A 144,179-nucleotide genomic window follows, 5' to 3' on the forward strand; every position below is an offset into this window, starting at 1 on the left:
AAGTCCCTGTCCATCCAAACCATTGGCCACAGCCCATGAATCAATATACAGTCATACAAAGGGCCATTTATCCTTCCAAGCAAAGTGAACAGCCAGGTTCACTGCTCAAAGTTCTGCCCATTGGGAGTATTTCCCTTCACCACTGTCCTTCAGGGAGGTCCCAGAAAGGGGCTATAGTGCTGCCACTGCCCAATTTTGAGTAGTGCCTGCAGAACCATCTATAAACCAGGCACAAGTTTTCTCTTCTTCAGTCAACTGATCATAAGGAACTCCCCCTGAGGATATAGGTGCAGACTGGGAGATGGAAGGTAATGTGACAGTAGTGGAGACCCATGTTGGCATTTAGCCCACATCGTCATGCAACTTACTTGTGTCTTCGGGTCCTCCTCGGGCCTGATCTCATATTCTACTTCCATTTAATGGTGGAGTTCTGCTGTGCATGTCAAACTTTATGACACTGTGGGTCAGACAACACCCAGTTTGTGATGGGCAGCTCAGGCTGCATGGTGACTTGGAGTCCCATGGTTAAGCATTCAGTCTCTACTAAGGCCTAGTAACAAGCCAAAAGATGTTTCTAAAAATGAAAGTAGTTCTCTGCAGAGGATGGCAGGGCTTTGCTACAAAATCCTAAGGGTTTGCGTTGTGATTCTCCAATAGGGGCCTGCCAAAGACTCCAAACAGCATCTCTATCTACCACGGACACTTCAAACATCATTGGATCCACAGGATCATGTGGCCCAAGTGGCAGAGTGGCTTGCACAGCAGCCTTAACCTGCTATAAAGCCTTCTCTTGTTCTAGGCCCCACAAAAAACTAGCAGCTTTTTGAGTCACTTGATAAATAGGCCAGAGTAGCACACCCAGATGAGGAATATGTTGCCTCCAAAATCCAAAGAGGCCCACTGGGCATTGTGCCTCCTTTTTAGTTGTGGGAGGAGCCAGAGGCCCTAACTTTTTCTTCACTTTGGGAGGAATATCTCACATGCCCCACACCAGTGGACCCCTAGAAATTCTACTGAGGTGGAAGATGCCTGAATTTTTGTGCACACAAATGTCTTACCAATAAGTCCAAAGTCATTGACACTGCTTCCTTGCTAGGTCCAATCAGCATAATGTCATCAATGTAATGGACCAGTGCTAAGTCTTGTGGAAGGGAAAGGCGATCATGGTCCCTTTGGACTAAATTATGACATAGGCTAGAGAGCTGATGTAGCTCTGAGGTAAGCAACTGAAGGTGTATTGCTAGCCTTGCCAGCTAAAGGCAAATTTCTTCTGATGGTCCTTTGAAACAGGTATGGCGAAAAAGACATTGGCCAGATCAATACCTGCATACCAGGTACCTGGAAATGTATTAATTTGCTCAATCAATGAGACTACATCTGGGTCAACAGCTGCAATTGGAGTCACCATCTGCTTAAGTTTTCAATAATCCACTGTTATTCTCCAAGATCCATCTGTTTTTGCACAGACCAAATAGGCAAGTTATGAGAATCACCACCCTTGAAGTCCTTCATGGTGGCAGTAATCTCTGCAATTCCTCAGGAATGTGGTATTGCTTTTGGTTTACTATTTTCCTAGGTAGGGACAGTTCTAATGGCTTCAATTTTTCTTTTTCTACCATAATAGCCCTTATTTCATTTGTCAGGGATCCAGTGTGGTGCTTCTGCCAGTTGCTGAGTATGTCTATTCCAATTATGCATTCTGGAACTGGGGAAATCACTACAGGATGAGTTAAGGGACCCACTGGACCTACTGTGAGACTTATATAAGCTAAGACTCCATTAGCAACCTGGCTTCCATATGCCCCCACTCTGACTGGTAGGCCACAGTGACTTTTTGGGTCCCTGGAATTAGTGTCAGCTCAGAGCCAGTATTCAATTATCCCTGAAAAGTCTGATTATTTCTTTTTCCCCAATGAACAGTCACTCTTGTAAAAGGCTATAGATTCCTTTGGGGAAGGCTAGGAGAAAGATTAACAGTATAAGTTTTTGGCAGTGTATTGAAGTCCTTCCTCAATGGGACCTGGCCTTCCCTTCAATCAAGGGGTTTTGGGTCTTTAAATTCACTCAAGTCTGGGAATTGATTGAGGGGCTGTGCCTTTCTATTCTGGTGATTCAAGTTATACTGCTGCTCACTTAACCTAGAATTCATCCTCTTGTACAGATCAAGTAAATATTTAGTAGATTTCCTATCTATTTCACCCCTAGGGACACCATGACTAAGTAGCCAATGCCACAAGTCCATACAACTCAGACTATTCTGATTACTGCTTTGATTCTGCTGTCCATTATGGTAACCATGCCCACCTTGTCTTTGTCAATTGAGTGCTGCCACTTAGCTCCTACCACCATGAACTTCGTAAGCCTCATTGTAGTTAGGTGTCTTAATTCAGTTAGGGAAAATTCACAAATGTGTTCCGTACCATCAGGGCACTCCACAGGTGGGTTTGTGGGTCTAACCCGATAAATCCACCCTGGCATGCCAATTTCCCTAAGCCTTTGGATTCCTTCTCCTACAGTACACCAAGGCAAGTCTGGTACTCCAACTTGATTTAGTGTAGGCCACAGCATAATCCATGCTTCAGCAACACAACCAAATAAACTATTAGATCCTTTCCTAACTTCTTGAGCTAAAACATTAAATGAAGAATGTGTACTTAGTGAGCTCATATAAGTCAACTCAGACTGATACATCTTTATGTTCCTTGCACCATTATCCCACACCCTTAATAGCCAGTCCCACACATGTTCCTCATGTCTCTGTTGGTACATATTAGGAAAGTCAAGCAGTTCTTTCTGAGTGTAGCATACCTCCTCCTGGGTTACACTTTGTACTTCACCTTTTGGGGTTTACTGGGACTTAAGCCTAGTTATAGGTCAAGAAGCCAAAATCAGGAATGTTCTGAGAACATTCAGCATTGTCTTATAAAGCGTCTGCCTCAGGTGAAATCCCAAGCAATTATTCAGACAAAGTTGCTTTAGATGCAGCTGCATTAATCTCATTAGAGGGGAGTAGAGGGACTAATGCTTCTGTTGGCAGGAGTGAGTCAACGAAATTTAGGGGCTCAGTGTTTCCAGCTTCCTGATTATCTGCCCAGCTTCCTGGTTATCTGCCCACATGTCCTTATCCCAGGTTTCAGGATCCCATTTCTTCCCAATCAATGCCCTCACTTTAACTTCAGACAGCTCTCAAGTTTGGCTGTTGAGTTGGTGCTGTAATTCAGCTACTCTTACAATAAGAGTCTGGGATTGGTTTTTGGCAATATCAGCTATGTCACTACAAGAAATAAGGCTTTCTTTCAAACCACAAGTGGAAATTTTGGGCTTGTTTATGTGGCACTTGAGCTTTGACTCTGAAGCCCTGAGCTCATCTCTTTCTTTCAATAGTTTGTCTAGCAAAAGTAGGACCAACCAACGAGCTTCCTTATTCTCATTATGACAAAATTGTTGAAAGGTATCATACATGCAATTACCCAGAGCCTCATCTTTCACTAATATCTGATCTATTGGTGATGATATTTTGGGTATTACAATTGCCACCTCACACCATGGATTAACAGTGCACTGTTTACTACTTGAAGCAGGTCAGCAACATCTTTAAGACTGAACAGTCTTGAGAACCAATTTAGAAAATTCATCCTTACAATTTTGTTTCCCTAGAACCACTCTTCATACTAAATTCCTTAAGCTGGGTTCTCTAGAGAAGCAAATCCAGTGAAGTGTATAAATATATAGAGATTCATTTCAAGGAAATGGCTCAAGCAGTTGTAGAGGCTATAATGTCCCAAGTTCATGGGTCAGGATAGAGGCTTCTTCTGATTTACACAGCTGAGGGGCTGGTGAACCTAAGATCAGAAAGTCAGAGAGCAGGGCTGTTGCTCACGGGCTGTGAAGATCAATGAATCCTAGGATCAGCCAGCAAGACCACAGGTAGGCTGCTAGCACAAGTCCCAAGAACTGGAGGCCAGATAAACAGGAGCCAGCTGCAGAATCTAGAAAGAGCAAAAGCCCCTGAGCCCTGCCAGAAATTACACCCAAACTTGATACAGGCCACACGCCCAAGGAATTCCCCTTGGCTACTCACAGCAGACTCCATTATAGGGGTGATCACATATCATCCCTCAACGGAGAAGTGATCACAATATCACTCGACTGCCAAAACACTGAGAATCATGGCCCAGCCAAGTTAACACACAATCTTAACTATCACATGCAGCCACTGTGTCAATCCATCTCATTGAGGGTCTTCCTCTTTTTCACTGACCCTCTACTTCACCAAGCATAATGACCATCTCCAGGGACTAGGCTTTCCTGATAACATATACAAAGAATGTAAGATGAAGCCTCACCATCCTACCTTCTAAGGATCATTCTAGCTTACATTTCTCGTCTAGCAGATGATGAAAATGAGATCTAGAAAGATTATTGGTTTTCCCTTTCCTATAACAATGCATTAAGTTCAGATGTGACTGAATTTCATGCCTCAGGTTCCTACTGTACCAAGGTTATCGTAGGTAAGTATGGTGGCAGAAGAGGTAAAGGGGATGGGGTTACTCTGACTTAGGGATTAAAATTGGAGCCATTATTCCCTGCCCTTGATTATAAAAAATGTGACCTAGCTGAAGGTGGACTCCTAAGGACATATCAACTGGGTCCTGAGGTATAAAAACAATAGCTAGGACAATCTTGGAAAACATCTTTTAGGGAAACTTTAACATAAACAAGTCTTAAATAGAGCACAAAAGACCCACATATTTTCCACTGTTATATTTGTCTATTAGCATGTATGCATGTACAAAATAGTAAGATTTTTTGGACCAGTGAAGACCCTCCTGACTGTCATTACTGAAATCTTTACCAATGATTATTAAATAAGGCAATTAAAATTGTAGAATCATATATTTAGCAGTTTTTAGCCAGTCTGAAAAGGTGAAATTTTTATTGATTTTATGCATTTGTAATGCTAATATATACTGATGATTCTGTAACATCTCTTGGCTGGACCAGACATGGTTCTGGCAGCATGCTTGTCTGTTTCCCACTCTTGCCTCTTTGAACATATGCCAACTAGAGTCTTTCTTCTTGCTTTACCATAACTTTGTGGTGATTTTACTCCAGGACATCCCTCACTTTCAGATTAGTTTCTACTATCAGCACAAGAGGCTTTTTAACTTTTTTTTCCTTCACACTGTTTGGGATCAGCTTTCTCATCAGCAGGTATCAAGTATAACAACTTTCTCACATCACATCCAGCATTTCTGAACATGCAGACTGGACCATTTGAGGAGACTAGGGTAAATCAGCACCCTGTGCATAGGGAGCTCACAGATTCTTTGACCTAAAATTGCACAATATAAGCATAAAAGTTTTGAGGGTGTTGGAAATACAATTTAAACAGATTGGACTCAGTTCAGAGGTGAATGAGGACAAGGAAGCCTGATAAGCATAGGAACTCAAAACAAAACTGGGGGTAGCCCACCATTCTTCTGAAAGATTTGGGTTTCACAACAATTCAATTTGATGAACAATTTATTTCTGCATTTTAGACAAGATAAATAGCCACACAAAAACATAATTCCACCTATATGCTGCTGGTTTTTAAATCCAACATCTTAACTGCTTGTCCTTCATAGTTTTGGGGTAATGACTCTATCCCAGACCAAAGACAAGTTCAGTTAAATGGGCTTTCAAATCAATGACGAACTGATTCTGAGAGAAGATGGGATCATCCTTGGCCCCACAAAGAATTGCTTCTGAGGGAAAGATTTAATCTTTAGACTATCCACAGCTTCGTGGGCCTCACACCACACTAAAATTCTGTGTCAGCCTCACCTACCCAAGACAGCTGAAGGCCTTCCTCCAACAGTTAGAGATATTGATGTACTAGGAGCCCTTTGGCATAGAGATTATAGAACCCTTTGGCTCGGCTGCTAACTAAAAGATCAGAGTTCAAATTCACCAGCTACTCCATGGAAACCCTATGGAACAGAGTACTACTCTGTCTTATAGGGTCACTATGAATCGAATAGATGGCAGCAGGTATTGATGTATGCCAGTCACTGCCCATACAAAGGTGACAAAATAGATGTGGTTCCTGACATAATGACGTAATTACATAATGAAGTAATTATGTTTTAGTTTCCTAGAGCTGCTGTGACTGAAATACTAAAAGTGGGTAGCTTAAAGAACAGAATTTTTTTCTCACAGTTCAGGAGGCCAGAAGGCCAGATTCAATGTGTGTCTCTAGGGGGCGGTCCTTCCTTGTCTAGTTCAGCTTTTTGTTGTTGTTTTAGGTGCCGTGGAGTTGGTTCCGATTCATAGTGACCCTACAGCAGAACGAAACACTGCTCGATCCTGCGCCATCCTCACAATTGTTATGCTTGAAACCATTGTAGCAGCCACTGTGTCAATCTGTCTTGTTGAAAGTCTTCCACTTTTTTGCTGACTCTCTACTCTACCAAGCATAATGTCCTTCCCCACGGACTGGTCCCTCCTGATGAAATGTCCAAAGTATGTGAGACAAATCTCGGCATCCTCACTTCTAATGAGCATTCTGGCTGTACTTCTTCCAAAACAGCTTTGTTAGTTCTTCTGGCAGCCCATGTAGTCTATTTGTTGTTCCATGATGTAGTGGCTAGCACATCTGCTTTACATGGAGAAGATCCTGGGTTTGATCCCTAGTGGAGCCAAGTTCAGCTTTTAGCAGCTCACAGGTTCCTGGGTTGTTTGTAGATTCACCTGCCTCTGTTGTCTTCAGATAGCATCTGCCTTCCTTCCAGTGTGTATTCCTTTGTTTCTATGTCTAATCTGCTCTTTGTATCTCAGAAGCTAGTAGGTTTAGGACACACCCTACACTGATACGGCCTCAGTGACAAAACAAACAAACCCTAATCCCAAATGGGATTTCATCCACAAGTATTAAAAAGAAAAAAAAAAAACCCAGTGCCTTCGAGTGGATTCCAACTCATAGTGACCCTATAGGACAGAGTAGAACTGCCCCGTAGAGTTTCCAAGGAGCACCTGGCAGATTTGAACTGCCGAACCTTTGGTTAGCAGCCATAGCACTTAACCACTACACCACCAGGGTTTCCACCACAGGTATAAGGGTTAGGATTTACAACATATTTTTTGAGGATACAATTCAATCTGTAACAGTATGTTAAAATTATAATTAATCTTTTAAAAAACAGTCAAACTGTTTTCTGAAGTGGTTGTGTCATTTTACATTCCCACCAGCACTGTAGGAGAGTACCAATTTCTTCACATCCTCAACAGCACAGGTTATTGTCTGTATTTTCTGCTACAGACATGATAGTAGGTGTGAAGTGGTATCTCATTGTGGTTTCACTTGTCCATCCCTAATGACTATGATGTTGAACATCTTTTCATGTGCTTGTTAGCCATTTGTATGTCTTCTTTGGAGAAACGTCTATTCAAATCTTTTGCCTGTTTTAAATTTGGTTGATTATCTTATTATTATTGATTTGTAAAAGTTCTTTACATATTCTGTATCCAAGTCCTTCATAAGATACATGATTCACACATACTTTCTGCCAGCCTATGGCTTATTGTTTCGTTTTCCTAATGCTATCTTTTGAAGTGAGAAGGATTATAATTTTGATGAAATCCAGTTTATCAATTCAATTTTTTTGCTTTATGGGTAGAGCTTTTGGTGTTATATATCTAAGAACTCTGCCTAAGCCAAGTCACAAAGATTTTTCTGCCGTTTTCACCTAAAACTTTTATGACTTGAGCTCTTACATGTAGGTCTATGATCCACTCAGAGTTACTGTTTGTGTACAGTGTGAGGTAAGACTATTATTCATCTTTTTGCATGTGGATACCCAATTGTCCCAGCACTATTTGTTGAAAAGACTATCCTTTCCATGTTGATTGATTGCCTCGGTATTTTTGTGAGAAGAGTCACTATAAGTCAGAAAGCATCACTTGGCTATGAATCAGAAGATTATATGTTTCACTCTGACTGGCTAATTAGAGAAAAACAATTCATTTCTACTTTTAGTATACAGAAATTGATTTGACTTTCTAAAATAAATATTTTTGGTCTTAAAAATAATACTAGCTTAATTTTGTCAATATTTTTCTTTGTTTTTAAAATAGCGTATCAAGAACAGCAGAGTTCTACAGTCTGTTAGAACAGATGCTGCTTTAGATTTTGTCTTCAAAATTGACTTCACCCATAGTTAGAGGGATTTCCTTTGCACCACTGCCCTGACTAAGGATTCCTTATTCTTCCTTGTAGGAAAAGAGGCCATTTAAAATAATATTGAGGCATGTTAATCTTCACCATTTTATATGAAAGCAAGCTACAGGCACAATAATCAATTCATCTAATACCATATTCACCTAAAATTATTATCTTAATATAGTAAATAACTTCCATATTTCAAAATTCTATATAAAAAATAGTCATAGCATGATTATAATTTTAGGGATTATATTTGTCTGTTTTCATTACCTATGAACATTTCAAGAATGGGATTAATGGTAGAATTTCTAATTTCATTTCCATTATTTTTGATTATTAAAGTTCATGTGCATATTAATCATAAATTGAATATAATACTGTTTTATGATTCACATATCCTGTAGAATCAAAAGCAGGACAGCAAAATACAGTTCTCATGTAGGCATCACAACCCTTCTTCCTGTCAGGATGTCCTGTTAGTTGCTACTTCAAAGCGATAAGAAAATCTCAACTCCTGAACTGCTAGCAATCTGACCCAAACTACCTGCATCTCTTGCCTGTATTACTGCAAGTAGCCTAACAACCTTCTAACTGCTGGTTAGCAGCTGCCTGCTAAACCTGCTTCCAACCTTGCTCTCTGTGTTGTGTGCTGGATTGTGCCACCCAGATTTCCTCCTTTCAGTACTAAGGCATTCCTTTTCCCAGCTGCCAGGAGTGTTGCCCCTCATGGCACAAAGCTGAGGCGTTCTTTAGGAATTGTCCTCAGCTGAAAGGAACTGCCTCTATCTAGGTCATGTCCCCTTTCTGAAAGCAGGCCACATTTTTGACTGCTGAATATATACGTATAAAGTTCTGACTCTCTTGTCTCAACTCTGAAGGTGGATCCATTTCCAGAACTCCTCATGGGATCAGCTCAGGCCTTTGTTGCTGCTTGTCAACTTTTCCACTTCTAATCCTGCTTCCCTCACAGATGTTGTTCCCATGAGCATTCCCTAATAAAACTTCCTGCACAGAAATATCTAATGCATGTGAATATAGCTTGTGCCAGTTGTGGTCGAAGAAACCATATGCTAAACGGGATTTTGGAGCTGTATCACTCTCTATTCTTGTGGCAATTAATCATATATCATTAATATAGTGAATCAATGTTATCCTCTACAAATGTCCTGACAGTCTGAAGATCCATGGACCATACAAGGCTGAGGAGATAAAAGTCTCTTTAGGTGCTTTCACACAGGTACTCTGTCTATTACATTTTGCCCTAAATAGGAAACTAATCAACTTTAGCCTTTATGAGTCGGAATCGACTCGATGGCACTGGGTTTTTAGGTTTTGAGCCTTTCATGAAGAACAGAGAAGGCGCACTTCCCAGGATTTGGGGACAGGCTGGGTAGATTCACTGGCGATATTCCTTCCAGTCTGGAGAGGAATCCTCACGCCCTGATGGACCAGATCCTTCCCGGGCGTCTCTGGATCCTTCTCAAAGGCTTACTGGGGTAGAATGAAGGAGGTCTCTCTAGCGAATGTGTCTCTCAGGATGAAACCGACAAGCTCCAGAACTTCTTATTTTGCAAAGGAGGAATGAAGTTCATTTCTGCTGGAGATAGTTTATGCGTTTTTTTTTTTTTTTCTTTTTGCAGGAGTGCGGAAAGGGGAAATAGAAAACATAAAGAGAAACTTGAAACAATAGTGTCATTTAGTCATAGTTCAGGTTATGTAAAAGAGTATTCTTTGGACGGTGACGGCGGAGTGAACAGTTTTTTTAATTTGTGTAGGTAAAAGAACCCTTACGTCGAAGTGGCCGGTTAGCTCAGCTGGTTAGAGCGTGGTGCTAATAACGCCAAGGTCGCGGGTTCGATCCCCGTACGGGCCAGAAGAGACTACTTCTTTTTCGAGAGAGGGAGAAAAAAAAAAAAACCTTGCTACACTCACTTCACATCCACTCTGACAATGAATCTGGATTGATTGTCAACTCTATTTCTTTAATCTTCAGTACTGACATCTTTTTCGAGAGAGGGAGAAAAAAAAAAAAACCTTGCTACACTCACTTCACATCCACTCTGACAATGAATCTGGATTGATTGTCAACTCTATTTCTTTAATCTTCAGTACTGACATCTTTTTCGAGAGAGGGAGAAAAAAAAAAACCTTGCTACACTCACTTCACATCCACTCTGACAATGAATCTGGATTGATTGTCAACTTTATTTCTTTAATCTTCAGTACTGACATCTACCCTTTTGGCTCTCCCTCAAAAGGACGCTAGGTGGAGAGAAGTAAAAAACAGTTTTTTGGAACAAGTGACATAAAGCCTCAAGCTAGAAATTTTAGTGAAGAAAATCAAGCTAGGAGTGGGGATAGCCTTGGGGATGAGGTGTGTGTATGGAGGCCATAGTCCATCTGACATCTCCTCCTTGTCCTTTTTTCAGGGTGCAATGCATTGTGCTTCCCTGTGACTGTTAAGCACTTTCTCTACCTGATTATGTTCTTCACCTGATTGTCTGCTCGCCTCCTGCACTACCCTTCCTTATGGCTGAAATTGATAAATTGATACTTCTACTTTTATAGTAGTCACAGTCAGACACAATGCATGATTTTTTTTTTTTTTGAAGCTGTCAATTGACTTCTGCTATGATTTCTGCCCATGAAGATAGATTTTTTTTTTCTTTTCTTTTCTGAATCCCCAGAACCTAGAATGGTACCAAAGTCAGAGCAAATGTGTGAAACCCCTAGATTTGCTCCTATGGTGTTACTCCCATGAACATTCAACTATGCCATTTGTCTCCTATCTTAAAAAGGTTTCTCTTGACCTAACATTTCCCTCTAGCTACTACACTATTTCTCAGATGGCTTTATAACAAAATCTCCTTTAAAGAGTTATCCAGATTTGCTACCTCCAGTTTCTCTCCTGCTGCTCTTAAATCCATTAAATTCTAGTTTGTTTTTTTTATACAGCCAGTTCATGAAAACTTCCTGTCAAGATTACCAATGACCTCTTTTCACTTTTCCAAGACCTTATTTTCCTTGACTTCTGTTTATGGATTCAACTGTGTTCCCCCAAAACATGTGTTGGAATCCAAACCGCTATGCCTGTGGTTTTAATCTCCTTTGGGAACTGGGTTTCTTTGTTATGCTAATGAGGCTATATCAGTGTAGGGTGTGTCTTATATTTAATCACTTCTGAGATACAAAAAGAACAGGTTAGGCACCCAGACAAGGGAGGACAAACTGGGGAAGACAGAAGCACATGTGAGGATCACCCAGGAACCCAGGAACTATGGGGCTACAGTAACTGAGACAAGGATTTTCCCCCAGGACTGATAGAGAGACAGCCTTCCCCTAGAGCTGTGCCCTGAATTTGGACTTCCAACCTCTCAAACTGTAGGAAAATAAATTTCTGTTCCTTAAAGAAAACCACTTGTGGTGTTTGTTGCAGCAGCACTAAGAAACTAAGACAACTTCTCAGTGTCAATAAAGACACTTACTGCCTTAAAACTTTTTTTCCCCCGCTTTGGACTTTCAAGACACTGCTGTCCTGACTGTCTTTCTACCTCACTGGCTCATCCTTCTCAGAATCCTTTCCTTGTTTCCCCTCTCCTTATCTATTCTGTAGTAGAATGTCTCATGGATTTGTCCCTGAACCTCTTCTCTACATACACTCACTCTCTGGTGAACCCATTTTCACGGTTTAAGTCATCTATATTCCTACATCATCTTCATAGCGACCCTATAATACAGAGAAGAACTGCCCAATAGGGTTTCCAAGACTGCAATCTCTATGGAGCTTGGTTGCTAACCAGAAGATGGGCAGTTCGAATTCACCAGCCACTCCTTGGAAACACTGGGGGGCAGTTCTACTCTGTCCTATAGGGTCACTAGAAGTTGAAATCAACTCGATGGCAATTTTTATTTTTCAAAGGCAATTATGAAATTCACTTCCTTTTTTTTTAAATAATTTTTATTGTGCTTTAAGTGAAAGTTTACAAATCAAGTCAGTCTGTCACGTATAAGCTTATATCCACCTTACTCCATAACCCCACTTACTCTCCCCCTAATGAGTCAGCCTGCTCCCTCCTTCCAGTCTCTCCCTTCATGACCTTTTTGCCAGTTTCTAACCCTCTCTACCCTCCTATCTCCCCTCCAGACAGGAGATGCCAACACAGTCTCAAGTGTCCACCTGATACAAGTAGCTCACTCTTCATCAGCATCTCTCTCCAGCCCATTGTCTGGTCCCTTCCATGTCTGATGAGTTGTCTTCGGGAATGGTTCCTGTCCTGGGCCAACAGAAGGTTTGGGAACCATGACCCCCGGGATTCCTCTAATCTCAGTCAGACCATTAAGTATGGTCTTTTTATGAGAATTTGGGGTCTGCATCCCACTGATCTCCTGCTCCCTCAGGGGTTCTCTGTTGTGCTCCCTGTCAGGGCAGTCATCGGTTGTGGCTGGGCACCATCTAGTTCTTCTGGTCTCAGGATGATGTAAGACTCTGGTTCATGTGGCCCTTTCTGTCTCTTGGGCTCATAGTTATCATGTGACCTTGGTGTTCTTCATTCTCCTTTGATCCAGGTGGGTTGAGACCAATTGATGCATCTTAGATGGCCCCTTGTTAGCATTTAAGACCCCAGACGCCACACTTCAAAGTGGGATGCAGAATGTTTTCATGATAGAATTGTTTTGCAAACTGACTTAAAAGTCCCCTTAAGCCATAGTCCCCCAAACACCCGCCCTTGCTCCACTGACCTTTGAAGCATTCAGTTTATCCCAGAAACTTCTTTGCTTTTGGTCCAGTCCAGTTGAGCTGACCTTCTGTGTATTGAGTATTGTCCTTCCCTTCACCTAAAGTAGTTCTTATCTACTATCTAATTAGTGAATAACCCTCTCCCACCCCCCTCCCTCCCCCCCTCGTAACCACAAAAGTATGTGTTCTTCTCAGTTCATACTATTTCTCAAGATCTTATAACAGTGGTCTTATACAATATTTGTCCTTTTGCATCTGACTAATTTCACTCAGCATAATGCCTTCCAGGTTCCTCCATGTTATGAAATGTTTCACACATTCGTCACTGTTCTTTATTGATGCATAGTATTCCATTGTGTGAATATACCATAATTGATTTATCCATTCATCCGTTGATGGACACCTTGGTTGCTTCCAGCTTTTTGCTACTTTAAACAGTACTGCAATAAACATGGGTGTGCATATATCTGTTCTTATAAAGGCTCTTATTTCTCTAGGATTCACTTTCTTTTGAAAAGGTAACAAATCAGAAGAGAGTTGCCTTGGAATTGATTCTGACTCCTGTGCGACAGGCACAATGGAACTGCCCCATAGAGTTTGCCAAGAAGCAACTGGTGGATTCAAACTGCTGATCTTTGGGTTATCAGCCAAGTGCTTGACCGCTGCTCCATCAGGGCTCCTGAAATTAGCATTGAGAATACTATAGAATTTTTTGCAAATTCTGCATCCATTCCTTGTTGTAGTAAAAAAATTAATAATACTGTAGAAAATGAAACTGTTTTAGAATCTGAAATTTTTGCATCTGTAGACCCCATAAGTAAGAGAAATATAGATCTTGCTTTGTGGAATAATTTTTCTACTAATGATGTAAATTATTGGATCAAAAAGGGCGAATTGATTCTCAACATCACAGTAGATCTTTTGAAAATTTGTGTCAAAAATTTATGGATGGGAGAGGGGGCCAAGATGGCTGACTAGGTAGATGCTACCTCGGATTCCTCTTGCAAAAAAGACTCCGAAAAACAAGTGAATAGATCACATACATGACAATCCACGAACCCTGAACAACAAACACAGATTTAAACAGTTGACCTGAGTGACAGAGACTGAGAACGAACAACTATGGGGAAGCAGCGACTGTTTTCGGAGCCTGGAGCCACCGTCCCAGTCAGGTAAACTTGGCCCCGGGCTTAGGACTGGGCGCAGGGGAGCTGAGCAGGATATCCTGTGATGGCACAAATACAGGGCGCAGCCCTACCCCCCTGAACTGACCCCTGAAGAGGGCCCAGCTGGTCCGCAGGGGCGGCACTGCGACGCGGCTGGTGGGAGGAGAAGTTCCCGGGAGGCAAGGACTGATTTTGGAGCCGGGAGTGCAGCGTCCCAGCAGGGGAACCTTGACGCTGGGCTTTGGACTGTCAGCAGAGGAACTGACCGCGGCTTCTGCGGGCCAGACCCTCAGGGGCAATCTCTACCCAGACAGCACACATAGGCGACACGCCCCTCGGGAATCTCAGATAAAAGAGTCATCCGAAGCAAGATAAGCAACTTTGGCTATATTCCGGGGTGCTACCCTCTCCTGTTGTTCTGAAACCTCCCCTCCCCTTCCCAGGTGGCTTCATTAACATTGGGATTTCCTAAGCCAGAGGGAGAACTGCTCCGCGGCTTTTCTTTTCCCTTTTTTTTTTTTGGTCTTTTCCTAACCCATTCTTCCGGCCTGAGAGAAGCAACCACAAAAAGCCCAGGGACCAAAAATCCTTCCCTAATTGGACTAAAAACACAGAAACAGCTCCAGCCAAACATATGTGATCCATATCTCGGGATTTCATCCCTACAGGGAACAAGGTGGCTATTATAATGCAAAGGCATTTCTGATAGGGATATGACTGTAATTTTTTTTTTAGTAGATTTACTGAAAAAACAAGTTTCCCAGGTCTGATATCTCTGCGTATTCAACAGAGCCCTAACTGACCCACAACAGGGAACTGAGGGCTGAAGCTCCCCCCAGACCAGCTACCCTCCTGCCTTAGGGGTCTAAGGAGGGTGACACCTACCAATCTGTAGAGGTACTTGCATTGGGGGCCTAAGGAACAGCTGCAGAGCCCTCCCACCAAGGTGCTTTAGGAATAGAGACACACCTACCTCACTGACACTAGGGGGAAGCCTGTCAGCATCCTGCCCCCCTTGAGTGTGAACCCCAGCTGCTAATAGAATCTGGTGCACACAACTATTACCACTACTTCGCAAGGTGGATAGGTGTTAGGGTGCAGCACACACTTGGTGACCCAAGAGCAGTTTCTACTCAAGAATAGTGAATAGACTCAGGCATATATATCTGGCAACAGCCCAAACCAGCTGGTAATAGGTCATAAGTAAGTCAAGGGCTACAAAAATCAAGACAGCACAATCTAGTAGCCCATCCACATATATTGAAAGAAAACAAAACAAGATAAGACTCATTGAGCAAATATAGAATAAATCACTACAATATCTTAGTGATGGCTTGGAGACAGTAGTCGATATCAAACCACATAAAGAAGCAGACCATGACAGCTTCTACAACCCCCCAAACAAAAGAATCAAAATCTTTCCCAAATGAAGATACAATCTTGGAATTATCAGATACAGAATATAAAAAAACTAATTTACAGAATGCTTCAAGACGTCAGGGATGACCTCAGAAATGATATAAGGGAAACTGCAAAAAAAGCCAAGGAACACACTGATAAAACTGTTGAAGAACTCAAAAAGATTATTTAAGAACATAGTGGAAAAATTAATAAGTTGCAAGAATCCATAGAGAGACAGCATGCAGAAATCCAAAAGATTAACAATAAAATTACAGAATTAGACAACACAATAGGAAGTCAGAGGAGCAGACTTGAGCAATTAGAATGCAGACTGGGAGATCTGGAGGACCAGGGAATTAACACCAACATAGCTGAAAAAAAATCAGAGAAAAGAATTTAAAAAAATGAAGAAACCCTAAGAATCATGTGGGGCTCTATCAAGAAGGATAACTTGCGTGTGATTGGAGTCCCAGAACAGGGAGGGACAGCAGAAAACACAGAGAGAATAGTTGAAGATCTGCTGCCAGAAAACTTCCCTGACATCATGAAAGACGAGAGGATATCTATCCAGGTTGCTCATTAAACCCCATTTAAGATTGATCCAAAAAGAAAAACACCAAGACATATTATCATCAAACTTGCCAAAACCAAAGATAAAGAGAAAATTTTAAAAGCAGCCAGGGATAAAAGAAAGGTCTCCTACAAGGGAGAATCAATAAGAATAAGTTCAGACTACTCAGCAGAAACCATGCAGGCAAGAAGGCAATGGGATGACATATACAGAGCACTGAAGGAGAAAAACTGCCAGCCAAGGATCATATATCCAGCAAAACTCTCTCTGAAATATGAAGGCGAAATTAAGATATTTACAGATAAACACAAGCTTAGAGAATTTGCAAAAACCAAACCAAAGCTACAAGAAATACTAAAGGAAATTGGTCAGAAAACTAATAATCTCAGATACCAGCACCATGCAAGGTCACAGAACAGAACATCCTGATATCAACTCAAATAGGGAAATCACAAAAACAAATTAAGATTAATTAAAAAAAATGCTCAGAACAGGGAATCATTGAAGTCAATATGTAAAAGATCACAATAATAAAAAACAGGGACTAAATACAGGTGGCATAAAACTGCCATATGGAGAGGGATACAAGGCGATATAGGACAATACAAGTTAGGTTTTTACTTAGAAAAATAGGGGTAAATATTAAGGTAACCACAAAGAGGTATAACAACTCCATAACTCAAAATAAAAACCAAGAAAAACGTAACAACTCAGCAAACATAAAGTCAAATACTATGAAAATGAGGATCACACAATTTACAAAGAAAAACGTCTCAGCACAAAAAAGTAAGTGGAACAATGAAATTGTCAACAACACACATAAAAAGGCATCAAAATGACAACACTAAACACTTACTTATCTATAATTACACTGAATGTAAATGGACTAAATGCACCAATAAAGAGACAGAGTCTCAGGCCGGATAAAGAAACACTCTCCGTCTATATGCTGCCTACAAGAGACACACCTTAGACTTAGAGACACAAACAAACTAAAACTCAAAGGATGGAAAAAAATATATCAAGCAAACAATAAGCAAAAAAGAGCAGGAGTAGCAATATTAATTTCTGACAAAACAGACTTTAAACTTAAATCCACCACAAAGGATAAAGAAGGACACTACATAATGATAAAAGGGACAATTGACCAGGAAGACATAACCATATTAAATACTTATGCACCCAATGACAGGGCTGCAAGATACATAAATCAAATTTTAACAGAACTGAAAAGTGAGATAGACACCTCCACAATTATAGTAGGAGACTTCAACACACCACTTTCGGAGAAGGACAGGACATCCAGAAAGAAGCTCAAGAGAGACATGGAAGACCTAATTACAACAATCAACCAACTTGACCTCATTGACTTGTACAGAACTCTCCACCCAACTGCTACAAAGTATACTTTTTTTTGTAGTGCACATGGAACATTCTCTAGAATAGACCACATATTAGGTCATAAAACAAACCTTTGCAGAATCCAAAACATCGAAATATTACAAAGCATCTTGACAGACCACAAGGCCATAAAAGTGGAAATCAATAAGAGAAAAATTAGGGAAAAGAAATCAAATACTTGGAAACTGAACAATACCCTCCTGAAAAAAGACTGGGTTATAGAAGACATTAAGGAGGAAATAAGGAAATTCATAGAATGCAACGAGAATGAAAATACTTCCTATCAAAACCTCTGGGACACAGCAAAAGCAGTGCTCAGAGATCAATTTATATCAATAAATGCACACATACAAAAAAGAAGAAAGAGCCAAAATCAGAGAACTGTCCCTACAACTTGAACAAATAGAAAGTGAGCAACAAAAGAATCCATCAGGCACCAGAAGAAAACAAATAATAAAAATTAGAGCTGAACTAAATGAATTTAAAAAAAGAACAGAAAAACAATTGAAAGAATTAACAAAGCCAAAAGCTGGTTCTTTGAAAAAATTAACAAAATTGATAAACCATTGGCCAGACTGACTAAAGAAATACAGGAAAGGAAACAAATAACCCGAATAAGAAATGAGAAGGGCCACATCACAACAGACCCAACTGAAATTAAAAGAATCATATCAGATTATTATGAAAAATTGTACTCTAACAAATTTGCAAACCTAGAAGAAATGGATGAATTCCTGGAAAAACACTACCTACCTAAACTAACATAATCAGAAGTAGAACAACTAAATAGACCCATAACAAAAAAAGAGATTGAAACGGTAATCAAAAAACTCCCAACAAAAAAAAAGCCCTGGCCTGAATGGCTATACTGCAGAGTTCTACCAAACTTTCAGAGAAGAGTTAACACCACTACTAAAGGTATTTCAAAGCATAGAAGTTGATGGAATACTACCTAACTCATTCTATGAAGCCACCCTCTCCCTGATACCAAAACCAGGTAAAGACATCACAAAAAAAGAAAACTACAGACCTATACCCCTCATGAACATAGATGCGAAAATCCTCAACAAAATTCTAGCCAATAGAATTCAACAACATATCAAAAAAATAATCAACCATGACCAAGTGGGATTTATACCAGGTATGCAAGGCTGGTTTAATATTAGAAAAACCATTAATGTAATCTACCATATAAATAAAACAAAAGACAAAAACCACATGATCTTATCAATTGATGCAGAAAAGACATTTGACAAAGTCCAACACCCATTTACGATAAAAACTCTCAGCAAAATAGGAATTGAAGGAAAATTCCTCAGCATAATAAAGGGCATCTATACAAAGCCAACAGCCAACATCACTCTAAATGGAGAGAGCCTGAAAGCATTTCCCTTGAGAACGGGAACCAGACAAGGATGCCCTTTATCACCGCTCTTACTCAACATTGTGCTAGAGGTCCTGGCCAGAGCAATTAGGCTAGACAAAGAAATAAAAGGCATTGGGATTGGCAAGGAGGAAGTAAAATTATCTCTATTTGCAGATGACATGATCTTATACACAGAAAACCCTAAGGAATCCTCCAGAAAACTACTGAAACTAATAGAAGAGTTTGGCAGAGTCTCAGGTTATAAGATAAACATACAAAAATCACTTGGATTCCTCTACATCAACAAAAAGAACATCGAAGAGGAAATAACCAAATCAATACCATTCACAGTAGCCCCCAAGAAGACAAAATACTTAGGAATAAATCTTACCAAAGATGTAAAAGACCTATACAAAGAAAACTACAAAGTAGTATTACAAGAAATTAAAAAGGACCTACTTAAGTGGAAAAACATACCTTGCTCATGGATAGAAAGACTTAACATAGTAAAAATGTCTATTCTACCAAAAGCCATCTATACATATAACGCACTTCCGATCCAAATTCCAATGTCATTTTTTAAGGTGATAGAGAAACAAATCACCAACTTCATACGGAAGGGAAAGAAGCCTCGGATAAGCAAAGCATTACTGAAAAAGAAGAAGAAAGTGGGAGGCCTCACTCTACCTGATTTCAGAACCTATTATGCAGCCACGTAGTCAAAACAGCCTGGTACTGGTACTGGTACTGGTACTGGTACTGGTACAACAACAGGCACATAGACCAATGGAACAGAATTAAGAACCCAGATATAAATCCATCCACATATGAACAGCTGATATTTGACAAAGGCCCAGTGTCAGTTAATTGGGGAAAAGATAGTCTTTTTAACAAATGGTGCTGGCATAACTGGATATCCATTTGCAAAAACATGAAACAGGACCCATACCTCATACCATGCACAAAGCTAACTCCAAGTGGATCAAAGACCTAAACATAAAGACTAAAACGATAACGATCATGGAAGAAAAAATAGGGACAACGGTAGGAGACCTAATACAAGGCATATACAGAATACAAAACATTACCAAAAGTCACGAAGAGAAACCAGATAACTGGGAGCTCCTAAAAATCAAACACCTATGCTCATCTAAAGACTTCACCAAAAGAGTAAAAAGACCACCTACAGACTGGGAAAGAATTTGCAGCTATGATATCTCCGACCAGCGCCTGATCTCTAAAATCTACATGATTCTGTCAAAACTCAACCACAAAAAGACAAACAACCTAATCAAGAAGTGGGCAAAGGATATGAACATGCACTTCACTAAAGAAGATATTCAGGCAGCTAACAGATACAGGAGAAAATGCTCTCGATCATTAGCCATTAGAGAAATGCAAATTAAAACTGTGATGAGATTTCATCTCACACCAACAAGGCTGGCATTAATCCAAAAAACACAAAATAATAAATGTTGGAGAGGCTGCGGAGAGATTGGAACTCTTATACACTGCTGGTGGGAATGTAAAATGGTACAACCACTTTGGAAATCTATCTGGCATTTTCTTAAAAAGTTAGAAATAGAGCTACCATACAACCCAGAAATCCCACTCCTCGGAATATACCCTAGAGAAATAAGAGCCTTCACACAAACAGATACATGCACACCCTTGTTTATTGCAGCTCTGTTTACAATAGCAAAAAGCTCAAGGAACCAAGGTGTCCATCAACAGATGAATGGTTAAATAAATTGCGGTATATTCACACAATGGAATACTACGCATCAATAAAGAACAGTGACGAAAGTGTGAAACATTTCATAACATGGAGGAACCTGGAAGGCATTATGCTGAGTGAAATTAGTCAGAGGCAAAAGGACAAATATTGTATAAGACCACTATTATAAGATCTTGAGAAATAGTATAAACTGAGAAGAACACATACTTTTGTGGTTACAAGGGGGGAGGGAGGGAGGGTGGGAGAGGGTTTTTTACTGATTAATTAGTAGATAAGAACTGCTTTAGGTGAAGGGAAGGACTATACTCAATACATGGAAGGTCAGCTCAACTGGACTGGACCAAAAGCAAAGAAGTTTCCGGGATAAAGTGAGTGCTTCAAAGGTCAGCGGAGCAAGGGCAGGGGTTTGGGGACCATGGTTTAAGGGGACTTCTAAGTCAATTGGCAAAATAACTCTATTATGAAAACATTCTGCATCCCACTTTGAAATGCGGCGTCTGGGGTCTTAAATGCTAACAAGCGGCCATCTAAGATGCATCAATTGGTCTCAACCCACCTGGATCAAAGGAGAATGAAGAACACCAAGGTCACACGATACCTAAGAGCCCAAGAGACAGAAAGGGCCAAATGAACCAGAGACGTACATCATCCTGAGACCAGAAGAACTAGTTGGTGCCCGACCACAACCAATGACTGCCCTGACAGGGAGCATAACAGAGAACCCCTGAGGGAGCAGGAGATCAGTGGGATGCAGACCCCAAATTCTCACAAAAAGACCATACTTAATGGTCTGACTGAGACTAGAGGAATCCCAGGGGTCATGGTTCCCAAACCTTCTGTTGGCACAGGACAGGAACCATTCCCGAAGACAACTCATCAGACATGAAAGGGACTGGGCAGTGGGTAGGAGAGAGATGCTGATGAAGAGTGAGCTATTTATATCAGGTGGACACTTGAGACTGTGTTGGCATCTCCTGTCTGGAGGGGGGATGGGAGGATAGAGAGAGTTGGAAGCTGGCAAAATCGTCAAGAAAAGAGAGACTGGAAGGGCTGACTCAGGGGGAGAGCAAGTGGGAGTACGGAGTAAGGTGTATATAAACTTATATGTGACAGACTGACTTGATTTGTAAACGTTCACTTGAAGCTCAATAAACGTTAATAAAAAAAAAATTTATGGATGGTAACAAACGAAATTCTGGAGCCAGAATATATTTCTAGGGTGCAAAGCTAATGGTGAAAATTATGAGAGTGGCTGCTGTATTCTCTGTCAGTCGGCTCTGTATATTGTTTTCTTTGCAAACTATTCAGTCCTAAATCATTTAAGTCTTGACTTGCTACAGATAGATTTAGCAATTGGTGCAACTCAAATATGATTGATAAACATGAAACAGTTCAATTCACAGAGACTGTATGTTGTCATATTTAAACCGAACACATGATTTTGACTTAAGTCATGGACTGGAAATACAAATTAATGAAGAAAGTCGGTATCAGAAAGTTGTTTTGCAATGTTGTTGCTGTCATTATAACAATCACTGAATGACTGAATGTGAACTATCTTTTTGAGGAAGAAATGAAATGTTTGGCTCCCTTGAACTTGTTGCTCAGTTTGATGCATATTTAGCAGGTCCAATCTCAAAATATGGTAACACTGGAAAGGACAACCCATCATATAAGTCTAAAACAACGCTTGAAGAATTAATAAAGTTGATAAATGATGAAGTTCATTCTACTATTTTCAGTGAAATAAGTATAGCTGTATATTTCAGTTTGTAGATTCCACTCTTGATCTTTCTCATACAGATCAGCTAAGTATTGTTTCAGGATAAGTATCTCCAACAAATGGAAAACCTGTCCAGCGATTATCATGTTTATAAGCTTAAAAAGTCATATTGGTGAAGAAATTGCAAATCAAATACTTCACTATTTAGGTCAACTTTGCAAAATTGATTTTTCTAAGTGCGGAGGCCAGTCCTATGACAATGCTGCCAATATGTCAGGGCTTTATAAAGACACACAACAGAAAATTTCAGAACGTAATGAATATGCCATTTCCATACCATGTGCTGAGCATTCACTTAATCTTGTAGGATGCAGCACAATAGATTGTTGTCCGGAAGCAGTTGATTTTTTTCCTACTGTTCAGTTACTCTACACTTTTTTTGCCTGGCTGTTGGTGGCGCAATGGTTGTATCTGGCTGCTAGACAAAGTTTGGCAGTGTCGAATCCACCAGCCGCTCCTTGGATACCTTATGGGGCAGTTCTACTCTGTTTTATAGGGTCGCTGTGAATCTGAATGAACTTCACAGCAACAGATTTTTTTGTTTTCTTTCTACTCGCCAATGAGCAGTTCTTAAAACGTATTTAGGCAATGATAGAGTATTACAATGTCTTTGTAAAACGCGTAAGAAAGCCTATGCTGTAGCAATGCGTGCAATCCTGGAATCTTACTCTCAGATTCTAGATGCCTTAGAAATATTGCTGAAGACCAGACACAAAAAGGAGATACCAAAGAGAAGCCAAAAACATCGCCAACAAAATTCAAACACTAGAGCATATATTTATGTTGGTTGTGTGGAATAATACATTGCAGCATTTTTGTCGGACTAGTAAAGCTCTCCAAGATCCAGGAGTAAACTTAAAGACATGCACAGATCTCTATAAATCATCAACAGGATATTTACATAATTTAAGAGAAAATTTTGAAAACACAAAACAAATATTGCCAAATACTGATTACCAAACAATTCACCTTCACAGAGCATTAGAGAGAAACAAGTAAATGACAGAAGTGCTCCAGAAGTATCACTGAGTGCCAGAGATCAGTTTCGCTTAATCACATACTACACCATCATTGACATACTCCAATCTTGCATGAAAAGAAGGGTGAAAGTGTGTGAAGTTCTTTCAAATAGGTTTTCCTTCTTAAATAGTGTAGATGTACCTGATGAAGAATCCATAAAGGCATCCAAGAAACTAGTGCAGGCTTCTCCTGATGACTTAAATATAAACCTTTATGGAGAAGTGCAACAATTTTATTCTTAAATGAGAACTAAGTTTACAGACTCAGGACAGACAAATTTTACTCATGTAGCCAGCCATGTGTGATTCTATAATAGAAGACAAAATACAAAATACAACACGTATTTTTTGATGTTAAAATGGCTTTACGTGTATTCCCAACTTAAATTATTACAAACTGCACAGCAGAACACTCACATTCATCCCTGAAGAGATTAAAATCCCTCAGCGTAGAACAATGATTCAAGAAAGACTCGATTCATTATCCTTATGTATGGAAGTAGATGTTTTTCAGCAGCTTAACTGTGATGAGATCACTGAAGAATTTTAAGAGCAAAGAATAGAAATGTAATAAAAGAGTAATTCGTTGTAATATTTGTTTTCTGATTATTTTCTTTTGACTTTTCTTCATTTGTCCATTTATTATTATAGCATTTAATACAAAACAGACATCAGAATTGAAGTATGAGCCATTTAAAGCAAAACTGGTGAAAGTCACTTTTTCATTGTGGGAGACCAACAGAATTTTACATTGATTGTTGAAACAACTAAGTTTGCTGACTCATTTTCTTTTTTGTAGAATATGTGGAATATTCTCTTCACAGAAAATGTAGTATGTAGTAAAAATCTTTGTCTCTTACACGCAATAAAACTTTTATAATTCGGTTCATCTCATTTTGCTAAAATGCATATGCCACTTTTGCATTCAATCGCCAATATTATGTTTTTTTTAAAGTTACATCATGAATAGCTAAGACACATATGCATGTACACATGTGTGCACACACACACATATATAATATATGTGTATATAATATATAACTCACATATCCCATTTGAATGGGTAGGTAACTAGATGAGGGGACATCACAGATTATCAGTGCTTAGGGCCGTCTCATGCGTTAATCTGGCCCTGGTCTTTCTCTTTATGGGTGAATTTGTGAGCTTTTCGCTATTTTTTGCAGTCTGTTAATCATCTACACTACTTCCACCTTCATTATATTTCCTTATGGACTTATGTTGGGTACTGATGCTGCATGTGTGAATTAGTAATGAGTTTTTACTTCATATTATTTTAAATTAAATGCTATAAAATAAAGTACATGAAATGCATTTGGTTTTGAATTACATTTTTTCTTTTACTGTTAAGGGAGCAATAACTCACTGAGGGAGAGAAGCACTGCAAAATTGTGTGATAAATCATGCAACAGATAAAGGCATGCAAAAACAAACACCAAAGGAAAAATGAGGCAAGAATTCAATAAAGGTGCACACACATTCTAGAAATCATATTTGACATAAAATGTTGGAATCTAGGAATTGATTCGTTAATAAAATTAATTTAATACAAACATGATTAGACAAATTAGTTATTATTATTGTTTTCCATTTTTAAAGCAGGCATAATAGTAAAAAACCAAAACCCAGTACCATCAAGCTGATTCCGACTCATAACGTAATAGTAAAAAAAAAAAAAAAAGCGTAATAGTAGGCACCTCAAAATAAAAATCTGCTTCTAAGAGAGAAGTCCTTGATCTTCGAGAGAGAGAGGTGGTATAGTAATGTTCTTAACAGTTCAAACTAGAAGCCAGAATGCAAAGGTTTCTTGTCTCAATTTTGCCACCATTTGGCTAAATGACCTTGACCAGGTAGTCAACCTCTTGGTGCCTGGGCTATGAAGTGACCTTCAACTCTGCTGGGGCATTTCTATCAGTCTAAAATGAAAATGTTCTATTTTCTATTGGGCCCCTTCCTACAGAGTATTCAATTTGCTTATTTAGTTACATAATTTAAATCTCACTATTATGATTCTGAAAACCCCATTCGAAAACATCAATCTGTGTATTTTTCCATTCCTGTCTGAAGATGAATCCTTTTAATTATATCCATTCTCTTAAGGGGAATAATTTAATTCCTTTTTATCTTCTAAGTTATATATTTCCACATTTTCTGCAGATGATATGCCCTCGAATCCAAGAAAAATAGGGAGTTATAACTCTTTTACTAACTCTGCATCTTGGACAATTAACTAATCGCCATGAACCTCAGCTCATCTCGAAATTAGGATAACACTTACCTTGTAGGATCGTGATAAGGGTTCACAGATTTGTTCAACTAACATTTATTGTGTGCCCATTGTGTACTATGCACTGCAATAGACAGTGGGGATTCATTGATCAGCAAAACCAGGCACTGCACCTATCCTCCTGGAAATTATGTTCTAGTGAATTTAATTTATCTGCCATGTTATGAAATTATCATGCAAATATGCATAGCGAGTTCAGTTTTAGGCTCAGGTAAGTAAGACATTTTTACTTACATGCAACGTCATGATAAACAGAGAAAAGGCTAAAGTTGTCAAGGATTTAATTTTACCTGGAACCACAATCAACAACCAAGGAAGCAGCTGTCAAGAAATCAAATGACCAATTGCGTGGGCAAATCTGCTGCAAAAGACCTTTTTAAAGTGTTAAAAAAAAAAAAAAAAAAGCAAAGATGTCACTTTAAGGACTAAGGTATGCCTGACCCAAGCCATGGTGTTTTCAATCGCCTCATGTGCCGTTGAAAGCTTAATAATGAATAAAGAAGAGGGAACACGAATTGATGCCTTTGAATTATGGTGTTGCTGAAAAATAATTGAATATACTATGGACTGTAAGAACGAACAAATCTCACTTGAAAGAAATAAAGCCAAAGGGTTCCGTAGAAGCAAGAATAGCCAAAACTTCTCTCAATATACTTTGGACATGTTATGGGGGGGAGGAAGGCCAGTCCCTGGAAAAGGACTTCATGCCTGGTAAAGTAGAGGGCCAGCGAAAAAGAGGAAGACCCTCAACGAGATGGACTGACACAGTGGCTGCAACTGTAACAAGGATATTGTGAGGGCTCAAGCATAACAAGGATTGTGAGGATGGGACAGGGGCCGGCAGTGTCTCGTTCTGTTCTACTAGGGTCGCTATGAGTCGGAACCTTACTCGACGGCACTTAATAACAACAAGTATGACATTTTTACTTACTTGGAAGTTAAGGACATTTGGAAGTCAACTGGAAATTAGTGGACTGTCCAACTCCAGCATGTTACAGCACGTCCACCACCTCTGGTCTCAGCCAGTAAAATCCAAAAGAGTCAGCCAATCGTGATGACAACCAAATATTCCCACGAATTTCTACAATATCTCAATACCACTCCTATTGATACAAATAGTGCTCTGTTACACATTGTAGAAATAACTTACAGTGAAAATGGGAGACGTGAAATGCTTTCTAGAAAGTGAGGAATTGGATAAAATTGGTGTCTTGAAAGCTTCATAAAAAGAGTTGGAAAGGCTACTCCCAAGCTCAAAATTTTTGTAAGGCTGGAGAAGGATGGGGAGATGGAGCGGAAAGATGAAATTTTTTGGTGAATCAACTGATTGTGAAATATTAGAATGGCTATATCCTGGTCCAAGTAAACAGGTTCCACAATTTAAAAAAAAGAGTATGTAGATTTTAAAAATTAGCAATAAACTGCAAATCCAAATTGTAAGTAGGTGACAAGTTGAGTTTCACTGCAAAAAACAAATAAACACTCTAGTCTCTACGGCGATCGAACCCGCGACCTCGGCGTTACTAGCACCACGCCCTAGCCAACTGAGCCAACCGGCCACTCCGTAAACGGAAGTATTTCTATTTTCCCTTTCTGGAATTAATTCGTGCAGTTCGGCGAAAGCTGGAAACCTTTGTTATTTTTCCGAAGCCACTGCTCCCAATCAACCAGGAGGAGCACTAGTCCGCAGTGGTTAAAGCCCTCGGCTGCTAATAGAAAGGTTGACACTTGAAAACCACCAAAGGCTTCGAGGGAGAAAGACGCGGAATCGACTCGACTCCGGTAGGTTTGGTTTGGTTTAATTAACCAGGAATAGAAAAGACGAAAGAGAGAAAGCCCTCCTTTTGGTAGGAATGAGCCTCACTTGCCAAGAAATTTCGCCTTTCTCAAACCTTGCGAATCTGACCCAGAAAGACAGAAATGACCTCAAGCGAGCTTCCTTCCTCTTTCTCTGAACGACCCAAACGCTGCTCAAAAGGTTTCAGATCGCAGCAGGCAGACCGCTAAACTTGACCCAAGGACCCTCCCCAGGACTTGGAGAACAGTTTCTTCTCGCCGAAAATTACAAAAAAAAAAAAAAAAAAAAAAGCCTAAAGGAATTAAAGAAGATTTAGACAAATAATGAGGCAGCCTATGTTCGTGATAAGAATACAGTTCATGTGACACTACTTTCCTAATTGATCTATAAATCCAACGCAATCCCTATCAAAATCCCAGCTAGCTTCTTTTGCAGAAACTGAAACACTGATCTTAAAATTCGTATGGAAACGCAAAGAATCCAGGATAGCCAAAACAGTCTTGCAAAAAAGCAGAACAAATTTGGAAGATTTACAATTTCAAAACTTGTTTTGTACAAAGCTACCATAATCAAGACAATATATTCAGCCATAAAGATAGATAGACATTATAGGTTAACTGAACCGAAGTGAGAGACCAGAAATAACCTTTTCCGCATAAGGAGGTATGGTGGTGTGGTGGTCAAGAGCTTGGTAGCTAACCGAAAGGTCCACCAGCCGTTGCTTGGAAACTATTGGGGAAATTCTACTTCGTCGGGTAGGGTCTCTGTGCTATAACTCGACGGCAACAATTAGTTTTATCGTATGGTCTGTTGACTTTCGTCAAAAGTGCCGGGGAGATTCAAAAGGGAGAAGGATCGTCTTTTCAACAAATAGTGTGGGGAAAATTGGATATCCACATACAAAAAGATGAATATACCTCACGTTGAATTGAGTTAGATTTGTAACTAACTTTCGTAAATTATAAAAAATTAGCTCGAAATGGATAGTAAGTAAAAAAGTAAGAGCTAAACTATAAGACTCTAAAGAAAACATAAAAGTAAATCTTTGTGACCTTGGGTTAGACAACGATTTCTTAGATGCCACACCAAAAACACAAAATATAAAAGATGAAATTGACAAATTGGACTTCACAGAATTTTAAAACATTTGTACTGCAAAAGACATTATTTAAAAAGTAAAAAGACAAGCAACATACTGAGAGAAAATATTTACAAATGAAATATTCAATAACGGACTTGGAATCAGAATGTATTTTTAAAAAACTCTTATCGTTCAATAATAAGAGAACAAATAACCCGAATAAAAAATGGGCCAGAAATTTGAATAGATGTGTCACCAGTGAAGACACAGGAATTTCCACAGGCGCATGAAAAGATGCGCAACAACACTGTCATTAGGGAAATGCAAGTTAAAAACCACAATGAAAGGTCCCTTCACGTTCACAAGAATGTCATAAAAGACAGAAAATAACAAATTTTGGTAAGGATATACAAAAACCAGAAAACTGCTGTCACTGAAGCGATACTGCAGGAATTAACCATTGAAAAGGAGAAGAGAAACAAAAAGCCAACGTTCCGGCCGGTTAGCTCAGTTGGTTAGAGCGTGGTGCTAATAACGCCAAGGTCGTGGGTTCGATCCCCGTACTGGCCAGAGTTCTCTCTTTTTTTAACAGTGAAGCTCTACTTGTCACCTACTTACAACTCGGATGTGTAGTTTATTGCTAATTTTTTAAATCTACATTTTTTTTTAAATTGTGGAACCTCTTTACTTGGACCAGGATGTAGCCATTCTAATATTTCACAATCAGCTGATTCATCAAAAAATTTCATCTTTCTGCTTCCATCCCCCAACCGTCTCCAGCCTTATAGAAATTTTCAGCCTGGAAGTAGCCTTTCCAACTCTTTTTATGAAGCTTTCAAGACACCAATTTTATCCAATTCCTCACTTTCTAGAAAGCATTTCACGTCTCCCATTTTCACTGTAAGTTATTTCTACAATGTGTAACAGAGCACTATTTGTATCAATAGGAGTGGTATTGAGATATTGTAGAAATTCGTGGGAATATTTGGTTGTCATCACGATTGGCTGACTCTTTTGGATTTTACTGGCTGAGACCAGAGGTGGTGGACGTGCTGTAACATGCTGGAGTTGGACAGTCCACTAATTTCCAGTTGACTTCCAAATGTCCTTAACTTCCAAGTAAGTAAAAATGTCATACTTGTTGTTATTAAGTGCCGTCGAGTAAGGTTCCGACTCATAGCGACCCTAGTAGAACAGAACGAGACACTGCCGGCCCCTGTCCCATCCTCACAATCCTTGTTATGCTTGAGCCCGTTGTTGCAATTTCTTCACTGGTATGACTTTTGAAGGTAGTAAATGTGATAATCACTGGACAGGTTTTCCATCTGTTGGAGATACTTATCTCAAAACAATACTTAGCTGATCTGTATTAAAAAGACCCGGAGTTGAATCTACAGACAAGCTGAAATACAGACCTATACTTATTTCACTGAAAATAGTTGATCAAACTTTATCACTTTTCAAGCCTATTAATTCTTCACACATTATTTTAGACATATATGATCGGTTGTCCGTTTCTTGTGTTACCGTATTTTGAGATGTGACCTGTTAAGAAATGAATCGAAGTGAGCATCAAGGTCAAGTAAACTTCCAAAATTTCCACTTTGTTTGGACCAAACACTTCATTTCTTCCTGAAAAAGATAGCCCACGTTCAACGAGATTGTCATAATAACAGCAACAATGCATTGCAAAATAGCTTTCCAATACTGATGTTCTTTATTAACTTGAGTTTCCAGTTCATGAGTTAAGCCAAGACCATGTCTTCAGTTTAAATATGAGAACATACAATCTCTGTGAATTGAACCGTTTTCCTGTTTATCAATCATATTTGAGTTGTACCATTGCTAAATCCATCCATAACAAATTGAGATTTAAATGTTTTAGGACTGAAGAGTTTGCAAAGAAAATATATAAAGCTGACTGATGGAGAATACAGTAACCAATCTCTCTTATAATTTTCATCATTAACTTTGCACCCTAGAGATATATCCTGGCTCCAGAACCTTGTGTGTTTAAAAGTGTTTACCACCCAGAAATTTTGCACACAAATTTTCAAATGGTCCACTGTGATGTTGACACTTAGTCCTCTTTGAATCTAAAAACTTATATTAGAAGAAAACTCATTCCTCAAAGCAGCACCTATATTTCTGTTATTTATGGGGTCTGCAGATGCAACAGTTACAGATTCTAAAATAGTTTTACTTTCTACACCCTTATAAATTTTTTTTTTTTTTACTACAGCAAGAAATGGATGCAGACTTTTGGAACAAATTCTGCTGTATTCATATTGCTATTAGTAATTTCAGCACTAGCTGTACAATGATTTGCACCCATTCAACTCCAGCGTTGAAAGGAAGGAAGAAGTCTCTTCTGGTTCATTGCTTTTTATAAAGGAAGTTAATTTTGGAATTATCTTAAGGGATTCACAAATCCTTTTCTTTTTATCTTCTGCCAGCTTTTGGTTTTGTGCTCCACTTGGTTATTGCTGTTTCATTTTACCTGGATATAAAATTATGTCACTTTTAAAATTTGATTCTATCATAACAAATAAATGTGAATAATTGAAAATAAATTCAATAAAATAAAATTACGTTTGAATTTGAACATTAACAAAAATTTATATGTGAAAACTAGTAAGTAAAAAAAATTGATTTGGAACATGGAATTTTGTTCTTTAGGTCTGAGATAGTCGAAATAAATAGTCCAGAAACGACAGTCGGAAATAATTTCATTCCTTTATCCTGGGTAAGATGTTTGCTGGCGTGCCCTTCGCAGATGTCTTTCGTGGTGAAATAATACTTGAAACCTTGCGCACTCACTTTCTGTCCTTTGATGCTGCATCTTCACGATTCATTGGACCACTGCAGATATCTGGTGGGGGGGGGGGCGGAGCCATTGCAAAGAGCCACGATACAAACACAGGGGTTTTCTCAATCTGAAGAGGATTTTTGGTTCGCTTTTTTTTTTTTTTTTGTGCAGGTCGCTGTGAGTTGGAATCGACTTCATGGCAACTAGTTTGTTGTGTGTGTGTGTGTGTGTGTGCAGGATCAGTAAGTCACAAGTCACTTGATTATAATGCTACTGGTGCCTTCTTTAGTGGTCATGGATGAGACAGAACTGAATGTGAGGTTATACTGGATCAGTCCAAATGAAAAGGAAAATATAACAGTTATAGTATACAAAATTTATAAAATGGTTTAAATTAAATTTAGTGCCCTGCCAGTTCCCTTCCACTATGCACTAACTTTTCCTTGTGTCCTGTCTGCTTGACATCTATGGATCTTTTCTTTGGACAACTGGTGCCCCTGTTTTGTTGATGCCCTAAGCAGCTTACTTTGCTTATTGGGTAATTCCTTCCCTGTGCATGTGAAAACTGGACAATGAGACCGAAGAAATATTGATGCTTTTGAATTGTGATGTTGGCAAGGAATATTGAATATTGGACTGCCAGAAGAACAAACAAATCTGTCTTGGAAGAAGTACAGCCAGAATGTCCCTTAGAAGCAGAGATGGTGAGACTTCATCTTGTTTACTTTAGACAAATTTTCAGGAGTGACCAATCTCTGGAGAAGGACGTCACGCTAAGCAGAGGGTCAATGAAAAAGACGAAGACCCTCAACGAGATGAATTGACACAGTGGCTGCAACAACGGGCTCAACATACCTACTATTGTGAGGATGGCACAGGACTGGGTAATGTTTAGTTCTGTTCGTAAGGTCTCTTGTGAGTCTTAGCCCACTCGACCGCACCTAACAACAGCAACAGAGCGGGGAGGAGGAGCTAAGAACAAGATTCTTCAGGGAGCCTCCAGTGGGGGCAGAGCTCACTGCATACGTGCCTTTAATGCCCGTCCTTTCCCTCAATGCTACCATCACCCTGGTCCACTCAAGGCGCTTCCACTGTGGGATCAATGCTGTGCCGCGCCTTTGCGAGAAGCTGGAAGCCGCACGTTCTGGCCAAGGCTTGGCTCAGGGCTGTGAGCTTCTACCTCAGTGGAATCAAAGAGAAGTTCCACTTAAAAGCAGAGCGCTCCGAGTGGATCTAGGACATTGTTTCCCTACAAACCCCCTAGGGCCTCCCTTACCCCTACCCCTCAGTTCCCTGAGTTGAGCTCCCAGGGCCGCTGGACGACTCCTCCGGTCTCATCGTCTGAACACATTCAGTTTTTTGTAAGCACCAAAGTCTAACCTGTGCCTTTGGTAAAATCTTTCCATAAAGCGTCCACGAAAGCACCAGATACCACCCTAGTTATTTTCTTGAAAGCAAATAGGACCCTATTAAAAAAAAAAAAAAAAAACGCAGCAGAATGAAGGCTCTCAGGTTTCTGCCCCAGGTTCCTCATCTGTCAAATAGGGTTGTTGTGAGTCACAGGTGTGGTAACGAATACAAAACACTTGTTATAAACCCTGGCACAGGTAAGAGATCAGTCTATTTCAACGACGTCACTCGTTTTCCAGAGAGGAAATGGAGGCGCCAAGTTCCTGAACCACTTGGTAGAAAAGGCTGAGCGCAGGGTGAAGAGGGAGCGTGGGGCAGTGAAGGGGAGGGTTCCTGACGCTTGGAAGTCAAAGCTTTCCTTTAAGACTCATGTCTAAACGGTGTTGGGCGCAGGCTGTGGCAAGGAAGTGTTCATAACTTACTCACACAAGAGGAAAAGCACGTGTGCAATTTATCTCTTAGGTAATCGAATCCAAGAACTTGGAAGGAGGAAGGGTAAAGTATGTTATTAAAGACATCAGAAAGTTTGCTTTTCTTGTCGGGCCCCATGGTGTAATGGTTAGCACTCTGGACTCTGAATCCAGCGATCCGAGTTCAAGTCTCGGTGGAACCTCGAGCTTTTACTTGTCCCTTCCCCCATGTCCTCTCTACAATCAACCTTGCTCACACAAATCGCTGCGCCCAATTTTATCCCTAATATATCCGTGTCACATCTGCTGAGCCCGGTGTGTGCAGTCGCCATTTAAGGGACAACTGGATTTTTGCTGTGCACAATTTGTTTCTCAAAAAAGAAAGGAAGAAACTTTTTTTTTTTCAATTGTACTATAGATGAAGGTTTACAGAGCAAATTGGTTTCTTTTTTAACAATTAATACACATATTGTTTTGGGGACATTGATTGCCAACATCACGACCTGTCAACGCTCTCCCCTTCTCGACCTTGGGTTCCCCGTTACCAGCTTTCCTGTCCCCTCCTGCCCTCTCGTCCTTGCCCCTGGGTTGGTGTGCCCATTTAATATTGTTTTTTTTTATGGGCCTGTCTAATCTTTGGCTGAAGGGTGAACATCAGGAGTGACTTCAGTACTGACTTAAAAGGATTTCCGAGGGATAGAGAAATCTCTTGAGGATTACACGAGTTTTGAGGAAATGCATGAGCCCTGCTGGGACTGGAAATCAAAGTCTCTAGAGAAGATCCGCAGACGTCTGAGGTAGGAGAAGGCAGCTGGTGAGAAGAACGAGAGGAAATTTGGTGATACCGTGGACGGAGAGAAGTTGGGATGGAAATCTAGAAAAGAGCTTACCCAGGCAATAGGTCTGGGAGAGGCGACAAGAGAAAACTCTTCGCAGATAAGACCACAAAGGGATCGACGCCCAACTTCTGAGGTCCGAGCCAACAGGCCAGATGCCCGGAAACATAAAACTGGTAACAAATGAGTCGATAGTCAATAGAGATGTTGCTTCGAGTTTGCTGGAACAAGCTTTTACATGAAAAGGAAAGCAGGGAAATAAACTGATAAACACACTTCTTCCCCGACACAGCGGTGTTTGCCCTGTGCCTCCTGGACGTTCGTAGTGAGGTTTCTCTCAAGGCTTTGCCAGGTGTGCTCCTTCCTCCTCGACTCTCGCTGCAGTTCCTCCTCGCAGTGCAGAGCAGCTGTTGGGTAAGGGGCTTCAGAGCTGGGACCCTCTTAGGCAGATTTGGAAAGTGCAGTGGCCCAAATTGCTGGAGCCGTTCAATTTTGGAGAGAGGCCGAGATGAGAGAGGGAAGCGGTGGGTGAGGAGAGAAGAAAGGAAACGTGGACAGGAGAAAGCAGCTGTAGTGCTAAGGAAAATCAGAGAAGAGCCGGTGACCCCACGATCGATTAGGCTAAAACTTTCCTGACGACCCTCTAGCTCCCTATGGATGTGAATGGTCTCTACTTCCACCTTCTCTTGCGAAGCACGTCGTTCGACCACTTTTCATACAACATTGCCAAGGGGGTAAAGATATTCTCTGATGACAAAAAAAGAGAAATTGGTGGATGTTAGTGTCTCCGAAGTCTCCTGCAAACAAGACACTGGGATGCGTCTGGGTTGCATATTTTACACGATTTCATGGAGAAGGAAGTAACCGATAACATGACTTTTTCAAAGAAAGGGAACATACATTTATACGTCCTTGAAAGCTAGTGTTTCAAATTTTTAACCTTTATTCCGAGTAGTAAGAAAAAAATTTTTTTTACCGACCTTTTGCCAAAGGACATAGATTTCCAGATTTGGTAAAACTATATTTATCTTTAACGTGGTGGGGAGTCCCCTGTTCTCTGTTACTTTTATTTATCCCTATTGTTTATAAGATTTAGATAAACTTAATAGAAATGTATTGAAGATTCTGCTGTAAATAATAATCATGAAAACACCTTATGTAAGCCTCGCATTTATTCAAAACCACAAATTACTGGCATTTGTGCTGTTAATTTCCACCCCTCTTCTCTTTCCAGCCGGCAGAAGTTTTCATCCGAGGACACATGAATTGATTGGAAAAGAAATATTCCCAACTCTTTCCCTCTAAGACATGTTTCCAATGCAATTCTATTTTTCGTATATAATAGCTTACTCATAAAATTATTTATTTTTTATGGTTGCTACTATTAAATGTAAAGATAATTCAAGACAGAAGAAAAGTGCTTATAAAATTTAGAGATTATGGTCACTGGAAATAACTAAAAATCAGATTTCAATTTATAAAACTATTTTCTGTTGCAGAAGGGCTGATAGGATTATCAATAACAGTCTTTCAGTCTAAAAATACATAACAAGGAAATAAAATTCTGTGACAGACATGAAATGGAAATAGGTTTGCAAGAGAAAAAGGATCACAAAAATTTTCACCTGTTGAACCTCAGTAAGAATGTAAGGCCTAAACTGAGATCTGAGGAATGAGAACTAGGGCGGGTGAAGAGAGGGCAGTGGGGAGGGCTAAAGAAGATGGCAGGTAGAAAATGAGGAGAGTATGGAGTTTGGGGAGAATAGGAAGAATTCCACTGTGGCTGGTGCCTGGAAGCCAAGTGTGTGGTGTTGGAAGGGAAAATTAATAACAGACGTCTTACTTTGATTTTAAGGTTTGTATTATCCACGAAACCAAATATTAACCACAAGAAGCCTAATCCAAACTCCAAATGCCTGCCAGAGACTGCTCTACCCTACTGCGGTCGAGTCGACTCCGACTCGTAGCCACCCTAGAACCAAAAAAGTAAATAACAGAGAAGAACTGCCCCGTAGAGTTCCCAAGGAGCCCCCCGGCGGATTTGAAGAGCGGCCCTCTTGGTTAGTAGCCGCAAGCATTTAACCACTACGCCACCAAGGTCTTCAGCTATCTTTGGGCACAGTAAATTTGTCTTATCCTGCTAGAAAAGGATAGTTGTCAAACCATTACTCCCTAATTTAAATCTCAAAAAGTCTCATGGCTGCAGGTGGATCTACCCAGTGCCGTCGGATGGAGAGTCAAATTATTAGCAGCCAGGCCAGAAGTTAACTCAGTAAAGGGGAGGGGGGGGGAACTAAACCCGTTGTCAAGTCGATTCCAACTCACAGACAGCGACCCTATAAGACAGAGTAGAACTGCCCCAACAGAATTTCCAAGGAGCGCCTGGTGAATTCGAACTGCCAACTTTTTGGTAAGCAGCAGGATCTCTTAACCGCTACACCACTGGGGTTTCTGAGTAGGGCTCTCTCAATCATTATTTCTTCTTCCTTTTCTCTTTATGGAAACCCTGGTGGAGTAGTGGTTAAGTGCTATAGCTGCTAACCAAAGGGATGGCAATTCAAACACACCAGGCATTCCTTGGAAACTTTATGAGGGCAGTTCTATCCTCTCCTATAGGGCCGCTATGAGTCGGAATCGACTCGACGTCAATGGGCAATGGGTTTTTCTCTTTATAAGCCTCGTTGTACCTAGCTTCTTCGAGTCATTTGCTTTTTCTGGAATCAAAATGGTCTACCTATACGCATATAGAATAATCGCTCAGAATAACCCTATATTCAAATTTCGGTGAGTTTTGATTATTTTTAACAGTGGGTACTGAGGAACAGTGACAATAGGGAGGAAGGATACGGGCAGGTTAAACAACGAAGTGTGAAGGGCTCCCTGAGGAAGGTGAAAGGACTTGTCCTGTATGAGAATTCTCTAGAAAAAATAAAAAAAACACTGCCCTCCAGTCTGGAAATCCTGGTGGCGTAGTTCGGCAGCTAACCAAAACATCGGCAGTTCGAGTCCACCGGGCGTTCCTTGGAAACCCTATGAGGCAGTTCTACGGTGTCCTATACGGTCGCTATGAGTCGGAATCGACTCCACGGCAACGGGTTTTGGCCCTCCAGTCGACTCCAACTAATGGCCACCCATGTGTCGCAGAGTAAAGCTGCGCCATGATATTGCCGAAGCAGGTATCTAGGATGAGTTAGCACCGCCTAGCTTTACGGTTAAGCAGTGTAGCACTTGACTGTTGAGTCACAGGGACTACTTGAAAAACAATGCATAGCACCAGGATCGAAAGTGTAAAACATCACCAAAAGTAAGTCTTTGAAAACACGTTCTTCGTGGGACGAGGTGGCCGAGTGGTTAAGGCGATGGACTGCTAATCCATTGTGCTATGCACGCGTGGGTTCGAATCCCATCCTCGTCGATAGTGGATCTCTGGCTCGTAAAGTTGGAGGGTTTATTTTTATTTATTTACCTTTTTTGCCCTTAGCTCCAAGGTGCTGGAAGAAAACTTGCACTTTCTATAACTTTCCTGCTCCGATTCCTCTCACCAACTTCTCCCACCCGTCGTATAGTTTCATTTTCCTCCCAGGTGCTCCAGTGTTCTTGCTTGTCTGACTGAGTGAAATTGCTGTCTCTCTACGGTTAGAGTAAGAATTTGCTGCTTATTCGTTTATCTTGCTGCATCCACCACATGAGTTGCGACTGTTACCTCGACCTAGAGGTGTCCCTATGACTCAATCCCTCCTACCAATCATAAACCAAAAAAAAAAAAAAAAAACCCATTGTCGTCGAGTCCATTGCGATTCATGGCAACCCTATAGGACACAGTAGAACTGCCCCATAGGGTTTCCAATGAGCGGCTGGTGGATTTGAACTGCCGATCTTCTGGTTAACAACTATATCGTGCTTCAAATTCCAAAGTGAATTTGTCTTATCCTGCTAGAAAAGGCTTTGGTCAGACCTTGGTTATCCCTCTCCTTCTCTGAACAATTCACAGAAGTTTGCGTATTACCTTTCTCTCCATTTCCTCATGGCGCAGTAATTCTTAGCTTTCTTTGTTTATTGTCAAGGTAAAGTGCTTTAAACTCAACGGTTTTCATTCATCACATTTTTCACGTCAACCATGGTCTGTGGCCATTGTAGCATTGGCTATCTCCAGTTATTGTAATTTGAATTTAAAGGCTGAATATATGGAATTTAGAGTATTAAGCTGACCCTGGGGAATCTGGTATGGTTGAACGCACTTGGAATTTCAAGCTCATGAAGTCCTGGAAGTGAGTTATTATTTGAAATTAAATAATTATATTTTAAAAACAGTATACTGTTTTTTATTGTTGTTTTTGGTTCTTATCTGTTAGATATACATACTAAAATATTTATCTATAAAACAACATAATATCTTGGATTTGCTTAAATACTAGTTGGTTTTTGGGAAATAATACAGGAAACAATATCGACAAAATGTTATTGTTTAAGCTGGTTGATGGGAATTTGAGTGTTCATTGTACTATTCTTTTTACTTTTTCAAATTTCCATTAAAAGGTTTTTAAACTTTTTATTTGGAAATAATTTTTAAAAATACAGAAAATTTGTAAGAATCAGAATAATACAAAGACGACCCATAAACCTTTTACCAGGGTTCACTTACTAACATTTTATCCTGTTTGTGCATCCTCCCCCTGGCATTTTTTTTCCCCCAGAATCATTTAAGAGTAAATTATATGAATCACTACTCTCTGCTCTTAGATTTTTAAGTATTTTCTTAAAATAAGTTTATTCTTTTATAAGACCATAACATAATTATCAATTCAGTATACTTAACATTGGATACAATGGTTTTTTAAAAATCTCTCATCTGTATTTCAATCTTGTCAATTGACTCAATAAAGAATGTCCTTTACAGCATTTTTTTCTTTCCAGTCTAGGATTAGGTCTTGCATTTAGGAATCCAAGGTTGAAAAGAGAGAGTGTTGACATGTCATGGTGTTGTTAACCAATGTCATACAACAATGTGTGTATTAACTGTTTGATGAGAAATTAGTTTGGTTTGTAAACCTTCATCTAAAGTTCAATAATAAAAAAAAAATGTGTATCAATTTGGCTAGGCCATGATTCCCAGTATTGTGTGATTGTCCACCATTTTGTCACCTGATGTGATTTTTCTGTATGTTGTAAATCCTACCTCTATGATATTAATGGAAACCCTGGTGGCATAGTGGTTAAGAGCTATGGCTGCTAACCAAATTGTTCCAGGTGCTCCTTGAAAACCCTGTGGGGCAGCTCTACTCTGTCCTACAGGGTCACTATAAGTTGGAATAGACTTGACAGCAAGGGGTTTTTTGGTATGATGTTAATGAGGCAGGACTCAATCTACAAGATTGGATTATGTCTTGAGCCTATCTCTTTTGAGATATAAAATCTACAAGCGAGCAGAAAGACAGAGGGACCTCATACCACCAAGAAAGCAGCACCAAGAGCACAGTGTGTCCTTTGCACCAAAGGTCCCTGCGAGAAGAAGCTCCTAGTTCAGGGGAGGATTGATGATAAGGATATTTCTCCAGAGCCAAATGAGGAAGAAAGTCTTCCCCGGAGTTGGTGCCCTGAATTTGGACTTCTAGCCTACAAGACTGTGAGAAAATAAACTTCTGTTTGTTAAAGCCATCCACTTGTGGTATTTCTGTTACAGCAGCACTAGATAACTAAGACATCTGGCAAAGAACCTACATTCAGAATATTCTTGCAAATCAGTAAGAAGGAAAAGACTACCCCGTAGAAAAATAAAACACTGCATAAAATAGGAGGTACAAATGGCAACAAACATATGCTCAACTTTATTAGTCCCCAGAGAAATGCAAACCAAAACTACAATGATATCCATCAAAACAGCTGAACTGAAAAGTCAGAAAATAAAACATTGACAAGAATATGGAGAAGAAAGAACTCTCATACATTGCTGGAGGGAGTGCAAAATACTACCTCTTTGGCTAACCTTTTGGTAGTATCTAATTTAATTAACATATGGAAATGCTATGACCTTGCAATTTCACTCCTAGTTGTATTATCCACAGAAACATGTTCATATATTATCCAAAAGACATATCATAGACTGTTCAAAGAATGTTCAAAGTAGCACAACTGTAATAACTTAAAACTGGAAAAATCCCAAATGTTGAGCTAAAGCAGCCAAGCACAAAATTATACATGTTATATAAATCCATTTGTATAAATTTAAATAACAAGAAAAATTACTCTTAGTAGTCAAGATAGGGTTACACCTGGGAGCTGGAGGAAACAACTAGAAGGAAGCAGCACAAGGGGATTTCTCGGTTGTCTTAGTTTTCTAGTGCTACCTTAACAAAAAATACCACAAGGGAGTGACTTTAAAGAACAGACATTTAGTTTCTCATATTTTCGGTTTCTTAGAAGTTTAAATCAGTGCACTGGCTTTAGGGGAGAGTCCTTTCTTGTCAGTAACCCTGAGAGTTTTTTTGTTTTGTTTTGTTTTTGCATTTCTTGGCATTCCTTGGAGTCTGCCTTCCTTGTGTGTGTTTCTTTGTGTCTATTCTGCCCTGTTTATAAGATACCAGTCAGAAGTGATTAGGTTTAGGACCCACCATGACCTCATTAATATAACAAAATAAGACCCTTTCCAAACAGGTCATATTTACAGGTACAGGGGTTAGAACATCAACATGACTTTTTGGGGAAAATAATTCAGTCAATAGCAGTAATATTTTGTTTCTTGAGTGCTGGTCACATGAATGTGTTTAATGTGGGAAAATTCAGGGAGGTATACCCTGATGTTCAGTGTACTTTTTTGTATGCATAAATTATACTTCAATAAAAAGTTAAAAAGAAATGAAGAACTTCTGATCATCCATTAAAAGGGTGAAATATAAGTTTTCAAGTGAGGGAAGATGCTTAAAATACAAAGGATTCATGGTGAGGAAAAAAACTTCTAAATAATCGATAAGAAAAAAAACAGACAATGCAAAAGAAAATGAGCTTCCCAGGCAAAAGAAAAAAAAAGATATTTTATTGGTCAAGGACATTTCATTTCATTTCATTTGCTCCTCGTAACAACCCTGGCAGGGGATATGAGGGCAAACAATTTGGAGAGAAATGTGGTAACATACAGCAAGGGTCTAAAAGTGTGCCATCATATTTACCCAATGATCCCGTTTTAAGGAAATAGTTACAAATGTAAGTGTAGAGATTTATACAGTGATGTTCATCTCAGTGTTATTAAGGGAAAATATTTGGAAAAAAATGCATGTGATTCAACTGGACTAAATCAAAAGCAAAAAGTTTCCTGAATAAACTGAACACTTCAAAGGCCAGCATAGCAAGGACGGGGGTTTGAGAGATTATGGTTTCAGGGGACATCTAGGTCAACTGGCATAATAAAATCTATTAAGAAAACATTCTGCATCCCAATTTGGAGAGTGGTATCTGGAGTCTTAGATGCTAGTAAGCAGACACCTAAGATGCATCAATTGGTCTCAACCCACCTGGACCAAAGAAAAATGAAGAACACCAAAGATACAAGGTAATTATGAGCCCAAGAGACAGAAAGGGCCACATAAACCAGAGACTACATCAGCCTGAGACCAGAAGAACTAGACGGTGCCCAGCTTCAATCAATGACTGCCCTGACGGGGAACACAACAGAGAACCCCTGAGGGAGCAGGAGAGCAGTGGGATGCAGGTCCTAAATTCTTGTAAAAAGACCAGACTTAATGGTCAGGCTGAGACTAGAAGGACCCCGGAGGTCGAGGTCATGGTCCCCAGACCTTCTGTTAGCCCAAGACAGGAACCATTCCCAAAGCCAACTCTTCAGACAGGGATTGGACTGGACTATGGCATAGAAAATGATACTGGTGAGAAGTGAGTTTCTTGGATCAAGTAGACACATGAGACTATGTGGGCAGCTCCTGTCTGGATGGCAGAGGGCAGAGGGAGTCAGAAGCTGGCCGAATGGACACGAGAGTAGAGAGTGGAAAGAAGGAGTGTGCTGTCTCATTAGGAAGAGAGCAATTAGGAGTATATAGTAAGGCATATATAAACTTTTGTATGATAGACTGACTTGATTTGTAAACTTTCACTTAAAGCACAATAAAACTTTTTAAAAAAATGCATGTGCTAGTTAGGGTTGTGTGTCAACTTGTCTGGGTCACAATTCTCAGTTGTTTGGCAGTTACAATGTAGTTTTGGCAGCTGGGTAATAATGTAATCACCTCCATGATGAGATCTGCTATAAGCAGCCAATCAGCTGAAAGGGAGTTTCCTTGGGGGTGTGGCCTGCATCCAATGTATATGAGCTTTCTGACAAGGTTCCTGGTCTTTTGCTTGCTCTGGATCCTGCATCTGGCCTCTGGTTCTTGGGACTTGAGCTAACAGCTTATCTGCCAGTCTTGGGATTCATTGGCCTCCGCAGCCTATGAGCCAAAGGCCTGCCATCTTGCCTGCTGATCTTGGGTTCCTCAGTCCCTGCAGCTACTTGAGTCAGGAGAAGCCTCCAGCCTGACCCACAGACTTGGGGTTTCCAGTCTCTACAACTATGTGAACCATTTCCTTTATATAAATCTCTCTCTCTTCTCTCTCTGTATATGTATATATACAAGCTTTACTTGTTTTGCTTTTCTGGAGAACCCAGCTTAAGACAAAGCAAAACTTCAAAATATAGAAATGTACAAATAAACTGTGATCCTCAATTTAATGAAGCAAATCTTTGAGAGCTTAATTTGTTTACTATTGTGGGCACAGAACAAATATGAAGCTTATGATCCATAAGTGCCCTCCATTTGGATGGAATATATGCAACTTTTAAAATTATATTTTCTAAGAGTATTGTTGTTGTAGAAAAATGTGCATAAGTATAATGTTAAATATAAAATAACATTAAGGTACATATATGTACATATGTTTATATGTATATAAAATATTCCCTTTATAAACTAAAATTAGTTTTTATTTTGATAAATCTTTTCTGAGTGCCTTCTGTTGAGTGGATGATGCCCATCCACTCCCAGCACAGCACTTTTTTTAGTTTTCCCTAATGTTGATACAATAGGACATGACACACAAGTGTCATAGGTAGAGATGGGCTGACCAGATAGACCAGTGTAGTAAACAGACTCTTATTATGGTCCCCAGGATCCCTGCCTACTAGTATTCATGACTTGCATGGTCTTCTCCCCTCTAATGTGGGAAGAACCTGTGATTTTCTTCTAATGAATAGAATATGGCAAAAGCGACAGGGTGTGTGTGATTACATGTATGTGATTACGTGATTAAGTTGCATAAGATAGTAGCACCTGTCTTGCTGGAGTCTCTCTCTCTCCCTCCCTCCTTTGCTGGCTTTGATAAAGCAAGGTGAAACTTGTGAGCTCCCTCTATTAGGAGGCCCACATGGCAAAGAACTGTGGCCATAGACAGTAAGAAACTGAAGACCTCAGTTCTACAACAACAAGGAACTGAATTCTACCAACAATTTGAGTGTGTTTGGAAAGTGTTTCCTTCCCCATTTAAGCCTCAGATGAGACTATAGCCCCAACCAATACCTTGTTAGTAACTTTGTAAGACCCTAGCCGGAGAATCTAGCTCAGTTGTGCTCAAACTCTTGACTCACAGAAAGTGAGGCAATGTGTGTTGTTTTAAGCTGCTACATTTGTGGTAACTTGTAATGCAATAACAGAAAACTAACACAACCAGGCTTCGTGAAGTGAGACACTCAGATCTGTAGGTCATAATCTACTTGCAGGGCCAGAAATTAGGAACTTTTTTAGGGAAGGTGATGAGGCTGTCAGAGAAGTTGATAAGGCTCTGAGGGACAACTCGTGATACAACAAACCACAAAACACTCTTTTGAGATATACTTTCAAGCATTAGTAGGGGCCATACCTCTCCACTGAAATAACTAATGGGATCCACTGCACTCCCCTAGGTCCAAGTTTTAAGGTACCAAAACAATCTAATTAGGAAAGAGAAGGTTGCTTGTTGGAGCCATGGGAGAAGAATCTTAAGGGAGGATTCATCCAGGCTTTGATGGACCTGGCAATGTGTCCCTGCCCGCACAACATTTTATGTATCACTAGTGACTAATATTGCTCTTCCCAGGCTCAGAGCTGCTTCTTCTCTGGCACAGTACTGGACAAACCTTGACAGAGCTTGCTTTTTGAATTCCCGTTTGTTTTATTGGTGTTGGTGGGTTTGGTGGTGGTTTTATGTTTGTTTCCATTGGCTGGATGTGGACCATTTCCTTCAGAATAATTCATTCTTTCTTCTGGCACAAGGCAGATAGGTTATTGTCTTCATTTCATGAGATCGACATACATTTCCACCTTCTGCATATCTAAATGACTTCTCCCTCACATACTTGCCTGCTTCTTGTATTGTCAAAATTTTTAAGTGGTATCATATTTTAAATTTGTACTTACTAATTATTAGTTTAGAATCTTTTATATTTTTGCTGGGCATTGCCTCTTCTGAATTTTATATTTATGTTCCCATTTTTCTATTGTTTTTTTCTTCTTGACTTGGCGACATACTTTATATATTGTGAATATTCTTTATCTGCTGCAAATATTTCTTCCAGTTTCACAACCGTGTTTAACTTTATGGCATTTTTACTACAAAGGCTCTGAATTTTCATGTAGTCAGAATAATGAGTAATTTATTTTATTTTTGGTTTTAAGAAGGCTTTCCTTGTCCTATGTTTTATACTTTTGTTTCTTACTATTAGGGTCTTTAATCCCGTCCGGAATTTTTATTAATTGTAAGAGGCAAGGCAATATTATTTTTTCTATTGTGTACCTACTTATACTGACCACACTTGTTAAGCCCACTAAATCCTTGCTAATCTAAAAAGATTTATTCAGCCCTCTTGCTTTGTTATTATATATCTTTCCCCTGAGGGATCTTATTTCTTTCCAAGATTTCAATAGCTAATGTATGTTGATTATGCTCAAATTTTTTTCTAGTCCTGATCACACATTCCATTTATCATTTGCTCAAACCAGAAACCTTGCTTTATTGGTGATTCCTCTCTTCATCTCAGAGCAAATTCTTCAAATTATATACAACATTCAACCTCTTCCACTGTAATCACCCTAGTATAGACCACCATTTTACATGGATTCCTGCAGCACCCTCTTCCCCAGCCTGGTTCCTGTCTTGCTCTTTAACAGGCAGCCAGAAAGATCTTGTTAAATGTAATCAGATCATGTCCTCTGACTCTAAGCCTCCACTGGCTCCACTGCTTCTTGGGGCCTTGGACCATCTACTCCCTTTGCCTAGAATCCTCTTCCCTCATACAATGGCATGGCCAAGTTTGTCACTGAATTCCAACCTTTGCTCAGATGTTAAATTCTCATAAAACCTACAATGAAACTGTAGCCCAATCTTAATCCATCTCCCTGTTCTACCTATATTTCTGCCATATAATTTATATATAATATTTGTTTTCTATTGTGTTTATTGTTTATTTTCTATTCCCCTCCCACCACTAGAATATAAGTACCACGACAGCAGGAATTTTGTCTGTAACTAATATATCCTGAACACTAGAACAGTATCTGGAATGCCCCAGGTATTCAGTACTTTTTTGAGAACAGCCTATTGAATATATCCTTGCACCACAGTCATTTCACCCTCAACCCATACAAAATTCAATGTATTAATTTTTTGCCAAAATTATGTCCATTTCCCTCAACTACCTCTTACTCTCACCCTGAAAATTGCCTCTGCAATGTCTCACCATAGTGTCCTGCTTATAATCTCTTCTCTCCCTACTGCCCCCTTATGCCCACTTTTAACTACCTAGTTAACAACCACTGTGAACTACCTGGTTCCTTCAAGAATCTTTAATGTTTGCTGGTGTTTCTGCTGAGTTCCCCGAACATTTCCAAGCCTCTAGTCTGTCGCTATGAGTCGGAATCGACTCAACAGCACTGGGTTTGGTTTGGTTTTTGGTTTAGTCTGCCCTCATTTCCCTGGATGGCACAAGCAACTTGTGCTTGACTACTAAAGGTTGGTGGTTTGAACCCACCTAGTGGTGCTGAGGAAACCCTGGTGGCATAGTGGTTAAGTGCTATGGCTTGCTAACCAAAGGGTCAGAAGTTTGAATCCACCAGGTGCTCCTTGGAAACTCTATGGGTCAGTTCTACTCTGTCCTATAGGGTTGCTATGAGTTGGAATCGACTCAATGGCACTGGGTTTTTGTTTTTTTTTTTGGCTTGGTAGTGCTGGAGAAGAACGCCCTGGTGATCTACTTCCATAAATATTACAGCCAAGAAAACCCTATGAAGCAGTTATACTCTGTAACACATGGGGTCACCATGAGTTGGAATCAAGTTGACAGCAACAGGTTAGACTGTCTTCATTTGATTTTTCCTCACAGCCAAAGCAATCTAAAACCCAAGTATAAATTTGTCTTCCCTACTTAAAATCTTTCCACGGTTCTCCATTGTATTTAAGACACTGTTCAGTCTATAAAACCATAACCTATTACTGTCGAGTTGATTCAGACTAGCAGCCCTATAGGACAGAGTACAACTGCCCCATAGGGTTTCCAAGAAATAGCTGGTGGATTCAAACTGCCAACCTTTTGTTTAGCAGCCAAACTCAACTACTGCACCCCCAGGGTTTCCATCCAGTCTATAGTACATCATTTATAAGCCTATCTATGATCTGCCCCTGCTGAGCCCTTCGGCCTCATCTTCAGCCATGCTTCCTTGGAAATAGTTCCAGTAGATCCTGTTCTATCTTCCTTACCTGCATGTGCATATGTTTTGTCCTTGGTCTGCAATGATCTTCTCCATTTGGTGCCTAGTTATCACACATTAAGGCAGAATTCAAACTTCAAGTTTCAGATGTTCCTCTGCCCTGCTCCCATACTCCTGGCACTTGTCCTTTCTGCTGGAATCATTGACTTACCAATCTCCCTACTATATCATAATCTTTATAATGATTGTTGTCCTTCAGCTTTGAATTCCAGGGCCCAGCACAGTATAATGTATGTGGTTATCACTAGACAAATGCTAAATAAATTATCATACAAAGACCAGTAGACGATGCATAATAATTTCCTTCTTTCCCCCATCTTTAAGATGGCAACTTTGAGTTACGTGATGCCTTAAAAAGTTGAATTTTTGGCAACCTACATATAGTGAAATAAGCATGGTTAGAGTCGGGTGGAGCCCTGGTGGCGCAGTGGTTAACTGTTTGGCTGCTAACCAAAAGGCCGGCAGTCCAAATTCACCAGACACTCCTTGAAACCCCTACGGGACAGTTCTACTCTGTTCTATAGAACCGTTATGAGTTGGAATTGACTCGAAAACAATGGGTAGACCTGGATTAAAATTCGAATTTGGTAATTTGCTATACATAGTGAGGGCAGTGGGTTAGTGAGGGAGAAATGAGCATAGACTCTGGAATCATTCAAGTTTAACTCCTGAATCTGTCTACTAGCTAAGTGGCCTTAGGCAAGTTTCTTAACATTTTTCTGCTTCTATATTGATAGGAATTCCTGTATCATAGACTTATTTCGATGATTTCTTTTTATTCTATCAATTTAAGATTGCTTATTTTTCCAATTAGGCCTCCTCTAAAGTATACTCGGGGAGTTATTCTTTTTTTTTTTTTTTTTTTTACCATCAGGATGGTATAAGTGCTAAGGGATATGTAACAGTCTTGTCATAGACCTACCATTGGTTACAGGGCAGTAGTCTGCTTAGGCACCTGCTGTCCCCATCTTTCTTCTGTTCTCAGGCCCAGAAGGCTTTCTGCCCTTTCTGGGAGAAGAGCGAGTGTGAAGCGATGATTTTATGAGGTCTAAATTAATAGGGTTGCCAGGAGTCAGAATCAACTCAACAGCAATGGGTTGGGTTTTAAATTAAAAGAAAAAATTAAAGGTTTGATACTTAAATTAAATTGAATTTTTAGTTTTTACTACAGAGATCATGCTATTGTGAGAGATTACATCACCCTGTCCTCCCCTCTCCTAACTCTAATTTCTGAGATGCTATCCCTTAAAAACACTATTGTAAATTCAGAAGTCAGCACGTGTAGCCAGTAAATGGTGCTGCTTGCTTCATCCGATTATCCAGGCCCCACAAACCTTTACACAGTTATATACCAACATAGCACGACTCCTACAACTCATTCTTCCAAACTCAATTGAAAGCACAAAATATACATTAGTGTCAGACAAAGCAAAGAGAATAAGTATCTCCCTATATATGTGTGTGTGTGCACGTGTGTGTGTGTGTGTGTGTGTGTGTGTGTGAACCAAAACCAAATCCATTGCCATCAAGTCAATTCCAATTCACAGTGACCCTATAAGACAGAGTAAAATTCCTTTTGGTTAGCAGCTGAGCTCTTAACCACTGTGCCACCAGAGACAAATGGGAAAGGTGACAAATGAAGAAGGGACAAGCAGGAAAGGCCAAATGGCCTGTTCCAATACTGGAGGGAAACTGTCCAAGAACTTTCGTTTATTGGAATGAAGAGTGACCTCTGGGGTTTGACAGACTGAATCTTGACTCAACAAGCTTTTAGAGGCTAATTTTACAGAAAGAAGGGTGGAGCTGGAATATCACTTCTCTTGGGAAAAGGCTAAGTGGGGAAGAAGTGGTACAGCAAGAGCAGCACACACAGGTGCCCTCAAGGGTTAACCAATGATCCCCAAGGAAAAGCTGGATTCAAGGTCAATTTATATCAAAAACTTCTTCAAGAACCCACTGAGAATGAAACAGCAAGAAATGAAGAATCAGGATCTGTAGGAGACCAGAGAAAGGGAACCACTTCTTAGAGCTGTATAAAAGAAGGCTAGGATTTAGGGAGAATCCATTCCTCCTCCTAAAGATGCATGGGCAGGCTTTCCTGGTATGTCTGTTCCCAGGGAACAGTGTCCTGAGTCACACCTGACATAGAAAGGAGTGGTCAGGGTATGGAAGGCAAGGTTCTGTTCAAGTTCAATAGGTTTGATCCCACCTAGCCTCATTCTGCTATTCCCACTAGATGCCTTGGTGAAGACCTTCCTCAAGGATACACAGGTTGAGTATCTAAAGCCCCAGCTTTAGATCTGGGGTATGTTTGTTTAGCCATTTGAAGAGACTGAGGCTCTTCACAGCAATATTGAGGTCCAAATCAGGATGAGGGCGACAGGAAACACAGGCTATTTCTTGTGGGCATGATGTCTTCGGGAATGCCCTTGCTCCCGATTCTTTGGGGTTTTTGATTTTGTACCAATGGAAAATGAAGGGGCTGATGATCTAAAAAGTCCTCTCCCAATAGATCCTTGGGAAGGTGGAGAGGGCATCCCAAAGCCAAGGCTGCTGTTTGCCTTAACTGGTCCAGGGACAGGAGTACTCTGAGCAAAGGGAGCCATAATGGGGCCTCCAAACATAGTCTTTGTTGCAGAAGTGCTGGCCCTCCCCAAAGTAAAAAGTGCATTCTGGCTGGGCAGGCCCTGGGTGTTCTGATTCCATTCTTTTCCAAAGGGAGTGATGCTGCTGGTGTTCCCACTTGGTACTGGTCCAACGCTGAATGCTCCAGGGGTGGAATTCATGTTTGCGGCAGCTATGCTGATCCCAGACTCTCCACAGTCCATAGGGGTCACTGACCCCCCAAAGGCAAAGGGGCGTGGGGCTGTACTGCCAAACACTAAGCCATAAGCCCCAATCTGGTGGGTCTGGGTGGCAACTCCAAAGCCTGATGTAGTAACTTGATCAAAAGGAAAACCTGCTGAAGTGCTGGTAAAGCCCAGCTGGATGCTGGCAGAGGTCTGGAAGGTGGAGGCTGAGGGTGTCAAGCCCCCAAAGTTGGATTGTGTGGTACTGCTGGAGACTGGTTGAATTAGAGTTGGGGTTGAGGGTGCCACTGCTGAGTTTCCAAAAAGGAAAGAGCTACTAAAGCTTGGGGCAAGGGCTGGCTGGGGGACCTCTTGTTTCTGTCCATCCCTAGCTCCAAATGTAGATTGGGGAGTGGTTCCTGTGGATATTGGAAAAGATAGTCTCGAGTTTGACCCAGAGAGAATTGTGGGTGCTGGGGTGGGGGTGGAGCTGCTGGATGCCAATGCAGGCTGGTTTGTAGTTTCTAGGGTTGAGGATGGCAGAGGGCCGTCCATGCCCCTAAATTTGGCAGTGCTGCTTTTGGGGGATATCCGGACAGCACTGGGAAGAACCTGGTTAAAGATTGTGACTGTGTGTACAGTAGGAATGGTTGGACACTTGTGTGAGGGTAAAATGAAGCCTGTGGCTGGGGAGAAATTGGACCTGAAGGCACAGGTAGTCCCAAGAAGAAAAGTGTGACAAGTAGAAGGGATGGAGGAAGTGTTGCTTGTAGTGCTGATAACATTTGCTATGCCAATATCCAAAGGTAACTTGTAAGCAGAGTCTTTGGATGTGCTGGGTGGGGTGGTGGACATGACTACAGAGGTGGCCTTGGTCAGACCATGGAAGAGATAAGTAGATGCAGGGGTGGATGAAGGAGAGATCTGTTTGTAGGATAAAGGAAATATCATGGGCATAGTTGATCCTATGCTACCAAAGATAGGCTTGAAGGTGGGAGTTAAGATGTCTGGAGTTGTGGAAATGGAAGAGCTGGAAGATGCTGCAGTTGTGACTGAAATTCTGGAATATAAGGTACCTCCAATCTCACTATTATTTGGAGGCCCAAAAATGGGTTTCAACATGGGGGAAGCAGAAGTTGCAGCACCAGGTGCAGATGTGGGAAGATGGGGAGCCGGGCTACTCATCATTCCAAACAATGTATTTGGCATGGTGGGTGTTGCATGAGTAATGGTTGGAAGGTCTGGGGGCATGGCAGACCTGTCGGCCTGAGAGGTCAGAGGTGGCCTGCTGGTGTCAGTGATCTGTGATGTGGGAGAAGTAGTGGTCAGTAGGATGACAGTAGCTGTCAGCTTTGAGTCTGAAGAGGTGCCTGGAAGAGACTCTGACTGTAAGGACCCAACTGGGGCCAGCAGGCTGGGTATCTTCACAGACAAATTAGCCACATTGGTTGCTTCTCTGGTAGATTGTGGGAAGGTCAATAGACCTGAAGACTTTTGCATTTTCTTTAAGCTTTCCAGCTGAGGAGTTGTGTCTTGGGTTGGAGCTGTCCCTGCAGAAGGCAGGGTGAGAGACACAGAAGGCTGAATATCAGGCCAACTCTCAGTGACAGAGTCCATGGTGGCCTCAGTCTTATTCTCTCTGGCCTTTTTGCTCCATTGAAGCCCAGGTTTCTTCTCCAAGGCCAGGTCCTCAGTAAGGACTGAACAACCAAGCTGAGGAGGTGAGGTCATGGACAGCAGGTTCGCAGGGCTAGACAGAAGCAGTGGGATCTTGTGATTTTGCTGCCCAGAACTGCAAGATGCTCCTGGGGACTCCTTGTCTGATACCAGTGGGGCTGGCAAATGAGACCAATGGCCTTTTTCTTTCTTTTTTACTGGCCACTCTGGTATCTGGAGTAATGCACTGGGACTCCTTCTCTTCCATGGTTTTGAGAGCTCTCTAGAAGAGCTGTAAGAGCTTGTAATGGCATTTCTTTTAGAGCTGAGGGGCCCACATGTGTCTGTACTGCTCAAGGAACTTCTCTTCAGAGGACCAGGTCTGGGCACAAAGGAAGGGAAGACTCCATTTTTCATCAAGGGCCTAAATGCAGATGTTCTGGACTCTGGGCTTCTTCTTTTACTGTCCGGGCTCTCAGGGAATACTGGTTCTTTCAACCTCATTTTCCCTTTCTTGCATTCTCTGAGGGCCTTCAGTACTGTCTCCTTTGCACACGGATCTGGGAGTTCCTCAGAGGGTGGGGGCCCTGGGTAGTTGATTACCTGTTGAGGGGACGTGGAAAGGGTCTTTCTCCGTTCAGGAGGAGCGATCTTGATTGTCACCGGGCTCCGCATTGCCCTGGGGTGGCGAAGAGACCAAATATTCCGCTTGGAGTAACTTTCCCACCAGTCTGAGGGTAGAGGCCCCATGATGGAATTCTTGGGCAACTTCATGGGAAAGCGCCTCCAAGCCTCGTTGACCATCCACGCGCTGGGATTGGCTGGACCCCAGTTTGGCTGCCTCCTCGCAGGTCTGCGCCTCGGGCCTGGGTGGGCTCGGTGGACTTGCTGGGTACGGTGGACGTGCTGAACGCGGTGGATGTGCTGAACCCGGGGGACTTGGTGAAGGTGCTGAGCGGGCCGGCGGTTCACAGGTCTCTCAGGCAGGTCCGCGCGCGCCTTGGCAGGGGACAACCGCTGGGATCCTGGCTTGCTCAGGTAACTGCCCATAAGGAGCGATGAAGCAGGGTCGGTGACTTCGAGTAGGGTTTCAGCTCCCAAGGCTTCCAAAGTCTGTAGCCGGAGCCGAAACGTTCAGTGTTCGGGTGACGGTTGGGATCCGGGCACGACGAAAGCGCGAGGGTCTCGGAGCGCTTAACACCTTCCAGGCTTCGGGATCACAGGTCACGTGGGCCCTGGACAGTCGGCTCAGGGCGCTCTGCTACTTTGGGGCCGAAGCGGAGCCTGTACTCTCCCTGCTGCCGGCTGTAGCGTGGAGCGGGGAGGGCCGCAGAGAGGAAGTCCTCGGCCCCTGACCCGGGCGTCCGCCGCGACCGTCGGGGACCACGTGGCCGGGGTCCACTGAGTTGCGAAGAGCTGGGATCAGGTTCCCGCTACCTTCGGTCTCCGGGTGGGGAGGGGTCAGACTCAGGGCCCCGGCGAGGGTCAATTGGCTTGCGGTCCCTCGGAGTCAGGGCAAGGAGTGCCATCCGAGTCCCTGAATGAGTGGGAGCGGCGCTTGCCGGGGAGCAAGACTGGAAACCCGGACAGTGAACCGGGAAAGCCCAGGCCCTCATTGGCGGCGCGGGCGGTCTTGGGGCCTAGAGACTAGGTTTGCTGATTGAGGATCCCCGCTCCTCTCTTTTCTGTCGCACTTAAAGCCGCCAGTAGATGCCAGTCATCCGCCAAGAGGACGACTTCCGGACGCAGCCACCCTCTCAGCGCCTCCCAGAGGCAGAATCCGGGTAGCCCTTGTGTAGTTCGCACTTAGGGCGTGCCGGGGCGATAGCTACCGGATATGACGTCTGCTTACTCAGTTAGCGCCCTCGGCGGGCAGGCACAAGCTCTAGCTACCCTTCGGTCTCCACTCCACCGTCCCCACTCAGCCCAGGGAAGACAAAAACGTGAGACGTCTGGATCCGTTTTTGGACAGGGTGGCTTTTCCCATGACCTTTATGGCCTTTCTTGAAAAAGCCACGTTCAATCCGTGATTTTATTGTTATTAGAAGGAGTCGTCTTAGTCATCTTTAAAAGTTATTTGTTTTTGAAATTTTCAGAATATTATCACCCTAGTTGACTCTAGTTTGGCATAAATATTTATCCACAAACTAAATTAGGCCTTACAGTGTTTCTTATGAAAATCGATTATTTGGTTGCTCTATAATTATTGTGACATATAATTATTCATCTCACATATTTTGGACTTCTTATCAGGAGGGACCAGTCCCTGGAAAAGGACATCATCCTTGGTAAAGTAGAGGATCAGGGAAAAAGAGGAAGACCTTCAGTGAGATGGATGGACACAGTGGCTGCAACAATGGGCTCACATATAGCACCAATTGTGAGGATGGTGCAGGATCAGGCAGTGTTTCCTTCCGTCGAACGTGGGGTCGCTATGAATCGGAACTGACTTGATGACACTTAACAACAACATAATAATTGTATCCAAGTTAGACGGCTTTCCCTTCCTCCTTTGCAGATGATGTATTTTCTAATTTTAATGAGAATTTAGACAAAAATTAATTTACCGTTTTATTGTCTTCTTTGAGAATGTAACCGTAAATCAGTTAAACTTAGTTAATGTATTTCCTTTGTTTTTTTAATTTAATAATATACACGTATTTCATTTTCTTTCTCAGAAATATGTGATTGTATTCAAAGAGCTCGTGTTTGTAAATGAGAAGTCCAAGGTCTTACAGCTGGTTCCCGGTGGTGAGGACGGTTCTGGGGTTACAGGTGCTCTTGGCACTGACTCCACTTCGAGTCTGTGGACTCACGAGGCCAGAAGAAGAGAGTCCGAGTCATGGGTTTATCTAACTGACACCTGCGGAAGCGACACGCGACCTCTCTTCCCGGCTCTGTCACCGCACTCTATGACACCGTCACCGGAGGGTCAGGTCTCCTAAGCCGGGCCAGACCCAGATGCACTGTCTCCACCCTCCCTACCTCCTTCTAGTGTGTACAGAGTGCCTCTTCCTCCCGCATCCAGGCCTTTACGTTCAGGTCGAAACCCCTTTTTCAAAGGTGGTCCCTGGTCAGGTGGGCGGTCGGAAGGGACCTGGTTTCCAGGCAGGGCAACAAGAGGGCGGGAGAGGCCTCGAGGCCAATCTCCTTTCCGGCTGGCCCGGTCGGGCTTCCCTGCCCCAGCTTCCGAGACTTCGGGAGCAGGAGGTAGAGGGACCTTGCTGGCTGCGGCGCGCAAAGTGCGGAGACTGCCACCTTCAGTTCCCGGGAGGAGAGACTGGAGTGACAGGCCAGAGAGAAAATTCTTGTTGGGTCCAGTTCCCGACGTTGCCGGTTCCTGAGTTCTTCGTGATTTTCAGTGAGTAAATCTACTCCCCAGGGTCACCCCTCACTCCCTGCGACCTCAGATTGTGCTCCAAGGCCCTCAGAAAGGATGTTGTTGTTGTTAGGTGCCTTCGAGTTGGTTCCGACTCATAGCGACCCTATGCACAATAGAACAAAGCACTGCCGGGTTATGCTTCAGCTCATTGTTGCAGCCACTGTGTCAACCCACCTCGTTGAGGGTCTTCCTCTTTTCCTGTACTGACCCTGTACTCTGCCAAGCATGATGTCCTTCTCCAGGGACTGATCCCTCCTGACAACACGTCCTAAGTATGTAAGATGCAGTCTTGCCATTCTTGCCTCTAAGGAGCATTCTGGCTGCACTTCTTCCAAGACAGATTTGTTCATTCTTGTGGCAGTCCATGGTATACTCAATATTCTTCATCAGCACCACAATTCAAAGGCGTCAACTCTTCTTCGGTCTTCCTTAGGTTCCTTGTTCAGCTTTTACATGCATATGATGTGACTGAAAATACCATGGCTTGCGTCAGGCACACCTTAGTCTTCAGGGTGACATCTTTGCTCTTCAACACTTTAAAGAGGTCCTTTGCAGCAGATTTACCCAATCCAATGCGTCTTTTGATTTCTTGACTGCTGCTTCCATGGCTGTTAATTGTGGATCCAAGTAAAATGAAATCCTTGAAAACTTCAATCTTTTCTCCATTTATCAGGATGTTGCTCATTGGTCCAGTTGTGAGGATTTTTGTTTTCTTTATGTTGAGGTGTAATCCATACTAAAGGCTGTGGTCTTTGATCTTCATTAGTAAGTGCTTCAAGTCCTCTTCACTTTCAGCAAGCGAGGTTGTGTCATCTGCATAACGCAGGTTGTTAATGAGTCTTCCTCCAATCCTGTTGCCCCGTTCTTCTTCATATAGTCCAGGCGCTTGGATTATTTGTTCAGCATACAGATTAAATAGGTATGGTGAAAGAATACAACCCTGACGCACACCTTTCCTGACTTTAAACCAATCAGTATCCTCTTGTTCTGTTGGAACAACTGCCTCTTGATCTATGTAAAGGTTCCTCATGAGCACAATTAAGTGTTCTGGAATTCCCATTCTTCGCGGTATTATCCATAGTTTGTTATGATTCACACAGTTGAATGCCTTTGCATAGTCAATAAAACACAGGTAAACATCCTTCTGGTATTCTCTGCTTTCAGCCAGGATCCATCTGACATCAGCAATGATATCCCTGGATCTACGTCCTCTTCTGAATCCGGCCTGAATTTCTGGCAGTTCCCTGTCGATATACTGCTGCAGCCGTTTTTGAATGATCTTCAGCAATATTTTCCCTGCATGTGATATTAATGATATTGTTCTATAATTTCCACATTCGGTTGGATCACCTTTCTTGGGAATAGGCATAAATATGGATCCCTTCCAGTCAGTTGGCCAGGAAGTTGTCTTCCATATTTCTTGGCATAGACAAGTGAGCACCTCAAGCGCTGCATCCATTTGTTGAAATGTGTCAATTGATACTCCATCAATTCCTGGACCCTTGTTTTTCACCAATGCCTTCAGAGCAGCTTGGACTTCTTCCTTCAGTGCCATCAGTTCCTGATCATATGCCACCTCTGGAAATGGTTGAATATCGACTAATTCTTTTTGGTATAATGACTCTGTGTATTCCTTCCATCTTCTTTTGATGCTTCCTGCGTTGTTTAATATTTTCCCCATGGAAACTTTCACTATTGCAACTCAAGGCTTGAATTTTTTCTTCAGTTCTTTCAGCTTGAGAAATGCTGAGCGTGTTCTTCTCTTTTGAATTTCCATTTCCAGCTCTTTGCACATGTCACTATAATACTTTGTCTTCTCGAGAGGCCCTTTGAAATCTTCTGTTCAGTTCTTTTACTTCATCAATTCTTCCTTTTGCTTTAGCTGCTCGACGCTCAAGAACAAGTTTCAGAGTCCCCTCTGACATCCATCTTGGTCTTTTCTTTCTTTCCTGTCTTTTCAGTGACCTCTTGCTTTCTTCATGGATGATGTCCTTGATGTCATTCCACAACTCGTCTGTCTTCGGTCACTAGTGTTCAATGCATCAAATCTATTCTTGAGATGGTCTCTAAATTCAGGTGGGATATACTCAAGGTCATATTTTGGCTCTTGTGGACTTGCTCTGATTTTCTTCAGTTTCAGCTTGAACCTGCATATGAGCAATTGATGGTCTATTGCACAGTCAGCCCCGACCTTGTTCTGACTGATGATATTGAGCTTTTCCATCGTCTCTTTCCCCAGAAAAGATAGTTCTTCCTATTCCACAAGTAAAAAGTACAAGTTTTTAACATAGAAGACACGAGAGGCGGGGATTTCTGAAAACAAAGGAGGGGATAGAGGTTTCCTTTGGTCCAAAGCTGCTCTTGGCCTCTGCTGGGCGCCCAGAGAGGTCTAGGTGATTCCAAATATGACATTGACCATGGCTTCCCAGAGGGCTTATGGCTTCCAACGTCTCCAGACTCCAACCAAGGGCAGTAGTTCATCTTCAAAGATGTCTGCAGCCAGAGTGGGGTCCCAGCAGAGACCTCGAGACTGGGCTTCTGGATCAGTTACCAAAAGGCAGGCTAGGCAGATGGTGGGGAGGAGGGCAGGGCACAGGCCAGGGGTGAGTCCTTGGGAGATTTCTTAGGAGAAAGTAAAAATGGAAATAGCCTTCCTTCCTTCTTTCCTTCCCTCCTCGCTCCCTCTCTTTCTTTCTTGAAGGATTGAAAATTTGGGGTGGAGGAATAATAAAGAAAAGAAACAAAAAGAAACCCCAGTGTCATTGATTGAATTGTTCCCCCCCCAAAAAAATATGTCAACTTTATTAGGCCATGATTGTGTGGTTCTCCTCCATTTTGTGATTGTAATTTTATATTAAAGAGAATTAGGGTGGGATTGTAACACCCTTGCTAAGGTCACATCCCTGATCCAGTGTAAAGGGAGTTTCCCTGGAGTGTGGCCTGCACCACTTTTTACCTCTCAAGAGATAAAAAGGAAAGGGAATAGAGCAGAGAGGGGGGCCTCCTACCACCAAGAAAGCAGTGCTGGGAGCAGAGCATGTCCTTTGGGCCCAGGGTACCTGCCTGGAGAAGCTCCTAGGCTGGGGAAGATTGATGAGAAGGCCAACAGAGAGATTATTTTACACATGTATTCATATACACAATAGTACCCTCCAGGGGAAAAAAAATACTTTTAGTTACTTTCTGAAAATTGGAAGAGGGGAAATGATTAGGAGGGGTGTAGGGTGCACATCTTCACAATTTCTTCCCCAAATTTTTGCATCTCTCAACCTTCTAAGATTTAGGTTTTCACAGATTTTATCAGAACTTTTCTTGTCCAGATTTATCCAAGCCTGGAAGTGAGAGCCCTGTAGTATCCCAGTGAAATGTGCTGACACCATTTCATTCCTTCTGGCCAGTGCTTGGCAAGTCTTGTGGGAGAGCAACTTTCTCAAGTCATCTATTGCTCCAATAAAAAAAAACTTTTTTTTCCACACCATCAAACACCAGAAGATTCTTCCTCATTTCTAGCATTCTGTACCCACAGATCAATGAATGTGAAAATTAAAATATCTAGGTTAAAATTAGTTGGAAATTATGGGCAGATCTGAAATAAACTTCGTGGGTTTTTTTTTTTTTTTTTTTATCACCCAAGCATTTCTTTTAGTCATACAACTCAGAAATAAAGAACAGTATAGAAAAATGACCTAATACATATGATTTTAGAGTACTGTGATCCTATATGTTTTATTTGTGATTACATACAGAAGATTTGTTTCTTTCGTATATACTTATGAATATGCTTATTTAAAAAAGATCATAGTATAATTGGCTGTTTTGTTCCCTTTTTTTCCAACATAATACTTTGTGAACAATTCATGCTAAATATACATTTCCACCATTTTTCTTGTCTGTTGTTACTGTAGTCCATTGGGTAAATCCATCATTTTAAAAACTTATTTCCCATTGATGAGCGCTTAGCTCTATCCAGTTTTCTGCAAGTTGTACCGAGGGTCAGGGTCGCCAACAAAAGACACAAACCAAATGCCCTACCAGTGCATGGGACAATGCTTTACTCACATAGAGAAGAGACAGTGAAATCAGCTTCAGTTGTGGGCACCAGTCTCCCATGGCCAGCAAGTACCCCTTTACAGCCTGTACAAGGAAGATGTTGCCTGTACATGCTTGTCGTGCCCTGTTCAAAGAAAAGACTTCATTCCTTCCCTATCAGGAACAGATACAGAAGTAGTGTTGGCGAGTGCTGTGTGGTGCCCACACATAAGCAAGAGACCAAGAAAGTTATTGTGTGCCCAGAAAAGGGAGGAAGGCTTCTCTGATAAGGAGAAAAGACTGAGGGGGAGAAGGAGAAACCCAATTCTCAGCCTCCGTATCAGAGATTGTTCTGGACCTAAGGCCTCTGCTTAGGCAGCCCAAATGGGTGACATACAGGCAGACTATCCTCCCAACACCGTTAGAAGAAATAGGTTTGGGAGAAATATACTGGTCCCATATATCTTTCCATTTGGTATAATCACTTAGGTAAATTTCTGAAAATAGGATTACTAAGACAAAGGATGTACACAGCATTTTGATAGCTAATACAGAGTGGTCCTGGAGGCAGCAGGTTTTTATCTGTTGGTTTACTTAAGATCTCCTTTTAGTAGGTGAGAAAGCTTCTTAGCCATTCCTTGCCTAGGGTCTACAGAAATTGAGGCCGTGGTTTTGGCATTATATAACTGAGAGCAACCTTTCGTAGGAGCCAGAGGCAATTTGGATATTCACAACCTTTCACTGAAATTACTGCTGTTAACTGTCCCAGAATCTGCCTTCTCCATTTCCTTACACTGACCATAAAAGAAGTACTGTACTTGAGGTTGTTGGGACAGACAAATAGAAGAGTGTACAACATGAAATGGCCCAAATAAGATTAGTTATGTACAATTTTTTAATTCTTTTTGTAGATGTCAGTGGCTGCTGATAGAGGTAGGTTAAGATTAGCTAACAACAACAACAGCAAAAAACAATTGTTGTGGGGCCAACTCCAATTCATGGTGACCCAATGTGTGTGAGAGTACAACTGTGCTCTATAGGGTTTTCAATGGCAGATTTTTCAGGAGTAGGTCTCCAGGCCTTTCTCCCAAGGTGCATCTAGGTGAACTCAAACTACAGACTAAATTATGACACAGGACAGAAGAGTTGATATATCCCTGAGGTAGGGCAGTGAAGGTATATGCCTGGCCTTGCCAGATGAAAGCAAACTTCTCCTGGTGGCCTTTCCTAACAGGCAATGAGAAAAAAAAGCATTTGCCAGATCAATAACTGCATACCAGGTACCACGGGGAGTGTTAACTTGCTCAAGCAATGAAACTACATGTGGAACAGCAGTTGCAAAACGTGTCACCATCTGGTCAAGTCTACAAAAACCCACCATCATTCTCCAAGATCCATCTGTTTTCTGCACAGGCCAAATAGGCAAGTTGAGTGGAGATGTGATGGGAAGCACCACCCCTCTATTTTTTAAGTCCTCGATGGTTAACACTAACCTCTACAATCCCTGCTAATCCTGGAATGTGGTATTGCTTTTTGTTTACTTTTTTCCTAGGTAGAGACAACACTAGTGGCTGCCACTTGGCCTTTCCTTTCCCCAGGTCCAAAAATTAATGTGGGGATTCTGCCAATTGCCGAGTATATCTATTCCAATTATGTATTTCATAACTAGAGAAATTACCACAGGGTATATCCAGGACCCACTGAACTCACTGTTAGATGAATCTGTGTTAAAGCGCATTGATCACCCGACTTCCATAAGCCCATCCTCTGACTAAGGAACCACAGAGACATTTTGGGTCTTCTGGAATTAGTGTCATTTTCAGAGACAGTGTGCAGTAATCTCCAAAATGTCTGATTATTTCCTTTTCCCCAATACACAGTCACTCTAGGAAAAGGCTGTAGGTTCCTTTGGGGAAGGTTGGTAGAAAATTAGCAATATAAGTTTTTTGCAGTGTTTCAGGATCCCTTCTCTAGGCAACCTGGCCTCCCCTTTGTTCAAGGGCTTCTGAGTCTGTAAACTGACTCTCAAGTCTTTGAATTGTGGCTGTAACTCTCTGTTTTGGTAATTCAAGTTAGAGGATCCTCTTCCAAACTCTCTAGTGGGTGTTGGCAGGAAGCCTCAGTTCCTCCCACTTGGACCACTTCATAGGGATGCTTATAACATAGTAGCTGGCTTCCACTAACTTTGAATCAACAAGGTAGGGGATTACACAAGGGCATGAATATCAGGAGGTAGAGATTATTGAGGACTTCTTAGAAGCTGCCTACAAAAGTCTGCCTTCTGGCCGGCTACCAATGATTCATGTCCCTCCCACATGTAAGATACACTCACCCGCTCCCAACAGTTCTCACCAGCCTCAGCCTTTTAACATTAAAATCACATCCACTTGTGTATGGGACACCTTGGGTGTTCCAAAGGTATAGCCACTCAAGCACATAGAAAAGGAGCCCCCCTGCAGCAAAGGGGAGACACCATCACGCCTAAATAAGGACTTAATCCTGGACCCTCAGATTAAGAATCTGATGCTCTACCAACTGACTCACACAGGCCCTAGAACAAAATTTCTATCTATACCCAGAAATGGTTTCAGTGAGTATTGCTGTTGGTGATTGGTATTGTAAATTAATTCTTGGACTCAGTAGAGATAGCTGAAGAGATAATTTAAACTTCATGGGGTCAATTCATTGAACAGAAGTTTATTCATGTATTCCAAGTGTTACTTGGCATTCACCAATAAACTGTTATATGTTCCATTTGCACTATGTCTAAAGAAAGGTGCTGGTCTATATAGAAGGAATGTAAATGCTATCAGCACAACAATCCTTATTTATTTATATATAGTTTGTAGAAGTGAGAATCAAGAGGTGAAACCAACTAATTGTCTTCAGTAAATATTTATGAAACACCTACTATGTACCATGCACTCTCCTGTTCCCTGGGCATTGAAATGAAAAAAATTAACTTTTTGATGACAAAGAGAAAAAACAAAAGCAATGACAAGCAAAGGAGAAGTGGAAAGCAACCACTTGAGAGCAACATCTAGAATTTTAATATTTTGCCATCAATATTTATTCATGCAAGAAAAAAAGAAAATCGTTTATAAAGAAGAAAATATCCTGGTTAACGTTGTTGTTGTTAGGTGCCGTCGAGTTGGTTACCATGCACAGCAACCGCAGGTACCACAGAATGAAACACTGCCCTGTCCTGCACCATCCTCACAATCACTGCTATGTTTGAGCCCATTATTGCAGTCACTGTATCAATGCATCTCGTAAAGGGTCTTCCTCTTTTTCACTGACCCTCTACTTTACCATGCAGGATATTCTTCTCCAGGGACTAGTCCCTCTTGATAACATGTTGTTTTAGTTATTTAGTGCTATTATAACAGAAATACCACAAGCGGATGGCTTTAACAAAGAAAAGTTTATTTCTTCACAGTAAAGTAGGCTGAAAGTCCAAATTCAGGGCATCAGCTCCAGAGCAAGGCTTTCTCTCTGTTGGCTTTCTCGTCAATGTTCCCCCAGACTAGGAGCTTCTCCACGCAGGGACGCTGGGCCCAAAGGACGTGCTCTGCTCCCAGCACTGCTTTCTTAGTGGAAAGAGGTCCCCCTCTCTGCTTGTTTCCTTTTTTTTTTTTTTAATAACTTTTATTAAGCTTCAAGTGAACGTTTACAAATCCAATCAGTCTGTCACATATAAGTTTACATACATCTCACTCCCTACTCCCACTTGCTCTCCCCCTCTTGAGTCAGCCCTTTCAGTCTCTTCTTTCTTGACAATTTTGCCGGCTTCCCTCTCTCTCCATCCTCCCATCCCCCCTCCAGACAAGAGTTGCCAACACAATCTCAAGTGTCCACCTGATATAATTAGCTCACTCTTCATCAGCGTCTCTCTCCCACCCGCTGACCAGTCCCTTTCATTTCTGATGAGTTGTCTTCGGGGATGGTTCCTGTCCTGTGTCAACTGAAGGTCTGGGGAGCATGGCCGCCGGGATTCCTCCAGTCTCAGTCAGACCATTCAGTTTGGTCTTTTTATGAGAATTTGGGGTCTGTATCCCACTGATCTCCTGCTCCCTCAGGGGTCCTCTGCTGTGCTCCCTGTCAGGGCAGTCATCGATTGTGGCCGGGCACCAACTAGTTCTTCTGGTCTCAGGATGATATAGGTCTCTGGTTCATGTGGCCCTTTCTGTCTCTTGGGCTCTTAGTTGTCGTGTGGCCTTGGTGTTCTTCATTTTTCCTTTGCTCCAGGTGGGTTGAGACCAATTGCTGCATCTTAGATGGCCGCTTGTTAGCATTTAAGACCCCAGACGCCACATTTCAAAGTGGGATGCAGAATGATTTCATAATAGAATTATTTTGCCAATTGACTTAGAAGTCCCCGCAAACCGTGTTCCCCAGACCCCCGCACTTGCTCCGCTGACCTTTGAAACATTCATTTTATCCCGGAAACTTCTTTGTTTTTGGTCCAGTCCAATTGAGCTGACCTCCCATGTATTGAGTGTTGTCTTTCCCTTCACCTAAAGCAGTTCTTATCTACTGATTAATCAATAAAAAACCCTCTCCCACCCCCCCTCCCTCCCCCCCTCGTAACCACAAAAGTATGTGTTCTTCTCAGGTTTACTATTTCTCAAGATCTTATAATAGTGGTTTTATACAATATTTGTCCTTTTGCCTCTGACTCATTTCACTCAGCATAATGCCTTCCAGGTTCCTCCATGTTATGAAATGGTTCAGAGATTCGTCACTGTTCTTTATCGATGCGTAGTATTCCATTGTGTGAATATACCACAATTTATTTACCCATTCATCCGTTGATGGACACCGTGGTTGCTTCCAACTTTTTGCTATTGTAAACAGAGCTGCAATAAACATGGGTGTGCATGTATCTGTTTGTATGAAGGCTCTTGTATCTCTAGGGTATATTCCTAGGAGTGGGATTTCTGGGTTGTATGGTAGTTCTATTTCTAACTGTTTAAGATAACGCCAGATAGATTTCCAAAGTGGTTGTACCATTTTACATTCCCACCAGCAGTGTATGAGAGTTCCAATCTCTCCGCAGCCTCTCCAACATTTATTATTTTGTGTTTTTTGGATTAATGCCAGCCTTGCTGGTGTGAGATGGAATCTCATGGTAGTTTTAATTTGCATTTCTCTAATGGCTAATGATCGAGAGCATTTTCTCATGTATCTGTTGGCTGCCTGAATATCTTCTTTAGTGAAATGTGTGTTCATATCCTTTGCCCACTTCTTGATTGGGTTGTTTGTCTTTTTGTGGTTGAGTTTTGACAGAATCATGTAGATTTTAGAGATCAGGCGCTGGTCGGAGATGTCATAGCTGAAAATTCTTTCCCAGTCTGTAGGTGGTCTTTTTACTCTTTTGGAGAAGTCTTTAGATGAGCATAGGTGTTTGATTTTTAGGAGCTCCCAGTTATCGGGTTTCTCTTCATCATTTTTGGTAATGTTTTGTATTCTGTTTGTGCCTTGTATTAGGGCTCCTAGGGTTGTCCCTATTTTTTCTTCCATGATCTTTATCGTTTTAGTCTTTATGTTTAGATCTTTGATCCACTTGGAGTTAGTTTTTGTGCATGGTGTGAGGTATGGGTCCTGTTTCATTTTTTTGCAAATGGATATCCAGTTATGCCAGCACCATTTGTTAAAAAGGCTATCTTTTCCCCAGTTAATTGACACTGGTCCTTTGTCAAATATCAGCTGCTCATACGTGGATGGATCTATGTCTGGGTTCTCAATTCTGTTCCATTGGTCTATGTGTCTATTGTTGTACCAATACCAGGCTGTTTTGACTACTGTGGCTGTATAATAGGTTCTGAAGTCAGGTAAGGTGAGGCCTCCCACTTTCTTCTTCTTTTTCAGTAGTGCTTTGCTTATCCGGGGCTTCTTTCCCTTCCATATGAAATTGGTGATTTGTTTCTCTATCCCCTTAAAATATGACATTGGAATTTGGATCGGAAGTGCGTTAAATGTATAGATGGCTTTTGGTAGAATAGACATTTTTACTATGTTAAGTCTTCCTATCCATGAGCAAGGTATGTTTTTCCACTTAAGCATGTCCTTTTGAATTTCTTGTAGTAGAGCTTTGTAGTTTTCTTTGTATAGGTCTTTTACATCCTTGGTAAGATTTATTCCTAAGTATCTTATCTTCTTGGGGGCTACTGTGAATGGTATTGATTTGGTTATTTCCTCTTCGGTGTTCTTTTTGTTGATGTAGAGGAATCCAAGTGATTTTTGTATGTTTATTTTATAACCTGAGACTCTGCCAAACTCTTCTATTAGTTTCAGTAGTTTTCTGGAGGATTCCTTAGGGTTTTCTGTGTATATAATCATGTCATCTGCAAATAGTGATAACTTTACTTCTTCCTTGCCAATCCGGATACCTTTTATTTCTTTGTCTAGCCTAATTGCCCTGGCTAAGACTTCCAACACGATGTTGAATAAGAGCGGTGATAAAGGGCATCCTTGTCTGGTTCCCGTTCTCAAGGGAAATGCTTTCAGGTTCTCTCCATTTAGAGTGATATTGGCTGTTGGCTTTGCATAGATGCCCTTTATTATGTTGAGGAATTTTCCTTCAATTCCTATTTTGGTAAGAGTTTTTATCATGAATGGGTGTTGGACTTTGTCAAATGCCTTTTCTGCATCAATTGATAAGATCATGTGGTTTTTGTCTTTTGTTTTATTTATGTGCTGGATTACATTAATGGTTTTTCTGATATTAAACCAGCCTTGCATACCTGGTATAAATCCGACCTGATCAGGGTGAATTATTTTTTTGATGTGTTGTTGGATTCTATTGGCCAGAATTTTGTTGAGGATTTTTGCATCAATGTTCATGAGGGATATAGGTCTATAATTTTCTTTTTTTGTAATGTCTTTACCTGGTTTTGGTATCAGGGAGATGGTGGCTTCATAGAATGAGTTGGGTAGTATTCTGTCATTTTCTATGCTTTGGAATACCTTCAGAAGTAGTGGTGTTAACTCTTCTCTGAAAGTTTGGTAGAACTCTGCAGTGAAGCCGTCCGGGCCAGGGCTTTTTTTTGTTGGGAGTTTTTTGATTACCGTTTCAATCTCTTTTTTTGTTATGGGTCTATTTAGTTGTTCTACTTCTGAATGTGTTAGTTTAGGTAGGTAGTGTTTTTCCAGGAATTCATCCATTTCTTCTAGGTTTTCAAATTTGTTAGAGTACAATTTTTCATAATAATCTGAAATGATTCTTTTAATTTCATCTGGTTCTGTTGTGATGTGGTCCTTCTCATTTCTTATTCGGGCTATTTGTTTCCTTTCTTGTATTTCTTTTGTCAGTCTAGCCAATGGTTTATCAATTTTGTTAATTTTTTCAAAGAACCAGCTTTTGGCTTTGTTAATTCTTTCAATTGTTTTTCTGTTCTCTAATTCATTTAGTTCAGCTCTAATTTTTATTATTTGTTTTCTTCTGGTGCCTGATGGATTCTTTTGTTGCTCAGTTTCTATTTGTTCAAGTTGTAGGGACAGTTCTCTGATTTTGGCTCTTTCTTCTTTTTGTATGTGTGCATTTATTGATATAAATTGGCCTCTGAGCACTGCTTTTGCTGTGTCCCAGAGGTTTTGATAGGAAGTATTTTCATTCTCGTTGCTTTCTATGAATTTCCTTATTCCCTCCTTGATGTCTTCTATAACCCAGTCTTTTTTCAGAAGGGTGTTGTTCATTTTCCAAGTATTTGATTTCTTTTCCCTAGTTTTTCTGTTATTGATCTCTAGTTTTATTGCCTTGTGGTCTGAGAAGATGCTTTGTAATATTTCGATGTTTTGGACTCTGCAAAGCTTTGTTTTATGACCTAATATGTGGTCTATTCTAGAGAATGTTCCATGTGCGCTAGAAAAAAAAGTATACTTTGCAGCAGTTGGGTGGAGAGTTCTGTATAAGTCAATGAGGTCAAGTTGGTTGATTGTTGTAATTAGATCTTCCGTGTCTCTGTTGAGCTTCTTACTGGATGTCCTGTCCTTCTCCGAAAGTGGTGTGTTGAAGTCTCCTACTATAATTGTGGAGGTATCTATCTCGCTTTTCAATTCTGTTAAAATTTGATTTATGTATCTTGCAGCCCTGTCATTGGGTGCATAAATATTTAATATGGTTATGTCTTCCTGATCAATTGTCCCTTTTATCATTATATAGTGTCCTTCTTTATCCTTTGTGGTGGATTTAAGTCTAAAGTCTATTTTGTCAGAAATTAATATTGCTACTCCTCTTCTTTTTTGCTTATTGTTTGCTTGATATACTTTTTTCCATCCTTTGAGTTTTAGTTTGTTTGTGTCTCTAAGTCTAAGGTGTGTCTCTTGTAGGCAGCATATAGATGGATCATGTTTCTTTATCCAGTCTGTGACTCTCTGTCTCTTTATTGGTGCATTTAGTCCATTTACATTCAGGGTAATTATAGATAAATAAGTTTTTAGTGCTGTCATTTTGATGCCTTTTTATGTGTGTTGTTGACAATTTCATTTTTCCACATACTTTTTTGTGCTGAGGCGTTTTTCTTAGTAAATTGTGAGATCCTCATTTTCATAGTGCTTGACTTTATGTTAGTTGAGTCGTTACGTTTTTCTTGGTTTTTATCTTGAGTTATAGAATTGTTATACCTTTTTGTGGTTACCTTATTATTTACCCCTATTTTTCTAAGTAAAAACCTAACTTGTATTGTTCTATATCGCCTTGTATCACTCTTCATATGGCCGTTCAATGCCTCCTGTATTTAGTCCCTCTTTTTGATTATTGTGATCTTTTACCTATTGACTTCCATGATTAACTGTTTGCTTGTTTCCTTTTTCTTTTTATCTCTTTAGAGGGAAAAGGTGGTGCAGGCCACACCCCAGGGAAACTCCCTTTACATTGGATCAGGGATGTGACCTGGGTAAAGGTGTTACAATCCTATCCTAATCCTCTTTAACATAAAATTGCAATCACAAAATGGAAGACTACCACACAATACTGGGAATCAAGGCCCAGCCAAATTGGTACACACATTTTTGGGGGGAAAGAATTCAATCCATGACACATGCTCAGAGTGCACGAGATGAAATCTCGCGATCTCAATTCTAAGGAGCATTCCGGCTGTATTCCTTCCAAGACAGATGTGTTTGTTCTTCTGGCAGTCTGTGGTGTATTCAATATTCTTCACCAACACCATAATTCAAAGGTGTCATTTTTTCAGCCTTCCTTATTCATTGTCTAGGTTTTACATGCATATGAGTCATTTGAAAATACCATGACTTGGGTCAGGGGCACCTTAGTCCTCAAAGTGACATCTTTACTTTTCAACACTTGAAAGAGGTCTTTTGCAGCAGATTTACCCAAGCAATATGTCCTTTGATTTCCTGACTGCTGCTTCCATGGGCATTGGCTGTGGATTCATGTAGAATGAAATCCTTGACAACTTCAATATTTTCTCTGTTTATCATGATGTTGCTTATTGGTCCAGTTGTGAGGATTTTTGCTTTCTTTATGTTGAGGTGTAATCCATACTGGAGGCTGTAGACTTTGATCTTCATCAGTAAGTGCTTCAAGTTTCCTCACTTTCAAAGAGCAAGGTTGTGTCATCTGCATATCGAAGGTTTTTAATGAATCTTCCTCCAATCCTGATGCTGTATTCTTTGTATAGTTCAGGTTCTCAGGTTATTTGTTCAGCATACAGACTAAGTATGTGAAAGGATACAACCCTGATGCACACCTTTCCTGATTTTAAACCATACAGAGTCCCCTTGTTCTGTTCAAACAACTGCCTCTTTGTCTATATACAGGTTCCACAGGAGCACAGTTAAGTGTTCTGGAATTTCCATTCTTTGTAATGTTATTCATAATTTGTTATGATCCACACAGTTGAACACCTTTGCAAAGTCAATAAAACACAGGTAACATCTTTCTGGAATTCTCTGCTTTCAGCCAAAATCCATCTGACATCGGCAATGATACCCCTTATTCCACCTCCTTTTCTGAATCTGGCTTGAATTTCTGGCAGTTTCCTGTGGATGTACTGCTGCAATAGCTTTTGTATTATCTTCAACAAAATTTTATGTTAATTTTTTTATAATAATAATATTGTTCCATAATTTCAGGATTCTGTTGGATCACCTTTCTTTGGAATGGGTACAAATATGGATCTCTTCTGGTCGATTGGCCAGGTGGCTGTCTTCTAAATTTCTTGGCATAGATGAGTGAGCAGTTCAAGAGTAGCATCCATTTGTTGAAACATCTCAATTGGTATTCCGTCAATTCCTGAGCTTGTTTTTTGCCAATGCCTTCAGTGAATCTTGGACTTCTTCCTTCAATACCATCGTCTTTCTTGATCATACACTACCTCCTGAAATGGTTGAACATTGGCCAATCCTTTTTGGTACAGTAACTCTGTATTCCTTCTATCTTCTTTTGATTCTTTTCTGCATTGTTCAATATTTTGCCCATAGAATCTGTCAATATTGCAACTCAAGGCTTGAATTTTTTTCTTTAGCTCTCTCAGCTTGAGAAATACCAAGTGTGTTCTTCACTTTAGTTTTCTAATTCCAGGCCTTTGCACATTTCATTATAATGCTTTGTTTTCTAGAGCTGCCCTTTGAAATTTTCTGTTCAACTCTTTTACTTCACCATTTCTGCTGTTTGCTTTATGTTCAAGAGCAAATTTCAGGGTCTCCTGTGACATTCATTTTGGTCTTTTTTTTCTTTCATGTCTTTTTAATGGCCTTTTGCTTTCTTCTTGATGCCATCCCACAACTTGTCTGGTCTTCAGTCATTAATGTTCAATGCATAAAATTTATTCTTGAAATGGTCTATAAATTCAGGTGGGCTATACTCAAGGTCGTACTTTGGCTCTCTGGACTTGTTTTAATTTTCTTCAGCTTCACCTTGAACTTGCACATGAGCAATTGATGATCCATTCCACAGTCAGCCCCTGGCCTTGTTTTGACTAATGATACTGAACTTCTCCATCTTCTCTTTCCACAGACGTAGTAGATTTGATGCCTATGTATCCGTCTAGCGAGGTCCTTGTGTATAGTCACCGTTTATGTTGTTGAAAAAGGTATTTGCAATGAAGAAGTTGTTGGTATTGTGAAATTCTATCATGAGACCTTGGATTTCATTTCTTATCACCAAGGTCATATTTTCCAACTACCGATCCTTCTTCCTTATTTCCAACTTTGGAATTCCAATCACAAGTAATTATCAATGCATCTTGATTGCATGTTTGATTAATTTCAGGTTGCAGAAGTTAGTAAAAATCTTCAATTTCTTCATCTTTGGCCTTCGTGCTTGGTGCGTAAATAGTCTTATGAACTCTTCTTCCTTGCAAGTGTATTGATATTATCCTGTTACTAACAGTGTTGTAATTTCAGAAAGATCTTGAAATGTTGTTTTTGACGATGGGTGCAAAGCCACCCTCTTCAAGTTGTCATTCCCAGTGTAGTAGATCATATGATTATCTGATTTAAAACAGCCAATGTCAGTCCATTTCAGCTCCCTAATGCTTAGGATATTGATCTGTATGTGTTCCGTCTCATTTTTGCCAACTTCCTATTTTTCTAGATTCATACTTCATACATTCCATATTCCTATTTAATGGATGTTTGCAGCTGTTTGTTCTCATTTTGAGTCATGCTCATCAGCAAATGAAGGTCCTGAAAGCTTTACACCATCCACGTCATTAAGGTCGACTATACTTTGAAGAGACAGCTTCCCCCAGTTTTATTTTGAGTGCCTCCCAACCTGAGGGGGTCATCTTCCAGCATTGTATCAGACAATGTTCCACTGCTATTCATAAGGTTTTCCTGGCCAATTTTTTTTAGCGGTAGATCACCAGGTCCTTCTTCCTAGTCTGTCTTAGTCTGGAAACTCCACTGAAACCTGCCCACCCTGGGTGACCCTGCTGGTTTTTGGAATACCAGCTGCATAGTTTCCAGCATCACAGCAACACGCAAGCCACCACCATATGACAAACTGACAGGTGAAAGGTGGCCTGATGAGCATAATCCTCCTTTTTGCCATTGACTTCATTAGCTTTGAGGTGTTTTCGCTTCCTGAAGGAATATTCACCAACTTGGAACCCCTCACAAACTGTTCCAGTGGATACTTAACATTTTTCCTCATAAGTTTAGATATTTACAAAGGATGGTATATGACAAAGTTTTAAATATTTTTGAAGATTACCATCACTCTTGAATCAAATGGATTCTAAAACCATAGCGACTTAATAGCTGCCAATATCTCTTTGAAAAATAGAAGAATGTGCCCTTCTTTAACAGTTGGACATTTTATATTGATCCTTCAACTTAAATTGTATTTTCACAGCATTTTATGCCATATTTTTATGCATAAAGTCTTTCCTTGATCATCCTACCATACTTCTACAAATCTAGTTTAAACATTGGAATTTTTTTATTTCTTGGGACCACAAATATGTGTTAATTAATTCTTCTGGACTGAGTTATATTTACGTTTACTGTAGTATGTAATCAATCAAACATCATAAGTAGATAATAAATTTGAAAACTCTTTTACTGGAAGAGGCAACAGATGCAATGTGGAATTTGTCATCTTCTCCGTGAAACTGCATACAATATACAAGACTACCTCAATTGAAGTAGGCATCTCCGACTCAATATTTTCAGTTATCCCCTTGTTGGACACCTGGAGGAAAGGATTTTTCCGATGGGGCCATGTGCCTGTCAGATGAATAGGAAAAGCATCTTAGATTTGTCTACTGGGAGAATTGCAGGATTTCTAAGGCTCAAGGTTCAAGATTCAGGAAGGATCTATTTCTAAAGCAATTGAATTCTCAGGCAGGTGAACTTTAGGAAAGATTAAATACGGAAAATGAGAATTTCAGAGTTTGATTTAATGTTAGTTCCCGTAGCCTAGTGTGAATGCAGTTTATGGAGAGAGAAGTAGTTGTAAAACAAATAGCAGAGGATGGTTTCGATCCATCAACCTCTGGGTTATGGGCCCAGCACGCTTCCGCTGCGCCACTCTGCTAGCTGGCATGTTAGTGCAACTGCTCATCTATTCAAAGATGAAGATCGGTTTTTCCATGGTGAGAAAATAGGTTTTTATCCTGTGTGTATATTTCAGTTCCTCTCTGCCAGTGGGTCCCGCCCCCCCTTTCCTCAGCCCTCTTGGAGATGCTGTCTCTGGACAAATGGCCCCAGCGTACCTCCTTCAGGTCTGTGCTTTCCCAACTTGCCAGAGTGTCAGAGCTCGGAAATGCTTTTACCAGGAGCCGTTCGTTGCTGAGAGAGATCCCAAGAAGAGCCGGCTGAGCAAAATCCTCAGTGCAGAATATGGGTAGCCGTGAAGCCAATTCCGCTGCCACTGCAGAGGAATGGTATTAACCATCTTATTCGTTTCTGTCAAAAAATTTCAAACAATCATTTAGATGAAAAACACTTAAAAAAAATTTCTTGCAAGGCCGCAAGATTTTCAAAAGGCCGGTGCCTCTTGGAATAGAGTATAAACCGAATTTATAGCTCAAGTTATTACACAACTGAGACAACTTCGATTGGATTCCCGTTTGGGTCTGTTTTGAAAAAACAAAGAAATAACAAACAGCAAACTTCATAAAGACTTCCGTGACTTATATCAGGCAACAGGATTTTTAGGAAATCTCCGCACACCGGGGGTCCTGTTTGCAACTTCCTTTGTGATGATGTTACTCGGGGATAATCCGGAATGTAAACCTTTTTGATGAAAGGTAAGTTTTTGGATGGTGAACATACTGTCTTCACTGGGTCACACGGCTTTTTTTTTTTTTTTTTACTTTATTTTCCCGTTCAGATAAAACTTGAGAAGTCTCTACAGTGTTTTCTTTCTCAGTAGAGAGGCAAGCGTAGCTGCTTACAGAGCCGAGGACCCTCTTTCCAATTCCGACCACACACACAACCTTCTTCCTAAGCGCTGCTGCTGGCGCGGGCAGCGGCGGCCCTGCTCAAGGTTCTGTGCGGTCTCAGACAGCAGGTTGAATATTTGGAACGCGCGCCTCCTTGCGAGACAGACAGAGCAGAAATCTCATTGGTCACATTACGGCCAAGTCAGGTTTCTCGATAGACCCTTGGTGGCGCAGTGATTAAGGATCTGTCTGCAAACCGAAAGGTCACAGTTCGAATCCACCAATCGCGACTTGGAAACCATGTGGGGGCACTTCTACGATAGGGTCCCTATGAGTTCGACTCGACTGCAACGGGTTTTGGGTTTTTTTTTTCTTTTGTTCCAACAAGGGGGCACTCATTTGAAATAGCCTTTAATTTCGACCTCCTGACGGTGACCTGTGGCACAGTAGTTAAGAGCTACGTCTTTTAACTAAAAGGACGGTAATTCGAATTCACCAACTTCTTGGAAGCTGTATGGGGCAGTTCTACTCTCAGAATCGACTAGATGGCAATAGTTTTTTTTTTTTTTTTGGAAGGCAGACCACGTGGAATGGACTTCTGCTTAGCGAAGATTTCTTCAAGCCAAGACCAGGACAAAGATGGCCTTGAATTCTGAGATGTTTTCCCACCATTGAAAGAGGAGGAAGCCCAGAGACCGGGAACCAGACTGCAGTAAACTCCGAACTGCCCCTTGTAGTCAGGCCTGAAAAATCACACATAAGTTTTAGCCATGAGCTGGACTCTTCAGTGCTCATATTTCCACAACCAACCTGGTCACCAACCAATCTACCTCTTCCGATAGTATGCTGCACATGTACATGACTTAGTCTTTTTTGTTTTAAACTAAGGAAGAATTAGTTTCCTAAATGGATGTCGGGTAGAATAGAAAGAACACACAGGATAGAGATGAGCCTCAGATTCAATTAAGTCATCAGTAAGTCACAGGAACTCAGAACTAAAGGTGACCTTGAGTACATAAAGGAGATTCATGGATTTGGGGCAGGGTGGGGGGAAGGTGTTACTTTCTATTATCCTTGAAACCAGTGTTGAAGATTTGATGGCTCTGGAGAACTTTTTTCATTGTATAGATAAAGAAGTGGAAAACCAGATGTTTCCACAATATCAGTATTCATCATTTACATCTGAGGGAAGCAATTAAACTAATTTGAGAATGGGAGTACCCATTTAGAAGAGGCACAAAGTCCAACTGACACAGGAACCATCATCAATAAATTAGTAAATTTGATGTTATCCATTTATTGGTTATAAAACACAGGTTTTTATGAGATTGAGCTAAAGGTTTCAAAATTATCACCACATACAAGCTGGCCTTTGTTGATGATTTAAAGAGCTGGAAGAATGTCCTGAACCTTCAGTTAAACCCAATGCAAGCCAGATATTAATGCCTAGTTCTAGATAGAACTACTTTAAACATGAAGCTAAGCCTTTTCATGGCTTATACACACACAGTTTTTAAATTGGTCTTTCTAGCAATATCAGAGCTGCAATCATTTTTGAAAATTATATAATTCCAGCTCTTTCACTGTGCAGGTAAAGAAGTGGAAGTATAAACATTTTAGTTACCTGCATATATCAATGGATATTCTCAATGGGCATACTAGCCCTAATCAAGGATTTCAATGCTCCTGTTACTGAATTGTGTATCATCCAAATAATTACCTCTTATATTTTTGTGATTATGGAATCTATAAGAAATTTTTACTGATTGTCTAGTGACCATCTCCACGTTTTACAGAGTGTGTTTTAGTTTACAAAGCATTTTCACATACGTTATTCATTTGAGATATAACACTGTTATATCTAAGCCGGGTTTGGCAAAGTCTATTATACAGATTACGGAATTGATCCTCAGGGGTGTAACATTAATTTCTTAGGATTGAATTCAAGTTTGTTGACCTTCAATTAAATTTTTATAACTATATCATTGAACACATTAACATTATTTTCAACTGGTTTCACATGTTTTTGCTAAAAAAATAAAAACCATAAAAAACAAAAACAATTAGGAGTACAGTGCTTTATTCAATTTTGTATGGTAAATATTGTGGGTTTCTTATAGATTAGAACACTTTTAGAAAAAAAATAAAATCAATATCACATCAACATATTATCAATAATTCCTGTAGATGTCTGTGTTTCAGACAGTCTCCTCCCTGCCTCCATTCATACTAAAAACTCTACCTCCTTTTGAAAATTAGAGTTAGCTGCCCTTGCCAGTATAGAAACTCCTTTATTTGCGTAGTTTATTGGCTTGACAAACCTCAAATCATGACAACAGTGTAGCTTTAGATTCAGTGGAACTCTTACTGTAAACCCTCATGGAAACATATTCTTTCTAGGAAAAATGACCTCTAGATGCACCAAACCTAAAGTTGTGGGAATGGGAAAGACAATGAGCCATTGGGAATAAAGTGAAAGGGGTCACTCCCACTTCTACCTCTCAGTCTTGGCACACATATATTCCATCTGTAATGTAAACAGAAACATGTAATGTTCAAGGTATGTTTCACTTTTTAAAAAAAATAATTTCTATTGTGCTTTAAGTGAAAGTTTACAAACCAAATCAGTCTTTCACACAAAAACCCATATACACCTTGCTACACACTCCCAATTACTCTCCCCCTAATGAGACAGCCTGCTCTCTCCCTCCACTCTCTCTTTCCGTGTCCTTTTCGCCAGCTTCTAACCCTCTCCACCCTCTCATCTCCCCTCCAGGCAGGAGATGCCAACATAGTCTCAAGTGTCCACCTGATCCAAGAAGCTCACTCCTCACCAGCATCCCTCTCCAGCCCATTGTCCAGTCCAATCCACGTCTGAAGAGTTGGCTTCTGGAATGGTTCCTGTCCTGGGCCAACAGAAGGTCTGGGGGCCATGATGACCGGGGTCCTTCTAGTCTCAATCAGACCATTAAGTCTGGTCTTATGAGAATTTGGGGTCTGCATCCCACTGCTCTCCTGCTCCCTCAGGGGTTCTCTGTTGTGTTCTCTGTCAGGGCAGTCATCATTTGTAGTCGGGCACCATCTAGTTCTTCTGGTCTCAGGATGATGTAGTCTCTGGTTTATGTGGCCCTTTCTGTCTCTTGGGCTCGTAATCACCTTGTGTCCTTGGTGTTCTTCATTCTCCTTTGATCCAGGTGGGTTGAGACCAATTGATGCATCTTAGATGGCTGATTGCTAGCGTTTAAGACCCCAAATGCCACTCTTCAAAGTGGGATGCAGAACGTTTTCTTAATAGATTTTATTATGCAAATTGACTCAGATGTCTCCTGAAACCATGGTCCCCAGGCCCCTGCCCCTGCTACACAGGCCTTCGAAGCATTCAGTTTATTCAGGAAACTTCTTTACTTTTGGTTTAGTCCAATTGTTCTGACTTCCCCTGTATTGTGTGCTGTCTTTCCCTTCACGTAAAGTAGTTCTTATCTACTATCTAATTAGTGAATACCCCTCTCCCACCCTCCCTTCCTCCCCCCTCTCTTAACCTCAAAAGAATGTTTTCTTCTCAGTTTAAACTATTTCTCAAGTTCTTATAATAGTGATCTTATACAATATTTGTCCTTTTGCCTCTGACTAATTTCACTCAGCATAATGCCTTCCAGGTTCCTCCATGTTATGAAATGTTTCACAGATTCCTCACTGTTCTTTTTCGAAGCATAGTATTCCATTGTGTGAATATACCGTAATTTATTTACCCAGTCATCCGTTGATGGACACCTTGCTTGCTTCCATGTTTTTGCTATTGTAAACAGTGCTTCAATAAACATGGGTGTGCATATATCTGTTCATGTAAAGGCTCTTATTTCTCTAGGATATATTCCAAGGAGTGGGATTGCTGGATCGTATGGTAGCTCTAGTTGTAACTTTTTAAGGAAGCACCAAATCGATTTCCAAAGTGGTTGTACCATTTGACATTCCCACCAGCAGTGTAGAAGTGTTCCAATCTCTCCACAGCCTCTCCAACATTTATTATTTTGTTTGTTTTGGATTAATGCCAGCCTTGTTGGAGTGAGATGAAATCTCATTGTAGTTTTGATCTGCATTTCTCTAATGGATAATGATCATGAACATTTCCTCATATATCTGTTAGCTACCTGAATGTCTTTAGTGAAGTGTCTATTCATATCTTTTGCCCATTTTTTAATTGGGTTATTCGTCTTTTTGCAGTTGAGTTTTTGCAGTATCATGTAGATTTTAGAGATCAGGTGCTGATCAGAAATGTTTCACTTTTTGAAGGACAGACAGCACCTCAACTCTGCAGCGTATCATCTTCAAACTAGTCCTTCAGCGACATGTTTCAAAAGTATTCCAATGTTTTATCAGGCTAGCATCTTCTGGGTATTGTAATATACAATAGGATCAATACATCCCTTTGTCACACACCCATTGTCACTACTCCTTTGTTATAAAGTAGGTCCCTTGGTAAAAAGCAATGCTATGTGTCATACTATTTTGGTTAATTAGACTCAGATTGTGGTGCTGGCCAAGGCTGCAGACAGAAATGGTAAACTCATGCCTGGAATTCATGTTAATCTGAATCAGGAAAAATTGCTGCCTTTTCAGGGTAGGAGTCCAATGTCATTAACTTGCCACTGAGGGGCTGGTTGAGTTCCTCAAAAGATAGGACTTTATTTAGAGGTCAACACTGATCTCTAGCTGATAGTTCAAGTATTCAGTAGCAGTAGCAGCTATTGGGCTTGTGCATGGACTTCACCTCCTCCACCATGGCTTTATGGGCCCATTGTACAAGTCCTTGGGTGACTAAAGGGAGAGAAGGGCTGACATCTACTAGATGAGTTGATCTGTCCACCTGATTGTTTAATGCCTGTTCTGAAGTAGATGTGTATCTGGTAGGTATTAATACATAATAATAAGACTCTAAACATCGTGACTATTCAGATAGGTCAATCCACATGCCTTTCCTCAATACCTCCTTGTCACCAATCTTCAAATCTTGTTCGTTTCAGATCTTTGACCATCTGTTAATCATTCCTCGCTGCCTAGGATTCTATGCACAGTCTTACCCCAGGTCACTTCTCTCTCCAGATAAACTGGGTGATCAAATGAACCATCTAAAGATTTCCTTTCACCACTCTTTTTCAGTGTCACCACTGAGTTGGGGGTTGTGCAACAGTTTTTAGCTCACACCAACATACAGAGCTCACCTATCTATGAACAAGTGATTCAATTAACAAGGGCTTCCACCCCCCCCCCCATAATTCTCCTTATAATGCTCCTTAAGGCTTTTCTGATTTGCCACACTGGTTATTTCCACTCATATCTCATTATTCAAGTCAAGTCACATGACAAAGCCCTGTATCAATGAATGGTAAGTATACTTCAGCAGAGAGGGAGAGGAAGTGTACGTATATATTTTTTTAATTTATTCAGAAATAATTATAGATTCACAAGAAGGTGCAAAGATAGTGCAGAGAGAGATCATGTATCCTTCACCCAGTTTCCACATCTTACATGATTATAGTGCAATACTGAAACTAGGAATGTGATGTTGGCACAATGTATATGTATAGTTCTATGTCATTTTATCCCATGTATAAATTTGTATAACCACCGTTGCACTCACAATACAGAAGTATTCCATCACCACAAAGATCTCCCTCGTGCTACCTGTGTATAGTCACACCCACCGCAGCTCCCCACCATCCCTAACTCCTAACATGTTTTCCATCTCTATAATTTTGTTATTTTGAGAACAATACATGTAAATTGAATCATACAGTATGTGATCTTTTGAGACTGGCTTTTCTTCACTCAGTACAAAACCCCTGAGATCCATCTAAATTGCTATATGTGTAAATAGTTCATTTTCTTTTTATTGCTGAGAAATATTCCATGTTATATGGAGCCCTGGTGGTATGGTGGGTAAGAACTCAGCTACTAACCAAAAAGTTGACAGTTCAAATCCACCAGACCCTCCTTGGAAACCCTATAGGGCAGTTCTAGCTGTCCTGTAGGGTCACTGTGAGTCAGAAATGACTCCACTGCACCTAATAACAACAGCAACAATTCTATAGTATAGATGTACTGCAGTTTGTTTGATGGACCACTTATTGAGGAATGTTTTGATTTTTTCTAGTGTTTGGCTATTACAAAAAAAGCCACTATGAACAATAATATACAGATTTTGTATGGGCATAAGTTTTCATCTTCCTGGAATAAATGTCCAGTAGAGCAAGTGATGAACTGTATGGCAAGTATGTTTAGTTTTTTTTTTAAGAAATGGGCAAATTACTTTCCAGAGTGACTATTCTATTTTATATTTCTATCGGTAATGCAAGAAAGATCCAGTTTCTTTGAATCCTCTTCAGCCTTAGTTTTATTTTTACTCTGTGAATAGATATGTATTGCTATCTCATAGTTGTCTTAATTTTTCATTTTCTTAATGGCTAATGAGGTTGAACATCTTTTCATGTGTTTGTTTACCATTTGTATGTTCTCTTTCATGAAATCTGTCTTCATGTCTTTTGCCCATTTTCTAGTTGGAGTGCTTGTTTTTTTGTTTAATGTTGATTTTGAGAGTTCTTTATATAGTCTAGATACGAGTCCTTTGTCAGATATGTGGCATACAAATATTTTCTCCAGCCTGTAGCTTGTCTTTTTATCCTCTTAATAGTTGCTTTTGCAAAGCAAAATTTTTTTATTTTGCTGAAATCTAATCGATCAATGTTTTTCTTTTATGGATTGTATTTTGGTGTCATGTCTAAGAATTCTTTCCCAACTACAAGGTCCCCCAAATTTTTTGTTTTTTTCTGAAAGTTTTATGTTTTCTTTAAACCTGTGATCCACTTTGAGTTAATTTTTGTATAAAGTGTGAGGTTTTGATTGAGATTAATTTTTTTTTTTGCCTATAGACGTCCAATTGCTCCAATACTATTTTAAAAAAGCTATTATCCCATTCCTTCATTGAATTGCTTTTACACATTTGTAAAAAAAAAAAAAAAAATCACTTAGCTTTATTTGTGTGGGTTAATTTTGGCGTTCTCTATTCTGTTTCATTGATTTATGTGTTTAACCCTTTGCTAATACTGCACAATTTTGATTATTGTAGCTGTATAACACACATTTTTTAATTTATTTTTGTAGTTTTGTTGAGAATATACACAGCCAAAACGTAGAACTCAACAGTTTCTACATGTACAATTGATTACATTCTTAGGGCTGTGCAACCATTCTCATCTTCTTTTTCTGAGCTGTTCCTCTCCCAGTGATGTAAACACACTGCCCCTTAAGTTCTGTATAAGTCTTGAAATTGGGTACAGTGATTCTTCCTGCTTTATTATTTTTTTTTTGAATTGTTTTAGCTATTTTAATTTGCCTTTCCATATACATTTAGAATAATCTTATCTATCTACAAAAACAAAAATCTTGCCTGGATTTTAATAGGAATTGTGTACACTTGCATATCATTTTGGGGAAATTGACAACTCTACTATGTTGAGTCTTCCAATCAATGAACATGGAATATCTCTCCATTTATTTAGGCCTTCTTTTATTTTTCTTTCATTAGTTGTATAGTTTTCAGCATGTACATATTTGGCTAGATTTACACCTAAATATTTCTTTTTCTTCTTTTTTCAGTGATTGTAAATGGTACTGTATTTTAGTTTCAGTGTCCATGTTCTCATTGCTAGTATATAGAAATACAATTTATTTTTATATTTTAATCATGTATTCTGCAGCTTTGCTGAACACACATATAAGTTCTAGGAGTTTTTTTTTTTTTTTGTAAGTTCCTTAGGATTTTCTATGTAGACAACCATGTTGTCTGCAAATGAAAAGGGAAATACAATCCTTGGACAGAAAGGGAGGAGAGCACATGTGTTTTAAAAGAAAACTTCAATCCACTGAACATCAACTGCATCATCAACACACAATTGACAAAAATGACAGGCATGAATGGTAATGTGTGCAGACATTTCTGGGTAGGTTGATATTTCACTTCAAGACCGTACTGCAAAGCTTGTCAAATAATTTCTTACCGTTTGCGCTCGTCACTAGAGTGTGACATCACCACGATCTGGTCGAGCAGTTTCCTTTATCTGTTCAAGTAGCTCATTTGTGAGAGAGAAAAACTGAAGGCCTTGGTTTCGACACTATGGATATTTTACTGAATACATATAATTAGGGGGGTGGGGAGGTTTATAGCACTTTAGAAGAAAGCTCATCTTCCTTGGTATTATATAAATGAGTCAAAAAAGTCTTCTGTGTATTGGTTCCAGGTTGTTTATTTCTTCACAGCAAGCCAAGGCTTTTAGCCCAAAAAAGCCCCCTCTAGCCCATCAACTCAAAATCGTACATATCCAATTGTTTTTAAAATGGCCCGAATAAGCAGATTTTTAGCCACTCAGATCCTGCCTGCTTTACCTGCCCCTCGAAACTGCACCCAACATCTGTTCTCGCTGGATAAGAGACAATCCTGTAGTTATAGGGACTCTAAGGTGCTGCCTCCTTGGAACCCGCTAACCCAAAGGCTCCTCACTTTGCTGCAAGATGACATCGCGCCCCTTCTCCTCTTCCCCAGGAGTTTTTATGTCATCTTCCTCTTCTGGTGGCTCCCTCTTTCACTTGCCTGTGGCAGACCTCCCACTGTGGGGGACCGCCCCTACATGCGGCTGTCGATGAGAATTAGGGGCTGATGAAGAAAAGACATGAGTTATCGTTGCACAAGTTTTTTGTTGGGGCCCGAATTCTCTCGAACTAATTACACGTGAATTGTAAGCCCTTTGTAGTGTGTGTATCTCGCCTAAAATGCTGCTGGCTAATAATGCAATTATTCCCTAATTTACAAGAAGTCTAGTGACTAACAACTTGCTAAAGTCGTCTTCCGCTGGGCGTAGAAAGGCAAATCTTAGTCAACTAGCTAAGGCTGAAGGCAACTGACTTCTGGGTGTTTCTTCAGTCAAGACAAGTAAAAGTTGCCAAACGTTAACCTAAATTTTCTTCTTCAAGCAAGGGGAAAGAAAATATATTTTTTTACCCAAAGACTGGAGATTATAGCGCCTGGACAGGGACTTGAACCCTGGACCCTCAGATTAAAAGTCTGATGCTCTACCGACTGAGCTACCCAGGCCCCTGAGGGACAACTGTCATCACACATAGTAATAGGGTCAATGAATAGCACAACTGCTCAATGGTATTATGCATTCTTGTATTCAAGAAAGGCAGTTGACCGGATGTTTAACTTCCATGGAGTTAATTCACTCAGCACTTGTTTGTATTTTCTGCAGGTCTGTATAGAAGGAATGTATTTAAATGGCTTCGAGAAAACAATCCTTATTTGTGCGGTTTGTGAAAGAGGAAAATAAAGGCAAGAAATCATCTGATTGCTCTCAATAAATATTTATAGAATGCCTAATCAAATCTGTCAGGCACCGTCCTATTTACCTGGCACCAGGAAAAGACCAAAAAAAAAAAAAAAAGACATAAGGGGAACAAACAAGACAGAAGTGAAAAGCAACCAGTGGAGAACAATGGTTAGAATCCGCCAAATCTGGTAAAATCTGTCAAATTTTTTCTTGGTGCAAGAAATAAATGAGTCATTAAAAAGGAAGGGATTGTCGTGGTGAGTGTGAGTACTCCTGCTTTGCGCCCTCAACTTCACTGCCTTTTGGGTGTTCTTACAGCCTAAAAGAATTTTTACAGTCTTGGGTAGCCCTTTGTCTGCTGCAACAAGTGGGTGGCTTTAAAGAACAGAAATTTATTTCCTCATAGTTTTGGAGGCTAGAAAGCCAAATCAAGACATCGGGTTCAAAGGAGGGTCCTTCCTTGTCTATAGCCCCGGGAATTCCTTGGAGTCTGTTTCCTTCCTTGTGTGTGTGCGCATGTGTCTATTCTGCAATTTTTATAAGGTACGGCTCAGAAGTGATTAGGTTTAGGACCTGTCCTACTCTGGTATTACCTCCAAACAGGGTTATATTTACAGGTACCGAAAAACCAAACCCGCTGATTCCGACTCATACTGACCCTACAGGACATAATAGAAGTACCCCATAGAGTTTCCAAGGAGCGTCTGGTGGATTCGAACTGCTGATATTTGGTTTAGCAGCCGAGTTCTTAACCACTGTGGCACCAAAATACCAAGCCAAACCCGTTGTGGTCGAGTCCTTTCTGACTCATAGCGACCCTACAAGACAAAGTAGAACTGCCCCATAGGGTTTCCAAGGAGCACTGGGTGAATTCGAACTGCTGAGCGTTTGGTTAGCAACTGAACTCTTAACCACTAAACCCAGTGCCCTCGAGTCGATTCCTTACTAGCCACCAGGGTTTCCTACTGTGCCACCCACCAAAACAAAAGCCACTGCCATGGAGTCGATTCGGACTTATAGTGACTCCATCGCGACCGTATAGGACAGAGTAGAACTGCCCCGTAGAGCTTCTAAGGAGCACCTGGCGGATTTGAACTGCCCACCTTCTGGTTAGCAGCCATAGCACTTAACCACTACGCCATAACCAAGAAAATACTAAGCCCAGTGCCATCGAGTCGATTCCGACTCAAAGCGACCCTATAGGAAAGAGTAGAACTGCCCCAGAGAGTTTCCAAGGAGGGCCTGGGGGATTCAAACTGCCGACCCTTTGGTTGGCAGCCGTAGTGCTTAACCACTAGGTCACTAGGGGTTAGGAATTCTGCATTTCTTTTGGGGGAACACAGTTCAGTGTATAATACTCTCCGACATTTTTTTAGTGGATGGCTAACATTTTTCATCATAAGTCTAAATTCTTCTGAAGAATGTAATGACTTGTATAAAAATAATCTAAAAAAGTATAACAATTGAATACCAATATCCTTTTTTTAAAAAGAGAGATAAGCACGTCTTTCTTTAATTGTGAAAGATTTTACTTTGATCCTTTATCTCCTTGAATTGGTATTCCCATTCTTTGTCCCTCATAGAATTTTATCCCAGTAGAATGTCTGTGTTTAGTCTTTTCTTGATCCCTCTACCATACTTCTCTGCACGAAATGTAGGTATAAAAATTGAATTCTGATGTTATACTCTTTCTTATGGCCCTAAATTTGTATTAACAGTAATTTTTCTGGATTGAGTTATATTTGTACCTACATTTTTTTTTAATACATAATCAATCAAAATGTCATAAGTAGATAACAATTTGAGAACCCCTTTACTGGAAGATGTAATGGAAGTACATGGGGGAATTTGTCACCCCCCTCTTCTATGAAATTGTGAACAGTATACAAGACCACCTCAATTGAAGAAAGCATTTCTGAATCAATATTTCCAATTGTTCCAATGTCAGGCACCTGGGAGGAGATAATTTTTATATCCCAGAACAAAGTGCCACAGTCAGACGATTCTTTATTTATCAGAAATGTCTTAATTTATGGATGAGATTTTTCCAATGAAGGTGGGAAAGAGGGACTTTTGTGCCACACTTCTGTGGTCAACTCTCATGCAGAAGAATTTTAGGAAAAGGTTTTTCGTGGAAAACATTAAGCTTGGAAGATCTAGGAATTTATTTAGTTCAAGATCTCTTTGCCTGCAAAGCATGATTTGAGTACTAAAGCAAGAAGAGAGTTGCTGGAAAATCCCATAGCAGAGGATAGCTCTATCCTTTGATCTCTAGTTAGGAGGCCACCTTGTTTCCGCAGCACCATTTTGTTTGTAGATTAACATTTGTCACTAATATTCAGTTCTGTTACCACAATTAGGTTTCCCAACATGAGGATGATTTCATTTTCTTTTCCACATCTATCTTTTTCCTTCTTCCCTCCTCATTCACCTCTCCCTTCTCTGAGCTTCTCTAAGATTGGCTCCCTTGAGGACCAGATGGCTCCAGCATTCCCCCCAAGTCTGAAATTTCCCATTCTGCCAAAGATTCTGGGGAGCTGTGAAGTCATCAGCTCTACCCTCCAGGCAGAAATGTCTTAACCAGCTGCTATATAAATCTCTGTTTTCTCTTTGTCTGCATGGGAGCTAGACATTCAGAAGAACCAGGACCCTGGAATGAAGAGCCACATAACTTGCTAACTGCTAACCAAAAGGTTGGCAGTTGGAGTCCATCCTCGGAAAATGCCTGGTGATATAAAAAAAAATAAAAAAAATTTTTTTTTTTTTGATATACTTCCTCAAAATCAGCCACTGAAAATCGTAGGGAGCACAGTTCTACTCTGACACACATGGGGTGGCCATGAGTTGGAGGCCACTTCACAGCAACTTGTTGGTTGGTTGGTACAGCTCAAGTTAGCATAGAAAAACCACGATTCTGATAGGATAAACTTTAGGTCTGTTTTGACATAGACTAGGGATTCCTTTGTTTTAAAACAGAATATTCTTTTGGGGGGGTTTATCTCAGGGAACAAGGCTCTGAGGAGCCTCAGGACAACAAAGCTCCTGCTATTTGAAGCTGCCTCTGCATGGTATGTTTTAGGAAATACATGGCAAGATGCTTAGTGAGAAGTTCACTCCACACAAGCTGGGGAAGACAGACATGTGAGGATCGTTTACAAGCCAAGGAATACCTGGTACTACTAACAAGGAAGGAATTAATGTATATGGCTGAGACCCTGGTGTGGACTGTAAGCATCCAGAATTGTGAGAAAACAAATTGCTGTTCTTTAAAGACACCCACTAATGGTATTTGTGTTACAGCAGTATTAAGAAAGTAAAACAAAGTTATGGCTTGAATTTTGTTCCCCAAAAATATGTGTTGTAAATCCTAACCACTATACCTGTGGTTATAACCCCATTTGGGGATGGGTTTTCTTTATTATGTTAATGAGGCAGTGTTAGCATAGGGTGAGATATAAAAGAGATTAAATAAGCGATCAAGCAGAAATGCGGGAAGCGAGATGCCAAGCCACATGAAAATCGCCCAGGAGCAGAAGCTCAAAAGAGACAAGGACTGTCCTTCAGAGCTGACAGAATTAGAAAGCCTTCCCTAGAGCCAGCACCCTGAATTCAGATTTCTAGCCTCCTAACTATGAGAAAATAAATTGCTGTTTGTTAAAACCACCCACTTGCAGTATGTCTATTATAGCAGCACCAGGTAACTAAGACAAATTTGAAATTGATTTTGGTGTAGTGTAAGGTATAGATTCAATTTTATCTTCTTTTTTTACAAGTAGTTATCTGGCTGTCCCTCCAGTATTTGTTTAAATATCCATCTTTTCCCCCAGCAATTTGAAAAATTATTTTTATCATATACTAACTTTCCATGTGTACTTGGGTCAATTTTTGGACTTTCTATTATGTTCTATTGGAAACTCTGGTGGCGTAGTGGCTAAGTGCTATAGCTGCTAACCAAAGAGTCGGCAGTTCGAATCTACCAGGCACTCCTTGGAAACTCTATGGGGTAGTTCTACTCTGCCCTACAGGGTCGCTACGAGTCGGAATCGGCTCCATGGCACTGGGTTTGGTTTTGGTTATTATGTTCTATTGGTTTGTTCATGTATGAATACAAAAGTATTTGGCTGAGTTCTTTAGAGAAGTGTATAAATATATAGAAAGAGAGATTTATATCAAGGAAATGTCTCATGCGATTGTAGAGGCTGGAAAGTCCCAAGTCCGTGGGTCAGGTGAGGCTCTTCCTGATTCATGTAGCCACAAGGGCTGGCAAACTCAAGATTGAGAGGTCAGACAGCAGGCCTCTGGCTCACAGACTGTGAAGGCCGACAAATCCCAAGATCAGCAGGTAAGCTGCTAGCTGAATTTCCAAGAACCAGAGATCAGATGAACAGGAGCCAGCTGCAAGATCCAGAACAAGCAAAAGCTCATGAGTTTTCCCAGAAAGTCCACCTGAATTGGATGCAGGTCACTCCCCCAAGGAAATCCCGTCATCATGGAGGAGATTACATTACATCAGATCTCGTTGTGGAGGTGATTACATTATTACATGGCTGCCAAACTGCATCAAAGCTGACAGACCACTAAGAATCATGGCCTAGTCAAGCTGACACACAACCTTAACCATCATAACAGCATTGTCTTCATCTTACAGGTATATTTTAATATTCAGTAGAGCAAGAACCTCTTCATTACACTCTTTTTAATTTTTATAACAACTTTTAATTATTTTTTTCATATCAACTTTGAAATCAACATTTCTACCTAAAGAAAGTTTGTATTTTTTGTTGGGATTGCCTTAAAATTCATAAGGATTACTCTGTTACATAAACAACATAAACTTAGAAAGAAAGACATCTTCATGAGGTTGACTCATACTATTCAACAATAAGGAACATTTTTCCATTTCTTCAGATTTTCATTTGCTGATGTGGCACAACACAAAATGATAAGAAACAGCAGCAAACATTTAATAGTAATTGGGAAGTAGAATGTATGAAATATGGATCAAGGAAATTTGGATATCAGAAAAAAAATGAAATGGAATGAATAAAGATTGATATCCTAGGCATTAGTGAGCTGAAATGGACTGGTATTGACCATTTTGAATTGGACCATCATATGGTCTACTCTGCCACCCCACCCATTGCCATTGAGTCAATTCTGACTCATAGCGACCCTGTAGGACAGGGTAGAACTGCCCCACAGGGTTGCCAGGGAGCACCTGGTAGATTTGAACTGCCGATCTTTTGGTTAGTAGCCATAGCACTTAACCCCTACGCCACCAGGGTCTCCATCTACTATGCTGGAAATGAAAAACTGAAGAGCAACGGCATTGCATTCATCATCAAAAAGAACATTTCAAGATCTACCCTGAAGTATAGTACGGTCAGTGATAGACTAATATCCATACTCCTGCAAGGAAGACCAGTTAATATGACTATTATTCAAATTTATACACCAACCACTAATGCCAAAAATGAAGAAATTCAAGATTTTTACCAAATTCTGCAGTCTGAAATTGATCAAATTTGCAATCAAGATGCATTGATAATTACTAGTGATTGGAATGTGAAAGTTGGAAACAAACTAACAAAAAAAGGACCAATAGTTGGAAAATATGGCCTTGATGATAGGAATGAGGCTAGAGATTGAAGGATAGAATTTGGCAAATCCAATCACTTATTCGTTGGAAATGCCTTTATGAACAACATAAATGAAGACTCTACATGTGGACCTTGCCAAATGGAATATACAGGAATTAAATAGACTACATGTGTGGAAAGAGATGTTGGAGAATCTCAATATCATCAGTAAGAACAAGGCCGGGGGCCAACTGTGGAACAAACCATCAGTTGTTCATATGCATGTTCAGGTTGAAGCTAAAGAAAATCGTAAAAAGTCCACAAGAGACAGAGTACGACCTTGAATATGTTGTTACTGTTAGGTGCTATCAAATCAGTTCCAGTTCACAGCAGCCCTAAATACAACAGAACAAAACACTGCCTGGTCCTGTGCTATCCTCACAGTCGTTACTGTATTTGGGCCCATTGTTGCAACCGCTGTGCCAATCCATCTCACTGAGGATCTTCCTCTTTTTCACTGGCCTCCTACTTCACCATGCATGATGTTGTTGGGTATATCCTGCCTTACTTTAGAGAATACTCAAGAATAGATTTGGCACATTGAACACTGTTATGGATTGAATTGTGTCCCCCAAAAATGTGTATCAGCTTGCTAATCCATAATTCCTAATGTAGTGTGATTGTCCACCATTTTGTGATTTGATATGATTAGCCTATGTGTTGTAAATCCTAACCTCTATGATGTTAACGAAGCAGGATTAGAGGCAGTTATGTTAATGATGGAGGACTCAATCTGCAGGATTAAGTTGTATCTTAAGTCAATCTCTTTTGAGATATAAAAGAGAGAATGGAGCAGAGAGGAGAGAAATCTCATTACCACCAAGCAAGAAGAGCTAGGAGTAGAGTGTGCTCTTTGGACCCAGGGTCCCTGTGGTGAGAAACTCCCAGATCAGGGGAAGATTGATGACAAAGACCTTCCCCTGGAGCAGAAAGAGAAAGAAAGCCTTCCTCTGGACTGGCATCCTGAATTGGGACTTCTAGCCTGCTAAATTGTGACAGGATAAGTTTCTCTTTGCTAAAGCTATCCACTTGTGCTATTTATGTTACAGCAGCACCAAATAACTAAGACAGAATTTGGTACCAGCAGAGTGGGGTGCTGCTCTAACAAAAAAAAACAGATACCTAAAATATAGAAGCAGATTTGAAAATGTGAATGGGTAGAGGCTGGGAGAGTTTGAAAGTGGCTGACAGTAAAAGTCTAGATTGCTTTAAAGAGACTGTTAGTGGAATTATGGACATTGAAGACAATCCTGGTGAAGACTCCAAAGGAAGTGAGGAGAAGAACACCAAAGACACAAAGGAAAAGTTAGTCTAAAGGACTAATGGACCACAACTACCAGTCTCCACCAGACTGAGTACAAGACAACTAGATGGTGCCCAGCTACCACCACTGATTGCTCTGACAGGGATCACAATAGAGGGTCCCGGAGAGAGCAGGGGAAAAGTGTAGTACAGACTTACTGGTCTAACAGAGACTGGAGAGACTGGAGAGATCCAGAGAGTATGGCCTCCAGACATCCTTTTAATTCAGTACTGAAGTCACTCCCGAAGTTCACCCTTCAGCCGAAGATTAGAAAGGCCTATAAAACAAACAATAATACATGTAGTTCAACCATGTATATGAGACTAAATGAGAATACCATTCCAAAAACAAAGACGAGAAGGCAGGAAGGGACAGGAAAAATGGACAAAAGGAAATGGGGAACTTGGGCTTGAGAAGTGGAAAGTGTGGACACATCGCAGGGTTGGGAACCAATGTCACAAAACATATTGTGTATTAATTCTTTAATGAGAAATGAATTTGTGCTGTAAACTTTCACCTAAAGCACAATAAAAAATAAAACAAAAAAAGAAGGAAATGAGGAGAGCTGTAACATAGGAGACAGAGCAGAGTACAAGGATTACAGGAAGCAGAGTTATCTTGGTCTCAAAGGGTAGGGCCACAACCCGTGTGGTCTCAAAGGGTGGAACCATGGTCTGTGGGGTCTCAAAGAGTGGGACCATGGCCTCCTACTTTTCAAAGTGTCAGATCTTCACCAACTCGGTTCTGGAGCATGGGACTGCCTTTCACTAGTGCCAGAGGGATGAGTTCAGATCTGCTGCCCAAAGCTGAGAGGGTGGGGCTACCATGCCCAAGGGGCAGAAGAAACGGCCTGCTATGGCTGTGGGGATGGAGTCACCACTCAGATGGAATAGGATAGGTTACTAAGACAAACACTAATGACCAAAGATGTGGGATGACATCAAGGACAACATACATGAAGGAAGCCAAAGGTTATTAAAAAAAGGAAAGAAAGAAAACATCAAAATGGATGTCAGAAGAGAGTCTGAAACATGTTCTTGAACGCACAGTAGGGAAAGTGAACGGAAGAAATGACAGAAGAGCTTGTCTTGGTTATCTAGTGCTGCTGTAACAGAAATAGCACAAGTAGATGGCTTTAACAAAGAGAACTTTATTCTCTCACAGTTAAGGAGGCTAGAAATACAAATACAGGGTGCCAGCTCTAGGAGAAAGCTTTTTCTTTCTCGGCTCTGGGGGAGGTCCTTGTCATCAATCTCCCCCTGGTCTAGGAGCTTCTCAGTGCAGGGACCACAGGTCCAAAGAATACACTCTGCTCCTGGCTCTTCTTGCTTGGCGGTAATGAGGTCCCTCTTCTCTCTGTTCAATTCTCTCTCTTATAACTCAAAAGAGGTTGACTTAAGACACAACCTAACCCTGCAGATTGGGTCTTGCCTCATTAACATAACTGCCTCTAATCCTGCCTCATTAACATCGTAGAGGCAGGATCCACAATACATAGGAGAATCACATCAGATGACAAAATGGTGGACAATCACACAATACTGGGAATCATGCCTAGCCAAGTCAACACACATTTTGGGGTGACACAAATCAATCCACGACAGAGCCAAACACAAGATTTCAAGTTGCAGCTCAAGAAGACCAAGTATTATAAGAAAATGTGCAAAGGCCGGAGTTATAAAACTGTAAGTGAAGAACACACTTGGCATGTCTCAAGCTGAAAAAAATGAAGAAAAATTCAAATCTTGAGTTGCAATATTTAAGGATTCTATGGGTGGGTACTGGGTTTACGGGCAAAAAACTGAATGACGCAGGAAGCATCAAAAGAAGAGGGAAAGAATATACTGAACCACCGTACCAAAAAGAATTGGTTGCCCTTCAACCATTTCAGAAGGCAGCATATGATCAAGAACCAATGGTAGTAAAGGAAGAGGTCCAAGCTGCACTGAAGGCATTGGCAAAAAACAAGGCTCTAGTCATTGATGTAATACCAATTAAGATGCTTCAACAAATGGATGCAATGCTGGAAGTGTTCACTTGCCTATGCCAAGAAATTTGGAAGACAGCTACCTGGCCAACCAATTAGAAGAGATCCATATTTGTGCCCATTCCAAAGACAGGTGATCCATGGAATTCACAATTATCAAAAAATATCATTAATATCACATGAAAGTAAAATTTTGCTGAAGATACGTCAAAAACGGTTGTAGCAGTACTTTGATGGGAAACTGCCAGAAATTCAAGCTGGATTCAAAAGAGGACATGGAATGAGAGATATCATTGCTGATGTCAGGCGAATCTTGACTGAAAGCAGAGAATACCAGTAAGATGTTTACCTGTGTTTTACTGACTTTGCAGTCAATATGACTATGCAGACATTAAATTGCATGGATTGTAACAAATTATGGATAATATTGCAGAGTGGAAATTCTAGAACACTGAATAGTGCTCATGCAGAAACTGTACTATAGACCAAGAGGCAGTTATTTGAATAGAACGAGGAGATACTGCATGGTTTAAAATCAGAAATGGTTTAAAATCAGGGTTGTATCTTTTCACCATACTTATTCAATCTGTACGCTGAGTAAATAATATGAGAAGCTAGACTATTTGAAGAAGAATGGGGCATCAGGATTGGAGGAAGACTCATTAAGAACCTACGATATGCAGATTACACAATCTTGCTTCCTGGAGGCAAAGAGGACTTGAAGCACTTACTGATGAAAATCAAAGTATGGATCAAAGTATGACGATCTGTATGAATTACACCTCATCATAAAGAAAACAAAAATCCTCACAACTGGACCAATAAGCAACATCATGATAAACAGAGAAAATATTGAAGTTGTCAAAGATTTCATTTTACTTGGATCCACAATCAATGCCCACGAAAGTAGCAGTCAAGAAATCAAACGACACATTGCACTGGGCAAATCTCCTGCAAAAATAAACTCTCGAAAGTGTTCAAAAGCAAAGATGTCAGTTTGAGGACTAAGATGTGCCTGGCCCAAGACATGGTGTCATGGACTGAATTACGTCCCCCCAAAAATGTGTGTATCAGCTTGGTTAGGCCACGATTCCCAGTATTATGTGGCTTTTCTCCATTTTGTGATTGTAATTTTATGTTGAGAGGATTAGGGTGTGATTGTAACACCACCCTTACTCAGGTCACCTCCCTGATCCAATGTAAAGGGAGTTTCCCTGGGGCATGGTCTACACCACCTTTTATTCCTAAAAGATAAAAAGAATGGGAAGCCAGCGGAGAGTTGAGGACCTCATACCACCAAGAAAGCAGTGCCGGGAGCAGAGCACGTCCTTTGGACTTGAGGTTCTTGTGCTGAGGTGCTCCCAGACCAAGGTAAGATGGATGACAAGGACCTTCCTCCAGAGCCAACAGAGAGAGAAAGTCTTCCCCTGGAGCCAGCACCCTGAATTCAGACTTCTAACCTACGGGACTATGAGAGAATAAATTTCTCTTTGTTGAAACCATCCACTTTTGATATTTCTGTTATAACAGTACTAGATGACTAAGACATATGGTATTTTCAATCACCTCCTATGCATGTGAAAGCTTGACTATGAATAAGGAAAACCAAAGAAAAATTGATGCATTTGAATTATGGTGTCAGTAAAAAATACTGAATATACTATGGACTTTCAGAAGAACAAACAAACGTGTCTTGGAAGAAGTATAGCCAGAATGCTCCTTAAAACCGAGAATGGCAAGACTTCATCTCACTTACTTTGAACATGTTATCAGAAAGGATCAGTCCCTGGAGGAGAACATCATGCTTGTAAAGTAGAGGGTCAGTGAAAAAGAGGAAGATCTCAATGAGATGAATTGACACAGGGGCTGCAATAATGGGCTCAAATATAGCAATGATTGTGAACATGGCACAGGACAGGGCAGTGTTCCATTCTGTTGCACACAGTGCACTGTGAGTTGGGACCAACATGAAGGCATTTTTGTAGGCATGTTTTGTAGCTTTCAGGAAGATTTGACAGTTTTGCTCATGTTGATTTGGCACACTTCTGTTACGTTTAATAGGTCCTTTATTTTTTGTTTTTGTTATTGTAAATTTTCTTCTTCATTATAGTTATAAATGAAGTATATTGCTTTTTGGGTTTAATTTTGTATCCTGAAAATTTACTAAATCTTCTCATTGTTTATGTTACAGTTTCAATTTACTCTCTTCAGTTTTCTAGGTAAAAAAATGGAACCACTGAGAAAAGGAAGATTTCAGTGTGTCCCCTCTTTTCCTGCTGGTATGAGTAGGAAACCCTGGTGGTGTAGTGGTTAAGGGCTATGGCTGCTAACGAAAGGTTCAGCAGTTTGAGTCTGCCAGCCGCTTCTTGGAAACTCTATCAGGCAGTTCTACTCTGTCCTATAGGGTCGCTGTGAGTTGGAATGGACTCGATGGCACTGGGTTTGTTTTTTTTTTTTTTGGTGTATGACTACTAAGAGTAAAAAATGACCCCCATTATGCATATCCCATATTCTTCCCTTATTTTCCCATCTTTGATGTTTATTATACAGAGAAACAGACCTGGTAATGCAGAGGAGGAAAAGAATAAAATCCATAACAACAATAAAAAACATTTCTAGTTGAAAAATAATCTGGTTTCCTCCAAAGCAAACAATTGCACAAAAGACCATTGAGTCTGGTCCTGTGGTTAAGAAAGGGAAGGTCTCAAAAGATGGAAGGAGGGTTGTTACCCCAGTCTCAAAGGTCATAACTCTCTGACCCTCCAAACACACTTCATTATTTAAAAATTTTCTCATCCTCTTGGAATAAATGATTTAAAAAATGACCAGGAAAGGAAGGGAGCCTGATTCTTCCTTGCAGTCTAGGAGTGGAGTAACAGGTGGAGCACCTTCTCTTGTTCTTGGAGGGTGGCTACAATGTGGTATACAGATTTTTGTACTGAACTGGTGAAGACTGTCAGTTTGATGGGCCAGTTGGGACCAAATGTGGGTACCTCTCAACTTTCCATTGGTAAGCCAGTGAAGGGGCAACAGACTTTGTGAAGCTAAACACAGCTGCCCTTACACTTTCCACTAGTTCAGTGCCATTTGCTAAGTCAGTCTTAAGTGATTTTTGCTGAGGCAGCCTTATGTAAGTCTAGAGGCATCCCTGGCATGTAGCTACTATTGTTCACCACCACTACAAAACTTCTGCTCTCCCAGTGCAGGGCGTGGAGTTCCTGTTTGGTCCTGCTGCCACCCAGGACCTGCCCCATATGTAAGTCTCCCTAATAAACTTCTTTGCTGCCACCCTAGATTTGTCCACCTCTTTCTTCAGTCTTTCAGCATCCTCCATTTTTGGAGGCAAGTTTCACATTACTGATGCATGCTCCGACAATTGGCAAGCCAATCAAGAGACTGAGGAAATGACAAGTGGGAGTGAGGCCTCTGCGGAGGAAGCCCTATGGTGGCCAGCAACCTCCATGTGGAGAGTTGTGGCCTGTATACTGATGTGTGTGGACCACTGTATGAGTACAGGGATGCCTCAAAAATGCCAAGTGGCATAGCTTGGTTGTGAGAAGACACATAACTTCAGACTTGTGGAAAGTAAGCTAGGAAAGCAGTAGCAGCTTTGCTCTGGGCTGTTCAGCTGGCCAACGATGCTCAGCTAGCCACTGAAGCACACGTAAGAGCTTTGCCGAAAGAGTTACAGTTGGAAAGGGATGTGTGGCCATGAGTGATATATTGAGCAGCCACATCTGTGAACAGGATGAGCAACTAGAAACACTCACCTGCAGATTTGTAAAGATGGGGGAAAGGAAAGTGCCAAAGGCAAAGATCAGGGCAATACTGATGAAAGGTCACTGGGACACAAAAATGTGGAATCCTTGCGAGAGCTACTCAGTTGTGGAGGTGATAGTAGAGGATGAGCCTGGCTTTGCAGAGCGGTGCCTTCTGGCATGTCCACTCATTAACCATAAAATGAAAGCTATCCATGAACCTGATGCCCATACACAAGAAACTCTGCCTGCCAGTTCTATGACAATGTGGGAATATACCCCCCACTGAGTTGATTGAATTGTGTGGGAAATTCCAACATAAAGGAAAGGAAACCACTGCAACTTGGTTATTACATCTGTGGGGAAGATGATGTCTCTTTAAATGGAGCCAAGGCAGAAAAAAAAGAGTACATAGTATAACCACCCACCCCACCCTCCAGCAGGATTTACACACAGTTCGCAACACAGTTCACAACACAGATTGGATCATCTTGTGTTGTAGAAGGGAATGGCCAAATGATGGGGATCTTCCTGGTATGGTTGGGAAGTGGTCTTCCATAGAGCAGTTACAGGAACCAATATGGGAGCTAGGAATGTGCCACACCATTTATACTGAGCACTCCTGGGGACTAGGCAATGAACTCTTTACTGCAGGAATGAAAGCAAAGATGCTACAGTGGCCCGCCCTCCTAGTGTGGCAAGCTGGTGCTTATAATTAGTTCTTTGGTGGGCCAGACAGCCTACTAGGTGGGACAAGCCATAGCTGACTTGGGTGAAACTGAGAGGGCTAAACAGAAAGGGATGCAAGCCATGGGAAGAGAGAAAAGAAAGGCTGAAAACCCTGTAAGATAACGTCCAAGGACCCATTGAAAGTAACTTGAAAGCAGATGTGGGTGGATTTAATGGCTGCCAGGACAGCAGTAGACAAGATAGATAAACAACCAAATGCAGTTTTGGTCAACCTCTGGAAGAATCTGAAGCTGGAGGACCAATACTGCCCTCTGGGTCCTATTGCCCCCTTCAATGAAGTGCCCCTAGTCACAGGGTGGACCCTATCAATCCCCAGGGACTAGGGGTGGGGCCGAGGTCACCCAAAGATCAAAGCCCTGCCGGGGGACTGGAAGCTCCTTGTAGAGGTCAAAATACATTGGTCCAGAACAAACAAGCAGTGGGTGCAAGCTTTGGTTGATAAAAAAAAAAAAAAATTTTTTTTTTTTTTTACAAAGGCAGAATATACCCTTCTCATTGGAATTCCTGAAAGATTTTGAGGACTCTCCCTGGCAATTGACAGGTACGGTGGAAAGTCCATCCATGTATGTCAGGTATTCCTGACCCTACAAATAGCACGTACTTCCCCTAAACCGTAAACCAAAACAAACAAAAAACCCGTTGCTGTCAAGTAGATTCTGAGTCGTAGTGACCTTACAGGACAGAGTAGAACTGCCCCATAGAGTTTCCAAGGAGCGCCTGGTGGATAGGAAGTGCCGACCTTTTGGTTAGGAACCATAGCTCTTACCCACTATGCCACCAGGTCTTCCCAGTACTGGAATACATTCTAAGGTTGGATGTCCTTATGGAACCGATTTTGACCACATCTGTGAGAGAATTTCAACTGAGTGTGAGGGTGGTAAAAGTAGTCTTGAGCTGGAACCCAGCATTGAAACTAGTGATCCTGTCCCCACCACAAAGAGTGGTAGATACCAGGCAATATTTGTTGTGCAGAGGATATTAGAAAATCAGTGAAACCATTTTGGAATTTAAAATGGTAGGTATCCTTCGAGAATCTTACAGTGCTTTTAATAGCCCTGTATGGCCTGTGAAGAAACCAGATGGGTCCTGGTGTATGAACCTGGATTATAGAGAGCTTAACAAGGTGACCCCTCCTATGTATGCTGCAGTCCCAAACATAACTTCCTTGTTGGAAACCCTTAGTAGAGACCTAGACACGTATCATGCTGTGTTGGGCCTCATTGGCACAGTGGTTAAGAGCTATGGCTACTAACAAAAAGTTGGCAGTTCGAATCTGCCAACTGCTTATTGGAAACCCTATGGGGCAGTTCTACTCTGTCTTGTAGTGTCACTATGAGTAAGAATCAACTCGATGGCAATAGGTTTGGTTTGTTTATTTATTTATTTTTAATGCATTCCTTAGCATCCCTCTAGCCCCGTCTGCTCAGTACCAGTTTGCCTTCACTCATGAGGGACAGTAATGGACGTTTCAGGTGCTACCGCAAGGGTATCTACGTAGTTCCACCATTTGCCATAGTGTGATTGCTAGGGATCTGACTCTTTTCCCCTTCCTCACTCTTGTCCGTTGGTTTCATTACATTGATGACAGCATGTTAACTGCTGAAGATGTTTCTCTGTTACCGGAGTGTCTAGATGCCCTAATCTTCCACCTACAGGGAAGAGGATGGGCTGTGAATCCCCAAAAGGTGCAGGGGCTGGGAATGTCAGTAAAATTCCCAGATCTTTTCTGCTCAGGCAAGACCTGTATGTTGCCTGAAGCCATAGTCCGTAAGATACAAGATCACCCCCCGCCCCAGGACACTAAAAGAAGTGCAGTCCTTTGTGGGTCTTTTGGGGTATCGGAAGTATTTATTCCCCACTTCGCCCAGTGCTTGAGACAACTCTATTCACTGGTAAAAAACGGTGCCTCCTGAGACTGGAGTAATGAACAGCAGCAAGCTTTTGAGAAGGCGAAGATGTTGGTTGCACAAGTGAAAGTGTTAGGTATAACAGCATTACCACCTGCCCTACAATCCCCAGGCCATGGGTCCGGTGGAAAGGAAGTACAGTGTCCTAAAACAACAAAACGAACCCTTACTGGCAAGGCTTCCCTGGCAGTGTAGACGAAAGTGCTGCCTGAGGCTTTAAGGTTGATACATTTGGCTCCCACTGGGGCTTTAGCCCTATATGCCAGACAAGGAGCCCCAACTAACCCTCCAAAAAGGATACAAGTGACCTCACAGGCTCAGAAAGCATATCCACCAAGATTGTTACCAGAACAGAACAGTATGGTCCTCCAGACACCTCAGGATCTGGTGCCAGGAAGTGGAACTATCTATTGGTGTTTGTTGTGGGTTATCATACCAGAGGTGGAGAAACTGATCAGCCTAATGTAGGAGCCCATCATCCTACTGCATAGAGGGCCTCAACAGTCACGCTTTACATGGAAAGGAATGATGGCAATGCTACGAGGGACGGAAGTGGGTCTCCTTTTCTGGCATACAGCAAAATGAGTGACTTAACGCACAACGCCTCAAGTGACCTCCCCAGGGCAGCACATATGGTACACTTAGCCAGGAAAAATGCCTAAAGCAGCAGCTGTTCTCACCACCCGAGGGGAAGTCACTAATATGATCCTAATAGAAGGGGAAGATTTACCGCTCTTGGAACCTACTAAACACCTGCGTTCCCGACCATAGGTATGGCCTACTCTGCTTTCTTCCCTTCAGGGCTGCCAACATCTTCCTAGAGTGGACTCAAAACTTTGCCATAGTCCATAACAAAAGCACCACTAGGTCTGTGGACAATTCCCCTTCTCAAGTGCCAATGGCATGTGTTGGAGTGTGGAGCCCCTGGCCAGAGCTGACTGGGCAGCTGTGGTAGACATTAAAAAAACTAAAAATGAATAAATAAAAACTCAAACCCGTTGCCATCGAGTTGATTCTGACTCATAGAGACCCTATGGGACAAAGTAGAACTGCCCCATAGGGTTTCCAATGAGTGGCTGGTGGATTCAAACTGCCAACCTTTTGGTTAGCAGCCGAGCTCTTAACCACTGCACCACTAGAGCTCTGTGGGAGACATGGGGGCATTAAAGCCTCTTTAACTAATTGCAGTATAACAAGAGGAGGGGACAACATCACGTTTTCCTGGACTCAGACTGTCACGACATCGCATCTTCGTAAGAGACCTCAACACCTCTCAGTTGTAGTCACGACAGGGTGTTTACCATGTCTGGGATGGATTAGGTTGGTTGGTACCTAAGCAGAGTGTGTTAGGAAAACCCACTTCTGTCTGTTTTGAACCAAATAAAACTCCATGGGTTCCCCCATCTCCTTTTAATTACTCCTTCAGCAGAATGGGCTAGACTTCTGCATCCCACTGCCAATGGGTGATAACACCTAATACCACTGAATGGTTGCAGTATAAAAACCCCAACAGGACTGCAGGAGTGTATCTTGCTCCTAATGGCACTTGATGGCTGTGTAGACACTATTTGTGGCCCTGGTTACAATACAATTGGATAGGGGGCTGCACTTTGGGGTTACCTTATGCTACAGTAACTGTTAGAAAAACTCTACCAAAACCTCTCAATTACCCCATAGTAAAATCCAGGTGGACCAAGCATAGTCTTTTCCACTGGTGTAATTTCCTTTTAACTGTTTTTGTTTCCCCTGTTGGCTCCTTAGAAATAACGGGACAAATAAAAGCTCTATCTAATTTTACTACACGGGTCTTGAATGAAGGCAGAGAAAGCGTGCAACTATTAACTGCTGAAACCACCTAAATGAGGAAGGTAGTCCTTAGGAAGCAAATGGCTCCAGGCATTTTAACAGCTGCTCAATGTGGGACACGTGCCATAGTAAAAACTGAATGTTGTACCTATATACCAGACTACCATCAGAACATAACTGATTTGTTAGGCCATATGAAGAAACAGATAGATGCCTTGGACACAACTGATGGCTGGTCTGCTGTGGCTGCCTGGTTTTCCTCTTTCCCTTCTGACTGGTGAAGTTTTTGCTGGGTCTTGGTCTTTTCCTGGGTATGGGGTTTTTCTGCTGTGTTTGTCTATACTGCCAGGGCAGTCTGTGCCTCCAGCTACAGCAGTACTGTCTATGCCTGCCTGAAAAGGTATAACACCTCCACTTGGGGCCCTCAGGGACCTTGAGGAAGAGCAGGAATGTGCCAGATTGTAAGAGCCAGCCTCGAGGAGTACAATGAAACGGAAACAGGCTTTGCAAGGCTGAACACAGGCACCCTCATGCTTTCCACTAGGTCACTGCCATTTTCTAAGTCATTTTTATATAATTCTTGCTGTAGCAGGTTTATGTAAGTCCAGAGGCATCGGTAGCATGTAGCCATTATTCTTCACCACCACTATAAAACCCCTGCCTTCCCACTGCAGGATGTGAAGATTTGCTTGTTCCTTCTGCCACCCAGGACCTACCTTGTATGTAATTCTCCCTAATAAACTCTTTTGCTGCTGCCCTGGAGTTGCCCACCTCTTTCTTCGGTCTCTCAGCACCCTCCATTTTTGGAGGCAGGTTTCATATTACCAGTCCATTCCAAGACAGCAAGCCAGGCTGACAGGCAGAGGTGTAGCATAAAGGCAGGTCTGGCTCAGACCCTGCCTGCTCTGACTGGAAATCAGGGCTATCTGAAGAAGTAAGTAGGCTCTCACAAGATAGATCTTCACTTTCTGTCTGGTTGGCCAGGCTGTTATAGGAGTTATAGGAGGTGGAGGTTGTATTATCTGAATGAATGGACTGCACCTAACCCAGCTCAAACACTGTGTCCTGGGCTGACTTGGGGCTGGAGGAGCTTGAGCCACTGGGTAGTGTAACAAAGTGAATTTTTGCCAAAGTTAGGAGAACTGAAGCTGGCTCAAAGCTGGGCTCTTCAGTAGTAGATGGGATGGCAGCTGCTCTCTGCAGTTGAGGTTAGCTCCTTCAAGCTGTCCCCACAACTCAACTTGGTGCTGGAGAAATGAGGTATGGCAGCTGATACACTGCTGTTAGTGTAGCCTGGCTGATACTTGTACATGGTAGGTATAAGGTAGCTTCCCTTACCCAAGAGGCTGCTATCTTCAGTAGTAGACAGGCTGAGGTGTGTTCATAGCCCTGTGTAGTGGCTCAGGTCTGGCTTAGAAGGAATTGGAGATTCAACATCTGTGGACCGGTTCTCTGATTTCTCCTCTTTCCCCTTAGACTTAGTTTTCCTCAGATTTCCTTGGATACTGCTGTCCATAATCTTCAGAGTTATCTGTCCATCTGTTACTTCTGATCAAAGGAAGTGAGGTCAGATTACAATTGTCTTTTCTTCCTTTGGTCTCCTGAATACCTGGGTGCTAGGGAACTGCACAGTACCTGCCTGACATTGTTACAGCAGCCATTAGTGAAGGGGATCACATCTCCTTGGAAATGTCCTGTAACCTATTCATGAGTTGGGCACCCCCTATCCTCCAGCACCATGTAAAACCCTGTGAGCCCAGCTACATGGATGAAGAATAAGCTAACCACAACATCACTGCCATTGTGACATCTGTGCAGGCCCTGAGAGTTCCTCTATGTGGTTGAGGACATACATGAGACCAAAGTTAAACACACCCATAATTTGGGCTACCAGAGAAAGAAGTAAGAGGAAGAAATAGGGTAGTTATCATGACTAATACAGTTGTTTGCTCAGGGTCATGGATAATCAAGTATGTCCCTGTCTCAGCCGCAGTCATTTTCTTAGTGGAAGTTACAACAGGTAGAATAAGTTGAAGAAATCAATTCCACTCAATGATACTTAAAAAGGTTACTGGGATAAAAAGAAAGGTCCAGAGATGTGCCTTTTTCCAGGTTATATAACGTCTCTTATCTTTCTTCTTCAATCTTGGGCTTTTTGAATGCAGAGTTGAACTGGGTCATGGTGCCTCACCCCTAGTGCGGTGCTGGTTACCGCCGCCATCACTGAAGGCAGTTTTCCTTCATTTTGTGCTGTTTAGTCCCTTTCAGTCTGAGTGGATGGGATTTCTACTATGGTGACTGATTAGATCCATCAGTCACGGGCTTAACCTCTTTTAGAAAAGGTTTAGTAGCCACATACTTTGTGAAAATTTTTCAAGAACACATTTCCTTAGTTTGTACAATAGAATTTTCCAAATCTTTAAGTTCTGGTTTCATTTTGCACAGTTAATTTTTTAAAGTAATATTTTATCGCGCTTTCAGTGAAATTTTACACAGCAACTTATGTTCCCATTTAGCAATTTCTATACAAATTGATCAGTGACATTGTTACATTTTTCACAATGTGCCAAAATCCTCATTATTTCTATTTATTTTGTTTCCATTAATCTAGTTTCCATGCCCTCATTACCTTCTTGTCTTTTCTTTATGGTAAATATTGACCGTTTGATCTCATAGAGATAATCTTTTAAAGCACAGTATTCACAGGTAATACTGTTTATTTTATGAGCCACTTTGTTATTTAGCTGAAAGGGACCTCTGAGAGTAGTTTCAGTTCAAAGTTTAAAGGGTATCTCAGGGCAATAGTCTCAGGGGTTCCTCTAGTCTCAACAAGTCCGGTAATCCTGGACTTTTTGAAAATTTGAGTTTTGTCAAAGAATGTAATCAATGTCACTGAATTGTGCGTGTAGAAACAGTCGAATTACTGCATGTTTTGCTGGGTATATTCTCAACAACAGCAAAATAAAAAATAATAATAACAAGTTTAGTACTACATTTCCCCCCTATTCTATCAGGGTCCATCTACTGTGTCCCTAGTCAGAACAGTCAAATACCGGTAGCCAGGCACCATCTAGTTTTTCTGGTCTCAGGGTAGATGAGGCAGTGTTTCCTGTAGTCTATTAGTCCTGGAGACAAGTTTCATTTTTTAGTCTTTGGTTTCCTTCGTTCACTTTTGCTCCAGATGAATGGAGACCAATAGTTGTATCTTAGATGGCCACCTTCAAGCTTTTAAGACCCTAGATGCTACTCACCAAACTAGGATGTAGAACATAAACTTTATAAACTATATTATGCCAATTGTCCAAGTTGATCCATGAGACTATGGTCTTAAGCCTTCAAACCCAGTAAATCCATACTTGTGCTCTCTACATGCTTTATCATATAACACACACACACAAAAAAAAAAAAAAACCATTGCAATTGAGTTGATTCAGACTCATAGTGACCCTATAGAACAGAGTAGAACTACCCATAAGGTCTCCAAGGCTGTAATCTTCATGAAAGCAGACTGCCACATTTTTCTTCCACAGAGTGGTCCGTGGGTTTGAACCACTGACCTTTAGGTTAGCAGCTGAGTGCTTAACCACTGTGCCAGCAGGGCTCCTTGCTTTATTTTATGTATGAATATATATGCAGCACCCACATACATGCATGTACTATGCATATAGACACACCTATACATGCACATGTATATAAACACATATACGTACCTATACACATATATGCATACATACCTACATATGTAACCACACACGTGTTTTTTGGTTTTTGCAAAATTACTTACGCTATAACATTTCCAAAAATGTCCCTCATTATTGTATAGTTTTTAGTTACCTCATTTACCTTGGTAAAGTTCTGCACACTTCACCCACCTTCAGTGCTACCTTTCCCGTCACCAAAAATAACACGGATCTACTATCTTTTTTTTTTTTTTACTATCGAGAAAGTGATTCTCCTCCCTCCCTGTATTCCATACCTGGTAACCACCAACAAACATTGATTTCTGTATGAATACCTATTCTTTTCTTTTTATAAAAGTGAGATCATACAGTACTTTTCCTTTTGTGATTGACATTTCACTCAGTATGATGTCTTCCAGATTTATCCATGTTACAAGATGTTTTGAGAACTCATCATTATTCTTTATGGCTTCATAGTATTCCATTGTATATATGTGCCACATTTTGTTTATCCATTCAACCATTTATGGACACTTAGGTTGTTTCCATCTTTTTGCTATTGTGAATAGTGCTGCAATGGACATAGGTGTGCATATGTCTGTTTGTGTCACTTCTGTTAGCTCTCTAGGGTATATACCTAGGAGTGGGATTGCTGAATCATAAGGTAGTTCTATTTCTACTTTTTGTAGAAGAGCCATACTGTTTTCCGTAGTGGTTGTACCATTTTACATTCCCTCCAGCAGTGTTCCAATCTCCCCCCATTCTCACCAGCGTTTGTTGTTTTCTGATTTTTTTTGATCAATGCCATTTTAGCAGGCGTGAGATATTTCATTATAGTTTTGATTTATATCTCTCTAATGACTTTTTTTTTTTTAATTTTTTTTTTTTTTAATGACTAGTGGGAGCCCTGGTAGTGCAGTAGTTAAGAGCTCAGCTGTTAACCAAAATGTCAGCAGTTTGAATCCACCAGCCATCCCCTGGAAACCCTGTGGGGCAGTTGCACCGTCTTCTGTGGGGTTTGCTATGAGTTGGAATTGACTCCATGACATCAGGTTTTGAGCTTGGAGTAACTAGTGATCATAAATATCTTTTTATGTTTGTTGGCCACTTGAATGTCCTCTTTGGTGAAGTGTCTGTTCACATCCTTTGCCTGTTTTTAAATTGACTTTTGTCTTTTTGTTGTTGTGTTGTTGAAGTTTTCTATATATTTTATACGCTAGACCCTTATCAGATACATCATTCATGAAGATTTTATCCCAATCTGTAGGTTATCTTTTTACTCTCTTGACAAAGCATACGTATTTAATTTTTATGAGGCCCTTGATATCTAATTTGTCTTCTGCTATCTGTGCATTTACAGCTCTTGTTTGAAATTTTATTTTTACTCACAGTTCATTTTTAAGTCCATTTGTTTCCACTTGCATTTAACCATTAACGGCAAGAAGAAATAACATGGCCCCTTCAAGATTTCACTTAGAAATCTCCTCAGCCAAACATCCAAGTTACTCACTTAAAAGTTCTACCTTCCACAAAATATTCAAACATAATTCAGACAAGTTGTCAATGCATAAAAAACATCACTTTTCCTCCAATGTCCAATGACATGTTCATAATTTCCTCCTAAAAAAAAATTTTTTTTTTTTAAAGCCTCAACAGAAGTGCATCTGATGTCCACATTTCTGGTAACGTTCTGTTCACTACAGTAGAAGTTTTTATCACAGCTCTCAATTCTTCCTGAATCCTCTTCAGAATCAAGTTTAATATTAATAATTCCACCAATAGCCTCTTCAAGACAAACGAGGGCCTTACTATGAAGCTCATCAAAATTCCTCCATAGTCTACTCATTACCCAATTCCAAAACCACTTCCATATTTTAGGTATTTGTTAAAGCAATATTCCCCACTTCTCAATACGAAATTTTGTGTTAATTACCTAGTGCTGCTGTAACAGAAATACCATAAGTGGGTATTTCTGCTTTAACAAACAGAAATTTATTTTCTCACAGTTTAGGAGACTAGAAGTCTGAATTCAGGGCATTACCCCAAGGGGAGGGTTCTCTGCCTGTTCTGAGAGAAAGTTCTTGTTTCTTCTTCTCTAGCCCTGCATACCTCAGTTCCTGGGAGATCTCCACATAGCATCTATCTTTCCCCCATTCATGCTTGCTTGCTTCTGTGCCCAATCTGCTTTTTGTATCTCAAAAGTGATTAAGTTTAAGACACACCTACACTGATATGGTCTTATTAACATAACAAAGAAAACCCTATTCCCAAAAGGGACTGTATCCACAAGTATAAGGGATAGGATTTACAACACATATTTGGGGCGTTATGGGTGTTATTCAACCCATAACACTTCCCCTAACAAATTTTCAGACTGATTTACTGGACTTACGTAGAGTTCTCAATGAATTCTCTGTTCCTTAGCTATGGTCAGCTAATGTTCTGAGAGATTTCCTTGAAAGCCAGGGAACAAAATAAATTAATAGATAAAAACAAATAAACGATAAAGACCCTCTCCCAATCTTTGCAAATTGGGTCTGTGCTGGGGCCCTCCTTCAACATTTAGCCAGGCTTGCACTGAGCCCAGGGATCAGCCTAAAGTGAAAGCACAGGGTCTTTTCAGGTAATTTCTGAGCATGTGTCTTCCTGCACATTCTTGTGGCTTTCTCAATTCCCATGTATACATGATGTTTTGCAAGTCTAAAATCTAAGACAAACTCTCTCCCTGGCTTCTCCTTCCTGTCTTTAGGCACCTATCATATGCCTTAATTGCCCCCTTTAACCTCAAGTGGTTTCAAGTGGTTACACCCTTCGGACATTGCTTGTCGCTCCTCAGCCCTGTGTGAGCCCTGGGACAGAAGAAGCCAAAGTGCCTTGCTTTGGTCCTTCAGATGGTCCCCAGCCAGGTTAGAACAGACAGAGACAATTTGCAAATAAAGTCTTCTCAGCTCCGTCTAAAGCCAAAGACCAGGCTCTTTCTGGTAGTGTAGGCTGCCACTGCTGCTTTTTTGGTAGTGATAGATAGGGATTTGTGTGTGTGTGTGACTATTTAGAAAGCTTCCACAGTTCAAGATCATACAAATATTTACTTACATCTCTTACAGCTAATTTTTACAATTAGTGTTAAATCTATTTGGGAAAGTTATTTGCTGTAAAGATCAGTTATTTGTCTGAAAACTGTTAATGAATTATCCAATCACTCCTGATTTGGAATGTCATATGCTAAATTCTTTTTATCTATGGTGCCTTACTCAGGGTTTTCTTTTCTTTTTTATTAATCTATCAACTGGTTTTGCATCTCCCGCCCCCCAGCATTATTTTGAAAATAATTTGCCTATTATCATCTCATTTTTTTCTTTTATATTAAATTTAGAATCACTTGGCATTAAATTTACAAATTAATATGATTATGGCACAGTTTTGACTCTTGTCATATCAGGTTTGTGACAGACTCCTTGTGTTCTGATCAAATTTTTGTTACTATAAAAATATTTTATGATTTTTTCATTTTTGTCATGCATACTTCTTATTAGTATCATTCCTAAATATTTTATATTTCTATAGTATTTAGGAGCCCTGGTGGTGCAGTGGTTAAGTGATCAGCTGTTACGAAAAGGTCAGTGGTTCCAATCCACCAGCCACTCTATGGGAGAAAGATGTGGCAGTCTGCTTCCATCAAGATTTACAGCTTTGGAAACTCTATGGGGGCAGTTCTACTCTGTCTGATAGGATAGCTATGAGTCAGAATTGACTTGACGACAATGGGTGGATATAGTTATTATGAATAAAATCTATTTTCCATTACACTTTCAAGTTGATTATTATTAGTACAGTATACATAAACACTGATTTTATATATATTTATTTTGTAACTGCTCTCAAAATTGTGTCAATATGTCACGCATTCATTTGATTTTCAGAGGGATACATACATTTAGAAAAGCTTAAACACCAATGCCTTAAGTCCAGGCTTTTCTAAGGCTTGTGTAGCAAGTCCATCTTAATTTACCTTATGGGTGAACAGTCTTTGTGGGCACCAAAATGAACTCCAGAATCAGTAAGTCTGAACTAGTCTCCAAAACTATACACAGGATAAGTCCCATTTCAAGAGCCTTTTTCCTACTGCAACCTAGTGAATTTAAAATAATAGACTTTTGAAATAACCTTTCATATTTTCAGACCATTGTCCCTGTAACCATAGAAAAAAGTCAGACAATAGACTTTTCTAGACCTACGGAATCTCAAAATTTATTCTCATTCACATGCCCATTATATGTTTAGGTGTTGAAATGACAAATGCACTTTCCAATTTCATCTTTCATCTACTTAATTCATGTTTGTTTTCTAGTTCCTTTTCATATGGGACATAAGGCAGCCATTTGGATGGAATCTAGGTCATCCACCTACAATTTGAGTCATTCCTTTATTCTGAGGTTTTACCAATACCATATATTGAATCAAAAAAAGAGTCCAACCTTTCTACTACAATAATTCATAGAACTTTTAGTATTTAATCTCTTGTCTTCAATATTCATGACACATACACTTTTGGAGAACCAATGCAGGGGCAATAAAAAGCATTCCTGGTATTTTTATTTAATACTTAATGACATATCTTCATATTGTGATTCATATCTGATTTAGAATAAATAAGTCACAATTTACAAACCACATGTATAGAAACCTGCATAGTAGTAGATATAATAAATGTGGATCCTAAAGTTCAAATAATTAGACCTTCCAATTTCTCATGTGAGGAACTTAAGGCTTAGAGAGGTAAAGCGATTTATCCCCAAAATAAAAAGGCCTAGTTAGTGGCAGAGGTGACAATATAATCCAGGACTTCTAAAACCTAGAAACATAGAACCATCCTAGGTAGTTGATGGTTTTTGTGATCCTTCTGTTTTCCTGGGAAGGATTTCCGCACCTAACCAAACTCATAATGCTTTCAGAGGATTTCATTCCAGTGTGAGGTTTTTCATGTTGAACAGAAGAGTTTTCTCTACAGGTTTTCAACACTCATTATGTAGATTTGATTCCTCTCCTCTATGAATTTTCTAGTGTTTTTGTAAGATATGTGCTTTGGCTAAAGGCTTTCCCACATTCATTACATTTATAGGATTTTTCTTCAGTATGAGTTTTATGATGTTTTGTAAGATCTGTATTCTGGCTGAAGGCTTTGCCACATTTACTGCATTCATAAGGTTTCTCTTCAGTATGAATGATCTGGTGTTGAATAAGGTCTGAGCAGTAATTAAAGGCTTTCCACATTCATTACATTTATAGGATTTTTCACCTGTGTGAGTTTTCTGATGATTTGTGAGGTTTGTACTCTGACTGAATGCTTTTCCACATGCATTACATTTATAGGGTTTCTCTCCAGTGTGGGTTCTCTGATGTTGAATAAGTGCTGACTGATCACTAAAGGCTTTTCCACAGTCATTACGTTGTTATGGCTTCTCTCCAGTATGAACTCTCTTATGTTGAATAAGCGCTGAACAGAAACTGAAAGTTTTCCCACAGTCATTACATTCATAGGGCTTTTCTCCCATGTGAGTTCATGATGCTGAATATGCCCTGAGTGGCCACTAAAAGCTTCCCCACATTCACTACATTTGAAGGGCTTTTCTCCAGTATGAAGTCTCATATGTTGTATAAGGAATGAACTCTGGCTGAACCTTTTCTTTCATTCTTTACATTTATATGGTTTTTCTCCTGTATGACTTCTCTGATGTTGAGTGAAGTACGTGCTTCTGCTGAAGGCTTCTCCATATTCCTTACATCCATAGGGTTTCTCTCCAGTATGAGTTCTTTGATGTCGAATAAAAACTGAGTAGTTACCAAAGGCTTTCCCACATTCATTACATTCATAGGGCTTCTCTCCAGTGTGAGTTCTTTGATGCTGAAAAAGGGCTGAACAATCACTGAAGGTATTCCCACATACATTGCATTTGTATGGTTTCTCTCCAGTATGCATTCTCTGGTGTTGAATAAGGTCTGAACAGTAACTAAAAGCTTTCCCACAGTCATTACATTCATAGGGTTTCTCTCCAGTATGGATGATATGATGTCAAGTGAGAGCTGAATCATCACTGAAGGTTTTCCCACATTTATTACATTCATAGCATTTTTCTCCCATATGAATCCTTTGATGTTGAGTAAGATGTGCACTCTGACTAAAGGTTTTACCACATTCGTTGCATCCATAAGGTTTTTCTCAAGTATGAATTCTCTGGCTAAACGCCTTTCCACATTCAAGACATTTATAGGGTTTCTCACCAGTATGAATTCTTTAATGCCGAGTAAGGTATGTACTATGACTGAATGTCTTGCCACATTCAGTGCACTCCTAAGGCCTCTCTCCACTATGAATTCTCTGATGTTGAATAAGAACTGAATAATAACTGAAGGCCTTCCCACAGTTGTTGCATTTGCAGGATTTTTCTCCAGTATGAGTCTTCTGATGGTTTGTTAGGTTGGAACTCTGGTTAAATCCCTTTCCACACTCATTACATTTATAGGGTCTCTCTCCAGTATGAGTTCTTTGATGTTGAACAAGCATAGTGTGACTGCTGAAGGTTTTCCCACATTCACGTTTATAAGGTTTTTTCCCTTCATGTTTCTTTTGTATAATTAAATCTGAACTTTTTTTGAACCTCTTTCCATGTGCACTCTATTTATTAAAACTGCCTTCTATAGGATCACTGTGCTCTGTATCATGAATTGATTTTATACTGAAACTTTTTTCAAATTCATTAGATTCTATAGCTCTTTCTTCAGTAGGAATTGTCATGCAGGTGACTATCTCTTGCTCTGGATATTTCTCCTGGTTTAGCTGCTGATTCTTAAACTGGCCTCCAGATTTCCATGTTTCTCCCAATATAGACTTTTTCATTGTAAGTTCTTCCATCTTAATTCCTTGCAATGAACCTTCTTTGGAAATGTTCTGCTCTTCAACTGTTGACTTCTTGGCCTCAGGTACAATCGTCCCATCTAAAAGATATAAAAATATAACTGTAGTATGCACCCTTCTATTTTCTGGGAGAAAAATAGCTATCATATTAGGCATGGGATAATGAAATTGCAAATACTGAGAACATAAAATACAGGGGCTATAAATATGGCATAGTAGTCTAGGGGGGTGAGATGGAAATACCAATGATGTGAAAGGGTCTGATTCACGGCAAAATGTAAACAAAAAAAAAAAAATGAAGGAAGAACTCTATAATGTAAGAAGGGTGATTAGGGAAAAGGCTAAATAGTGGAGATGAGAAAGGACAAAAACATGAAGATGAACAGAGATTAAGAAAGAAAAACTGTTTTCAGAGAGAGATGGTCTTTCAGGAACTATCTTGTTTGAAAACTACCCAATAATCACTTAAATTATCTTAAAACCTATTAAAAGCTCTTTAAATGCATTTTAAATAAACTGTTTTTTGTTCTATTAGAATTTTTTTTTTTTACTTGCAAGAAGTAACACTTTTACTCATCTTTTTCAAATAACTGGTAAAGGGCCATTTGATATAAGAAGAGCAGAAACTAGGTCTACAGACAGGATGAAAAGAGGAGAAATTGCTTTTTTGAAATGAAAAATTGACTCATAAGGTTTTATAATGACAAACCTACCTTATTTTTCTCTCTCAGCCATGAATGGAAAGGTAAGAAACATTAAGCATAGAGGACAAAGAGGGATGACCCTTATTTTGAGCATATCCACAAAATTACCCTCCACTCTTGATCCATACTTAACAGTGAGTTACTAATATGTTTTTTGAAAGTTAAGTGTCAGTGTGTAAGAATAATAAATAATGTATTTCACTCCAGGATGACTGGACACCAGGTCCTGGGTTCATTCAAGGATCAAAAACTTTGGCATCTACAGGTCTTTTATCTTGCCCTGACTAGTTTCCTCAGAATGAAATATTTGAACCTTTAGCCTGGGGAGGGGGTGGGATATAGATCTTGGCATGTAATAAGTAAACATTGAACATGAGCAATTATTAATTTTGTTAAATGTACTCCTAACATTGAATCCTCATTCCTTATTCTGACTCTAATTTCTTATTATTTCCCCTGCCCAAAAAGTCCATCTAATTCATACTTAAGAATCCCAATAATTACACTAGTCTTAAAATATTCTAACTCCTTAGTTTCCCTCACCTCCCACAATATTACTGTTTTGACTTCTAATTTCAGCACTTAAAAGCAGCATTTTGCATGGTTTATTTACTATTTCATGTGTCCATATGTTGTCTCTGGAGTTATAATTTCAGATTTTGAGGAAAGGGAAAGGAACTTTGATCATTTTGGTTGTGTAGCTCATATTTATTAAGTTTATGCTAGGCTGACTCACAATATTAATATACTTAATCCTCCTAAAAATCCTGTGAAAAGGATATACAATCTCCATTCTAAGAGAAGTTCCGAGAGCTGAAGTCACACACCCAAGATTTTATATTGGCAGTATTTGGATCCTGATCTGCCAAATTCCAGAGTCTAGTCTGGAACTCTACTGCCCTAGGAAGCAGTATGATGTGGTAGAAATGCTAAGAGCTAAAGAATCATAACGTTCTGAGTTTAAACCCCAGCTTTTCTACCATTTACGTGACAGGGTAGGCCTCCCACTTGGCTCTTTTCCAATCTCTATACTAATACTACTGTGATCTTTCAAATACAAAAAAATTCAGATCAAATACTTCAATTCCTGCCATACATTTGGGATATAGGTCCTTAATGATTTGATCCACCTACTAATTAAGCCTTCTCACCATTTGTCATTCTCACACACACCCTATGCTTTAACCATACTGTTTTTACTTCTTGTTGTTGTTGTTAGGTGCCATCGAGTCGCTTCCGACTCATAGCAACCCTATGCACAACATAATGAAACACTGCCCAGTCCTGCGCTATCCATACAATTGTTGTTATGCTTGAGCTTATTGTTGCAGCCACTGTGTCAATCCACTTTGTTGAGGGTCTTCTTCTTTTCCGCTGACCCCGTACTTTGCCAAGCATGATGTCCTTCTCCAGGGACTGATCCCTCCTGACAACATGTCCAAAGTATGTAAAACGCAGTCTCGCCATCCTTTCTTCTAAAGAGCATTCTGGTTGTACTTCTTCCAAGACAGATTTGTTCTTTCTTTTTGCAGTCCATGGTATATTCAATATTCTTCACCAACACCACAATTTAAAGGTGTCAATTCTTCTTCGGTCTTCCCTATTCGTTGTCCAGCTTTCACATGCATACGATGTGATTGAAAATACCATGGCTTGGGTCAGGCGCACCTTAGCCTTCAAGGTGACATCCCTGATTTTTAACACTTTAAAGAGGCCCTTTGCAGCAGGTTTACCCAATGGGATGCATCTTTTAATTTCTTGACTGCTGCTTCCATGGCTGTTGATTGCAGATCCAAGTAAAATGAAATCCTTGACAACTTCAATCTCTTCTCCGTTTATCATGAAGTTGTTCATTGGTCCAGTTGTGAGGATTTTTGTTTTCTTTATGTTGAGGTGTAATCCATACTGAAGGCTGTGGTCTTTGATCTTCATTAGGAAGTGCTTCAAGTCCTTTTCACTTTCAGCAAGCAAGGTAGTGTCATCTGCATAATGCAGGTTGTTAATGAGTCTTTCTCCAATCCTGATGCCCCATTCTTCTTCATATAGTCCAGCTTCTCGGATTATTTGTTCAGCATACAGATTGAATAGATATGGTGAAAGGATACAACCCTGATGCACATCTTTCCTGACTTTAAGGACAACTCTATTTGAGGAGGCAGCTCTTCCCCAGCCATCTTTTGAGTGCCTTCCAAACTGGGGTACTCATCTTCCAGCACTATATATGTCTGTTCTGCTGCTATTCATAAGGTTTTCACTGGCTAATACTTTTCAGAAGTAGACTGCCAGGTCGTTCTTCCTAGTCTATCTTAGTCTGGAAGTTCAGCTGAAACCTGCCCTCTATGGGTAGCCCTGGTGGTATCTCAATACCAGCGACATAGGTTCCAGCATCACAGCAACACACAAGCGCCCACGGTACGGCAAACTGACCGACGTGTTTTTACTCCTTAGAACTCATCAAATTTCTTATGCCTTTCTGTATGTGCTTATCTTTCTCCCTACAAGTCCCCTGTCACTACCTATTCATTCTTCAGAATTCAATTCTAGCATCACCTCTGCTAGGCTCCTTATCTATATTCTCACAGCATCAATAATAATATGGTAATTATTATTCTTACAAATAATAACAGCTAACATTTATTGAGTGCTTATCATACTTTTTTTTTTATCATATACCCATCACTGTTCCAAGCACTTAACATATATTTCTCCACCACAACTCTGTGATGTAGAAACTACTATTATTCCCACTTATGAATGAGGAAATAGGACATAAAGCTGTACCATCCAATACAGTAACCTCTAGTCACATATGACTATTGAACTTTAGAGATGTGGCTAGTCCAAACTAAGCTGTGCTGTAAATGTGAAATATATACCAGATTTCAAAGACTTAGTACAAAAAAGAAACATAAAATGTCTCATTAATAACCTTCATACTGATTACATGATGAAAGTATGTTTTGGATATACGGGCTTAAATAAAATATATTATGAAAATTATTTTCACCCTTTCTCATTATGTTTTGAGAAATGAAATAGTATGGCTAGTAGAAAAATTAAAATTACATATGTAGCTTATATTGTTTTTGGTCAGTGCTGGACTCTAGTCAGCTGGTAAGTGGAAGAGTCAGGGTTCAATCCAAATGGCTAACTTTCTTCACCACTATTTCTAATGTTTTTTCAGTATATTCTCCATCTTAGCACTTATCACAGTCTCTTACACTAAACTCTGAGTGCTTGGAGATGAGAGACTAAAGTTTTTCACCTTTGAGTCCTCAGCTTATGCCACAATATCTGGCACATAGAAAATTCTTGATGAATGTTTGGTGAATGGACAAATGATGGTATATATATAATGTATATACATATTTAATGAAAATACCATAATGACAGTGATTTTATGAGGTTAGCTCAGCCACCTCTTTTTTTTTTTTTTTTTTTTGATCTTAGCTCTGGAAACTATTTAAAGCAAAAAGTGAGATTAAAGCCACTATATTGGTACTTGAGTATTTACTTTTTAAATAATTACAGGATAAATGTTAAAAGGGATATTCAATCTGTAAACTAAAACAACCACTGCAGAGATAACTTTTTACAGATACCCATTATTAAGAGGCAGGAACAAAAACTATGAAAGGAGTCATGGATTAGTCAGGAAATTAGTGAATCAGAGCTTTACACTGTCATGTGTAGCATAAAGAACAATGAATTTGATCCATTTTATCTGCAAAAATGAAAAAGGGCTAAAAAAAAAAAAAGGCCACCCGATTCTCTTCAAAGGAAAGGAATGATGCCCTTCATGAGCATATTTATGATACAGTGGCAGGGACTAACACAAATGATAGGGTAAAGAAAAATAATAGACGCTCAAAAAGTAGCTGAGGGAGTTTCTGTGGGGATAAGGGGAAAGATCCTACATGTTTCAAAAAGAAAGGAAGGGTTGATCTTAGATTCAGGAAGATATAGAAAAGGAAGAATCCATGTTTACTGAACAAATGTATGAATGTTGAATACAGATGGATCAGTTTTAGATGAAGACTACATTCTTCTCCAAGAGTAGGAGGTAAAATGAGAACCGGCTATTGAAATAAAGGTCAAAAAATATAAAAAGAAAGTCATATTAGATGATCTTGAATCCCTGAGGAGATTTGAAGATAGTGATCCAACCCTTCACTGAACAGCAGGAAGGCTGCTTCTAATGGCTGTCTTCAGCATGATTCTCACTCGCCTGGGAAGGTAGCTCCTGGAACATTTAACTTCAGTAGCTTGACTCTTTCTGTTCCTCCACATGAGAGAGCATATCAGATATGAAAACTGAAAACTTTGCACACCTGGGAGCAAATGGGCTAGCAATAGAAAGCTCTAGCCTCTTGTCATGCAGGAAACATAAAGCACAAAGGACTACTGAAGGGGTCACAAAATTCAAAACAGAAAAAGGATGGAGCTAAACACGGAAATCTGGAAGTTGATCTGGGTCCAAATCACTTTTTCAGTTCCATAAATTAGTAACATTAGAAATCTGGTGGGGATAGGGAAGAGGTGCTAATAGCCTAGGGAGCAGGGATCAGAGAAGCAAAGCACATTCTAGCAATTGGTTTCCAATTCTGTGTAGTCCACATATTTTGCCATAAACAGGGAACAGAAGAACTCTGAAACAAACCTGATCCTTTAGCTCCAAGCCAAACTCAGTAAAGCGTCTGAATAATAATGATGATAATGGTAATAACAATAGTAAGAAACTGTATGAGTTAAGTGTTATTATTAGTCCTATTTTATAAATGGAGAAATAGTTTCAGAAAGTTTAAAAAGCATTTCTAAAGTCTTTAAGATGGTAAGTAGTAGAGCCAGGACTTGAACTTGGGTCTCCTGGCTCTGAAACCCACATCCTGAACCACCATATTATATTGTCCCTTGGCTATTAACAACTAAACCAAAAACCAAATCCATTGCTGCCGAGTCGATTCCGACTCATAAAGACCCTATAGGACAGGGTAGAACTGCCCCCATAGGGTTTCCAAGGAGCACCTGATGGATTTGAGCTGCTGATCTTTTAGTTAGCAACCATAGCTGTGTTTAAGTGCTATGGCTGCTAATTGAGGGGTCGGTAGTTCGAATCCACCAGGCGTTCTTTGGAAACCCTATGGGGCAGCTCTACTCTGTCCTATAGGGCTGCTATGAGTCAGAATCGACTCGACAGCACTGGGTTTTTTATTAACAACTAGAGAAGGCAAAATACTGTAAGACACAGGGAGAAAATAACACTTAGAAAAATCTGGTTCCTATATTTTTCAAACAACATGTTTCTGAACATGTACTTCTGAGCAGGGCTGAGTTGTTCCCACTTCTCCCAAGAGTTGCCCATAGCGACTTTTTCCAATGTCTTTAGTAACTGAAAACCAAATACACTGCATTAATGCATGAACAGGCTATACTGGTTTCTGCCCAGAGTCATGGATGAAGGTGACAGAGTTGAGGGAAATGGAAGAAAGAGAATCAAGTCACATCACATATTGGTTGAGCAACATCTGTGTATTATATACTATAATTCAATTTTCTTGAAACTATAAAAGAAGTTTGAGACATAATCCTTGGCCTTAATCTTAACGTTTTATACAAGAAAAGACTTATAGACCCAAGATAATTAGTGAATAATATAAACCAATTCCAAATTATATGATTAAAACAGTAAGTACTAAGATCACCCTGTATCTGTCTGAATAAGGGAGGACTTCAAAGAGGAATCAAAACATAAGAAGAGCCACCAAAGAGACCATAAGCAGTCTTTTTCAAACTTCTGAGGGAGACCCATCAGTAGATCAAGAAATTGGTGTAGTGGAGTAGCGAGCTTAAAAGTTCAGACTCTAGAGCCAGATTGTCTGTATTCAAATCCCAGCTCAGTCACCTACGAGCTGTATGATTTGGAGCAATTGAACTCTGTGTTTCATCTGTAAAATGGGGACAATAACCAATCTTACCACCCAGGCTTATTGTTGTTATTGTTGTTAGGTACTGTCGAGTGCACAACAGAATGAAACACTGCCCAGTCCTGCGCCATCCTTATAATCATTATGCTTGAGCTCATTGTTGCAGCCACTGTGCCAATCCACCTCATTGAGGGTCTTCCTCTTTTCCACTGACCCTATACTCTGCCAAGCATGATGTCCTTCTCCAGGGACTGATCCCTCCTGACAACATGTCCAAAGTATGTAAGATGCAGTCTCGCCATCCTTGCTTCTAAGGAGCATTCTGGTTGTACTTCTTCCAAGACAGATTTGTTCCTTCTTTTGGCAGTCCATGGTATATTCAATATTCTTCACCAACACCACAATTCAAAGGCGTCAACTCTTCTTCAGTCTTCCTTAATCTTTGTCCAGCTTTCACATGCATATGATGAGATTGAAAATACTATGGCTTGGGTCAGGCGCACCTTAGTCTCCAGGGTGACACCTTTGCTCTTCAACACTTTGAAGAGGTCCTTTGCAGCAGATTTTCCCAGTGTAATGCATCTTTTGATTTCTTGACTGCTACTTCCAAGGCTGTTGATGGTGGATCCAAGTAAAATGAAATTTATTACAAGGATTAAATGAGGTTAATATGTAAAACACTTAGAATAGAGCCAGGAACACAGTAAGTGCTATCTAAAAGTTAACATTAATTTTAACGAAAGAGTAGAATGGGAAATAAGAGTGTATTGTACATGGGAAGCATTTCATAAAACTTCCATTTCATTTATGTGTGTATACTGTGGATTAATGTAAAATGTGTATCTTAGTGTAGATAACTGTCAAAAATAATGTTTGAAAAATACTAGTAAGCAATGCTTCCCAAGCTTCAGTCATCATACCATCAAGTACCATCAGCCACCATTTTTGCCATAACTGAGTACCATTGTACTATTTAGTCTTTTGATATAAATTGACTCAGTTATATTTTAAGATTAAATTTTGTATCAAGATCATGAATATCATAATTAATTCAGCTAAATATATAATACTAGCATAAATAATGTTCTTCTGTGAATCATCCAGTGGAATTTTGTGAATACCTACCACGAAAAAAAAAAAGGAAGCATGCATGGTAGGTGGAAGTACATGTAAGAGGCTAAGACTAAAATAAGCATGAGATTCAGATAACAGATCATTTAACCTAAAATTTTTCAATAATTTTATTGGAGTTTTTTCATTTGCCTAGTATATATGATTAACTTTGCAAATTTTACTGGACTTGATAGAAAATGTATTCTCCATTTGTAGAGATACAAAAACCAACTGTAATGAATTATCCAGACATTCTGCATCTTTGTTTATTTTTTGCCTGCTTGATTCTGTCCAATAGTGGGAAAGGTATTATATCACTGTATGTCTGTCAATATTTCATTTGTATTTTTGTAGTATTTTATTTGTATATTTTAATGCTATGCTATTTATCACAGAAAGGATTATGACATGTCTTTATTGTTGATTAAGCCCTCCAAACTAAAAAAAAAAAGTTCTCATCTTGACAAAGGAGAAAAGACGTACTCATACCTTGCTGATGGGAGTATAAATTGAAAAGCAACCATGGAAGTAATTTGATATTTATCTTAATTATGGGTACAAAAACCTTTATCTAGCAATGCTATTTTGGTGAATTTATACACTAGGAGGATATTCACTGAAGCATTGTCCAGAACCTCAAATGTTCCTTAATAGATGACTGACTGGTCAGAAAAATGGAATTATATATAGCCATATGTATGGCATGTATTACCTTTTCAAAAAGTAAATATAAACAGTCATAATCTTAAAATTAATCCTTTTGTCTTATTTTCTTTGGCCATAAATTCTACCTTAAAATAACTACATAGCTCAGCTTCCTTTCTGTTTATATCTTCTCCATCTTTTATTTTAAATCTTTTTGCATTACTTTGGTTCATAAACCAAAACATGAACAATTTGAGAGCCCACCTTATATTCCAATTTACTGTTTTTGTAATAAGTGACATGTTTGATCTTCCCACTTATTTTATTTAACCTTTCTGTTTCTAACTTTTCAATGTACTTCTTGTACTCATTCCCAAAGTCTCCTGTAAGAGTGCCATCTGGAGAATGCTAAATCTCTGAAATTCACTCTCACAGACAATGCACACATTCTGATCACAGCCTCCTATTTCTCTAGGTTACCAATTCCATTACCTTCAGCTTTCCAGGATTGCTAGGCCACTGACTCACACATTTTAACTGATTCATCATTTCCCTCTTTCTCCCTGAATTTGAAGCGTCACTCTCCTCAACCTCTTCCACCCTTAAGTTGTTATCGGTGAACTTAGTCAAGTTAGCTAAACTCATTCTAAATCTCAATTTTCTCACATATGAACTGGCGTTAATAATAAAAATACATATACCACACTGGGTTATCATGAGTTTTTAGCAACTTGATGCATGAAAAGTGCTTGGCATGATGCCTGGCACACAGCAAGTGCTCAACAAATGTCAGCAGCTCTCACATAAATTTAATAGTGGTAACTTCAAACACTCCTTTATCAAAATCCTAAACTACTCTGCCCTATTCTCCTTTCAGAACATATGCCTATCAAAACTTCAAGCTTATATCAATCCAAATATTTGTTTTCTGTGCACCTGTGACGAGAAACAAAAGTTTCTCTAACCCAAACAGTGCATCTCTCTCTCTCTCTCTTTTGTGTATGTGTGTGTGTCTTTTATAACAAAAAAACAACTCAGAAAAGAACACCTAAATGGATATTCTGATTACAAAGTAACACTGGATAAACCAGTACTCTAATTCCTTGTTACTCAAGTGTGGTACACAGATCAACAGTTCCAGCATCACCTGGGAGCTTGTTAGAAATGCAGAATCCCAGGCTTCACCCAGACATAATTAATCCAAATCTACATTTTAATCAAGGTCTGTAAGTAACTAATCTGCTCAGTGGAGTTTGAGAAGGATTACGTAGGTAGTAGGACTGCCAGCTTAGTTTGAGATAAAAGAACGATTTTATCTTTTTTAAAATGCTTTAGTATAAAAAGTAGTTATTCTAACTCCTGAGACCTTTTTTTTCATTGTGCTTTAGGTGAAAGTATACAGCTAAAGTTAATTTCTTGTTCAAAAATTTATACACATATTGTTTTGTGACAGGTGAAATCCCCACAATGTGACAGTACACTCCTCCTGTGTCCTGGGTTCCCTGTGTCCATTTGAGCAGTTCCTGTCCCTTCTTGCCTTCTCATCCTGCTTTTGGACAGGAGCTGCCCATTTGGTCTTTTATATCTGATTGAACTAAAAAGGACATTCCTCATGCATATTATTTTGTTTAATAGTCCTGTGTAATCCTTGTCTTACATCAAATTGCCTGTTTCTACAAGAGACCATCTCAAGAATAGATTTGACACATTGAACACTAGTGACTGAAGACCAGACGAGTTGTGGAATGACATCAAGGACATGAAGAAAGCAAGGGATCATTGAAAAGACAGGAAAGAAAGAAAATACCAAGCTCGATGTCAGAGGAGACTCTGAACCTTGCTCATAAATGTCAAGCAGCTAAAGCAAAAGAAGAAATGATAAAGTAAAAGAACCGAACAGAAGATTTCAAAGGTCAGCTTGAGAAGACAAAGTAAAGTATTATGATGACATGTGGAAAGAGCTGGGGATAGAAAACCAAAAGGGAAGAGTATGCTCAACATTTCTCAAGCTGAAAGAACTGAAGAAAAAATTCAAGCCTTGAGTTGCAATAGTGAAGGATTCTATAGGGAAAATATTAAATGACACAGGAAGCATCAAAAGAAAATGGAAGGTATACACAGAATCATTATACCAAAAAGAATTAGTCGATGTTCAACCATTTCAAGAGATGATATATGATCAGGAACTGATGGTACTGAAGGAAGAAGTCCAAGCTGCTCTGAAGACACTGGTGAAAAATAAGCCTCCAGGAATTGATGGAATATCAACTGAGCTGTTTCAACAGATGCAGCGCTGGAGGTGCTCACTTGCCTATGCCGAGAAAGCTTCCTGGCCAACTGACTGGAAGACACCTATATTTATGCCTATTCCCAAGAAAGGTGGTCCAACCAAATATGGAAATTATAGAACAATTTCATTAATATCACATGCAAGCAAAATTTTCCTGAAGATCTTTCAAAAACAGCTGCAGCAGTATGTTGACAGGGAACTGCCAGAAATCCAGGCTGGTTTCAGAACAGGACATGGAACCAAGGATATCATTGCTGATGTCAGATGGATCCTGGCTGAAAGCAGAGAATACCAGAAGGATGTTTACCTGTTACTGACTATGCAAAGGCATTCGACTGTGTGGATCATAACAAATTATATAACATTGTGAAGAATGGGAATTCCAGGACACTTAATTGCGCTCATGAGGAACCTTTACATAGATCAAGAAGCAGTTGTTCAGACAGAACAAGGGGATATTGTTTGGTTTAAAGTCAGGAAAGCTGTGCACCAGGGTTATATCATTTCACCACACCTATTCAATCTGTATGCTGAGGAAATAATCCGAGAAGCTGGACTATATGAAGAAGAATGGGGCATCAGGATTGGAGGAAGAATCATTAACGACCTGCGTTATGCAGATGACACAACCTAGCTTGCTGAAAGTAAAGAGGACTTGAAGCACTTACTAATGAAGATCAAAGACCACAGCCTTCAGTATGGATTACACCTCAACAAAAATCCTCACAACTGGACCAATGAGCAACATCATGATAAATGGACATAAGATTGAAGTTGTCAAGGATTTCATTTTACTTGGACCCACAATCAACAGCCGTGGAAGTGGCAGTAAAGAAATCAAACAACGCATTGCATTGGGTAAATCTGCTGCAAAGAACCTCTTGAAAGTGCTGAAAAGCAAAGATGTCACCTTGAAGACTAAGGTGCACCTGACCCAAGCCATGTTATTTTCAATCACATCGTATGCTTGTGAAAGCTGGACAATGAATAAAGAAGATCGAAGAAGAATTGAGGCCTTTGAATTGTGGCATTGGCAAAGAATACTGAATATATCATGGGCTGCCAAAAGAAGGAACAAATCTGTCTTGGAAGAAGTACAACCAGAATACTCCTTAGAAGCAAGGATGGCGAGAACTGCGTATTACATACTTTGGACATGTTGTCAGGAGGGATCAATCTCTGGAGAAGGACATCATGCTTGGCAAAGTACAGGGTCAGTGGAAAAGAGGAAGACCCTCAACGAGGTAGATTGACACAGTGGCTGCAACAATGAGCTGAAGCATAACAATGATTGTAAGGATGGCGCAGGACCAGGCAGTGTTTTGTTCTGTTGTGCATAGGGTCTCTATGAGTCGGAACCGACTCGACGGCACCTAACAACAACAACAACAATCTTTGTCTGAAGAGTGGGCTTTGAGAATGGTGTCTTTGGTTCATGTGGTCCTTAGTCCTTGGGGCTAATATTTTCCTTGTGTCTTTGGTTTTCTTCATTCTCCTTAGCTTCAGGTGGGATGGGAGCAGTTGACTGATCTTAGATAGCCACTCAAAAGCTTTTAAGACTCCAGGCACCGCTCACCAAAGTGGAATGTAGAACATTTTCTTCTTTTTTTTTTTTTTTTTTTTATTGTGCTTTAAGTGAAAGTTTACAGTTCAAGTTAGTTTCTCATACAAAAGTTTATACATGAATTGTTATTTGACCCTAGTTGCTCTCTCTATAATATGACAGCACACTCCTCCTTTCCATCCCGGATTTCCCATGCCCATTCAACCAGCTCCTGTCCATTTCTGCCTTCTCATCTCACCTCCTTACAGGAACTGCCCATTTAGTCTCCTGTATCTACTTGAACTAAGAAACACATTCTTCACAAGTATCATTTTATGTCTTATAGTCCAGTCTAATCTTTGTCTGAAGAGTTGGCTTCAAGGATGGTTTTAGTTCTGGGTTATTGGAGAGTCTGGGGGCCATGCCTTCTGGGGTTCCTTCAGTCTCAGTTAGACCATTAAGTCTGGTCTTTTTACTAGAATTTGGGTTCTACACCCCACTTTTCTCCTGACCTGTCAGTGACTCGCTGTTGTGATCCTTGTCAGGGTGGTCTTTGGTGGTAGCCGGGCACCATCTAGTTCTTCTGGTCTCAGGCTGATGGAGTCTCCGGCTTATGTGACTCTTTCTGTCTTTTGGGCTAATATTTTCCTTGACTCTTTGGTGTTCTTCATTCTCCTTTGCTCCAGGTGGGTTGGGACCAATTGATGCATCTTAGATGGCCGCTTGCTAGCTTTTAAGACCCCAGATGCCACTCACCAAAGTGGGACGCAGAACATTTTCTTAATAAACTTTGTTATCCCAATTGACCTAAGATGTCCCCTGAAAACATGGTCCCCAGACCCCTTCCCCTGCTACGATGTCCCTTGAAATGTTTGGTTGTATTCAGGAAACTTCTGAGCTTTTGGTTTAATCTAGTTGTGCTGACTTCCTCTGTTTTGGGTGTTGTCCTTCCCTTCACCTAAGATAATTCTTGTCTACTATCTCGTTGGAAACCCTGGTAACGTAGCATTTAAGAGCTACGGCTGCTAACCAAAATGTCGGCAGTTCGAATCCACCAGGTGCTCCTTGGAAACTCTATGGGGGTAGTTCTATTCTGCCCTATAGGGTCACTATGAGTCGGAATCAACTCGACGGCAACGGGTTTGGTTTTGGGTTTTTTATCTATTTAGTGAATACACTCTCCCTCCATCCCCACCCTTGTAGCCATCAAAGAATGTTTTCTTCTGTGTTTAATCCTTCTCTTGAGGTCTTATAACAGTGTTCTCATTCAATATTTGTCTATCTGCAACTGACTAATTTCACTCAGCATCATGACTTTCACATTCATCCATGCTAGGAGATGTTTCACAGATTCATCATTGTGTAGAACACTTTCTTAAGAAACTTTGTTATGCCAATTGACCTAGATGTCCCCCAATAACTCTTAAGATCTTAAAGAAGACAAGCTGTATCAGAAAGTAGCTTGTATAATCCTGTGAGTGTTGCAACTACACCACTCCTAACCTCCCCGTAGTCAAATTCTGATGTGATTCCTCAAGGGCCCTCTTTGCTCTGACCTCAGATTCTTCCTCCCCCAGAACTGATGTCATACTGAGTTACCATTACATATAGAACAGTGAACATATATCTCAGGTATGCAGTAGTGCAAACTGTACTAGGATTTTCAACCACCGCCAGAACTAGCTTCTTAATTCTCACATTCCAGATTTACCTCCCTGGATGAGAAGGATAACAACTTATCCCACTCTAAAGATTCTTGAGTTGCATCACCATTATCTCCACCTCCAACTCCATCTGCATCTTACCCTAATCCTAAAACCCAACTCATTACCATTTCCAAGGAATTCAGGCCAGCCTATACTGTGTCTTAAGATATCTCTTTTGTAATAGGCCGACTCCAGAAAACTTTCTATGTAGTGCAATATTTTATAGTATTTATTGCTTCAGGGGTACATCATGTGATTCTTGTCTTCAAGAATCAACGATCCCTTAGACTACTTAAAAATCTCATTTGGAACCCCTTTCTGAATGAATGTATAATTTGTTATAATATCAATGACTTTCCATACTTAAATTTCTACCTCCTTCTGGTGAACTGTGAAATATTAGGCATTAATTTTCTCAGAGTTTAGCAGTTTAGAGCTCTATCTATAACAATAAACAAAATCAAATTTGGTAAATTTATATGGTGGACTAATCCATACTGTAATTTACTTGTATTTTCCACAGTTGTAATTCTATACTTCTAATAAGCCATACTCATAATAATCTATACTTGTAATTTTTTTAATTAATTTTTATTGAGCTTCAAGTGAACATTTACAAATCAAGTCAAACTGTCACATGTAAGTTTATATACACCTTACTCCGTACTCCCACTTGCTCTCCCCCTAATGAGTTAGCCCTTCCAGTCTCTCCTTTCGTGACAATTTTGCCAGCTTCCAACTCTCTCTATCCTCCCATCCCCCCTCCAGGCAGGAGGTGACAACACAGTCTCAAGTGTCCACCTGGTACAAATAGCTCACTCTTCATCAGCATCTCTCTCCTACCCACTGTCCAGTCCCTTTCATGTCTGAGGGGTTGTCTTTGGGAATGGTTCCTGTCCTGGGTCAACAGAAGGTTTAGGGACCTTGACCGCTGGGATTCCTCTAGTCTCAGTCAGACCATTAAGTATGGTATTTTTGTGAGAATTTGGGGTCTGCATCCCACTGATCTCCTGCTCCCTCAGGGGTTCTCTGTTGTGCTCCCTGTCAGGGCAGTCATCGGTTGTGGCCGGGCACCATCTAGTTCTTCTGGTCTCAGGATGATGTAGGTCTCTGGTTCATGTGGCCTTTTCTGTCTCTTGGGCTCTTAGTTATCATGTGACCTTGGTGTTCTTCATTCTCCTTTGATCCAGGTGGGTTGAGAGCAATTGATGCATTTAGATGGCCGCTTGTTAGCATTTAAGACCCCAGACGCCACATTTCAAAGTGGGATGCAGAATGTTTTCATAATAGAATTATTTTGCCAATTGACTTAGAAGTTCCCTCAAACCATGGTCCCCAAACCCCCGCCCTTGCTCCGCTGACCTTTGAAGCATTCATTTTATCCCGGAAACTTCTTTGCTTTTGGTCCAGTCCAGTTGAGCTGACCTTCCATGTGTTGAGTATTGTCCTTCCCTTCACCTAAAGCAGTTCTTATCTACTAATTAATCAGTAAAAAACCCTCTCCCACCCTCCCTCCCTCCTCCCCTCGTAACCACAAAAGTATGTGTTCTTCTCAGTTTATACTATTTCTCAAGATCTTATAATAGTGATCTTATACAATATTTGTCCTTTTGCCTCTGACTAATTTCGCTCAGCATAATGCCTTCCAGGTTCCTCCATGTTATGAAATGTTTCACAGATTCGTTACTGTTCTTTATCGATGCGTAGTATTCCATTGTGTGAATACACCACAATTTATTTATCCATTCATCCGTTGATGGACACCTTGGTTGCTTCCAACTTTTTGCTATTGTAAACAGAGCTGCAATAAACATGGGTGTGCATATATCTGTTTGTGTGAAGGCTCTTAATTCTCTAGGGTATATTCTGAGGAGTGGGATTTCTGGGTAGTATGGTAGTTCTAACTGTTTAAGATAACGCCAGATAGATTTCCAAAGTGGTTGTACCATTTTACATTCCCACCAGCAGTGTATAAGAGTTCCAATCTCTCCGCAGCCTCTCCAACATTTATTATTTTGTGTTTTTTGGATTAATGCCAGCCTTGTTGGAGTCAGATGGAATCTCATCGTAGTTTTAATTTGCATTTCTCTAATGCCTAATGATCGAGAGCATTTTCTCATGTATCTGTTAGCTGCCTGAATAGCTTCTTTAGTGAAGTGTGTGTTCATATCCTTTGCCCACTTCTTGATTGGGTTGTTTGTCTTTTTGTGGTTGAGTTTTGACAGCGTCATATAGATTTTAGAGATCAGGCGCTGGTCAGAGATGTCATAGCTGCAAATTCTTTCCCAGTCTGTAGGTGGTCTTTTTACTCTTTTGGTGAAGTCTTTAGATGAGCATAGGTGTTTGATTTTTAGGAGCTCCCAGTTATCTGGTTTCTCTTCGTCATTTTTGGTAATGTTTTGTATTCTGTTTGTGCCTTGTATTAGGGCTCCTAGGGTTGTCCCTATTTTTTCTTCCATGATCTTTATCGTTTTAGTCTTTATGTTAGGTCTTTGATCCACTTGGAGTTAGTTTTTGTGCGTGGTGTGAGGTATGGGTCCTATTTCATTTTTTTGCAAATGGATATCCAGTTATGCCTGCACCATTTGTTAAAAAGACTATCTTTTCCCCAATTAACTGACACTGGGCCTTTGTCAAATATCAGCTGCTCATATGTGGATGGATTTATATCTGGGTTCTCAATTCTGTTCCATTGGGCTATGTGCCAGTTGTACCAGTACCAGGCTGTTTTGACTACTGTGGCTGTATAACAGGTTCTGAAATCAGGTAGAGTGAGGCCTCCCACTTTCTTCTTCTTTTTCAGTAATGCTTTGCTTATCCGAGGCTTCTTTCCCTTCCATATGAAGTTGGTGATTTGTTTCTCCATCACATTAAAAAATGACATTGGAATTTGGATCAGAAGTGCATTGTATATATAGATGGCTTTTGGTAGAATAGACATTTTTACTATGTTAAGTCTTCCTATCCATGAGCAAGGTATGTTTTTCCACTTAAGTAGGTCCTTTTTAATTTCTTGTAGTAGTACTTTGTAGTTTTCTTTGCATAGGTCTTTTACATCTTTGGTAAGATTTATTCCTAAGTATTTTATCTTCTTGGGGGCTACTGTGAATGGTATTGATTTGGTTATTTCCTCTTCGATGCTCTTTTTGTTGATGTAGAGGAATCCAAGTGATTTTTGTATGTTTATCTTATAACCTGAGACTCTGCCAAACTGTTCTATTAGTCTCAGTAGTTTTCTGGTGGATTCGTTGGGGTTTTCTGTGTATAAGATCATGTCATCTGCAAAGAGAGAGAATTTTAGTTCCTCCTTGCCAATCCGGATGCCCTTTATTTCTTTGTCAAGCCTAATTACTCTGGCTAGGACCTCTAGCACAATGTTGAATAAGAGCAGTGATAAAGGGCATCCTTGTCTGGTTCCCGTTCTCAAGGGAAATGCTTTCAGGTTCTCTCCACTTAGAGTGATGTTGGCTGTTGGCTTTGTATAGATGTCCTTTATTATCTTGAGGAATTTTCCTTCAATTCCTATTTTGCTGAGAGTTTTTATCATAAATGCGTGTTGGACTTTGTCAAATGCCTTTTCTGCATCAATTGATAAGATCATGTGGTTTTTGTCTTTTGTTTTATTTATATGGTGGATTACATTAATGGTTTTTCTAATATTAAACCAGCCCTGCATACCTGGTATAAATCCCACTTGGTCATGGTGGATTAATTTTTTGATATGTTGTTGAATTCTATTGGCCAGAATTTTGTTGAGGATTTTTGCATCTATGTTCATGAGGGATATAGGTCTGTAATTTTCTTTTTTTGTGATGTCTTTACCTGATTTTGGTATCAGGGATATGGTGGCTTTGTAGAATGAGTTAGGTAGTATTCCATCATCTTCTGTGCTTTGAAATACCTTTAGTAGTAGTGGTGTTAACTCTTCTCTGAAAGTTTGGTAGAACTCTGCAGTATAGCCATCCGGGCCAGGGCTTTTTTTTTGTTGGGAGTTTTTTGATTACCGTTTCAATCTCTTTTTTTGTTATGGGTCTATTTAGTTGTTCTACTTCTGATTGTGTTAGTTTGGGTAGGTAGTGTTTTTCCAGGAATTCATCCATTTCTTCTAGGTTTGTAAATTTGTTAGAGTACAATTTTTCGTAATAATCTGATATGATTCTTTTAATTTCAGTTGCGTGTGTTGTGATGTGGCCCATCTCATTTCTTATTTGGCTTATTTGTTTCTTTTCCTGTATTTCTTTAGCCAGTCTGGCCAATGGTTTATCAATTTTGTTAATTTTTTTCGAAGAACCAGCTTTTGGCTTTGTTAATTCTGCCTTCTTTCATTTCTGAGGTCATCCCTGATATCTTGAAGCATTCTGTAAATTAGTTTTTTATATTCTGTATCTGATAATTCCAGGATTGTATCTTCATTTGGGAAAGATTTTGATTCTTTTGTTTGGGGGGTTGTAGAAGCTGTCATGGTCTGCTTCTTTATGTGGTTTGATATCGACTGCTCTCTCTGAGCCATCACTAAGATATTGTAGTGATTTATTCTATATTTGCTCACTGAGTCTTATCTTGTTTTGTTTTCTTTCAACATACGGGGATGGGCTACTAGATTGTGCTGTCTTGATTGTTGTAGCCCTTGACTTACTTATGACCTATTACCAGCTGGTTTGGGCTGTTGCCAGATATATATGCCTGAGTCCCTTCACTATTCTTGAGTAGAATCTGATTTTGGGTCATCAAGTGTGTGATGCACCCTAACACCTATCCACCTTGAGAAGTAGTGGTGATAGTTGTGTGCACCAGATTCTATTAGCAGCTGGGTTTCACACTCCAAGAGGGGCAGGTTGCTGACAGGCTTCCCCCTAGTGTCAGTGAGGTAGGTGTGTCTCTATTCCTAAAGCACCTTGGTGGGAGGGCTCTGCAGCTGTACCTTAGGCCCCCAATGCAAGTACCCCTACAGATTGGTAGGTGTCACCCTACTTAGACCCCTAAGGCAGAAGGCTAGGTGGCCTGGGGGGAGCTTCAGCCCTCAGTTCCCTGTTGTGGGTCAGTTAGGGCTCTGTTGAATACGCAGAGATATCAGACCTGGGAAACTTGTTTTTCCAGTAAATCCGCTAAAAAAAATGCAGTCAGATCCCTATCAGAAATGCCTTTGCATTATAATAGCCACCTTGTTCCCTGTAGGGATGAAAGCCTGAGATATGGATCACATATGCTTGGCTGGAGCTGGTTCTGTGTTTTTAGTCCAATTAGGGAAGGATTTTTGGTCCCTGGGCTTTTTGTGGTTGCTTCTCTCAGGCCGGAAGAATGGGTTAGGAAAAGACCAAAAAAAAAAAAAAAAAAAAACAGGGAAAAGAAAAGCCGGGGAGTAGTTCTCCCTCTGGCTCAGGGAATTCCAATGTTAATGAAGCCGCCTGGGAAGGGCAGGGGAGGGTTCAGAAAAACAGGAGAGAGTAGCACCCCAGAATATAGCCAAAGTTACTTATCTTGCTTGGGATGACTATTTTACCTGAGATTCCCGAGGAGCCTCTCCCTTATGTATGCTGGCTGGGTAGAGATTGCCCCCGAGGGTCAGGCCCACGTCCCATGCTTGCGCTGTCTCAGAAGCCGTGGTCAGTTCCTCCGCTGCCAGTCCAAAGCCCAGCGTCAAGGTTCCCCAGCTGGGACGCTGCTCTCTGGGCTCCAAAACCAGTCGCTGCCTCCTGCGACTTCTCCTCCCGCCAGCCGCGTCGCGGCGCCCCCTGCTGACCTGCTGAGCCCCCTCCCGAGGTCAGTTCAGGGGGGTAGGGCTGCGCCGTGTGTTTGCGCCTCACAGGATGTTGTGTTCAGCTCCCCTGCGCTCAGTCTTAAGCCCGGCGCCAAGGTTACCTGACTGGGACTCTGGCTCCAGGCTCCGAAAATAGTCTCTGCTTCCCCATAGTTGTTCCTTCTCCTTCTCTGTCACTCAGGTCAACTCTTTAAATCTGTGTTTGTTGTTCAGGGTTCGTAGATTGACATGTATGTGATCGATTCACTTGTTTCTCCTAGTCTTTGTTGCAAGAGGGATCCGAGGTAGCGTCTACCTAGTCAGCCATCTTGGCCCCCCTATATTTGTAATTTTTATAAACCAATTAAAGTATACATATGTTCCCAAGTTTATAAAAGTGACTTTATCTCTGCAAGAGCAATTAACACTTTTATTTCATATATTTTAAATGATCCCAAATTGTCCACTTTCCATCCAAAAAAGAGAGAGAATTGACTTTCCCTCATGCCAGAAAATGTTAACTCTACATGTAATACGAGAAGGGAAGATAAATCTGCTTTATAAATAACAATCCTAGAGGTGTAGTGCTTAAAGCGCTTGGTTGCTAACCAAAAGGTCATAGGTGTGAACCTACCAGCCGCTCCTTAAGAGAAAGATGTGGCAGTCTGCTTCCGTAAAGATTTACAGGCTTGGAAATCCTATGTGGCAGTCTACTCTGTCCTGTAGGGTCACTATAAGTCAAAATCAAATCAACAGCATGCAACAACAATAACAACAAATACAATAGTGTGGCGTAGAAACTGGAGGTGTGTGCCAGAAGAAACAGATGGACTTACTATAAAACCTCAGATTCAACAGATATAAGAGAACATACATATACAGCAACCACCTAATTGTGTTGAAGACCAAATGTGGTTTAACTGGATATGACAAATAATACCAGGAAAAACTGCTAAGCAAAATAGTTTTCCTAAAGCAGTGAAAAACACTGAACAAGAGAATTGGGAAACTTCTCAGAATCATATAAAAATAAGAGTGTGTCTCCCTCACCAGGAATGTCAGACAGAATACAGATAATATATAAGACATATTAACACAAAGAAGTGTCTTGGCACACTTAAGTGCCTGGTACACAGAAAATGTACAATGAGTCGTGGTTGAATAAATGACTTTTCTTCAGTCTGTATTTGGGCAGCAACATAGGATCTAAAATACACTGCATGACCTGTTCTTTAAACACAGATATTATTTGTATAATACAAAAGCATTTACAAAACTATTAGGTTTTACACTACCACTCATCTGTCAGTTTGTCATACTGTGGTGGCTTGTGTGTTGCTGTGATTCTGAAAGCTATGTCACTGGTGCTTCAAATACCAGCAGAGTCACCCATGGTGAACAGGTTTCAGTGGAGGTTCCAGACAAAGACAGACTAGGAAGAAGGACCTGACAGTCTACTTCTGAAAAAATTGGCCAGTGAAAGCCTCATGAATAGTAAAGAAACACTGCCTGGCAGAGTGCTGGAAGATGAGTTCCTCAGGCTGGTAGGCACTCAAAATATGACTGGGGAAGAGCTGCCTCCTGAATTTAGGGTGGATAGAGTAAAACTTTCATGCCCTTAATTTGCTGATGTGGCACAACTCAAAATGAGAAGAAACAGTTGCAAACATCCATTAACAATAGGAATGTGGAATATGCAAGGTATGAATCTAGGAAAATTGGAAATCGTCAAAAATGAAATGGAACAAATGCATAAAGATCGACATCTTAGGCGTTAGTGAGCAGAAATGGACTGGTATTGGCTATTTTGAATCAGACAATCATATGATCTACTATGCCAGGAATGACAAATTGAAGAGGAATGGCATCACATTCACTGTCAAAAAGAACATTTCAAGATCTATCCTGAAGTATAACACTGTCAGTGATAGGATAATATCCGTATGCCTACAAGGAAGACCAGTTAATACAACTATTATTCAAATTTACGCACCAGAAGAAATTGAAGATTTTTACCAACATCTACAGTCTGAAATTGATCAAATATGAAATCAAGATGTATTGAAAGTTACTGGTGGTTAGACTGAAAAAGTTGGAAACAAAGAAGAAGGATCTGTAGTTGGAAATACAGCCTTGGTGATGGAAAGGATGCTGGTGATCACATGACAGAATTTTGCAAGACCAACAACTTACACACTGCAAATACCTTTTTCAACAACATAAATGGTGACTATACAGGTGAACCTCACTGCATGGAAAACACAGGAATCAAACGGACTACATCTGTGGAAAGAGATGATGAAAAAGCTCCATCTAATCAGTCAGAATAAGGTCAGGGCCCGACTGTGGAACAGACCACCAACTGCTCATATTAAAGTTCAAGTTGAAACCGAAGAAAATTAAAACAAGTCCACAAGAGCCAAAATACCACCTCGAGTATATCCCACCTGAATTTGGAGACCATCTCAAGAACAGAGTTGACTCACTGAAGACTAATGACCGAAGATCAGATGAGTTGTGGGATGACATCAAGGACGTCATACATGAAGAAAACAAAGAGTTATCAAAAAGCAGGAAGGAAAGAAGATCAAAATGGCTGTCAGAAGAGACTCTGAAACTCGTTCTTGAATGTGGAGTAGGTAAAGTGAATGGAAAAACGATGAAGTAAAAGAGCTGAACAGAAGATTTCAAAGGGCAGCTCAAGAAGACAAAGTAAAGTATTATAATGAAATGTGAAAAGACCTGGAATTAGAAAACCAAAAGGGGAGAACACACTCAGCATTTCTCAAGCAGAAAGAACTGAAGAAAAAATGTAAGCCTCAAGTTGCAATGCTGAAGGATTGTATGGGCAAAATACTGAATGACGCAGGAAGCATCAAAAGAGTTAGTCCATGTTCAATAATTTCAGGAGGCAGCACATGATCACGAACTGATGGTTTTGAAGGAAGAAGTCCAAACTGTACTGAAGGCATTGGTGAAAAACAAAGCTGCAGCAATTGAGACAAAATACCAATTGAGATGTTTAAACAAATGGATGCAGCGCTGGAGGTGCTCACTTGTCTGTGCCAAGAAATTTGGAAGACAGCTACCTGGCCAACCGACTGGAAGCAATCCATATTTGCCCATTCCAAAGAAAGGTGTTCCAACCAAATGCGGAAATTATCGAATAATATCATCATTATCACATGCAAGTAAAATTTTGCTGAAGACAATTCAAAAACGGCTACAGCAGTACATCAATAGGGAACTGCCAGAAATTCCAGCCATATTCAGAACAGGACACTGAATGAGGGATGTCACTGTTGATGTCAGATGGATCTTGGGTAAAAGCAGAGACTACCAGCAAGATGTCTACCTCTATTTTACTGACTATACAAAGGCATTCGACTTTGTGAATCATAACAAATTATGGACAGCATTTCAAAGAATGGGAATTCCAGAACACATAATTGTGCTCATGAGAAACCTGTACATAGACAAAGAGACAGTCATTCTAACTGAATAAGGGGATACTGCATGGTTTAAAATCAGGAAAGGTGTATGTCAGGGTTGTAGTCTTTCACCATACTTATTCAATTCGTATGCTGAGCAAATCAGAGAAGCTGGACTATTTGAAGAAGAACATGGCATCCAGATTGGAGGAAAACTCGTTAAAAACCTTCAATATGCAGGTTACACAACTTTGCTTGCTGAAAGTGAAGAGGACTTGAAGCACTTACTGATAAAGGTCAGAGGCTACAACCTTTAGTAAGGACTACACCTCAACATAAAGAAAACAAAAATCCTCACAACCGGACCAATGAGCAACATCCTGATAAAGGGAGAAAAGATTGAAGTTGTCAAGGATTTCATTTTACTTGGATCCACAAACAATGCCCATAACAGCAGCAGTCAAGAAATCAAATGACGTATTGTGTTGGGAAAATCTGCTGCTAAAGACTTCTTTGAAGTGTTTAATAGCAAAGATGTGCCTTTGAGGACCAAGGCGCACCTGATCCAAGCAATGATATTTTCGATCACCTCATATGCATGCAAAAGCTGGACAATGAATAAGGAAGACTGAAGAAGAATTGATAACTTTGAATTACGGTGTTGGCATAGTATGTTGAATATACCATGGACTGCCAGAAGAACGAACAAATATGTCTTGGAAGAAGTACAGCCAGACTGCTCCTTGGAAGGGAGGATAGCGAGACTTCATCTCACATACTTTGGACATTGTCTTAGTCATCTAGTACTGCCACCACAGAAATACCACAAGTGGATGGCTTTACCAAAGAAAAATTTATTCTCTCACAGTCTAGTAGATTACAAGTCCAAATTCAGGGCCTCAGCTCCAGGGGAAGCCTTTCTCTCTCTGTCCTCTCTGGAGGAAGGTCTTTGTCCTCAATCTTCCCCTGGTTGAGGAGCTTCTCAGGCACAGGGATCCTATGTCCAAAGGACGCACTCTGCTCCTGGTGCTGCTTTCTTGGTGGTATGAGGTCCCCAACTCTCTGCTTGCTTCCCTTTCCTTTTATCTCTTGAGAGATAAAAGGTGGTGCAGGCCACACCCCAGGGAAACTCTCTTTACCTTCGATCAGGGAGGTGACCTGAGAAAGGGTGGTGCTACAATCCCACCTAATCCTCTCAATTTAAAATTACAATCACAAAATGGAGGACAACCAAACACAATACTGAGAATCATGGCCTAACCAAGTAGACACATATTTTTGTGGGGGGCACAATTCAATCTATGACAGACATGTTATCAGGAGAGACCAGTCCCTGGAGTAGGACATAGAGGGTCAGCAAAAAAGAGGAAGACCCTCAAAGAGATGGACTGACACAGTGGCTGCAACGATAGGCTTAAACATATCAAAGATTTTGAGGATGGCTCAGGACCGGGCAGTGTTTCATTCTGTTGTATACAGGGTCACCATGAGTCAGAACTGATTTGATGACACATAACAACAACAGGTATTACACGTATTATGTACTCAAACGCATTGAGTATTATGAAGAAAATGTAAGTTTTGTTAAAGGAAAATATATCAACAACATGGGTATCTTTATTGCCAAAAAAAAAAAAAAAAGAATCACAAATTGCCAGTTTGAAGCACAGAGAAAAATATTTTCCTGGGCAGCAACATTCTTGAGTTTATAAACAGCACTGAGTGACAGAGAATCAAGCATTTGTATTTAAATTTGAACAATTTTATGAAGAAAAAGCAAATTTTGCAGTTATAGCAATGTCTACTGATAATCTTTATCAAAGTATTTTTAGGATATCTTTATTCTGAATAAATGACTTAATAAACATTTATTCATTCAATATATTTACTGAGCACTGTGCTAGGCACTGATGATACAGTGCTGTGGTGGTTAAGATTGCGTGTCAACTTGGCTGGGCCGTACATGTAATTCTCAGTGCTTATATGTGATCACTCCCATGATGGAATCTGCTGTGAGTAGCCAATCAGGTGACAGGGAGGTTCCTTGGGGTGTGGCCGGCATCCAATTATAAGCAGACACTCTGGCTTTTTGCTCACTCTGGATCCTGCAGCAACCTCCTGTTTGACTAACCTACAGTTCTTGGGATTTGAGCTATCAGCTTATCTGAGATCTTGGGATTCATCAAGCTTCACAGCCTGTGAGCGAGAGCCCTGCTCTCCAACCTGCCGAACCTACCGATCTTGGGTTCACCAGCCCCTGTAGCTACATAAATCAAGAGAAGTCTATCCTGATACGCAGACTTGGGATGTTCCAGCCTTTACAATCACATGAGCCATTTCTTTGATATAAATCTCTCTATATATTTATACATTCCACTGGTTTTGCTTCTCTAGAAAACCCAGCCTAGATATTTGGTACCCAGAGTGGTTCTAAAGAAACAAAATTGTAAGGATAAGTTTTATGAATTGGTTCTCAAGTCTGGTTAGTCTTAAAGATGCTGATGACTCTGCTTCCAGCAGTGAAAATGGCACCACTAATTCATGGCATGAGGTGGTGTTACAAATACACAAAATATCACCACCAGTAGATCACGTATTGGCAAAAGGCGAGGTGCTGGGTGAACACGTGTGATATCTTTCTAGAGTTTTGTCAGAATGAGAAGTATAAGAAATCTGGGTGGTTGGTCCTACTTTTGCTAGACAAAGTGCTGAAAAAAAGAGATATGTTCAGGGCTTCAGAGTCAAGGATCAAGTGCTGCACAAATGACCTCAAGGCTTCCACTTCTGCTTTGAAGGAAGGACTTATTTCTTGTAGTCACAGAGCTGAAATAGCTGAAAACCAAACCCAGAGTCTTATTGTAAAAGAGGCAGACTTAAAATGCCAGCTTAATTACCAACCTCAAGAGGTGTCTGAAGTTAAAGTAAGGGCATTGATTGGAAAGAAATGGATACTAAAACTTGGGATGGGGACATATGGACAGATAATCAGGAAGCTGGCGACACTGAGCCCCTCAATTCTGTTCAACCACTCCTGCCAGCAGAACCACTCCCATCTGAAGAGATTTCTTCATGTTTCTCTGCTAAACCACTCTGCCCAGAAAAACCTCCACTCCCATCTAATGAGATTAGCCCTAGCCCAGCTGCCTCTAAAGAGCCCTTGCCTGAGTCATTGCCTGAGGCAGATGCTTTACAAGACAACACTGAACCTTCTCAAAACAATTCCACACTATGGATTCTGGCTTCTAGACCTATTACTACACTTTAAGTCCCAGCAAGCCCCAAAAGGTGAAGTGCAAAGTGTGGCCCAGGAGGAGGTATGCTACACTCCAAAAGAATTTTTTGACTTTTCTAATATGTACAAACAGAAACCTGCAAAATATGTGTGGGAATGGCTACTAAAGGTGTGGGATAATGGTGCAAGGAACATAAAAATGGATCAGTCTGATTTTATTGATATGGGTCCACTAAGCACAGATTCTTCAATGCTTCAGCTTGAGAAGTTAGGAAAGGATCTAATAGTTTATTTGGTTGGGTTGCTGAAGCATGGATTATGAAGTGGCCTGCACCAGATCAAGTTGAAATACCAGATCTGCCTTGGTATACTGTAGAAGAAGGTATCCAAAGGCCTAGGGAAATTGGCATGCTAGAGTGGATTTATCAGGTTAGATCCACAGAGCCACATGTGGAGTGCCCAGGGGACACATGTTTTACCACAACTGTAAGAAACAAATTTTTGAAGGAAGCTCCAGCATCCCTGAAGACTGCTGTGATTGCTATTTTATGTAAATCAGATTTGTAAGTGAGAACTGCCCTAACTGAATTAAGACAACTAACTACAATGGGGCTGATTGGACCCTGTGGTAGTAGGGGCCAACTGGCTGCACTCAACTGACAAAGACAAGGTGGGCGTGGTTACAGTAATGGACAGTGCAGTCAAAGCAGTAATTAAAACAGCCTAACTCCTATGGACTCACGGTGTTGGCTACTTAGTCACGGTGTTCCTAGCAGTAAAATACATAGGAAATCTACTAAACATTTACTTGATCTCTACAAATGGATGAATTCTAGGTCAGATGAACAGCAGTCTAACTCGAATGGCCGGAATAGGGAGTCAGGGGCCCTCAATTAATTATCAGATTTGAGTGAGTTGAGCTGGTTTACAGACCTACAACCCCTTGAATAAAGGGGAGACCGGGTCCCCTTGAAGAAGGACTCCAATATACTGCCAGAAATTTTTACTGTTAATCTTTCTCCCAGCCTTCTCCAAAGGGATCTATGGCCTTTTACAAGAGTGACTGTTCACTGGGGAAAAGGAAATAATCAGACTTCTTGGGGATTACTGGATAATGGCTCTGAAATAACACTAATTCCAGGAGACCTAAAACATCACTGTGGCCCCCCAGTCAGAGTGCTGACGTATGGAGGTCAGGTTATAAATGGAATCTTGGATCATGTTCATCTCACAGTAGCTCCAGTGGGTCCCCAAACCCATCCTGTAGTAATTTCTCCAGTTACAGAAAGCATAATTGGAATAGATATACTCAGCAACTGGCAGAACCCCCACATTGGATCCTTGACAAATAGAGCAAGAGCTATTATGGTAGGAAAAGCCAAATGGAAGCCATTAGAACTGTCCCTACCTAGGAAAATAGTAAATCAAAACCAATACTGCATTCCTGGGGACCACAGAGATTACTGCCCCCATCAAGGACTTGAAGGATGCAGGGGTGGTGATTCCCACCACATCCCCATTCAAATAACCTATTTGGCCTGTGCAAAAAAACAGGTGGATCTTGGAGAATGACAGTAGATTATTGAAAACTTAACCAGGTGGTAACCCCAATTGCAGCTGCTGATCCAGATGTAGTTTCATTGTTGAGCAAATTAATACATCTCCTGGTACCTGGTATACAGCTATTGATCTGGCTAATGCCTTTTATTCCATACCTGTTTCAAAGGACCATCAGAAGCAGTTTGCCTTCAGCTGGCAAGGCCAGCAATACACCTTCACTTGCCTACATCAGAGCTACATCAACTCTCCAGCCCTATGTCATAATGTAGTCCGCAGGGACCCTGATAGCTGTTCCCTTCCACAAGATGTCGCACTGGTCCATTACATTGATGACATTATGCTGATTCGATATAGTAAGGAAGAAATATCAATGACTTTGGACTTATTGGTAAAACATTTGTGTGATAAAAAAAAAAAAATAGAGGGTGCAAAATTAATTCCACAAAAATTCAGGCACTTTCCACCTCAGTGAAATTTCAAGGGGTCCACTCGGGTGGGGTGTGTCAAAAATATTTCTTCTAAAGTGAAGGAAAAGTTATTGCATCTGGCTGCTCCCGCAACTAAAAAGTGAAGGAAAAGTTATTGCATCTGACTGCTCCCGCAACTAAAAAGGAGGCACAACGCCTAGTGGGCCTCTTTGGATTTAGGGGGCAACACATTCCTCATCTGGGTGTGCTACTCTAGCTTATTTATATGTGATCACTCCTATGATGGAATTTACTGTGAGTAGCCAATCAGTTGAAGTGAAGTTTCCTTGGGGGGTGTGGCCTATATCCAAATATAAGCAGACATTCTGACTTTTTGTTCATTCTGGATCCTGTAGCTGCCTCCTGTTCATCTGACCTCCAGTTCTTAGGACTTGAGCTTTCAACTTATCTGCTGATCTTGGGATTTGTCATCTTCACAGCCTGCAAGCCGTAGCCCTGCTATCTGACCTGTCAATCTTGGGTTCGCCAGCCCCTGCAGGTACGTGAGTCAAGAGAAGCTTCTATTCTGATCCACAGACTTGGGACATTCTAGCCTCTACAATCGCAAGAGCCAATATATATATTTATACACTTTACTGGTTTTGCTTCTCAAGAGGACCCAGCTTAAGGCAAGTGATAAACAAAAACAGACAAGGTACCTGACCTCATGATGCTGAGGGTCTAGTAGATAAATATGTGGTGTGATGAATTGCTTAATATGGCCCTCCTAGTCATTGTCTTTGTGAGTCACATACAATGATTGAGTGGGACTGTGCAAGTAAGGTATATTGAACGCTAACAAAGGGATTGGTTAGTTTTTCCACCCTGTTATGCTTAAAATGAGCCATCACAGAGGCACGAGGAGAGAATCTCACCACCACCAAGAAAGAAGAACCAGAAGTGAAGTGTGTCTTTTGAACCTAGGATCCCCATGCTGAGAAGTTCCTGGAACCAGGAAATTGTGAAAGAAAGAGGTGTAACACCGAAGATGGCAAGAAACAGTGGCAGAGAAACAGTGGCAGCAGAACCAGGAGACCAGCAGGAGATGGCCTGGCCCATGGAGTGAGAAACCTGAGTGAGTTCTGGCAGGAGGTCTGCTAGCAGAGTAGGGTGCCTCTGAGCACTTGGTGTAGCTAGGTTTGCTGACCCATGGAGCTAGAGCTGAGCACCTTCAGGCCTAGGCTTACTACACTTATTGGCAGAGCTAAAAGAGCTTTGTAATACTTGCCTGATCAGGGGAGAGGCTGAAGGGCCTGAATACGTGTGCCTTTGGGCACAGCTGAGAAGAGTCTGTCCTGATTGACGAACTATATCCCAAGTGTTGCTGAACCTGAATTGTAACCTCTTACTTCCCTGATAATCCCCATAACTGTGAGTACGGTCTGTAAGTTCTGTGTGGCCATTGCAATGAATTACTGAACTCAGCAGAGGAGGAGAAAGTGCAGTGGGAGGGACGGTTTTTGTCAGAATTGGTAAAAGGGCTGTTGACAGGAGTATGTATGACGTCTGCCTTATAGTAATCAGGCTTGGGCTGTTGATTTTGATTCTCTGTCCCCCTTGTGAAGTTACAGGTCAGATGCCTCCACCATGTCATTTTTAAAAATAATAATCAAATAATCACATAAACAAATATAAAACTGTGACTGACAAGTGCCATGAAGAAGACTTACATGATGTTCTGAAAACCTTTAATAAGGTAATCTGATTTGTTCAAGGAGTAAGTGGAGGCTTATTTGAGGAGCCACCTCCTAAACTAATTTTGGAAGGACGACTATGAGTTGCCATGGTGATGAAGGTACAGAAAAGCACACCAAGCAAAGACATAGCATGTGCAAAGATACCATCATTACAGGGGAGTGAGGAGGATGAGACATTGAAAGGAGGCCAGTGTAGATAAAGCACAGAATGTACATGTGGAGAAGAGAATGGCTGATACTGAATAGTAGACTCAGTGGCACCTAACAACAACAACAACAACATAGGGTCACTATGAGTCAAAACTGACTCAGTGGCAACGGGTTTAGTTTTTGGGTGATCCAGGATGATCACTTTTAGAGATCCTGGCTTAATTACATCTGCAAAAACCCTCTTTCTAACATCAGAGTCATGGGTTTCTAGTGGACATCCACATTTTCTTGGGGGTTAGGAGGGGCACCATTCAATTCACTACAGGTTAGAAGGAGCCTATACAAAGATATAGGACCCCAAGCTTCTACTCTAAAATCAACAAGGCAGATCTCCCTGGGGACCTTTTCACAGTGCGCCAGCACATCTGCCACCTGGAAACTGTTGGCTGCAAGCCTACTGTGAATTGCTACAGAAGGCCCGTGCAGTGAAGTCTACTCTTATAGTCAACGCACTGCCTGCCTCCATGTGTACCCTATAGTTCAGGGCTCTGAAATCAACAGGACAGACCTCACAGAGAGTCAACTGAGGTCCGTATGCTCCCCCTTTCAGTCAGTGCTGAAGGACTGCTGACTGAAGATGCTGTGTGCTAGAAAGCAGGCATCTTTAGTGGAGGCTATATCCATAGCCCCCACGCATCTGTCAGTTTGTTGAACTGTAGGGGTTTGTGTATTGCTGTGATGCTGGAAGCTATGCCACCAGTATTCAAGTACCAGCAGGGTCACCCATGGAGGACAGGTTTCAGACTAAGACAGACTAGGAAGAAGGACGCAGCAGTCTACTTCTGAAAAGATTTTGCCAGTGAAAACCTTATGAAAAGCAGAGGAACATTGTTTGATATAGTGCTGAAAGATGAGCCCCTCAGCTTGGAAGGTACTCAAAAAATGACTGGGGAAGAGCTGCCTCCTCAAAATAGAGTGGACCTTAATGACATGGATGAAGTCAAGCTTTCGAGACCTTCATTTGCTGATATGGCATGAATTGAAATTAGAAGAACAGCTGCAAACATCCATTAATAATCAGAATGTGGAATGTACGAACTATGAATCTGGGAAAATTAGAAGTCGTCAAAAATGAAATGGAATGTATAAACGTTGATATCCTAGGCATTAGTGAGCTGAAATGGACTGATACTAGCCATTTTTGAATTGGATAATCACATGGTCTACTATGATGGGAACGACAGCTCGAAGAGGAATAGTGTTGCACTCACTGTCAAAAAGAACATTTCAAGATCTATCCTGAAGAATAATGTTGTCAGTGATCGATAATACCCATACACCTACAAGGAAGACCAGTTAATACGACTATTACTCAAGTTTAGACACTAACCACAAAGGCCAAAGATGAAACTGAAGATTTTTATCAACTTCTACAGTCTGAAATTGATCGAACATGCAATCAGGATGCATTAATAATTACTGGAGATTGGAATGGGAAAGCTGGAAACAATGAAGAAGGTTTGGTAGTTGGAAAATATGGCCTTGGTGATAGAAACGATGCTGGAGATCACGTGATAGAATTCTGCAAGACCTGTGAATTCTTCATTGCAAATACCTTTTTGCACCAACATAAATGGCAACTATATATTTTTTTTTTTTTTTTTTTTGGACCTCACCAGCTGGAATACACAGGAATCAAATCAACTACATCTGTAGGAAGAGACGATGGAAAAGCTCAATATCATCAGTCAGAACAAGGCCAGAGGCCAACTTTGTAACAGACTATCAATTCTTCATATGCAAGTTCAAGTTGAAACTGAAGAAAATTAGAACAAGTCCGCAGGAGCCAAAGTACAACTTTGAGTATATCCCACCTGAATTTAGAGACCATCTCAAGAATAGACTTGACATGTTGAACGTTAATGACAGAAGGCCAGAGGAGTTGCGGAACGACACCAAGGACATCATACATGAAGAAAGCAAGAGGTCATTAAAAAGACAGGAAAGGAAGAAAAGATCTAAATGGATGTCAGAAGAGACTCCAAGACTTTCTATTGAATGTTGACTAGCTAAAGCAAAAGGATGAAGTGATGAAGTAAACAAGTCGAACAGAAGATTTCAAAGGGCAGCTTGAGAAGACAAAGTAAAGTATTATAATGACATGTGCAAAGACCTGGAAGTGGGAAACCAAAAGGGAAGAACATGCTCTGCATTTCTCAACTGAAAGAACTGAAGAAAAAAATTCAAACCTCAAGTTGCAATATTGAAGGATTCTATGGGGAAAATATTAAACAACTCAGGAGGCATCAAAAGAAGATAGAAGAAATACTCAGAGTCACTGTACCAAAAAGAATTGGTCAATGTTCAGCCATTTCAGTAGGTACCACATGAGCAAGAGCCAATGGTACTGAAGGAAGAAGTCCAAGTTGCACTGAAGGCATTGGTGGAAAAGAAGGTTCCATGAATTGACGAATACCAATTGAAATGTTTAAACAAATGGATGCAGTGCTGGAAGTACTCACTTGTCTATGCAAAGAAATTTGGAAGACAGCTACCTGGCCAACTGGCTGGAAGAGATCTATATCTATGCCTATTCCCAAGAAAGGTGATCCCACTGAATGTGAAAATTATCAAACAATATCATTAATATCACACACACGTAAAATTTTGCTGAAGATCATTCAAAAGTGGCTGCAGCAGTATATCAAAAGGGAACTACCAGAAATTAAAGTCAGATTCAGAAGAGGATGTGGAACCAAGGATATCATCACTGATGTCAGATGGATCCTGGCTGAAAGCAGTGTATCTTAGAGAAGCAAAACAAGTAAAGCATATAAATATATATAGAGAGAGAGATTTAAATCAAGGAAACAGCTCACACGATTGTAGGGGTTGGAACATCCCAAGTCCCTGGATCAGGATAGAGGACTTCCCCAATTCACGGAGCCACAGAAGCTGGTGAACCCAAGATTCACAGGTTGGAGAGCAGGGCTCCCGCTCACAGGCTGTGAAGGTCGAGGAATCCCCAAGGTCGGCAGGCAAGACCACAAGGTTTCTCCTGATTCATGTAGCTGCAGGGGCTGGGAAACCCAAGATAGACAGGTTGGGGAGCAGGACTCTTGCTCACAGGCTGTGAAGATCGACAGATCCCAAGATGGACAGGTAAGCTGCTAGCTTAAGTCCCAAGAACCAGAGGTGAGACAAGAGACAGCTGCTGGATCCAGAAGAAGCCAACAACCTTTTCATGGTGAGCAGGAAGGAATAGGTGGCAGAATGCAAAAAGATAAAGGCTGAGGGGGTGGTAAGCCACCACAGACCCCACCCTTGCCAGTACCACTCAGCAGATTCCATCATGGGGGTGAGCACATATCGAATTTCAACAGGGAAGTGATCACAACATTATACAACTGCCAAAATACTTGGCCCAGCCAAGTTGATGCACAATCTTAACCATCACACAGAGAATATCAGAAAGATGTTTACCTGTGTTTTATTGACTATGCAAAGGCATTTGACTGTGTGAATCATAACAAATAATGGGTAACATTGAGAAGAACAGAAATTCCAGAACACTTAATTGGGCTCATGAGAAACCTGTACACAGGTCAAGTGGCAGTCATTCAAACAGAACAAGGCAGTCATTCGAACAGAACAGATACTGCATGGTTTAAAGTCAGGAAAGGTGTGTGTCAGGATTATATCCTTTTACCATAGGTATTCAATCTGTATTTTGAGCAAATAATCTGAGAAGCTGGACTATATGAAGAAGAACGAGGCATCAAGATTGGAGGAAGACTCATTAACAACCTGTGATATACAGATGACATAAAATTGCTTGCTGTAAGTGAAGAGGACTTAAAGCACTTACTAATGAAGATCAAAGACCACAGCCATCAGTATGGACTACATCTCAACATAAAGAAAACAAAAATCCTCACAACTGGACCAATAAGCAACATCATGATAAACAGGGAAAAGATTGAAGTTGTCAAGGATTTCATTTTACTTGGATTCACAATCAACACCTGTGGAAGCAGCAGTCAAGAAATCAAAAGATGCGTTGCGCTGGGTAAACCTGCTGCAAAAGACCTCTTTAAAGTGTTGAAAAGCAAGGCGATCACCTTGAAGACTAAGGTGCGCCTGACTCATGCCATGGTGTTTTCAATCGCCTCATATGCATGTGAAAGCTGGATGATGAATAAAGAAGACTGAAGAAGAATTGAGGCCTTTGAATTGTGGTGCTGGAGAAGAATATTGAATATACTATGGACTGCCAAATGAACAAACAAATCTGTCTTGGAAGAAGTACAACCAGAATGCTCCTTAGA

At 40.5% G+C, this 144,179-nt stretch overlaps 1 protein-coding gene, 6 non-coding genes and 1 pseudogene across 7 annotated transcripts; 4 read left to right on the plus strand and 4 right to left on the minus strand.

Moving 5' to 3' along the window:
* The first annotated feature begins 10,005 nt into the window (after positions 1-10,005).
* Positions 10,006-10,079, plus strand: TRNAI-AAU (transfer RNA isoleucine (anticodon AAU)). The gene has a single exon. It is a non-coding gene; the product is annotated as a tRNA-Ile (tRNA).
* Positions 10,080-29,069: 18,990 nt separating this feature from the next.
* Positions 29,070-29,143, plus strand: TRNAI-AAU (transfer RNA isoleucine (anticodon AAU)). Its single transcript has one exon. It is a non-coding gene; the product is annotated as a tRNA-Ile (tRNA).
* A 4,190-nt stretch (positions 29,144-33,333) lies between these two features.
* Positions 33,334-33,405, plus strand: TRNAQ-CUG (transfer RNA glutamine (anticodon CUG)). Its single transcript has one exon. It is a non-coding gene; the product is annotated as a tRNA-Gln (tRNA).
* A 3,966-nt stretch (positions 33,406-37,371) lies between these two features.
* Positions 37,372-37,453, plus strand: TRNAS-GCU (transfer RNA serine (anticodon GCU)). The gene has a single exon. It is a non-coding gene; the product is annotated as a tRNA-Ser (tRNA).
* An 11,757-nt stretch (positions 37,454-49,210) lies between these two features.
* POM121L2 (POM121 transmembrane nucleoporin like 2) lies at positions 49,211-52,312 on the minus strand. The gene has a single exon (XM_003421131.3). The coding sequence runs from the start codon at positions 52,310-52,312 to the stop codon at positions 49,211-49,213; it is 3,102 nt and encodes a 1,033-aa protein (XP_003421179.2).
* Positions 52,313-52,479: 167 nt separating this feature from the next.
* On the minus strand, positions 52,480-100,953 carry LOC100675140 (palmitoyltransferase ZDHHC5-like; annotated as a pseudogene).
* TRNAM-CAU (transfer RNA methionine (anticodon CAU)) lies at positions 71,608-71,679 on the minus strand. Its single transcript has one exon. It is a non-coding gene; the product is annotated as a tRNA-Met (tRNA).
* Positions 81,602-81,674, minus strand: TRNAK-UUU (transfer RNA lysine (anticodon UUU)). Its single transcript has one exon. It is a non-coding gene; the product is annotated as a tRNA-Lys (tRNA).
* Positions 100,954-144,179: the final 43,226 nt, after the last annotated feature.

The sequence above is a fragment of the Loxodonta africana genome, chromosome 1 (assembly GCF_030014295.1).
Source record: "Loxodonta africana isolate mLoxAfr1 chromosome 1, mLoxAfr1.hap2, whole genome shotgun sequence".
In the NCBI taxonomy this organism is placed as follows: Eukaryota; Metazoa; Chordata; class Mammalia; order Proboscidea; family Elephantidae; genus Loxodonta; species Loxodonta africana.

What these genes read in the sequence shown, in the direction of transcription:
- POM121L2 (XM_003421131.3), bottom strand. Translation starts at nt 52,312, where the DNA reads ATGGGCAGTTACCTGAGCAAGCCAGGATCCCAGCGGTTGTCCCCTGCC.